We start from the raw sequence: 144,179 nt of genomic DNA, 5'->3' as shown, positions 1-144,179 counted from the left end.
TGGATAAATGTCTGTTTAGATCCTTTTGATATTGTTCAATTTGGATTATTTGTTTTTTGCTATTGAGTTGGAATTTACCATGTATTGTATATTTGATGGACATATAGTTTACAAATATTTTCTTCTATTCTGTAGATTGCCTTTTCATTTTATTTACTGTTAGCTTTGCAGAAGTTTTTTTTAACTTGATATAATTCAATTTGTCTATTTTTGCTTAAAAATTTGCTAAGAAGATAGATCTTACATTAAATGTTCTCACCATGCCTACAGGAGAAAATATGGTAGAAAGAAGCTCTTGGAGATAATAGATAGGTTTATGATATTGATTTTGGTGGTGTTTCATGTGTATACACTTAGCTCTAAACCCATCAGAGAGTATTCATTAAATACAAACAGCTTTTTGTATATCAGTCACTTGTGCTTTATGCTGTTTAATTCAGAGAGAAGTGAATTAAACAGTTTATGTCAAGAAATTTGCTAAAGAGTTTTCAGGATTTCGGGATTAATGCCATATTATTACTTAAACCTGATTGATCACAAAACTATCATTGCAAACTCAAATTTTACATTTCAAAAATTATGTTGCACAATCAGAAGTTCTAAATATATATCAGTATAAGGGACAAGACTTAAATTACAGAAAACTCCTAAAAATTAGTTTATAAAGAGTACTTTTGATAGTTTCACAATCCCTAAAAAAGGCTTTTCAGGTGGCGCTAGTGGTAAAGAACCTGCCTTCCAATGCAGGAGACAAGGGTTCGATCCCTGGGTTGGGAAGATCCCCTGGAGGAGGAAATGGCAACCAACTCCAGTATACTTGCCTGGAGAATCCCACGGACTGAACAGCCTGTCAGGCTACAGTCCATAAAGTGGCAAAGAGTTGGACTTGTCTGAAGCGATTTAGTGCATGCACACAATCCCTAAAAAATATGTTCTATGTAATTTTCCAGTGTTATTGAAACCTATAGTCACACTTCCATATCTGCTGATTCTCAATTTTCAGATTCACTCAACTATAGAGCAAAAAAAAAAAAAAAGATTCCAGAAAGTTCCAAAAAGCAAAACTTGAATTTGCTTTTTGTTCAAAGAGCAAATAAGGGAATAGTTGTGCCAGCAACTATTTATGGAGCATTTTATTTACAGCTAATTATATAGAATTCACATGGTATTAGGTATTTTAATTTACCTAGAGATTCATGGGGTCACAAAGAGTCGGACACGACTGAGTGACTAAACTGAGAGATGATTTAAATATACAGGAAAATGTGTAGGTTATATGCAAATACTGTGGCATTTTATGTCCTTTGGCATTTATGTTTATGGCATTGAGCATCCTTAGACATGGGTATCCACAGTGGGTCCTGGAATTAATCCCCTGCAGGTGCCAAGAGACAGTTGCACTGTCCCTACAAGAAGGTTGTTATAAAGGTGTCAAAATATGTGTTATAGAGTCTTAGATAGCCTAAGCAAGTGAATTAAATCAGGAAACCAACTGTGCTCAAGTCTAGCAAAATCTACTACACAGGATAAAATAGACTGTATCTTCCCCTCTGAGGATATTTGCTTCACTGAATTCTTCATAGGCTAAATTCAAATATCAAAGTAATGTATAACAACTCTTGCCCTAACAATCAAATATGATGAAAATCACTTTCCTAAGACATTTGACTCATTGAAGTGTAAACAATAAATAACTCCTCATTATATTAAAATATGCTTTTGAAGGAAAAAGAAAGTCCAATGAGATTATTGATAAACCACATATTAATAATATATTACTATGAAAATTTAAATGATAGGGTAAAAATGAAGATATATACTTCTATCATCAGTATATTCTTACATGGGTAATATAAAGCCACTTTCCTGCCTTTCTCTCTGTATTTTCTCCTAGTATTTTCCTGTCTCTATCCATTAGTAAATAAATGAAACAGGAGAGGAACTTTCACTTGATTACTGCAAGACCCTGGCTAAGCTAAGAGACTTCAAATAACTGTCATATTGAGCTTCGCTGAGTTGGTTTCTGAAGTCATGTTTCCTTTGAAGTCTCAAGGTCTTCTGTTAGTAGGGCCAATTTACAGAAAAATTATATATATATATATATATATATGGCATGAGGTGCTCAAGAATAAATATTTTGATAACTCAATATGAGCTGAAATTGTATGACACTATTTTAAATCACTTCCTCTTATATCCTACACACACTTTATTTTGCTGTGTTTTCTGCATTTGCCAAACAAACATTCTTTAATATGAATTTTATTTTTCCTAATGATTAATTTTCAAGTTTTGTGTTTCAATTTCTTATTAGCTCTAAGATATCTCATACATATTGCCTTAACTCTGCAGAATGATGGTTTTGTGAAAGGGTTAGATTCAGAAAACAAAAAGACTGAGTTAACTACAGTTTAAATTGTGATCATTTAAGCTTAAAGAAATGCTTAAATTTGGGGCCACTAAAATTTGTGTGTTGGCCACGGCACTCAGCATGGTCCCTACAACTTTGGAGTTTGTAAATACACAAAATGTGACATAAGTATTTAGATATTGCAAGCACATTTCTGTAGCAAACGTTTGGTGACTGTTCCCCACCCCCATCCCACCTTCCTTTCACCTTCATTCTTTCCCCTCCACCCACATGACCTCCCTCGACAATCTTTTCAGACTTTCCATCCTGGGTCCCCAAGCTCACACTGTGAAGCTACTGACATTTTGAGCCAGATTTTTGCAGTAGAGGAGTCTGTCCTGTGCATTACAGGTTGCCTGGCAGCCTTCTTGATCTCTATCCAGTAGACAGCAGTCGCGCCCGTTCCCATCGAAAGCAACAGAACGCATCGGGTATCATCAAATGTCTCATGGGGGTGGGAGCAGAGTCTCCCCAGGCTGAGAATCTTCCTTTAGGGCTTGGTGTTGCTTGCTTCACCAAATGACGGAATAAAGTGAACTTAATGACAAAGATCTCCAGGTGGCTCTAGCGGTAAAGAACCCGCCTGTCCATGCAGGAGACATAAGAGACTGGGATTCAATCCCTGGGCAGGAAGATCCCCTGAAGGAGATCATGGCAACCCACTCCAGTATTCTTGCCTGGAGAATCCCATGGACAGAGGAGCCTGGCGGGCTACAGCCCATGGGGTAGCAAAGTGTCGAATACGATTGAAGCAACTAAATACACACACACACACACACACACGTATATATAATGTATGTATACATGTATATATATAGAGAAAATTTCTGTTCAATGAAAAAACTGTATACCTAATAAATATACATAAATTCCATATGCCTAGAAAATATTGCAAATTATTTTTCATTTGTCTCAGAATAAAATAAAACTTACCCCACTGCCACTGTTTTGAATACAGAGGGAAAAAAAGATAATTTAATTAGACTTGCTATGGCTGGCAGACCCACAAATAATAGAAGAGCATTACTTGAAGAACAGTGGTAATTAAAACAACTAAGGAATATATTATGTTCATCAAGTTAATAAAGTGTCTTTTGTCTTTTTCTTATATGGCACTTCTTATATTTCAGAACTCTACACACAGCAGATCAAAAAATAATAAGTTGCCTTTGCAGTTGAAAAAAATCTATGTAGTTTTATTAATGAATGGTGTTGCATAGTGATACTGTCTTTACCTCCAGAGGACAGGTAAACAGTTTCATGTAGGATGATTTAAATAAACAAAAAGGGAAAAAGATATCTTCTCAATCCTCCCTGGCAATAGTGATTTGAATAACACTTCCATTTTCCACTGAATGTATATGCCTTTTTCCTCCAAAGGATTTCATATCTACTCCTGTAAATCATTATTTAGGATCGCTTCCTTCACTACAAGATACAAATTTCAGGCTCTATGCATATAGAGTGCTGACATTTATTTGCTGAGATTTATATTCATCTTAAAAAATGTAACTGTCAACATCTGAGAATAGTTTTGACTGCATATCTGACTTGAGATTTTGCGTCTTTTTTAAATAAAAAAAGCCCACAGCGAAGTAAGAAATCTAACATTTTGTCAAAATGAATACATAATTCTATCTCTCCTTTTGCTTCTGAAATATTAGTTTCTTGTTTTTTTTAACATGTGTATAAGTCAGTGGAAGAAAAACGAAGTAGGCAAAAATTAAATTAAAATTGTTATAATTATCTATTTAAAGCAAATGATGAATTCATTTTTTTATTGGAAATGAACTTGCAGAAATCATTAAGAATTATTGTTTAAAATTATTTTATTTAAAAGAACACTATTTAATAAACCTAAAAATAGCACCATTTTAAGTATGTCTTAAAGACCTCTCTATAAATTTTTAAAAATCTAATATAATGAAGGCTTTGGGTCCTCTGTAAAAAATAGCAGGTGAATACCATTAATTTTGTAGTAACTATATAGTAAGCTGCATGGATGAAGTTTTGGCAGCTCATATATAATTTATAACATATATTTGGATCAGGATTTTTAATGTTCTGTATTTCTTCTAATTTTATTATTTCTATTGGTGCTGCTATATTTTCAAATATACGTCATTTGAAACTCCCATTGACTTATCTGAAAGAGAGAATGGACATCTCTTTGCAGGAAAATTAAGATGCTTTGAGTTGGTAATGCCTTCAGCCATGAGGTTCAGGGTGTTATCTACATCTCATTTGAAATAGAAGTGATTTATGGAACTACTCCAGATAGTTTTATCTTGGACTTCTGAAAATTGGTAACTAGGAAATAATAAATATGGATGACATGCGTTCCCATTGGTAGTGCTCAGCATACAATATGCTCATCTTAAACATAATATTTGCTAATTTTAATCAATCACAAATATTTAAGCACTTTTGTGTACGAAAGTTGCATTTTTAACTACCATAAGTTGGAAATTTTTGAAAGTAGTGCTTTTTAAGAAGTAATAAAAGAAAACAAGACAGAAAAGGCAGATATGGTCCACGTTAGAACAGTCTGTTTAGATTACAATTAAATTGCACTAACACAGAACTAAATGATTGCATATGCAGACACACAGGTATTGTAAGAAACACAGTTATTTTTATATGACATTAGATGGACATTAATTAAAATAAATCAACTGATATTTCTATGTGATTTGCTTAGGTAGCATAATTTCCTTGAATATTTCATACTAAGCTGATTGTTTATAACATTAAAAAAAGACATAAAGATGCTTTTTAAAAGGTGCCATTATAAATACACCAACATAAGATATGTTATCAGAAATAAAAATCCCTACAATTTCATTATTTTGTAATAAAATTTTTTATACTTTATATTTTACAAAACTGAGACTAGACAAATATTCATCATACCTGAGCAGTTAGTTTTAAGTTCTAGGGCTTCCATGATAGCTCGGTTGGTAAAGAATACACCTGCAGTGCTGGAGACCACCTGTTCAATTCCTGGGTGGGTAAGATCCACTAGAGAAGGGATAGGCTACCCACTCCAGTATTCTTGGACATCCCTCGTGGCTCAGATAGTAAAGAATCTGCCTGTGGGAAATGCGGGAAACGTGGGTTCAATCCCTGGGTTGGGAAGATTCCCTTGGAGAAGGGAAAGGCTACCCACTCCAGTATTCTGGCTTGCAGAATTATATGAACTGTATAGTCCATGGGGTCACACATTGAGACACTACTGAGTGACTTTCACTTTAAGCTCTAGATGAACAGGTGACTTTTCAATACATGTATAAAGCCATATTAGAAGACAGAAGGGTATTTTAACATTTGCAAATATGTTGATGAAAGTAGGGGATCACTGTAAAGGAGGTTCCTTAAGAGTTCCTCTCCTGAAATCAAGGACCACCGTCTTCACAATTCACCATGGCAGTATGAATACCATCCAGGCATCACTGGCTTTAAAGACTACTCTTAAGCATTGGTTTAGTTCACCTGATCAAATGTGACTTTAATTTTATGCCTCTCTTCTCTTTATAATGTATCTAAAGCAATGAAGTGGCTTGCAGTATGTGTGAAAGTCACTCAGTCATGTCTGACTCTTTGTGAACCCATGGTCTGTATAATCCATGGAATTCTCCAGGCCAGAATACTGGAGTGGGTAGCCTTTCCCTACTCCAGGAATCTTCCCAACCCAGGGGTTGAACCCAGGTCTCCCCCATTGCAGGCTGATTTTTTACCAAATGAGCCACAGAGGGGTGTGGAGGTGGGGCTTGCAGTAACATTCATTTAAACGCTGGAGTGCTAATTGCACAGTCCACTCAAGAACATCTTAATGTTTGATCTGGCTATCACAGGCTGATTGAACAGCTCAGGACATTGTATAAGGTAGTGGCAGGGCACAGGATGCTAGAGAAGGTATCTTTGGGAAAAAGGAAAAAATTGGCTAGGTGACAAATGGTTTCCCAGATGGCTCAGTGGTAAAGAATCTCCTTGCCAATGCAGGAGATGCAGGTTTGAACCCTGGTTTGGGAAATGCCCCTGGAGAAGGAAATAGTAAACCACTCCAGGATTCTTGCCTGGGAAATCCCATGGACCAAGGAGCCTGGAAGACTACAGTCCATGAGGTTGCAGAGTCAGACAGGAATGTGTGATTGAGCATACACACATGTGACAAATAAATGAAGACAAGGGACTTCGAAAAACTCAACTGTGGCTTAATAGCCAAGTATTGGTGCCAAGATAGAAATGGGGTGATCTGGAAGATATTGGATAGGTTTGGCCAAAATAACATGTTTCACTTTGACCCAAATTGAATTTAAGTTGAAGCAAGATAGAGCATGGGGCCTGAGAGAGACTAAGAACTGGAGCTGAGGATTTGCTCTTCACATACACAGGTTATATTTAAAACAGCAGGAATGGAAAAGAGTGCTGACAGTTAGTTTACATTAAAAGAATCAGAGGGCATTCTAGCGGGACAATGTCCAGGAGTGAAGAAAAAAATATTGCCAGTGGGCATTATACAGATAAAAACATAGAAACTAGGGAGGAAAACAGGTTAATAAAGAAGGAAGAATTGAAATCATGGATGTGGGACAACCAACCACAGATCATGTAGTACTGAAGCACATATTTAGTGAAAAATATCTACACAGAAGTTGACCCACACAGTTCAAAACTCTGTTGTTCAAGGATCAACTGTATGTGAGGGGATGGATGGGTTAATTAACTCAATGGGGAAAAAAATCTTTTCATAATGCCTACCAAATCATTACATTGTACATTTTAAATAGTCAATATTTTACAATTTTGTTAATTACACTTCAATAAGACTAGAAAGTCTTTTTTTTTTTTTTTTAAATGTTGGGAGAAATAAACAGCAACTTCTGTGTCCTGAGAGATTATCCTTGAAAAGTGCAGGAAAAAAAAATTCTCAAACAAAAGAAGAAGGAAAGAAAGAAGGGATGGTCAATCATAGTACCTGCAGACGAATCAAGAAGGTTAAGAGCTAATGCTGGTCATTAAGTTGTCAATAATATTTGCAGGTAATTTTAGTAATATTATAGGGAAAATGCCAAAACAAAAGTAACTGTGGAGCATTTGTATGACAAATAAAGACAAATTTAAATTTATAAATAGCAGATATATTTAATGAATATCCTCAATTTTTCATGTGTTATATTTTATTTGAAAATTATTTCCCAAGGAAAAAGGACCCTGCCTATCTAATTCAATTGTATGGTGTCTCTAACACCACACTGGATTACTAGGTGCCGTGGATAATCATGATGAATGACACTGGGAAAAATTAATATTTTTGGAGAAATTCTTGTGGAATTATAGTGTTGGCTATTCTATGGGTTAAGGGTTCAAAACCCAGCTGTTTGGCAACTGCTAGAGCCAACCATCTATGAGTTAGGGTTTAGAATTTGCATTGCAAATAACCACCTGGTAATGATAGTTACCATTTGCCATTGCTTACACATTACACATAATGGATTGCCTTGGAAAGGCCGAGTATTCAACAGGCAGGCAGCTAAAACTACGTTTGAATTTTTATGCCAAGAGGAAAAATGTGCCTATGTTTTCAATACAATTTTAAATTATAGAAATCTCCCTCCTATTACATTTTTGAATGTTTGCTTCTTTATTTTAACCTTAAACTTAAACCTTTTGAGAAAATTTCCAACTCTCTACAAAAGCCCTTTAATAAGAAATGTTGTTTTAATCATTATTCCAGCTAGACTTTTCTTTCTAATCATCCCCTTACCAAAGAATCCAAACAAATTTAATTTCCCCTGAAACTCTTCCTCTCTGCCTTTACTGTCATATTAAACTCTGAAATGATTAACAGATGCCAATTATAGAAGTTCTTCACAAATGAAACTTTGGATGCATTTTGAAATAATTGAGAAGAATTACTTCTCAACTCAGTAAAAGCAAATACTGACACTTGTTTTCACATCTTTCATTAATTTAAGAGTCTGTTGTATTGAAAGTAGTAATCAAGCCAATTTGGAGAGCCATGTAAGCCAAATTCATTTCCCATTTCATGTTTTTATGAGGTCATTGAATTTAAAGTGATAAAAAGTAATGCCCGGAAATTCACTGTCTCAGGATTTTACTGATAAATCTATGCAAAGTTTAGTACTCATCTGAATAATTGACTCTAAATAACATAACTAATGAGTAAAAAGGTCTAGCCCAAAATATTTGCTTTCTCAATATCAAAAGTCTCCTCTGATTATGTTTAATAATTCTTTTATACTAATTAACGATATTTAGCCAGTTGGTAGCATGTGCAGTAAATCAGAAGAAACTAAGCAAAACATTGCAAGCAAGCTATTTTCTGGAAGTGTAATATCCTTCCACATTTTTAGGCTAACAGTACTATTCTATATACTGTCATGTTTTATTTCCCTAGCAGGTTTAGGTAAATTTTATTTAGAGATACAATAAACTCGTATGTGTCAAACAATCCCACTGAGAAATAAAGGAGATTTTTAGAATTCAACTTTATTATTATCTGGCTATTGGTAGGAAAAGAAGATGAAATATGAAAACAGTTCTCTTCTACTCTATAACAGTGTCAGATGATTTGGAAAAAAATCAGATGGTTGATTTAGAGAATCATATAAAAAGAACAAACTAAGAGCTGTATAAGAACCCGAATTTTGATTACTTATAGGTGAGACTTATTCTCTACTTATGTCTTAGTGCAATGCTTAATAACTTGAAAATAAGTTAAAGAAACTCACTACTAAAATATTATTTTTAAGCAAAAATCATGACATATAAATTTAACTTACAGAGATATTAGTTAATACATACAGACTTTCAGTATTAGGAGCCCTTTTTGTTGTTGCTGTTGCTGTTTAGTAGCTAAGTTGTATCTGACTCTTCTGTGACCCTATGGACTATAACCCTCCAGGCTCCTCTGTCCATGGATTTCCCAGGCAAGAATACACAAGTGGATTGCCATTTCCTTCTCTAGGGGGTCTTTTGGACCCAGGGATTGAGCCCATGTCTCCTGCACTGACAGGCAGATTCTTTACCACTGAGCCACCAGGGACCCCACAAAGCATTTAAATATCATGTCTTACTAAAAAAATAATTGGGAGATTTAAGTTCTAAGAAGTTTAAAATATATTGATTTTTTCAAAAATTGTTTATTGACATGCTTTAATATCCAGTCATCTTTCTATATGCAGAACAGAAAAAAATAAAAGATCTTGAAGTAGTCAATGGGAAAAGCAACATGATCAAGAGTATAATCAAAGCTACAATACAGAGCATTCAGCAGGTTTTTATGCGGATGTACATTTTCATCTCCTTTGAGTAGACATCAAGGACTGTGACTGCTGGATTATAGTGTAGGAATATGTTTAGTTTTTGTAAGAAACTTCCAAATATTCTTTTATTCAGTGGCTATCCCCATGAGCAAAAAATAAATAATAAAAAATTGCTGTTGTTCCATATCCTTCCCAGCATTTGGTGTTGCTGGTGTTCTAAATTTGGTTCTAAAGACCTCATTCTAATAGGCCTTCATTGGTACCTAACTGTTGTTTTATTTTCACTCCCTAAGGCTTCCCTGGTGGCTCAGACGGTAAAGCGTCTGTCTATAATGCGGGAGACTCAGATTCAATTCCCTGGGTCGGGAAGATCCTCTGGAGAAGGAAATGGCAACTCACTCCAGTACCCTTGCCTGGAAAATCCCATGGAAGCAGGAACGTGGTAGGTAGGCTACAGTCCATGGGGTCATGGACTCTACAGTCCAAGAGTCGGACACGACTAAATTAAGGACATACGATGTGGAAGATCTTTTGATATGTCATTTGCCACCTATATATCTTGTTTGATGAGGTATCTGTTAAGAATTTGGCTCATTTTATAATCAAGGTTTTTGTTGTTGAGTTTTAAGAGGTGTATGAGTAAAACTTAATGTAAAAGTCCAAGGGCAGGATTAATGAAACCTGGATTTTTGCCCCTACTGTTTACCTTCCACAAACAAATTTTATCACCTCAGGCAAGATGTTCACTTTCTTTGCTGTCTCTTTATTCAGCTATAATATTACAGGAGTTCTGTGGGAGAGGGTGTAAAATTTGTTTCTGCTTAAATATTTTTATATTTTACCTTTCTTCTAAATTGGGCTTCCCTGGTGGCTCAGACAGTAAGGCGTCTGCCTGCAATATGGGAGACCCAGGTTCAATCCCTGGAATGGAAAGATCCCTGGAGAAGGAAATGGCAACCCACTCAGTACTCTTGCCTGGAAAATTCCATGGACTGAGGAGCCTGGTAGGCTACAGTCCATGGGGTCGCAAAGAGTCAGACAGGACTGAGCGACTTCACTTTTACTTTTCTTTTAAATTGAACACCTTTCCTATCTCCCAAAAAGTCACCCTGTACATTTCTTTATCAGTGGCATGCATGCTAAGTCACTTCAGTCAAGTCCCCCTCTTGTGACCCCATGGACTGTAGCCTGCCAGGCTCCTCTGTCCATGGGATTCTCCAGACAAGAATACTGGAGTTGGTTGTCATGCCCTCCTCCAGGTGATCTTCCGAACCCAGGGACTGAACCTGTGTCTCTTGACCCGTGTCTCCTGCATCTACTGTATCGGCATGCGTTTTTTTGTTTTTTTTTAACCACTAAGGCCACCTCCCGACCCTCTTTATCACTTATCTCACATTAAACATTTTAAGATTTTTGCTTCCAAAGGTTAATGTGAATTCGTTGAGGGCAGAGTCTCCCCAGAGATACAATATTATCCCCCGAAGATGGTGGATTTTAAATAAATGCCTACTTTTAAACTAAATGTTATCCCAGCAATTTCAGCAATGGCACATTTCATCTCCCATCTTGAAGTTTAAAGAGAAGACCGAAAGAATGAGATCAGTCCATCATGAATACAGGAAGCAGTAGACATGTTCTAAAGATGTGTCCAAGAAAAGAGGTCAGAGAAGATGCACAGAACTTCTGGCACTGTAAAAGTTCTTTTACACTTTCCATAGTGAGCAATACAACGGTTATAAGAGTATGGCAATAAAATATGATACAGCATTTAGGAAAGAGTGCTACATAATTTGAGATGAATTGCAAATGCTGTCAAATTTGGATATACAAATAAGGTCTATTTGTTGTCTAATAACACATTTCACAGCAATTCGTAAATCATGGATTATATATTAGGTCATATGTTCACCAGCTTAAACTGCAAGGATGGGTGAAAACACTCTGCTCAGTTTGGCCTCTACTCAAACCTAATGCATTTTATATGTCAAATGGATTCAACGCGTTCAAGGATAGAATGCAATTTATTTTTTGGCAAACATACAAGTTTCCAGTTTGAAGAAAATACTACAGGAATTTTTTTCAAAGCAATATTTGAATTCGAGTATAAATCAATCAACCGATATTTGATTCAAACACACTGAAATCTTTTTAACATGAATTCGAAAATTGCTTCAGTAAAATACAGTTAGGCTTGGTGTTCTTGACTTAGTTTTTTTTTTAAAGTATAATTTCTAAAAATGTACATCTAGATTTGTTCTATCACACAAAGGCTTTCAACCTTTACCTAGATTTCACTATGATTGGAGGTATAACTGCCATGTGATTGGGAATTCTAACAAAAGCCCAGTTCATTCTAACAAGACCAATTAGAATACTGCCTTGATGGAGTCAGTAATATCAGGATAAAAATGTCAGAATAGGGCTCCGTGCTCTGGGTTTGGGTGGTTTAAATCAGGCCTTTCAATCAGGGGATCTGAGTTGGATGGAGCAAAGTGTATGAAATATTAATTTAAAATCAGTGCTCAGAGTGAGGTGAGGACCTTGAAACAAGCCTGGACAAAAAACAGTGTTTTGGCTTCCCTGATAGCTCAGTTGGTAAAGAATCTGCCTGGAATGCAGGAGACTCCGGTTCCATTCCTGGGTCAGAAAGATCCGCTGGAGAAGGGATAGGCTACCCACTCCAGTATTCTCTGGTTTCCCTTGTGGTTCAGCTAGTAAAGAATCCACCTGCAATGCGAAAGACCTGGGTTTGACCCCTGGGTTGGGAAGATTCCCTGGAGAAGGGAAAGGCTCAGTTCATTTCAGTCACTCAGTCGTGTCTGACTCTTTGCAACCCCATGGACTGCAGCACCCCAGGCCTCCCTATCCATCACCAACTCCTGGAGTTTACCCAAACTCATGTCCATGAAGTCGGTGCTGCCATCCAACCATCTCATCCTCTGTAGTCCCCTTCTCCTTCCGCCTTCAATCTTCCCCAGCATCAGGGTCTTTTCCAATGAGTCAGCTCTTCACATCAGGCTACCCACTCCAGTATTCTGGCCTGGAGAATTTCATGGACTGTATAGTCCATGGGGTCACAAAGAGTCAGACGCAACTTTCACTTTCACTTTTTGTTCAGTTAAGTCATCAACTGTCCCAAGGAAGAGGCTTGCAGCTCAAGTGAACAAAACATCTCCTTGAAGGGAGCCATTGAGGAAGTCTGTCATCAGGGGCTTTATTGAGTGGTTACACAGTAGTTTTCCTGGGCAAGAGATTCCTGGAGCAGAGTAAACTCCTGTCTATCAAAGCAGATTTCTAAATTCTCATAATGAAACCATGTGAAGTCACGGTCTCTCCATGCTTACAGTGGAGATGGAGACCGTTTCTGAGGGTGGAGGGCGCTGTCTCCTGCACTGGAAGCCATCTCGCAGGGGCACCTGGTGACTGCTGGCGTTTTGCTACTGTGAAGGAAGTCCGCCTGAAGTGCACACACGATGAAGAGTGAAGATGGGAGAACTGCACAGAAGAAGAGACAGAGCACGGACAAAACTAGATCCAGAAGGTGGCTGTGGCACTTGTCTTCCCACACAGGTAAACCAATATATTGGCTTTCTGTTCCTGGACAGCTTACACTGGGGTGTGTCATTTGCCTCGGAAAACACGGTGGTTGAGAAACACTCTAAACCATTGATAACGATTTCCTTGGCAGATAGAACTGATGAGTGGAAAATGGACTGCTCCCTTAAAAATAATGATCGTAAAGCATATTTAAAGATATGGGGAAACCCTTGAGAATGCAAACAAGGGGAATAAGGAATATGAAAAGCTTCATTTCAGTAATTCAGCAAATTTTGCTGGAGACCTATTGTGTGTCACATGTAGTTCTAGTTCCTGGAAATAAAACAGAGAAAACAATCCTTGCCTCGTATCTTCACCTTTTTTTAAAGTGCTATATTCACACTAAAAAGAGGAAGTTCAAGGGATTATTAACAGTAGTCACCAGGAAGTATTGAGGTCATGGTTGCTGTTAGTCTTTGTATCATATATATACATATATATATATATGTATATATAATTTTTATATAATAAACACTTATTATTTATATTCCTAAAAATGGATCTAAGAATACTAAAGGAATGGAAAGGCATTGATAACTCAGAAAGAGACATCTTTGGCTTCAACTCAATCTCTATACACATAAGAAGCATACTAAAGCTACCCAAATATAGCTGAATTAAAATACCAGTTGGGAATTTCCAATTCCTATCTCAATGATCTTGACCATGCCCAATGAAGAACTCAAAGAGATGTAGATAAATGAAAGAAAATCTAAAGTGTTAGTCTTGAGGAATTATGTATACAATAGAAATAGACCCATAGATATAGAAAGCAAACTTTTGGTTACCAAAGTCGGGGTGGGGAGAGGGATAATTTAGGAGGGATAAATTTACTATATATAATATACAATATTATATATTGTGTATTAAGGGATATTTTACTATGTATAAAACAAATAACCAACAAGGACCTACTGTATAGCACAGGGAAATATACTCACTATTTTGTAATAGCCTATAGGGAAAAGAATCTCATGCTAAAACGAAAGTAAAAAAAATTAACAGATCATATTAAAATTCACATAATAATTGTGAGCATCATTCACTTCCAGTTTTCATCACTAGATTCTATTATTGAAAAATCTCATCATTCTGCACATGGTGTTTTTCAGTCTACTTTTTAATCTATATTTTTATTGCTTATTTTTTAACAAGATTTACTCTATTAAGCGCAGGCAGCTGCGACTGGCGCACTAAGCGCGGCCGAGAGGAGCTACCCCACGTCCGAGGTCAGGGGCAACGGCCGAGAGTGCCAGAATGTGATGGTGCAGGAATGGCCTAGAGGAGCTAGCCTACATCTGAGGTCAAGGGCGGCGGCCAGGAGGAGCTACCCAAGGAGCCATGGCTGTGCAGGCGAAGGAGGGCCTAGAGGAGCTATCCCACACTGAAGGTCAGGTAGGGCGGTGGTGAGGAGATACCCCTCCTCCAATACAAGGAGCAGTGGCTAAGCTTTGCTGGAGCAGCCGTGAAGAGATACCCCACTCCCAAGGTAAGAGAAAGCCAAGTAAGACCATAGGTGTTGCAAGAGGGCATCAGAGGGCAGACACACTGAAACCATACTCACAGGAAACTAGTCAATCTAATCACACTAGGACCATAGCCTTGTCTAATTCAATGAAACTAAGCCATGCCTGTGGGGCAACCCAAGACGGATGGGTCATGGTGGAGAGATCTGACAGAATGTGGTCCCCTGGAGAAGGGAATGGCAAACCACTTCAGTATTCTTGGCTTGAGAACCCCATGAACAGTATGAAAAGGCAAAATGATAGGATACTGAAAGAGGAACTCCCCAGGTCAGTAGGTGCCCAATATGCTACTGAAGATCAGTGGAGAAATAACTCCAGACAGAATGAAGGGATGGAGCCAAAGCAAAAAGAATACCCAGCTGTGGATGTGATTGGTGATAGAAGCAAGGTCTGATGCTGTAAAGAGCAATATTGCATAGGAACCTGGAATGTCAGGTCCATGAATCAAGGCAAATTGGAAGTGGTCAAACGAGATGGCAAGAGTGAACGTTGACATTCTAGGAATCAGCGAACTAAAATGGACTGGAATGGGTGAATTTAACTCAGATGACCATTATATCTACTACTGCGGGCAGGAATTCCTCAGAAGAAATGGAGTAGCCATCATGGTCAACAAAAGAGTCCGAAATGCAGCACTTGGATGCAATCTCAAAAATGACAGAATGATCTCTGTTCATTTCCAAGGCAAACGAACAGTAATCCAAGTCTATGCCCCAACCAATAATGCTGAAGAAGCTGAAGTTGAACGGTTCTATGAAGACCTACAAGACCTTTTAGAACTAACACCCAAAAAAGATGTCCTTTTCATTATAGGGGACTGGAATGCAAAAGTAGGAAGTCAAGAAACACCTGGAGTAACAGGCAAATTTGGCCTTGGAATATGGAATGAAGCAGGGCAAAGACTAATAGAGTTTTGCCAATAAAATGCACTGGTCATAACAAACACCCTCTTCCAACAACACAAGAGAAGACTCTACACATGGACATTACCAGATGGTCAACAATGAAATCAGATTGATTATATTCTTTGGTTTTGCCAATAAAATGCACTGGTCATAGCAAACACCCTCTTCCAACAACACAAGAGAAGACTCTATACATGGACATTACCAGATGGTCAACAATGAAATCAGATTGATTATATTCTTTGCAGCCAAATATGGAGAAGCTCTATACAGTCAGCAAAAACAAGACCAGGAGCTGACTGTGGCCCAGACCATGAACTCCTTATTACCAAATTCAGACTTAAATTGAAGACAGTAGGGAAAACCACTAGACCATTCAGGTATAACCTAAATCAAATCCCTTATGATTATACAGTAGAAGTGAGAAATAGATTTAAGGGCCTAGATCTGATAGATAGAGTGCCTGATGAACTATGGAATGAGGTTTGTGACATTGTACTGGAGACAGGGATCAAGACCATCCCCATGGAAAAGAAATGCAAGAAAAGCAAAATGGCTGTCTGGGGAGGCCTTACAAATAGCTGTGAAAAGAAGAGAAGCAAAAAGCAAAGGAAAAAAGGAAAGATATAAGCAACTGAATGCAGAGATCCAAAGACTAGCAAGAAGAGATAAGAAAGCCTTCTTCAGTGATCAATTCAAAGAAATAGAGGAAAACAACAGAATGGGAAAGACTAGGGATCTCTTCAAGAAAATTAGAGATACCAAGGGAATATTTCATGCAAAGATGGGCTCCATAAAGGACAGAAATGGTATGGACCTAACAGAAGCAGAAGATATTAAGAAGAGGTGGCAAGAATACACAGAAGAACTGTACAAAAAAGATCTTCACAACCCAGATAATCACGATGGTGTGAACACTGACCTAGAGCCAGACATCCTGGAATGTGAAGTCAGGTGGGCCTTAGAAAGCATCACTACGAACAAAGCTAGTGGAGGTGATGGAATTCCAGTTGAGCTATTTCAAACCCTGAAAGAGGATGCTGTGAAAGTGCTGCACTCAATATGCCAGCAAATTTGGAAAACTCAGCAGTGGCCACAGGACTGGAAAAGGTTAGTTTTCATTCCAATCCTAAAGAAAGGCAATGCCAAAAAATGCTCCAACTACCGCACAATTGCACTCATCTCACACGCAAGTAAAGCAATGCTCAAAATTCTCCAAGCCAGGCTTCAGCAATATGTGAACCGTGAACTTCCTGATGTTCAAGCTGGTTTTAGAAAAGGCAGAAGAACCAGAGATCAAATTGCCAACATCCGCTGGATCATGGAAAAAGCAAGAGAGTTCCAGAAAAACATCTATTTCTGCTTTATTGACTATGCCAAAGTCTTTGACTGTGTGGATCACAATAAACTGTGGAAAATTCTGAAAGAGATGGGAATACCAGACCACCTGACCTGCCTCTTGAGAAATCTGTATGCAGGTCAGGAAGCAACAGTTAGAACTGGACATGGAACAACAGACTGGTTCCAAATAGGAAAAGGAGTACATCAAGGCTGTAATTTGTCACCCTGCTTATTTAACTTATATGCAGAGTACATCATGAGAAATGCTGGACTGGAAGAAACACAAGCTGGAATCAAGTTTGCCAGGAGAAATATCAATAACCTCAGATATGCAGATGATACCACCCTTATGGCAGAAAGTGAAGAGGAACTAAAGAGCCTCTTGATGAAAGTGAAAGTGGAGAGTGAAAAAGTTGGCTTAAAGCTCAACATTCAGAAAACTAAGATCATGGCATCTGGTCCCATCACCTCTTGGGAAATAGATGGGGAAACAGTGGAAACAGTGTCAGACTTTATTTTTTTGGGCTCCAAAATCACTACAGATGGTGACTGCAGCCATGAAATCAAAAGACGCTTACTCCTTGGAAGGAAAGTTATGACCAACCTAGATAGCATATTCCGGAGAAGGCAATGGCACCCCACTCCAGTACTCTTGCCTGGAAAATCCCATGGATGGAGGAGCCTGGTAGGCTGTAGTCCATGGGGTCCTTAAGAGTCGGACACGACTGAATGACTTCACTTTCACTTTCACTTTCATGCATTGGAGAAGGAAATGGCAACCCACTCCAGTGTTCTTGCCTGGAGAATCCCAGGGACGGGGGAACCTGGTGAGCTGCTGTCTATGGGGTCTCACAGAGTCGGACATGACTGAAGCGACTTAGCAGCAGCAGCAGCAGATAGCATATTCAAAAGCAGAGACATTACTTTGCCAATAAAGGTCAGTCTAGTCAAGGCTATGGTTTTTCCTGTGGTCATGTATGGATGTGAGAGTTGGACTGTGAAGAAGGCTGAGCACCAAAGAATTGATGCTTTTGAACTGTGGTGTTGGAGAAGACTCTTGAGAGTCTCTTGGACTACAAGGAGATCCAACAAGTCCCTCCTAAAGGAGATCAGCCCTGGGATTTCTTTGTAAGGAATGATGCTAAAGCTGAAACTCCAGTACTTTGGCCACCTCATGCGAAGAGTTGACTCATTGGAAAAGACTCTGATGCTTGGAGGGATTGGGGGCAGGAGGAGAAGGGGACGGGACGACACAGGATGAGATGGCTGGATGGCATCATTGACTTGATGGACGTGAGTCTGAGTGAACTCCGGGAGTTGGTGATGGCCAGGGAGGCCTGGAGTGCTGCGATTCATGGGGTCACAGAGAGTCGGACACCACTGAGCCACTGAACTGAACTGAACTCTATTATGGGTATCTTGCCTTGACATCAAAAGAAATTAAGATTTCAAAACATATCTTACATTCATAAATGTAGGTACATTTCTTTTTTAAGAATCTTTGACAGATTAATATATTTTGCTTTGATGAAGTTTAATTAATATCTCACATATTAGAACTGAAAATTAAAATTCACTTTACAGAAAAAGAACAAAAAACAGTTCAAGAATTATAATGGCAGAAATTGCTGTTTCAAACAGTACATGTGGTTTAAGGAAATAGGAAGTAACTTGACAGTTGTGTGTATTACACATAAATGTGTGTGTGTGTGTGTGTGTGTGTGTGTGTGTATATATATATATATATATATATATAAAATCACGTAGGAGTAAAAGGTCAGTATCTCTACCACACATCTAAAGTTTTAAGTGCTTTTACTTTTTCACTGGTTACATATCAATTTTCAGACAGCAAATACAATTTTATGACAAGTGACCTTATCCCTGTCAGTTAGAGATGTGTCTTTGAGCTGTACATCAACCCCAAATATATTACCATTCTTGTACTCTTACAGGAACAGAATAACACATCTTCATTAAATGTCAAGTGTTTATCTTATAGAATTCATGAAAATATGATAGAAAATTGTGTCATGATAGTCAATTTAACATGATATAAGTTTACATTTTAGGAAAATATGTCATAATATAAAATGTGGGTACCCAACAGATTTTTAGCATCCTGAAAAGTCTGCCTCTGAAGTTTTTGTTAACTGCATAGAATCATAGAAACAAACCATATGTATTTACTTTAGGTACTAAATTATTTTAGAAGTATTTTACTGCGTTTGTTATATTTTTTTGTCAAAAGGGTGGTGAGAAAACATGTATGCAGTAAATCATATTTTCCCCCTGTGTCCTCTTGCTTTAGACCAATGAAGCAGTTGGTTCAAAATTCAATCATTTATTTTATATTCAAGGTCTTGTTGGGTGGTCTTTGATTTTCCTAATGTGTCAGTCAATGCCGGTCTTTACTGGTTTTATCAAAATTCAACATGGACAAATATCAAACATTTTTTCAGTCAGATTTTATTTAAATAGTGTAGACAAAGCTAGTCAACCCATTTGAAAATGTGCTTTTGCACTTAAATGAGACAGTCAGAGAGGTTAAAATATAGAAATACAATATGTATGAATAACTAAGATCCACAGTAAGTCTTGGACTGAGAATCCAAAAGGGAAAAAGAACAAAATAGCTAAATGGAATGCTTGTTGCTGGGCAGATTTTCCTGTTATTTTTTTCTCCTCCCCCTCCACTTTCTCCTCCTCCTTAGTATTCACTGGCCCCTGGTCAGCTGGTTTCTGGATGGTTCCCCCCAAAATGAACCACTATAGGGTGAAGTAAATAAGTTAGAAACAGAAAGAGAAATATCGTATGACGTCCCTTATATGTGGAATCTAGACGAAATGATACAAATTAATTTTCTTTTAAAGCAGAAAGAGTCACACAGACTTAGAGAACAAACATGGTTCCCGTGGGGGCGGGTGAGGGGAAGGGATAATTAGGGAGTGTGGGATGGACATGGGAGAAGGCAATGGCACCCCACTCCAGTACTCTTGCCTGGAGAATCCCACGGATGGAGGAGCCTGGTGGGCTGCAGTCCATGGGGTCATGAAGAGTCGGACAGACTGAGCGATTTCACTTTCACTTTTCACTTTCATGCATTGGAGAAGGAAATGGCAACCCACTCCAGTGTTCTTGCCTGGAGAATCCCGGGGATGGCGGAGCCTGGTGGGCTGCTGTCTGTGGGGTTGCACGAGTTGGACTCGACTGAAGCAACTTAGCAGCAGCAGCAGCAGCAGGAATGGACATGCACACACTGCTATGTTTAAAACAGATAACCAACCAGGACCTGCTATACAGCACAGGGAACTCTGCTCAGTGTTATGTGACAGCCTGGATGGGAGTGAAGTTTGGGGGAGAATGGATGTATGTATATTTACGGTAGAGTCCCTTTGCTGCTCACCTGAAACTGTCACAACATTGTTTGTTAATTGGCTGTACCCCAATGCAAAATAAAAAGTTTAAAAAAAGAAAGAAAGAAAAAATAAAAGAATGATGGGATAATTCCACAAGTATTCACTCCTTGGGACAATCTAAAGGCCACCTACTGTAACAGGAACTTTACCCCTCAATGTGAAAGTGAAAGTGACTCAGTCATACCTGACTCTTCATGACCCCATGGACTATACAGCCCATGTAATTCTCCAGGCCAGAATACTGGAGTTGGTAGCCATTCCCTTCTCCAAGGGATCTTCCCAACCCAGGGGTCAAACACAGGTCTCCCACATCGCAGGCGGATTCTTTACCAGCTGAACCACAGGGGAAGCCCCCTCAATGTAAACCTAGACTCATAAAATCTATTTAACACTAATATATCTGAGACTGGGGACACTTGATGCCCAGCTACCAGTTATTTGAAGTTCTATTCTGTTCTTAAAGGACATAGTTCTAGTTAAAAAGAAACAAACAAATGAAACAAAAAAGTATATTTTTGAAGTGAGGGCATTAGATACATTTTTCGTCAATTGTGTGCGGTGATAATCAGCAAGCATGTATTAAATACCTAATATGTGCTGGGAAGCCTGTGGAACTCTTGGGATATTTGGGTAAATGCTTGTCTAGAAAAGGAGCATGAGCCATATACACACAAATATAATCAAAATTGGGGCTAGTGCACTGGGACGACCCAGAGGGATGGTATGGGGAGGGAGGAGGGAGGAGGGTTCAGGATGGGGAACACATGTATACCTGTGGCGGATTCATTTTGATATTTGGCAAAACTAATACGATTTGTAAAGTTTAAAAATAAAATAAAATTTAAAATAATTTAAAAAATTTGTCATACACGGTGATAAAGGCATTTGATACATACATTAAGCAAACATCTATAAAATCTTTTACAATGAAAGTTGTAACTAGTGAAAACACTATTTACATATTTCACCATATTTAAGTCATGTTACATCATTTATATATTTTCCATCACATCATGTTGTATTATATATTTGTAATTTATTTTCCTTACCTAAAGGTATGCTTTTGCAGTAACTTAGACTCTCAGGGAATTTTCAGTAAATTGACAAGCAAATTAAATAAAACAAACTATCAATTCAGCTAAATAATTGGTCAAGAAGTCAATTTGTCAAGAAATTGTTTTGACTGAAATGGCTTGTTGCTTGATGAAGTTAATTTTTCAATTTAGTCAATGCTTTTAAAGCAATTTTATGTGTGTACGAACAGCTTTAATCTACTGAGGAATTTCATTTCCAGTCCAAAGTAACTAACCCTAATGGAATTCTCTTTGATGGTATTGCCTTATATTCAGACAAATCAGTGGCCGTCCCGATAAGAAATGATAAACATAGCAACATGTTTTTGAAGCGTGAAGTAGAATAATTTAGAAGCCTAATAGTCCAGGTACAAATAATTATACATAAAATTGGTTAATTACAACTCAGAGATAAATGGAATGTGTCCAGTTGCAACTGGAATTGCTCAATTGCCTGTGCAATTATCCAATTGTAGCAGTAATTATTGGCTGCTAATTTTTTTCTTTCTAAAATAAGTTTAGAACCATATATGTATTTTAAATCACAGGTACACATCATCCTACTTCTAAAGTTTTCTTCAAAGCATTTTTAGTTTCCATCCTGTAGATTTTTCTTGAAAACATTTCTAAGTATATTACCTAAAATTAAGTTTGAAAGGAAGTTTACAATTAACAGACTTAATTTTATACCAGAATAATCAATTCTCTTCATCTATATATATTATTTACTGAGGAAGATCACATACTAGTTTAAGGTAAAAGAATGATTCTAAAACCTTGTTTAACACAGAACACCCATTTTCTTCTGGTGAACCAGAATTATGCAGACATAGTCAAGCAAAGTTATTTTTGAAAATGTAAATTATTAATAGCATGTATATTGCTCAAGTATAAGGTCATGGAGAATTACTGAATTACTTAGGAATAATAGGAGAGAAAATGGAAACCCACTCCAGTATTCTTGCCTGGAAAATTCCATGGGCAGAGGAGACTGGCAGGCTACAGTTCATAGGGTCGCAAAAGAGTCAAACACGACAATGCGCATACACACACTCAAGTTTGATTTACAAGCATCTTACTGTTTTCACATAGTATTACAGATTATCAAAACAGTTGACAAATGTAATTCACTCAATTTCCAAAATATAAAGGTGAATGCATAATAATTTAAACCTAGCGACTCCATGAAAGCATACATTTCAGATCTGTACTTTGACATCAGTTATACCCTATTTCTCGTTGAGTTTCCACTATCATTTGCGGGGTGGGCAGTAGTATTCAGAATGTAAAGAACAAAGTAGCTTGAAGAGGAATTGTTAAAGTACAGATTTGTGAGAGATAGTTGTTAGCAGAATGAAAAATAAATCCCTTTGAAAAATAAAGGAGTTGAGGAGGAAGGGAAGGAGAAGTGAAGAAAAGATGGTTTTCCTAAGGTAGTTGAAAATAAGGTATTTTGAGGTGTGTATTATAGGTTTTAGGTCTTAATTCCCATAGTAAGTTACCACGTCTATTTATTTTTTCTCCCAGGAAAATGTTAAAGAAAAGGATCCCAACCTTACCTTTTCATCTCTGTTTGCAAGCTTGGCAATAAAACATATTTTATTTTTATTTAATCATTCAGCCAAGCGCTGTGTTTAGTGAAAAGGCAGATGGCTGTTGTGCCTTTTTTTTTTTTTTTTTTGACTGTGGTGGTCACCTGCTTTATTGGAAAGAGTAAGTGCCTGGAGGTCTAAGGTAAGCAATACTATGTTAAATCAGAAACTACATGACAAGCTTATTTCCTCTGTCTCTGACTCCTTATCCTCTGAGTTATGGAAATTGTCCTTATGAGTTGAGTTGCATTGCCCACACACTTACGTGGTCTCACCACGATCCCTCAGAATCTGACTTCATTTGGAAATAAGGTCTTGGAGACGTAATTTGTTACGATGAGTTCGCACCAGAGTACGGTGGACCTAGTCATCTTATATAATCGGTGTCCTTAAGAAAGGGGGAGATCCAGACCCAGTCATGCACACAGAGAGAAGGTCTCGTGAAGATGAGGGCAGAGACTACGGGACGCAGCCAAAAGCCAAGGCAAGCTAAAGACTGCCAGCAAACCGTTGGAACCCGAAAGAGCGTCATGGGCTAGGGTCCCCCTCGCAGACCTCAGAAGGAGCGTCTCCATGCTGCCTCGTGTGTGCCTCCAGCGTCTGGCCTGTAGAGCTGTAAGAGGGTACGTTTTCGTTCTCTAAGCTCCCCAGTCTGCGGTACATTTTACAGCAGCTGAGCAAGTGTGCCTGTGGGTCTGTCATTCTGAATGCCTGACTTCTTCCTCATTAAGTCGGGGCAGCGGATACAGGGAGGCTAACATAGCAATAAGGCTATCAAGGGTGTTTTCAACACACGGAAGTTTTTCTCTGCTTCTAACTATTAATACACACTCAGAAAAGACTCTCAGAAAAGTTCCTTTCCCCTGTAGAGTGGAGAAGAACTTGAATCTATGGAATGAAAGATCTATTTGACTAGAAGCCTTGTCCGTGAATTTGACTAATTTTTGTGTTGATTTTTGTTGATACTCATATATATTTTTGTAATAGTTTAATTACACAAAACCTTAAATTTTTAAAGGAAAATACCACAGAAGAAAAGTTTCTTGAGGGGATCATCTCCCAAATCATTCCACCATCTTTTCCTCCCACAACCAGCCCACTAGTACTTCTGGTTTGTGAAAAAAATGAACCAATGTGTAGAGGAAAATGTTACTTAGTTCAATCACAGTTGAATCACAGTTGAATTGGTTGAATTCAATCATCCAATTCCTCTATTCAAAGCTAACAGTCCTTAGTGTAAAAAATCAGTTGAAATATGAAATTGATGTGATTCCAATATTCTCATTAAATATAGCTTTATTTCAGAATGTAAATTGATTTGATACTTTGATTAAGTTTACTAAATTCATTCATTATTTTTTTTTTAATTAGTTTGGGTGACGAGGTCTATAGCTTATTTAGTGTGATACTAAAAATTCAAATTTCAGTGAATTAATCCAATACATTTTGTTTTTGATGCATAGACTCAGTGCCTTTGGTAAACCACTTAAGAACCAATTGAATATTTCATTATGAAGAACAATCATGGCTCCCACTGCAGACAAGCTCTCAGACCAAGACATACTGGTTCTCACTTTCTGAGATAACAGCATAGAACAAACCAAGATGCTCACAGAAAATAAAAGAAGGAAAACCTGTTTCCTCCAAGGAACATTATTTCAAAGCTGTCACTTACTCATATATTGCCACAAATCATTGACAGTTTCAGCTTGGCCATCAAGAACACATTACCTCAATCCACTGTGAGGAGAAAACTGTCAACAATATTGATTACAAATAATTTCATGCCAAGAAAATGCGGAACACTAAATATGAGACACCAAAAAGCCCAACGCGTGTGATTCCAAAGGTACAGTGAAGTCTTCTCAAGTTGTTTTAAAAATGACATGAACTGGTTAATTGAATTCATGTCATTTACCTAAATGATTATTGACCCTTGTTTGTTGGGAGCTAAAGATTACAAGATTACAATGAGACTTATTTTTTTATTGCCAAGCACATCTGTCTTAATATAATTGTTTGAAGCTGTACTTTGAAAATTTATATTAAACAGAAAAATTACTAAAAATTCACATATCCAATTTTTGCTAAATATATAGTACATGCATAATCTTTGTGCTTGCCCGGTGGAGCAAGTGGTAAAGAACCCGGCTGCAAATGCAGGAGACATAAGAGACACAGGTTCGATCCTTGGGTCAGGAAGACTCGCTGGAGGAGGGCAGGGCAACCCACTCCAGTATTCTTTCCTGGAGAATCCCACTGACAGAGGAGCATGGTGGGCTACAGTCTATATGGTCGCAAAGAGTTGAACATGACTGAAGCGACTTAGCATGCATGCACATACTTATGTCTTCACTATTGCTAATAGAAATTGTTTAACTGGTTGATAAAACAGCTATTTCAAGGAGTATAAAAGGTTTACAAGGTTTCATTAAATATCCTAAATAAAAATTCTGCAATGTAACAGGAAGCATATATCAAATATAGAGATAATCCATTGCACTGTAACAGAAATAGTCTGGTGTAACCTGAATCTCTAATGATGGCAGTATTAGAACTCTATCTGAGAGAAAACCTACAGCAACTGAGTCTATCTTTAATGTTTTAAATATTAACATGTTATACTAGTAATGCTAAAGAAGCTGAAGTTAAAGAGTTCTATGAAGACCTCCAAGACTTTCTAGAACTAACACCCCCAAAATTTGTCCTTTTCATTATAGGGGACTGGAATGAAAAATAGGAAGTCAAGAAGCACCTGGAATAACAGGCAGATTTGGCCTTGGAGTACAGAATGAAGCAGGGAAAAGGCTAAGAGTTCTGCCAAGAGAACACACTGGTCACAGCAAACACCCTCTTCCGACAACACTAGAGAAGACTCGACACATGGACATCACCAGATGGTCAACACTGAAATCAGATTGATTATATTCTTTGCAGCCAAAGATGGAGAAGCTCTATACAGTCAGCAAAAACAAGCCTGGGAGCTGACTGTGGCTCAGATCATGAACTCCTTATTGCCAAATTCAGACTGAAATTGAAGAAAGTAGGAAAAACCACTAGACCATTCAGGTACGACCTAAATCTAATCCCTTATAAGTATACAGTGGAAGTGAGAAATAGATTCAAGGGATTAGATCTGATAGAGTGCCTGATGAACTATTGACTGAGGTTTGTGACATTGTACAGGAGACAGGGATCAAGACCATCCCCAAGAAAAAGAAATGCAGAAAAGCATAATGGCTGTCTGAGGAGGCCTTACAAATAACTGTGAAAAGAAGAGATGTGAAAAGCAAAGGAGAAAAGGAAAGATATACCCATTTGAATGCAAAGTTCCGAAGAAGAGCAAGGAGAGATAAGAAAGCGTTCCTCAGTGATCAGTGCAAAGAAATAGAGGAAAATAATAGAATGGGAAAGACTAGAGTTCTTTTCAAGAAAATTAGAGATACCAAGGGAACATTTCATATAAAGATGGGCACAATAAAGGACAGAAATAGTATAGACCTTACAGAAGCAGAAGATATTAAGAAGACTTTATAGATAGTGAGAAAGAAAAATGTGTTCAGTAGAAAGCATAGGTCAAATTCTAAGTTTGGCTCCTTTCCTGGGTTAGTAATATGTGGTCTATCAATGTTCTCTCATGATTCTGGGCAGTGGCAGTGATCAGGAGAGTAAACAACCAATACACCTACAACCCTTCCATATCTAGACAAACACTCTGCTTTTCACTTTCAGTACAGTACTCAGTACATTGAGATACTCAGATGTTATCATAAAGTAGGCTTTGTACGAGATGATTTTGACCAAATGTAAGCTAATGTGAATGTTCTGAGCACGTGAAGTCATAATTTTCTGTATGTAAGAGGTATTAAATGCATTTTCGATTTTAGGATATTCTCAACTGATGATAGGCTTATTGGAATGTAACATCAAGGTAAGTCAATGAAGATCTGAAATTAAAAATCAACAGAAATCTACTCACTGGAGATTCCCCCCTTCATACACCATTATTCTAGAATAGTCACCACTATGAACCACTCTCATCTATCCATTTTCCACCCTGGTAAAGGGCCCATGATAAGCAATGAGGCACAAAATATTATTGCACTCCACCATGAGACTTAGAAATTACTTGAGGTATTCTACAGTGTATTAGAATAGAAGCAATACCATGTATAATATCAGCAACATTAAATAAAAATAAACAGTACCAATCATAAGAAACTGCGGGGATCTCCATGTAGGAGTCACCTGAGTGCTCACAAAAGGAGATAGAATTTAAACAATACTAGTATTATAAGAATTAAAGGAGCTTCCCCGGCAGCTCAGTGGTAAAGATCCACATGCCAATGCATGAGACATGGGCTCAATCCCTGGTTTGGGAAGATCCCACTTGCAGTGCAACAACTAAGCCTGTGTGCCACAACTATTGAGCCTGTGCTCTAGGACCTGGGAGTGAAACCTCCTGAGCCCACATGCTGCAAATACCAAAGCCCCACACACCCTCGAGCTCCTGCTCTTCAGCAAGCAAAGCAACCATAATGAAAAGCCCACACACTACAAATAGAGAATAACCCCCGCTCATCACAAGTAGGGACAAGTTCGTGCAGCAACAAAGACCCAGCACAGCCAAAAATAAATGAGGAATTAAAAGAAGAAAGAAGATGTAGAGATGGCTCTGGGGTTTGCAAAATGAAGTTAAATATATGATATTGTAAATAGCAGCTTAGTTTGTTTTGAATAGAAAGACCTGGGCAGAGGAATGGAAGACAGGGGAAGACTGCAGACAGCCTCAACTAATGAACTGTGTGTTGGACTTCAGCATTTATATCCATGGTAGTCAGACTTCTAATACTTTTACCTAGAGTGATCAGGTATTGAGAAATTGTATAGCCTTTGACTATTGTGGATCACAATAAACTGTGGAAAATTCTGAAAGAGATGGGAGTACCAGACCACCTGATCTGCCTCTTGAGAAATTTGTATGTAGGTCAGGAAGCAACAGTTAGAACTGGACATGGAACAACAGACTGGTTCCAAATAGGAAAAGGAGTTCGTCAAGTATTGTCACCCTGCTTATTTAACTTCTATGCAGAGTACATCATGAGAAACGCTGGGCTGGAAGAAACACAAGCTGGAATCAAGATTGCTGGGAGAAATATCAATAACCTCAGATAGGCAGATGACACCACCCTTATGGCAGAAAGTGAAGAGGAACTCAAAAGCCTCTTGATGAAAGTGAAAGTGGAGAGTGAAAAAGTTGGCTTAAAGCTCAACATTCAGAAAACGAAGATCATGGCATCTGGTCCCACCACTTCATGGGAAATAGATGGGGAAACAGTGGAAACAACGTCAGACTTTATTTTTCTGGGCTCCAAAATCACTACAGATGGTGACTGCAGCCATGAAATTAAAAGACGCTTACTCCTTGGAAGGAAAGTTATGACCAACCTAGGTAGCATATTCAAAAGCAGAGACATTACTTTTCCAACAAAGGTTTGTCTAGTCAAGGCTATGGTTTTTCCTGTGGTCATGTATGGATGTGAGAGTTGGACTGTGAAGAAGGCTTGAGTGCCGAAGAATTGATGCTTTTGAACTGTGGTGTTGGAGGAGACTCTTGAGAGTCCATTGGACTGCAAGGAGATCCAACCAGTCCATTCTGAAGGAGATCAGTCCTGGGATTTCTTTGGAAGGAATGATGCTAAAGCTGAAACTCCAGTACTTTGGCCACCTCCTGCAAAGAGTTGACTCATTGGAAAAGACTCTGATGCTGGGAGGGATTGGGGGCAGGAGGAGAAGGGGACGACAGAGGATGAGATGGCTGGATGGCATCACCAACTTGATGGACGTGAGTCTGGGTGAACTCCAGGAGTTGGTGATGGACAGGGAGGCCTGGCGTGCTGCAATTCATGGGGTCGCGAAGAGTTGGACATGACTGAGCAACTGATCTGATCTGATCTGATCTGATAGCACATTTAAAAATCATACCTGGAACCCAATCAGGGCACATTTTTCAAACCAGCAAAAAAGTGATCAGCATTCCATAACTTTGCAACTCCTCTCTTCTCTCAGAGCTCCAAGGATGGTTTGCGCATCTCTGTTTATAGAGACAAATGAACATCGAAGGTTTAGGACATGTCTCTGTGTGCTTGATGGGATTTCAGGTGATATTCAAAAAGGGCTCAGAAATAATATTATAAAGAAAGATTAAGGATGTGTTGGACTAAAAGAGATAAGGATAAGGATTCTGATTTAATATAACAAAAATCCATTTAATTATCCTGGGGTGCTGAAATGGGAAATTGAGAAGAAAGTCATAAATTCTCAACAGTCCCTTAACAATGGTGTTAAGTGAAGTGTAAGACCAATTTGAAATTGAGATCCATTAACACAATTCTGAAAGATGGAATAGGGAGTAATTCTTGATAACCTAATATTTAGAGATAAATATTTCATCCAATTAGTTGCTTAAAAAGTGGTGACCATAGAGTTCCATTTATAGAAACAACATATGCTAAAAATAGGATAGCAAGAAGCTTGCATCAAGGTATAAAATACCTTAAAAAATATATTTTAATGTTGCAATGGTATCAACTAAATAAATGGAAGAAAATGTTTGGAGAAAAACAACCACCAACATTCTCTAGACTACAAAATCAAAACTGCATTTTCAAGAAGAAAATAATTATTTCCGTGCTTAGGCACTTTGCCCATATCTGCGCTAAATACATTTTATCTTGAATATTTCCTGAATGTGAAAATTGCTTGCAAGGATATAAAATAGATGTAGGAGTAGAGTTGACACATTTTTACTAAAATAATTGAAATTATTATATATATGTATACAATTTAATATATATTTTTTGTCGTTTAGTTGCTATGTCTGACTCTTGCGATCCCATGGACTATAGCCCAGCATTCTCCTCTGTCCACAGGATTTCCCAGGCAAGAACACTGGAGTGGCTTGCCATTTCCATCTCCAGCGGATACTCCTGACCCAGGGGTCAAGCCCATATCTCCTGCATTGGCAGGCAGATTCTTTACCACTGTGCCCCCTGAGAAGCCATAAAGGATACATTATGTTTTCCCAAAGAACAAAACTGGGATGGGGTCATCTTGGGTTCTATTACTAGGGTCATTTGGAGGAGGAAGGAAACCCAGCAGCAGGAAGCTACATTTTTTGGCTCATTTTGGCTGTTATGTGGCGAGTGGACTGTGACAGAGAACCTGGAAACAGCCAGACTAGGGAGAACACCTCAGGGGTCCAGCCTGGCAGTGTTACAGGAGTTAAGGGGTAGTCAGACTGCATACTTAAAGAGCGGTGTTCAGTGTTGGTAAGTGAGCAAAAGAGAGGGGTCAAAGATGAAATCACAGGAACTCCCCTGGTGGTTCGATAGTTAAGATTCTGTGCTCCCAACACAGGGGGCATGGGTTTGATCCCTGGTTGGGGAAGTAAGATTCCACATGCTTCATGTCATAGCCAGAAAAAAAAAAATAAAAACCCAAAAAACAAAAATGAAACCATAGATTCTGGGTTATTTAATGGAGGCTTCATTTATTTAAAAAGAAAACTGTGTTGAAACATGTAAAATATCATGTAAGAAACGAGTTGCCAGTCCAGGTTTGATGCACGATACTGGATGCTTGGGGCTGGTGCACTGGGATGACCCAGAGGGATGGTATGGGGAGGGAGGAGGGAGGTGGGTTCAGGATGGGGAACACATGTATACCTGTGGCGGATTCATTTTGATATTTGGCAAAACTAATACAATTATGTAAAGTTTAAAAATAAAATAAAATTAGAAAAAAAAAGAGGATAAAAAAATAAATAAATAAATAAAAAGAAAACTGTGGGATGAGCATGTTTGAGGAGAAAAAAAATAAAAATGCATTTCTGGACTTACTATGTTTGTTATATTTATTATAATCACAACCACAGTCATGGGGCATACATTTAATTCTATTCAGTTTTCTCCTCAATTAATGGCAAGATCACTTGGATTGATAGCCATAGATGTTAGTTTTTTGAATAAATGAAATCCCTGAAAAATAATTGATTCTATGACTGTATGAAAAAGAGTTTTAAAATGTTTAGGAGTTGTTTGTGTGTGTTCTACTTTGTTATTTATTGGTTAGGACTAGACTAAGGTACCTGCGTGCATTCTGTTGTTTGTGTTCTTTAAAGCTTAATATGGAACGTTTAAGTAATGCACAATTACAATCTTTTCCAGACTCCATGAAACTCAGTTGCTGTGTGGAAGACACACGTAGAGGTAATTGGTGGCATGGAAACAAGAGGTGATGATAATTAACCCCAGCTCGACAGGAACTCAAGCCTACAAGCCGTAGGACTCTGGTGACTGACATTAAAAGCTCTCAGTAACATGCCCATTTCCTGCCACTGAGACATGCAGTGACTCCTTCCGATTCCAAGCCCCCAAGAAGCAGAAGCTGAGGTAGGATTAAATGAGCAAGACTTTTATTAGAGAAAGTGCCTCTGAGGAACCATACGGGGAGGGACTGGGAGAGTACAGTGCAATCCTGAATGAAGGAGAGACATGGGAAAGCACGTTACATGCAGTCTAAAGAAGTTTCTAAAGAAAAAGCAAGAGAGTTCCAGAAAAACACCTACTTCTGCTTTATTGACTATGCCAAAGCCTTTGACTGTGTGGATCACAACAAACTGTGGAAAATTCTTCAGGAGATGGAAATACCAGACCGCGTGACCTGTGTCTTGAGAAATCTGATTGGAGGTCAAGAAGCAACAGTTAGAACTGAACCTGGAATAACAGACTTGTTCCGTATTGGGAAAGGAGTACATCAAGGCTGTATATTGTCACCCTGCTTATATAACTTATACACAGAGTGCATCATGAGAAATGAAAGGGCTGGATGAAACACAATCTGGAATTAAGATTGCTGGGAGAAATATCAATAACCTCAGATATGCAGATGACACCACCCTTATGGCTGAAAGCAAAGAAGAACTAAAGAGCCTCTTGATGAAAGTGAAAGAGGAGACTGAAAAAGTTGGCTTAAAGCTCAACATTCAGAAAACGAAGATCATGGCATCTGGTCCCATCACTTCATGGCAAATAGATCAGGAAACAACGGAAAGAGTGAGAAACTTTATATTCTTGGGCTCCAAAATCACTGCAGATGGTGACTGCAGCCACGAAATCAAAAGACTCTTGCTCCTTGGAAGGAAAGTTATGACCAACCTAGACAGCATATTAAAAAGCAGAGACATTCTTTTTCCAAAAAAAGTTTGCCTAGTCATAGCTATAGTTTATCCAGTAGTCATGTATGGATGTGAGAGTTAGCTGAGCACTGAAGAATTGATGCTTTTGAATTGTCATGTTGGAGAAGACTCTTGAGAGTCCCTTGGACTGCAAAGAGATCCAACCAGTCCATCCTAGAGGAAATCAGTCCTGAATATTCATTGGAAGGACTGATGCTGAAGCTGAAACTCCAGTACTTTGGCCATCTGATATGAAGAACTGACTCATTGGAAAAGACCCTGAAGCTTGGAATGATTGAAGGCAGGAGAAGGGCACCACAGAGGATGAGATGGTTGGATGGCATCACCTATGCAATGGTCATGACTTTGAGTAAGCTCTGGGAGGTGGTGATGGACATGGAAGCCTGGTGTCCTGCAGTCCATATGGTCACAAAGAGTTGGACACAACTGAGCGACTGAATTGAACTGAAAGAAATTTCAGCAAGGCCTTCATGAAATGCTAGCCAAGATCAGTGGTCAGAGTTGTCCCCTGTCTCCCAGAAATGTGTCCGCCTTAGGACATACTTCCAATACTCCATTCTTTAGTAAAAACAGACAGCCTTGGTATAAATGCAATGATGGCTTTCAAATTTCAGTAGCTGAGGCCCTTGGACAAAGATCTCCAGAAGCTATACAGCAAAGCATGACCCAAAGATGGATTTATATTGAGCATATGCAAGAGATACTTTCTGTAGATCAAGTCAATTGTCCATCAGAAAGACACTGACAAAGGTAGCTCCCATCATCAATTAGAGTTAATTGTCAAGAACTAATATTAGCAAAGTAAGAATTTCAAATAAACGTACATTCAAGTCTGTTTGGGCTGTCATAAAAATGTCATAAACAAATATTTCTGTCTCCCAGTTACAGGGGCTAATTCTAAGATCAAGGGACTGCCAGATTTGGTATTTTGTGAGAATCTACTTAATCATTCAAGGCTGACTTTTCTTAGTGAACTTGCATAAGGCGGCTTTCTCCAGCATTCCTTTAAAAGGGCACTAATTCCATTTTTAAGGGCTCCACCCTTATGACCAAATCACCTCTCCAAAGCTCGACCACCTAAGACCATCCCCTTGAAGATTAAGATTTCTAGATATGAATTTTGAGGAGATACATTCAATATACAGCAATTATTCACATGGATTATGTTGAATGTATCTGTGCATTCTCTGTTGATATTCAGAAGCCCAGGCCAACTGGAAATCATTTGGATCAAGGATAAAACAACAACAACACTAATAATAGAGACAATGTTAGGTTTGGGGGCTTCAAGGTGTACTTCTTAGGAAATTACATCAATTTGTTTATGGGATGAACTCTGCATGATCATAAATATTGTACAGAGGACACAGTTGAAACAGAGAGAGTTTACATAAAATCTCTGAAGTTACATAGCTAGTTCCCAAATCAGGTATCCCAACTCAAAAAGAAGAAAAAAAAAAAAAGACTCTCAACCACTATGGTATCTTGGTATCTTTGGAGTTTTAGACAACTCAGAAATGATCCATATAAATGATTTACTATAAAGTGAAGTGAGCCTCTTGATGAAAGTGAAAGAGGAGAGTGAAAAAGTTGGCTTAAAACTCAACATTCAGAAAACTAAGATCATGGCATCTGGTCCCATCACTTCATGGCAAATAGACAGGGAAATAAAAGAAACAGTAAGAGAATTTCTATTTTGGGGCTCCAAAATCACTGCAGATGATGATTGTAGCCAGGAAATTAAAAGACACTTGCTCCTAGGAAAAAAAGCTATGACCAACCTAGACAGCATATTAAAAAGCAGAGACATTACTTTGCCAATAAAGATCTGTCTAGTCAAAGCTACGGTTATTCCAGTAGTCATGTATGGGTGTGAAATTTGCACTATAAAGAAAGCTGAGCACTGAAGAACTGATGCTTCTGAACTGTGGTGTTGGAGAAGACTCCTGAGAGTCTCTTGGAATGCAAGGAGATCCAACCAGTCCATCCTAAAGGAAAGCAATCCTGAATATTCATTGGAAGGACTGATGTTGAAGCTAAAACTCCAATTCTTTGGCCACCTGATGCGAAGAACTGACTCATTGGAAAAGACCCTGATGCTGGGAATGATTGAAGGCGGGAGGAGAAGGGGACGACAGAGGATGAGATGGTTGGATGGTATCACTGACTTGATGGCCATGAATTTGAGTAATCTCTGGGAGTTGTTGATGGACAGGGAAGCCATGGGCTACAGTCCATGGGATCACAAAGAGTTGGATACGACTGAATGACTGAGCTGACTGAAAGTGAAGTGAAGTGACAGTCATTCAGTCATGTCCGACTCTTTGCAATACCATGGGCAAGAGCCCGCCAGTCTTTTCTGTCCATGGAAGTCTCCAGGCAAGAATACTGGGGTGGGTTGCCATTCCCTTCTCCAGGGGATCTTCCTGACCTAGGGATCAAACCTGGGTCTCCTGCACTGCAGGCAGATTCTTTACCATCCGAGCCAAAACTGTGTCCTTAATATGACTACTCAATTTTTTTTCCTTTTAATTTTGTTTTCTTTTTTAATTTCTTGGCCACCCTGTGTGGCATGCAGAATCTTATTCCTCCAACTAGGGATTGAACCCATGCCCCCTGCATTGGGAGCATAGCGTCTTAACCACTGGATCACCAGAGAAGTCTCTACTCAAATCATTTTGACTGCAGCAAATACAGTGAATAATTATTTTTCAATTTCAAAATGTGGAGTTTTGTAGCAAAGTATTCTCAAAATATCCAACACCGTATCTCTTAGAGGAATAAAAATCAAATATTCCAATAAGCACAGTAGAGCCCAAGTGAAAAGAGGATTTTTGAGGAATTGCCTAATATCAAATTGGTTTGGCACATCATTGGGATGTAGCTTTGAAAATGATTTATCAATAATAATACCATTCACTGATTACGATGAGTATTAATTTCAAAGTGTTATCAAAATGTGAGTTATTCTTTACCCATCTGTTAACAAAATGACAATAAAAGCACTATACCCAAGGAGCTTCTTACATCCTGTGTAATTGTAATGCTTTTTATGCTGGACATTTCAGTTACCATTGATCTTTGCTCTGAAAGCTTTACATACCTTTAGGAAGTCCATGGAAGAGTGTTAAGTATGAGTCCCTCAAAGTGCTACCGTTAATTAAGTAGCTTCTATTTTAACAGGAAAAAAAAAGCTAGAAATATGACCACAGATGCTGAAGCTGAAGCTCCAATACTTTGGCCACCTGATGTGAAGAAAAGATCCCGATGCTGAGAAAGATTGAGGGCAGGAGGAGAAGGGGATGACAAGAGGATGAGATGGTTGGATGGCATCATTGACATAATGGACATGAGTTTGAGTAAACACCAGGACATAGTGAAGGACAGGGAAGCCTGGCGTGCTGCCGTCCATGGGGTCACAAAGAGTTGAACATGGCTGAGTGACTGAACAACCAAAAGAAATTATCAATGTGATCATCAAAGTAGTGGAGATATAAAAACCAAAACTTGGAAGCAAAGTTATGACCAATCTAGATAGTATATTGAAAAGCAGAGACATTACTTTGCCAACAAAGATGCGTCTAGTCAAGGCTATGGTTTTTCCAGTAGTCATGCATGGATATGAGAGTTGGACTGTGAAGAAAGCTGAGCACCAAAGAATTGATGCTTTTGAACTGTGGTGTTGGAGAAGACTCTTGAGAGTCCCTTGGACTGCAAGGAGATCCAACCAGTCCATTCTAAAGGAGATCAGTCCTGGGTGTTCTTTGGAAGGAATGATGCTAAAGCTGAAACTCCAGTACTTTGGCCACCTCCTGCGAAGAGTTGACTCATTGAAAAAGACCCTGATGCTGGGAGGGATTGGGGGCAGGAGGAGAAGGGGACGACAGAGGATGAGATGGCTGGATGGCATCACCGACTCGATGGACATGAGTCTGAGTGAACTCTGGGTTTGGTGATGGACAGGGAGGCCTGGCGTGCTGCAGTTCATGGGGTTGCAAAGAGTCAGACACAACTGAGCAATTGAACTGAAACTGAACTGAAGAAGCCAAGTAACTAGCCCAAATACACCACTGCTGGAGGCAAATTTTGAACCTCACAGTCTGACACCAAAGAGCATGCCACTGTCCTTTGCCTGCTTTGAGGGACACCTTCCATTTCTCTTGTCCCCCAAGACATCCAGTTTCTATACACAGAAGAGACTGAATGCAAATTTGTTGAGTGAAGGCAAACAGGCATAGTCCTTGTTTCTGCAGGATGAAATATCACAGGAATGGAAATCTCATTTTAAAAATAAAAGAGAATTTTCAGCTTCTGACATTACTCCATGTCAAGGTTAAAGAATTGCAGAAAAATTAATAGAGTCAAGATAAGAAGGAAAGAAAGGAGATGTATGGTGCTGATTCTGGAAACTATAATCCATAAATGTCTACCTCTAACAATATCAAAGGTAACATATAGTTATGAGTTGAATTTGCACCACTGCCCCACCCGCCCCAAAAAAAGATATCTTGAAGTGTTAACCCCTAGTATCTCTGAATGCAATGTTATTGAGAAATAGGATCCTTACCCAGGGGCTATGCTAACCTTCTGTATATCATTCCAGTTTTAGTAAATATGCTTCAGGGCAGGGATACACAGACGTAGAAAATGGGACTTGTGGACACTATTAGGGAAGAAGATGGTGGGACGAGTGGAGAAGGTAGAACTGACATATACACTATCATGTATAAAATAGCTAGCTAGTTTGAAGCTGCAAAGAATAAAATCAATCAGATTTCAGTATTGACCCTCTGCTGATGCCAATGTGCAGAGTCTTCTCTTGTGAAGACTACTTAAATAGTCTTCTCTTGTGAAGATATAGTCAAAGCTATGGTTTTTCCAGTTGTCATGTACGGTTGTGAAAGCTGGACTATAGAGAAAGCTGAGCACCGAAGAATTGATGCTTTTGAACTGTGGTTTTGGAGAAGACTCTTGAGAGTCCCTTGGACTGCAAGGAGATCCAACCAGTCCATCCTAAAGGAAATCAGTCCTGAATATTCATTGGAAGGACTGATGCTGAAGCTGAAACTCCAATACTTTGGCCACTTGGTGCAAAGAACTGACTTCTTGGAAAAGATCCTGATGCTGGGAAAGATTAAAGGGAAGAGGAGAAAGGAATGACAGAGGATGAGATGGTTGGATGGCATCACCGGCTCAATGTACATGAATTTGAGTCAACTCTGGGAGTTGGTTATGGACAGGGAGGCCATGGGGTCGCAAAGAGTCAGACAGGACTGAGCAACTGAACTGAACTGAGTTGGAAGCTGCTATATAACACAGGGAGTCCAGCTGGGTACTCTGTGATGACCTAGAGGTTTGTGATGGAGGAGGGGGAGGCTCAGCTGGGAGGGGATATATGTATACATACAGCTGATTCACATTGTTGTATAGCAGAAACCAACACAACATTGGAAAGCAATTTCCTCCAATTAAAATATACATTTAGAAAAAGCATGAAATAGGGTCTTTACAAAGTTCATGAAGTTAAAGTGAGGTCATTACTGTGGTTTGTAATCCACTCTGCTATGACTAGTGTCCTTGTTAAAGGGGAAATTTGCACACAAAACAAGCATACACAGACAGATGTAGATGTGACCACACAGTGAGAATATGTCTATAGGCTCAAGATCACCTGAAACTCTCAGAAACTAGGATACAGGCTTGGGGTAAATTGTTGCCCATCACTTTGTGAAGGAACCAACCCTTCTGACACCTCAATTTTGGACTAGCATCCAGAACTATGAAACAATTCATTTTCATTATTTAAGCCCCCCAATCTGTGTACTTTAATACAACAGTCCTAGAGCTGGCGGGCTGCAGTCCATGGGGCCGCTAGAGTCAGACACGACTGGGCGACTTCACTCTCACTTCTCACTTTCATGCACTGGAGGAGGAAACGGCAACCCACTCCAGTGTTCTTGCCTGGAGAATCCCAGGGACGGGGGAGCCTGGTGGGCTGCCGTCTATGGGGTTGCACAGAGTCGGACACGACAAGCGACTTAGCAGCAGCAGCAGCAGCAGGAAACTAATAGAGTTTAGTTGATACAGAATCCTTTCCTCCCAGTTTCAAAATGCTGAGTAATAATTCTTTCACTCACAGGCCAAGTGAATCTCAGATCCTCAATTAGTATGAGGCTGAATCGAATGACTTCTTTAAGGAAGAAATCCACAAAAAAGAAAGAAGGAAAGAAATCTGTATGTGTTGGTGTTTTTTTTCCTCCTTGTTTGCTTATATTAGCACTACTTTCTTTACCCTAGAGCCTTCAAAGGAACTCACCTTGTATTTATCCAATGAAAACAAGTTGTTGTTTGGTTCATTCAAATGGCCACTTTGGGAGTAAGGAAAGAGAATGTGCTTGGGTTTGTTCTTCTAAGTGAGCATTTGAAAAATTAAAACAAAAAGGAAGAAGAAGAAGAATGATTATGTAGCCTTGAGAAGACACAACTGGTTTGATAAAACTCTTAATGAAGTCTGAACTAGCATTATGAAGCTGTCTTTAAAATAAATTGTATGTTCCCTTTTAAAATACAAGTGACAAGGGACTTCTCTGTTGGCCAAGTAGTTAATTGCACACTCTCAAAACAGAGGGCGTGGGTTTGCTCTTTGGTGGGGGAACTAAGATTCCCCCCTCCACACACACACACAAAAAACGACAAAAGCAAAATAAATAAATAAATAAAAATACAAGTAACAAAATCTTTAAAAAGAAAGAAATTAAGCAAACTCAGCAAAGTGGCTATTTGAAGAATGATATTTCCCCACCCATACATGTAAACCTTTGCCTCACAAATCCTATTGCCTAGCTGTAGCTTCTTGGAAAAAAGTAGCTAGGAAACACTTTAATAAAAGCAAGCTTCAGACTTGGACAACAACGTGCTATACCCCAAACCAAGCATGTTTCAAAAGCAGATGATAACTATTCTTTTTCTGTATGCCCACCAATAATACCGCTGAAGTGCTAGGATTATTTAAGTGGGAACCAGATTAATTTTTATTAATCCTCGTCACTGTGGTTGCATAATGTCTGGATTAGAATGTCTGGTGTGTGACAATGTCTTTCCTCTTCCAGTGGCAATCAGAAGTGTGAAAATAAACCGTACGCTTTAAAAGTAACGTCGAGTTTGAAAAAAAAAAATAGATATACTCATCTGAACCAAAATAAGAGGGGAAAAAGGCTTTCCAGGAGAAAAAATATACACTATGTCAGAGTTCTAGACGTGTTCTTTTCTGTTAATATATTCACTGCTATATGTCAGGGCTGTGAAAATAGGCGGCAAAACAAGAAGGCAGGTGGCCAAATGCATACAGAGGAATTTTATAAATGTGTTCATTTGCATTTTTTGATAAGATCTCTTTAGAGCTTAATTAATACCTTTAAAATTACTTCCTAGAATGATCTGTGCATAGGCCCAATTGAAATTGCCACTAGGTGCTAATTAGTAAGTGAGGTCAAGTCCCATAATAAATAAATAAATGCAAACACAAACACCTCCCAACGAGGACTGGTGCCTGCCATTCCAATGTTTTCCTTTGCTGATGTGGTTTAGTCTGGATCCCTCTAAATGAATTCTCTGCTATAAGACCCCCACTCACCAAATCTAACCCATTTTATGGTGCCAAATTCAATGAAGCACCACAGTGTTTAATCAGGCTTCACAAAAGTTTGATTTGCATCCGGATCTCTGACTCCCGGAACTTGTAGCTTGACACCTTAGCATACACTAGGGTCTGGCTGGATTGCCAGGTCTCATTCCAACTTGGCTCCCAAGTTGAAGTTATTAAACAGCCTCTCCTAAGATCTTAACATCTTCCATAATATTATTTTGTTCTTCAGCTGCTAAGTCGTGTCTGATACTTTGCAACCCCGTGGAGTGCAGTATGCCAGGCTTCCCTGTCCTTCACCATCTCCTGGAGTACTTACCCCATAGCTAAAATGTTAGGCATCCATATTTATATGTCCATAGAGATGGTTATCTTTTTAGATATAGCCATAGACATTGACACAGATATCAATGTGAAATTAAATACAGATCTGTTTTATGTGTCAGGAGGTATATGGGATCTAGAAAACACATGAGTGGAAAAAAAGAGCTTTCTAGAAATAATGGAAGAAACCAATAGTAAATAGGTAGATATAACATCACTTTTCATTTGCCCAGAATTTCAGAATTTAAGACATAAGGATTCAAGCATTATAATAAAATCCAGGAGTGATTTTTCAAATCCTTTTCCTGTTGCTTTGTGTTTTTAATAATTTTGTTGAAGTTGATGTCATGTCTCCCTGTGGGAGGAGAGGACAGAATGTACATGGTGTGACTTCTCTTCAGATACGCTCTGGTCTGTAATATCTCGGCACAGCTGGAGCAACTAAGGGGAATGCTTTCCATCTGACCACTCTGATCTGGGTAATTTCAGTCTATTCTAAACTCCTGGAATGTACTCTATCTGAAGTTCATGATTAGCTTCATCAGAGGAATCACATTTTGTGAACTGCCTGCCTACAGCACCCTAATCTGTTGGGAAAAGTCATTTAACAGTCATGCTTTTCCTAATCGCCTGAAAGATCTTAATTTTTGAATTCAGATTAAGATTTCCTCATTATTTTAAGGTTCTTCCTACAAATTAAATCAAGTAACCTTAAAGCTATCCAATGTGATTTCTCTATTTTGTATTAAGTATTTAACTGACATTTTTCGAGTGTCGGTTTTTTTGTACTTACTGCATTGCAAGCATAGGAGCTTTCTTTAGATCTGAATGAGACTGACGACGTTAAAATGATTGGATTCTTCACCATTTTGCTGTCAGTTAATCTTACATTGCCCTGAGAGCAGGCATAAACCATTTACTTCATATTTTCTCATAGTGATTGATCTATTACCCTAGAACTTTGAACTTGGAATTGCATGATCAGCCTGCTCAGTACCACAGGGTCTCAAAATCATGTCCTATGGACAAGTCATTGATCCAACTAAAATGAAAAACTGCAGTGTAGCCAAGGTCTAATCACTCCCAAACGTGTCAGGATTTTCAGAATGTTTTTCATGAGGAAATAAAAAGCTGCAGAGGATATCAAAGAGCTTTTTGAGCAGTGTGCCACACACCTAATAACTCAGCTGCTTGCTCTTCAGTTGAGATGAGAAAATGCTAATGTTTACGTAACCAAGTCCACGCAGAATGATAAGCAGTAGTCCACAAAATGGCTAGAAAGTGAAAACTTAAGGCAGATAACTGGAGGAGTCTTTCTATTTTTTAGCTACTTATGACTATCAAAAGCATTCTGGTACATATGAACTTGCTATGGGAATTTAAAAATCAACTTTCATAGGAATTTTGTACACAATTGTAATTTTTTATTTAGTTGATTCAACACTTCATTCTGACCCACTCTTTGACTTGCAAAAGTCAGAATCTTAATGTGAGGAGTTACACCACTTAGTAAATAATGCTGCTTTGATTTATTTAAAATTAACCCATATTTCTCTATATCTCAAAGTCAAGGTCTAGACAGTGGAGGTGGAAAACGACATTAGAAAATGATTTAAAAGTACATGTGTAGAATCCTATCTTCCTTGTGACTCTTCTTCTCAGAATATGAAGAAATTGGCATCATTTTTTTTTTTTCCATCATGTAGTTTGTCCTTAACTGTTTGTTGTTCTGTTTCACAGACTTCCTCCTAAACTTCTGGAAAGGAAGTAAATTATGTATGAGTATAAAGAAAGAACATTTGTAGTCAAAACGAAATTAATTGCATTTTCAGATTATGACTGTTTAATTTGGGGGAGGAAGCAAAACAATAGCCAAAATCTTCTAAAATCAGCATTAACTAATCTTCATAGATTTTTCCATATATGTTTTAGGTCTTATTTTTATTTCTTATGGTTCTAGTTCATAGCAATTATAGATTTAAAATATATTTTACCCTTGTGACTATATTTGTAAGTTTCTTAAGATTTGAAAATATAGGAAAACCAATAGGTAAAGTTATTAGTACCTAAGTTTGAACCATATAGTGTAAAAATTTCAATACTATAATAATATTGAGGGGCAAAATCTTGATTTAAGACATTTTTTAAAAAAAAGTAGAAGCTAACACAATATTGTAAAGCAACAATGTGTGTGTGTTAGTTGCTGAGTCGTGTGCGACTCTTTGTGACCCCATGAACTGTAGCCCGTCAGTCTCTTCTGTCCATGTGATTCTCCAGGCAAGACTGAAGTGAAGTGAAGTGAAGTCGCTCAGTCGTATGGACTCCATGGACTGTAGCCCACCAGGCTCCTCCATCCATGGGATTTTCCAGGCAAGAATACTGAAGTGGATTGCTGTTCCCTTCTCCAGAGAATCTTCCTGACCCAGGGATCGAATCCAGGTCTCCTGCATTGCAGGCAGATTCTTTACCATCTGAACTACAGGGAAGATCTCTCCAATAAAAAGTAATTTTAAAAATCTATCCTTTGTAAAAAGCTGATTTGTACATGAAGTTGTAATTGATGAATATTAACTGGGAATCTATTGTAGAATTAACATGATGGTAAACACTGAAAATGGCTATTGAATAAGATTCCTGTCCCTAGCAGGCTCCTATCTTATATGCTAGCAGGGGTTGATAAACATAAAGTAGTTTCAAAAAGCAATAAAAAGATAAATGCTGTAATAGAGTTAGGTATTAGAGAACTTAGAAAAGCCATAGCAACTTAAATACAGCACAGTTAAAGACATCTGAGGGTGTAAAAACAGAATTGTATAATGGATGTAAACCTTAGGCTGTATCTTGAAGAATTAATAAAACTCCTAGGAGTATTTTTTCACTTTCATGCATTGGAGAAGGAAATGGCAACTCACTCTAGTGTTCTTGCCTGGAGAATCCCAGGGACGGGGGAGCCTGGTGGGCTGCCGTCTATGGGATCGCACAGAGTCGGACACGACTGAAGCGACTTAGCAGCAGCAGCAGGAGTATTTCTGACCCCTTCCAGGGCCGGAAACGGGGCTCTTGTCGGACACTGGGAAATGAATTGTCCAAGGAGACACTCGTGCTCACAAAGCAAGAGATTTTATTGAGAAAGGGCACCCGGGTGGAGAACAGTAGGGTAAGGGAACCCAGGACTGATCTGCCACGTGGCTAGCAGTCTCAGGTTTTATGGTGATGGGATTAGTTTCTGGGTTGTCTTTAGCCAATCATTCTGACTCAGAGTCCTTCCTGGTGGGGCACACCTTGTTCAGCCAAGATGGATGCCATCGAGAAGGATTCTGGGAGGTGGTGGGACAGGTGGTGTCTCCTTTTGACCTTTCCCGAATTCTTCAGTTTGGTGGTGGCTTATTAGTTCCCTGTTCCTTATCAGGACCTCTTGTCGTAAAACAATGGATACAAATGGTTACTATGGTGCTTGGCCAGGGTGGGCGGTTTCAATCAGTGTGCTTCCCCTAACAGTACCACAAATTTTGGCAGTTTTAAATAACCACATAATATAAGAAAGGCATTATTAGCTCTCAATAATATGTGGGTATGTTTCTCTTTTACACAAAATATAGAGAAAATTTTACATAAAACTCCAATGACTGAAACTCTTGTGAAGTCACTATTCTTCTAATTATCTCAGTTCAGGCAATTGCAGTTCTTGAGTAAAATGTTTTTATTTTCTTTGTTGTCTTATGTACAATTTGAGTCACAGGAGAAGGAAGGTCTCCAGCTTCAGGCACAAAGGTTTGAATAAAAATCTACTGCTTAATGGATAGTGGACAATCTATTTATCTCTCTGATTAGGTGACAATTTTTCACCATTTGCCTGCTTATTAAAATGCAGGTAATAATAGTGACTCTTCCTGGCTTTTGTGAGTTTTTAAGCACAATTCTTGACCCACATTAAGCCATCAATTACTATTATTAGCATTATCATCACCATCTTATTACCACCATCACTATTTTTATAATAATTACTTAGGAAGAGAACATTATGTTAATATGAACAAATTGAGTAAGAAAAAAACCTTATTTCTAGAAATAGCAAAGTCAAATAGTCTTTCATTTCCAAAAGAAATCAGTCATGACAGAATAGGTTCTTGTTTCCTATCATTTATTTTTTTCAAATAAATATTTTCACATGAAAATTTTATTCAAAATTTGTCTCTTTTTTTTGTCCTTTTGGACTATTCTTCAAGTACTTATAAAAATTGCCAAATGCCTTTATTTTACCAAGGAGATAATTCATTTTTGGAGACCTACATTATTGCCATTTATATAAATATCTTGAACAACAAGTCTTTCTGTAAGTTATGGTTGATGACACATTATCTCTAATAATAAAATTAAAGAACAATATAAACTGAAATCACATTTTTTTGCTTTGTTTTGGAAATGACCACTATCCCTTCTTTTTTAACATCACTGGAACAGAATATTAAGTGCTGGCAGGAGAAATAACACCTTTCTTAAAGATCAAGTAGGTAGTTTTAATTTGGAAGAAAGAACAGTGAACTCATTGCCAGAAAACATATTTAAACCCCAAATCTGTCTCTTACACACTGGAAACTTCAATCATTCAATGAATTTCTTTGTACGTCTTCTCTAAATTGACAGTCTTACCATTTGTTTTTGTTGCAAGAACACACTGATATAAAATATTCTGCTAACTGAGCTCACATCTACAAACCTAAGGTAACATTACAAATTGATACAGAAGTTATTATCATTTAAGATTCAATTCCTGGGTCTGGAAGATCCCCTGGAGAAGGAAATGGCAACCCACTCCAGTTTTCTTGCCTGGGAAATCCCATGGACAGAGGAGCCTGGCGGGCTACAGTCTAGGGGGTCACAAAGAGTCCGAGAGACCAATACTTTTCCTTACTGTTGTCATTTAAACTGATGAAAAATGCCTCCTGGTCAATTTAAGGGGAGAATATATTTTCTAGCAATGGAAAACTTTCCTTTCCTCCACTCCAGAAACAATAGCTAATTCATAATGATTATGTGAAATGTCTATGTCAGAAGCCAGTGCTACTTAAAAGCTGAATTGGTGTGTGTGTGTGTGTGTGTGTGTGTGTGTGTGTGTGTAGAGAGAGAGAGAGAGAAAAACGGAGAGATTTAGATTTTTAAAATAATTTCTGGTTCTGTACTGCTTTCATTCTTTAAATGCTATCTGCATTTGCTGTTAATGGCATATAAAAATCAAGCCAAACTCTACGGTTCTTATTTGCATCAGCCCTTCTTTGGCGTAGGGACTGTAGCACCGTTGGGACTAGAGTTCTCGGTCGTGCCCAGAATCCTTCCGCAATGAGAGCGTCTTTCATCTTCCCTCGCATCTGCAGTTCTCACCTTCCACCTCTGCAGGCACTATGTAATTATCATGTCCGCGGACCACTTTTCATTTCTCCATCAGCTTTGACAAGAAGATGAACCCTCTCGCTGCAGACTACATGTCATTGTTCATGAAGCACTTGCCCAACAGGAACTTAAATATTAATTGTGAAAAAACGGCATGGGGTAAGGATCTTTGATGAACTAAAATTACTGTTGTGCCGTGATGTGAAGGGCCTTTAATTTTGCCATCTGGGTCTAATTGACAGAGAATGACTAAGAATTGTAGCCTGGAGAATTGGTGAACTTTGCATATGAACAATTAGCTAGAAAAAGAGCAAGGTAGTTTGGAAAATTGTATCTCTGAAAACGAGGTGTCTGCATACCTTCGGATTATGCAGCCAGTATTCCATCAACCAGACACACTTCTTGCACTGAACGGTAGCTCGGACTGCAATTAAGATGACTGTCCGTGCGGTGGACCTAAAAACACAGATTTCAGTTTTCTGTAGAAGCCACAATCCATGTCACGTGATCTGTCAGTGTTTTCCCTGCCCCCGGTTTTCCTAACACTTCCTGTTACAACAAGGATATCATTTTTCCAGATTTCTGACATGAGATATAAATATCTGAGACATTTGATTTAGTAGATATTTATCTCTAACACAAAAAATAAAGAGAAGTGATTATAAGTATTTATATTTTTTAGTCAAAATTAATTGATTCTGGGTTTAGTCATAAGATCAGTTGTTATTTTTAAAAAACATACCCAGGAGAATTGGATTAAAATAAACCTTTTATGCTTTAAAAGCAATTAATATACTAGAACAACTTGTAAGAAGAGAGCTGTTCACCTGCCATTAACCAAGTATCAATCTGTTTACACATTTCATTATCTTTTTTCTTTCAAATCAGCTTGCTTAGGCTGTATTTTTTTCATGTGGATTTCTTTCATTGGAAAATCAATGACAAAATTTGTTTTTCTTATAAACATTAGCTACAAGAAGTGGCTTTTAAAAAATAAATTATTGATATTTTTGACCATTACACTTAAAAATTAGTGTTGGATGTTTACCGTTTTTAAAAAATAGGATTTTAAGCATGAAGGTTTGTTGTTCAGTCGCTAAGTTGCGTCCGACTCTTTGTGACACCATGGACTGCAGTATGCCAGGATCCCCTGTCCTTCATGAAAGTTACATATGAGAAAATACTATACCGGATGGATTTTAACATTAGATACAATGAATTAACCAATTAGATACAATGAATGTTATAATTGTAAGTCTAACAGATACCTTAGATGTCACCTCCCCTAACCCTCGCTTTCTAAAGATAAAAGGATGGAGACCCTAGGGTTATGTAAGTTAGTATCTTAGATGCCTCCAGAATCTATCTATTGACATCAAACACTCAACCCACTGAAAGAAATCGAGAGGAATTACAAGTACCATCCCAATGTATGACTTACAGCTTCAAGATCAAGATCAGAGACACTTTATGGACAAAAATGTAGAAAAACTATATAAAAATCTGTTTGGAGCCTCCATTAGAGGTTTAAGGGAAACTGAAAATATCAGCTAACCTTGAACATTGCAAATTTTAATGGGGTGAGGAAAAAAGCACATTTTAGGAGGAAATGCATTGATGTTTCCTATATAAAATATATTTGAAAGAAGGAAAATAGTTATTAAGACAGCTGTTTTTGATAATTTCTTGAGAAGTTTCATAATATATGAATGAGCAAAATTGGTTTTGGCAATCTTGATAGCTAAATAAGGTTTTCAATCATTATTCATCCCTTTGGCATCTTATTCAGCATCGCTTGTATATCGTGGTAAAATGTATGTTTCTGTGATTTATTTTATCAGTTCTGTGCTTCTGTTAAAGTCTTAAAATAGTGTTAGCATTGATTTTAGATGGAAAATACACATTTAGGGGAATGGTATGATATGCCACTGCCTTTGTTTCTGGCTGTGATAATGGTTTACATGTGTCAAAAACAGTCACTTTAAAAACAATAAAAGTTTTTTGGAAAATCCATAGAGGCTGCCTAAGAGTTATGCCAAAACATATTTCTTTTTCATCAGGATATGAAAATCAAACATTTTCACTGAGTCATTCAACTGTAGATAGCTGAAGCACCAGAGGTTGTTGAAATTTTCTCCCTCTTGAGTTAGTCTGTGATCAAAAGGAACCTGCCAGCATCACTCCTTCTTAATCACATGTAGTTAATTAGAATAATGTGTATCTTGGGAAAAAGAGGTGCTGGCCTGTACTTGGAATAGGCTTCATTGGAAACATATCTAAGTGAAGGCGATAAATGGACCATACAGACAGATGAATGCTTTTCCAATTGTATTGTTGCTACGTTAAAAAAAAAAAAAAATCAGTGTATTTCTCCTGAGCCACAAGCTGCTCTCCATCTGATTTCTGTACACTACTATTAACCAGTAATGAGATATTCCATACACTGATATCGAGCTTCTATTTCTCTTTATACCTGCCAAAACATCCCTTTTTAATAACACCCTGAAACAGGTCCTTCCTGTCTCTTCTCTTATATAAATGTATTCTTGTTCCTTTGTTTTATTAACATCATCAGTGCTGTCTCCTAGGTAAAAGATTCATTACTTGGCTGTGATTCACAGAATTGGAGCAGTAACTAAATTACCAAGGGAATATATCAAAAAATCAGCTGTTGTTATATTACTGATCAGATTCTTTAAAAGAGGAAATAAAGAAACACTCTTTGATATAGAAGCATGCCTAAAGGCCAGGAGAAAGCAGCTCGTCCTTTTTAAGAAGTGGAGAGAAAGAGAGGCTAGGCCGAATTGAGAGCCTGAGACTGACTCAGGCACACTATGGTTACTATGTATAAAAATGCAAGTAATGAAAACCTACTTACAGCACAGGGAATGCTCTGAGGTGACCTAAATGGAAGGAAAATCCCAATCAGAGGGGCTGCATGTATAGGTGTAGCTGATTCACTTTGCTGAACAGTAGAAACTAACACAACACAGTAAAGCAGCTATGCCAATAAAAACTTTAAAAACATAAATAAAAATCAAATAATTAATACAGAAACAAAAAGAAGGGATACACTACAGAGTGTCAATAGGCAACAAACTAATGCCTACTTAATGCCGAGAAATGGGTCTGACTTTATCCTGATGCTCCCTTTTTAGTGAATATCTCTTTGTTGCTCATTAATTAAATTTGGGTTAGCTATATTTCTTGTTTTCCCTCAATAACTGATGACTGCGAAGGGAGAATCAAAACCTCACTGCTAATTAAATTTGTGATTGTGAGTTGCAGTCTTTGAAGTCTTCTTTTCCAGAATGCTGTTCCTGAGACCATGTTTGTCCCCCCCCCCCCCCGCCCCCACCAGCTTCTTTCAAAAGCTCCATACCTCTCAAATGGCATTATACAGCAAAGATTTATCAAAACATAATGAACCACTGGCAATGATAATTTTGAGACAAAGATTACAAATAATCCAATTGGGTGTGCCCAAAAGCCAATTACAAACATAATCATGGTAATAAAAATAGTAATAAAGATAAAATTGGAGAATGTTAACAGTTAAACAGGAATCCTTGCTTTGTGACTTGATTAAGCATCCATCTCTTTCTTGCACTTTCTTTTCCTCTTTTATGATCAAGTCCCACTTGATTATGAAGCCTACTCTCAGCTTGTCTTGGATCTGTTTCATTCCGCAGACATATCCGTTTCCTCTAATTGTTTCAGTTGAGGTCTGCATTCTCTGAGCTTGGAGATTACCAGCGATACTGATCAGAAAATATAAGACTGTCTCATGTCAGGACTGATGTATTTGGGGAAACATGTATATCTATTTTTTTTCAACGTATTGTAACTCTGGTCCTCAAATATATTGATACTTCAGTTAGCCAGAAAGGGATTTATTCCAGTAATATCTTTAATTACACATCAAGCCAGATAGAGTAAATTCATTGAGATACAATGGTCAGCATGTAGCTTCATCCTGGAATTCTAAGATCCATGGCTGAATCACCAGGAACATGATATTAATAATCTTGCATTAAGCCAGGATGAACACCCAAACTATTACCACTAATAACAATTAAGGGTTGTAGGAAACATATTGAGTTCATTTTTTCGTTTCATTGCCATTACACTTGTTCTTAAGCTCACCCATTTTTTTTTTTTTTTAATGAAGAGGTTTTGTTTAATTTTGAAATAATTGGTGGAAGAAACGTGGATTTGTTTTTTAACCTCAAGGTAAATAGAGACTTTCTATCTGAGCTCATATGTAAATATGATACACTATAATTTAAAACAAAGTTACAAAAAACAAATGCAAATGTTAAGTATGATAGGCTAGTTTGGAAGATGTGACTCAAGCCAACAAGAATTACAGAGTTTAGACATATTTGTTTGACTTTGGATTTTGTCACAGTGAACATGCTGCTGTCACTTCATTTTTCTAACACTCAGGTTTTAGGTCAAACTGCATTAACTACTCCTTAGATTTGTTTAGAAAGTATATAAAATCACACATGCAAAGCTAGTAGCACAGTATCTGGCATAAGATAGGTGTTTAGTGTGTGGTAGCTATTTAAGATTCAGTCATTGTGAGTTGTTGAATGAAAAATATTTTAACAGAATGCATTTAAAACAACACCAAAAATTGAGGAATATTCTAGTATATTTAACTGTATCTCCATAATTCTGTGCTTTTTCCCATATATCCTGTTACAGAATTTCCACGGAATTAGCAGCAGTGTGCGTAATACAAATACACAAATAATTCTCTGTCTGTTCCTCCCATCAGAAAGAAAAAGAAAAAATTGTGAAAGTAATTTGAAGTGCATCTAAATAAGTTGCTTTGGTTAAAATGATAAATCATATTCTCAACATATGATAGTTGTTTTCTTTTCCTAATAATCAAATGGATTTTTAAACTTTTTATACTTACTATTGTATTTATTTGTAAAAGTATTTTCTATAAGTTGTGCTGTAAAAATCTAACTGGATTACTTTTCTCCAATTTGTCCAGTTTTCTCTCCACATTGCTAGGTATGTTTTTCTTTTCCAAATTTCAAGTTCAAATGCATGCTAGAGTATCTTTACTTCTATTTATTATATTTCAGGTATCTGTCTATAATGGTTTGCATAAATACTGTATATTTCAAAATATTTTAATTTTCTAAGATGTCAACATCTGATTAACCAGATGTACTTATTTATCTTCTTGTGAGGCACACGTATACACATTACTCAACCGCAGAAGAACAAAGCTGTACCATGTACAGAGATGTGTATGGACCTAGTTGACAGTCATAAAGAGTAAGTCAGAAAGAGAAAAACAAATATCATATATTCATGCATATATGCTAAATTTAGAGAAATGATACAGATGTACTTATTTGCAAAGAAAAACTGGAGACACAATTGTAGAGAACAAACTTATGGACCCCAGGAGGGGAAGGAGGGGTGAACGAACTGGGGGGACTGTGATTGACACAACTGTACCGTTGATGCTCTGTATAATAGACTACTAAGGAGAACCTACTGGAGAGCACAGGGAACTCTATTCTGTGGCAATCTAAATGTAGGTACTTATTTTTTTTTACTTTACTTTACTTTTTAAAAAATCGAATATTATCTCAACCAATCTTCAAAAAAGCATTCATCATGGAGCCACATTTGTGATGCCCTAGGCATTTGGATAGATGTTGTAAAAAGAGGGAGCAGACATATTTAGAGGAAGCTGAGACTACTGCAGGAAATGCTGGCCTCTGCTTCATAGGGGTCCACGGAAGTCCTTGCCTGAAATCAGAGACGAGTTGCGCCTGCTTCCCCTGGTGCCCTGCATGGTCCAGGGCTCTGGGAACATCACCGTCTTCACCCTCATTTTCTCTTCTGTCATCAGCCACCTTTGTTCCGTTGCTTTTCTTTGTGTTGTGGCCGGTGCTGGGGAACCTCTGCACGCAGACTCGTGTGCCGAACAAGAAGCTTTCATCATCTTCTTGTGTAATTTTTGACATTATCACAGAAAGTAAACGTTTTTCTTTTAATTGGGTAGTCTGTGTAAATTGCTTGTTTATTTATTTATTTTTTTAGCAGAGGTGGAGAGATACAGGACCTCCGGAGGGCAGTTTTGAACCTTGCGGATCTGAAAAGGAAAACCTATTCCTGTCATTACTCACCGAAGGAGGACACTGGTGGGGGAAGGCAGCCACCACCACACCGGGTCTTTCATTAGTGCAGACTGAAAGGTCAGTGAGAGTCCTTGCAGTGATTTGGGAGTTTTGAAATTTACTTCCAACCACTTAAAAACCTTTGTATCTGGATTATACATCCAGAAGTGCTCATTTAGAAGAGATTTGCATCTATAAGCCACATAAAAATTAAGGGAATTAAAACAAAGCTGAACCATTTCCTGTTTCATCTTGATGATGATCTTTTGCCTTTACTTGCTGTTTCCGCATATTCTGACTGCTGGATTCTTCAGATTTGTTTTCTAATACTGGTGTGAAAAATCTATACACTTTATGGATTTTTGAATGTCATATTTTGTCAAACATGAGAGGTATACATTTTCACAATTTGATATATCTTGACTCTGGTTGTGAATTGCAAATCAGACCACCACAGATAGGACTCGGTGTTTATTGTTTTGCATTGATATGCAGGAGTTACAGCTAAAGGTAAAATTTTTAGGGTTAGGGTTCAGGGTTAAGGTTAGGTTAAGGTATTAGGTGCTCATTTTTAACTGAGCTGTGGAGTTTTAGTTCCACAGGTACGGATTTAATTGCCAATGAAATTATATTTACAAAAATTACATCATGTAATAGTATTAAAATAAAAAAGGTACTATGTCCACAGGGAAGAATGGAACACCAGAGTGTAAATTCAGTGTAAGTGAAGAACATATTAATCAGTGGATAAATGATTACAATTTCATATTTTCTCGCAAAGTGACAAGAGTATGCTTTATGAGACCTAGGGAAGTAAGGTATCTGAAAGTTTGAAAGTCCTCTGCATTGCAGTTGCATTAGGAGTGCATGTTCCACCTGCAGTGCAGGAGATGCAGGTTCGATTCCTGGGTCAGGAAGATCCCCTCGGAGGAGGAAATGACAACCACGCCAGTATTCTTGCCTGAAAAATTCCATGAACAGAGCAGCTGCAGTCCATGCAATTGCAAAGAGTTGGACAAGCCTGACCAACTGAGTATGCACGCACGCAGGATTGCACGTAGCGCTGCAGACAGTGAAGCTGAAGTTGATGTCAGGACAAATGGCCAAACAGCTAGGAATAGGTGAAAAATCAAAGTAAAGAGATGCTGGTGTGACAGATCTATACATCAAGGGAGGCTCTTGTTAAGGTGTCGAACATCAATTTGCCAGAAATTTTCTGCTGATGTTGAACAGAAAACCACAGCAGCACATTCTTTTAAGAAATGCTGCCTCACTAGTGCTCTTGTCAGCACAGAGCACAGGATTGGGTGAAAAAAGATGCTGATTTATGCTGAGTTAAGAGCGACTCAAATATGAAGTAACATCAAACTTAAGTTTACATCACTTTTTTTTCTTGTGTGTGTGCAGAAGAGTGATAGAAAAATGTTTAAATTTTCAGAGAATAATATACAATATACAGCCTTGATGTATTCCTTTCCAGATTTAGAACCAGTCTGTTGTTCCATGTCCAGTTCTAACTGTTGCTTCCTGATCTGCATACAGGTTTCTCAGGAGGCAGGTCAGGTGGTCTGGTATTCCAATCTCTTTCAGAATTTTCCACAGTTTATTGTGATCCACACAGTCAAAGGCTTTGGCATAGTCAAGAAAGCAGAAGTAGATGTTTTTCTGGAACTCTCTTGCTTTTCCAATGATCCATTGGGTGTTGGCAATTTGATCTCTGGTTCCTCTGCCTTTTTTTAATCCAGCTTGAACTGTAAAGTTCACAGTTCACATACTGTTGAAGCTTGACTTGGAGAATTTTGAGCATTACTTTGCTAGTGTGTGAGATGAGTGTAATTGTGAGGTAGTTTGAGCATTCTTTGGCATTGCCTTTCTTTGGGATTGGAATGAAATCCAATCCTTTTTTTCCAGTCCTGTGGCCACTGCTGAGCTTTTCCAGTCCTGTGGCCTTTTCCAGTCCTGTGGCCACTGCTGAGCTTTCCATATTTGCTGGCATATTGAGTGCAGCACTTTCAACAGCATCATCTTTTAGGTTTTGAAATAGCTCAACTGGAATTCCATCACCTCCGTTAGCTTTGTTTGTAGTGATGCTTCTTAAGGCCCACTTGACTTCACATTCCAGGATGTCTGGCTCTAGGTGAATGAACTCTGAGCCTATATCATGCTGTCCTTGAAAGCCACTTTAATAATCTTTTTAAAAAATTTCTAAGCAATGAATAGATTTTAGAAATAGGGAAAAGGGAAATCAAGACAATGAGCTGGTAAAGATGAGATAGAAGATGATTTTGATAATGGTTTAAGATCACCAATTTTGATTATTAAGAAGGGAGGCCCTAGACATTTTCAGAGTGGAAAAAACAAGGAATGAGTCAGTTTGGGATTTATCAGTATTGAAGTGAAAAAAAAAAAATTCTGTTATCAACACCGAAATGTTTTGGTCTCTCTAGTGTTTGAAAGTAAACACCTGGGTAGACAATTGAAACTTGATGTCTTGCATGGTGATAGACATTTTGAAAAATAATCTAGACGTACCTACTACATTAGAAGCTGCCCATACCATACAATGTAATATTGCATTCCTATGAATCTACATTGGAAAAGTTTGTGGACTGGGATATTGTATAGAAACATTCATAGAAGCATGGCTTATGATAGTGAAATATTGGGAAGGACTTGAATGATCATCCACAAGTTGTGGGAAAATGTGCAGTACACATCAATTAACATTAATTACAGCTACCACACTCTACATATCTAGCTGGAGTTTCTTCACTGAGTAGTGTTCATCTGGGAATTTTATATTTATTTATGCACTAAAATGTCCACTCATGTTTTTTATAATTTTAAGTATACATGCTTCATTTAGTGATATATATGTTAATTATATGTACAAACAAAATGAATATACATACAAAAATGTACAAAATTCATAAGCATATTGATATCAAATAGGACTAAAACTAAGAAATGTCCAAGAACTATGTGAACAAATATTTTGATGCCCTGTGCCCATTTTATTGGCACAAAAATGGGCTTCCCTGGTGGCCCAGTGGTAGAGAATCTGCCTGCTGATGCAGGAGATGCAGTTGGATCCCCGGATTGGGAAAACCCCTGGAGAAGGCAATGGCAACCCGCTCCAGTATTCTTGCCTGAGAAATCCCATGCACAGAGAAGCCTGGTGGGCTACAGTTCATAGGGTCGCAAAAGAGTCAGATTTGACTTAGGGGCCACACAACAACAATTGGTACAGAAATGCCTTAAACAAGAGAAAAGGCTTATTGTGATGCTGATTAGGATGATGCTTAACATCATGGAATAATTTCTCCCTTTTTTAACTTACGAGTTTAACAATATCCTGAAAATCATTAACAGGGATTCTTTTTAACTGCACAATTTGATTTTAAATTTATCTGGAAGAATAGGAACAGACAAAGATACCGAGGGAAACTCTAGGGAAAAAATAGGGAGTAATGACTACAACTTGCAGAAATTGAAGCATATTGTATAGACTATATTCATGTTAAAGAATCAGAAAATAAGTCCAAAAATAAAATTATCAAAATACTAAATATGTAAGAAAATTGTTATCAACATTTGGAGCAAGGACATCTCTTCTCCTAAGGTTCAACTGAAAACTCATGGAAAAAATATTTGATAAATTTAAATTTTACCATTTAAAATTCTTAATGGGGAGGAAACATCAAAAGAAGCAAAGTCAAAATACAAATGACAGGTTGGAAAATCTGTTTTCTTCCAATATCACATCAAAGAGCTAATCTTCCTGAAATATATGCAGTCAGTATTGGTGCATAATAAAGGATCAACAGCCACTCAATAGAATAAGTAATAAATGCAGTTAAGGCTTCCTTGGTGGCTCAGTGGCAAAGAACCTGCCTGCCAATGCAGGAGACACAGGTTCAGTCTTTGGGTCAGAAAATCCCCTGGAGAATAAATGTCTATCCACTCTAGTAGTCTTGCCTGGGAAATCCCTTGGACAGAGGAGCCTGACGGACTACAGTCCATGGGCTCGCCAAAGAGTCAGACATGAAGTAGTGACTGAGTATGCACACACACGCACAATACAATTACCTCTTAAGTGCTGTAAAAGGTAACTAGACTTATTTGTAAGAATAACACAGATTATATCGCACACTGAGGAAAGGTCTAAAAGCTTAATAAAATAGTCCTGAAGCAGGCATTGGCCCATATTTTAACTGCATGGAAAGCCAGTTGGCAGTATCTATGAAAATTGGGGTGCATGTGAACAGTAGCCAAAAACAGCACCCCAAAATAAGACTATAGGAGCTCAGGACATGCCACCCCAAATAGGATGGTTTGCCATACCGATTATTTTGAGCTGCCCTTGAAAAAGAGCAAAGGAAGTGAGAGGTGTACTCTGAACTCCTCTTAGCCTAGAGACAGATCCTATGGAAGGAACTCTGCTGTCATAAATTCCCTCCCCGGGAGTTTCTCAACCGGGGAACGTTGACTGGTCACAGGAGAGGAGACGAGAAGTTAGTCAAGTCCACACCCAGACAAGCTTTGTCACCAAGGATCATTCTTCCCCTCCGCTTTCGTAAGGGATCCATTCATCTTTACAAATCACATAATCTCCCCAAAGAGGCCAAGGCCCCTCTCCCTTTTCCCCATTAAGACGGCAGATCAGCTTTCATTTCCTTCCTTTTTTCTTCTCTCCTTCCTTATGTTACTCCTTCAGTCTCTCCTCCCTTCCCTCTCATTCTTCTACTCTTTTAGTTCATTTCACCAAGGACTATCTAGTTGAAAAGCAAAACACGTGTAGCACTACTAAATCTTGTTTTTGCTACATTGTAGTATGGGAAATTTAAAACTCACTGATTCCAGAATCGGGCTAGATGTCATTTGTGGGTTTTATTCTTCTGTGATGTGTTATAATTTCTTCTATCTGTGGATATATTAGTGGAAGTTTAAAAGCAGAATATTTGAACAAGGAAAACTTGTTGCATTCTCAAAGACCTAATCCTTAAATTGAAACTACAAAATGTAGTATGATTTTAAAATATTATTTTGACCTTTAAATACAGCCAATTTCTATTTGAATTGAATAGTAATAATAGGTATTTGAGTTTATACTTTTCACAAGTGTATTAATGACAGTTATATTTTGACATCATATATATGCTTCTTTGGAGAAGGCAATGGCACCCCACTCCAGTACTCTTGCCTGGAAAATCCCGTGGGCGGGGAGGAGCCTGGTAAGCTGCAGTCCATGGGGTCCTTAAGAGTCGGACATGACTGAGTGACTTCACTTTCACTTTTCACTTTCATGCGTTCGAGAAGGAAATGGCAGTCCACTCCAGTGTTCTTGCCTGGAGAATCCCAGGGACGGGGGAGCCTGGTGGGCTGCCGTCATGGGGTCACAGAGGGTCGGACACGACTGAAGTGACTTAGCAGCAGCAGCAGCAGCATACCCTTCTTTTCTATCAAAAACTATTTTGTAAAAAATACCATTTGACTTAAATAAAACTAAACAAAAAACTTAGCATTTAGCATTTTTTAAAAGTAGAAAAGTGAAATCAGCCTATTTAAAAAATCAGGTTATGTTCAAGTCATACTCCCACATCTTATATATTCTATTTCCATTCTCCATCATTCTGCCTACCTCATGTACACACACACACAAACACACACACAGAGCCAAAGTCAGAGAAAGACAGAGATTTCTATGTCATGAAGAAAAATAGTGAGATTTGTTTCAACATTAAGATGCCACCATCAATACTTTAAAAAGACATTATGCATAGGCTGATATTTTTATTAAATTTTTTTAAGACTGTAAAACATTAAAATTATTGATTTGTGGTTCTTCTGAAATTAAACTAGCAAGTATCCCTGTGTACCTGATAGGCTATTGATTTCCTTCAGAAAGATTTAAAGAAATGTGATAGAACCGAAAGATCTATGGGAAACTAAATTGTGCTTAGCACATTGTCTCATAATCGAAGGCTTTTTTTGTTCCATTAGCATTTTCTTAACTATATGTATCTTCTTTTATTAAAAACATTCTCATGATTAAGTGACTATGAAATAAATATTTGATTATTATAATATTGCTGAATATTGGTCATAAAAATATATTAAGAAAAATCAGCATATTTAAGAAGACAAGGCACTAAAAGTTCTTTTTACCTGAAAGTTTATCATTATTTTTTAGTTTCTGACTACAGTGCTAGGTGCCTGTGCTTTTCCTCAACCATATCATTTTCATCATATATTTCAAGTCTGCAGAAAAACAATTCCTCTCTACAAATATTTCCAATTTCATTCATCCTTACAGTCATTCGTTACACCCCCAAACCTGTGTTGTTGTAAGTAGACCTTCCATGATTTGTTACATGCAAGACAGAGAAGAAAGCTCAGTCCTGAATTTCAAATATTTATGGTTCAAGGGAGCATCTGGGGGTCGGGGGGTGGGGAGCATGGGTTTAGCACAGGAACTGCTCGTTAAATGCTTGCTACTCACCTTTCCATGCTGTGCGTTGTCTGCATCTCAGTACTTTTAAACCTAGGACCAAAAATGAGAAGGCGACAGCTACTGGATAATTTTAAGACAGACATTTGGGGCAGAGAAACAGTTGATTTGAAGATCCTAAGAAGTGAAAGCGTTTAGCATTTTTGACAGTCTTTAAGAAATCAAAGAGCCATGCTGAGATTATCAGGGTATGTTCTTGTGTGACCTTTACGGTCACAGGTGGGGAATAAGGTCCTCACTTTACAATAATTTAATATTCACTGAAGTATATTAAGGAGTAGTGATAAGAAAGGAAGGAAACAGAATTAGTGAATGAACTATAGACGCAGTTACAAATACCATGCTCAGTCACTTCAGGTGTGTCCAGCTCTTTGTGACCCTATGGACTGTAGCCCGCCAGGCTCCTCTGTCCATGGGATTTCCCAGGCAAGAATGCTGGAGTGGGTTGCCATTTCCTTCTCCAGGGGTCTTCCTGAACAGGGATTGAACCCGGGTCTTGCACTGCTCCTGTACTGCAGGGAGATTCTTTAGCCCTGGGCCACCAGGGAAGCTCACAAATGCAGTTGTGTCCGGTTTTCAGAGTGCTGGTCCATCCTAGGGAAGAAATATGACTGAGCCACTAAAAGTGATTTTGACCTGATAAAATAATTATAACGTATTTTAAAGGACAGAGTACAAATACTTGCATTATTTTCACCAAGTAACCTTTCAAAAATAAGAACATGAAGAATATATTCATTTTGATGGGATATGAAACACATACTTTGGTCTATATGGGCACAGTATAAATAATGACTGAATGAGTGAGTGAATTAGGCAGTGCGAGTAAGACCATCTATTCTTATACTAAACAAGAGTTTAAACATCTTCATCTGTACAAATATGTGTGTGCATGTGTGTGTGTATGTGGTTAGAGAACATTCCAAAGAACTGAAAATGATGTTTATTTATGTTTGTTTTAAAATCTTTCTACTGTAAATGTTTTAAGTTATTAGATGTGCATGATAAACTATCATTTTAAATTATGTTTTCAATATATTTTCTACTCATTTTCTGAAAGAGTCAATTCCTGAGCAGGTTGATAAGAAGTCCGGGGTCCCAAGGAGGAGAAAGGGGTCTGGAATTCTCAAGGAGGAGGAAATGACATTTTTTTTTCCTCTACATTCCTTAGTCTTAGTCACATAAAATGTTTTTTAATTTAAGCCCAGAACTGATGATTTCACAACAAACAACTCAGTTTAAACTCTGTACTAAGGATTATGTAACAACAGTGTATCCTGCTTGAGGACAGTTTCTCCTTCCTGAAAACCTTCTGGCTAATCCTGTTATCTTAAAATGTAAATTGAGGGAGTGGGTCTAGTAAGATCTTCACAACATTGAGACATTCTTTTGATTTATTGCAATAGCTAATTTTAAAAAAGTATATAATTCCCTTGCTTAGACTAGGGATGGGGGCACTCTCCATCCCCCTTCTGATGTCTATGTCAGAAGCTTTCTTTGTCCCTTTGCACTTTAATAAAACTCTGCTACACAAAAGCTCTTGAGTGATCAAGCCTGATCCCTGGTCCTGAAGCTAAATCTTCTTGGAGATACCTGTGGCGGATTCATTTTGATATTTGGCAAAACTAATACAATTATGTAAAGTTTAAAAATAAAATAAAATTAAAAAAATAATAATAAATAAAAATATACCCATCCCTAGAGGAAAAAAAAAAAATGAATCAAACACCTTTCAGTGTGAGCTATCATTTCTAAGACAATATCCTGTCTCTAACCATATAGGCAATAGGTTCAAGCTATCTTTATAGTATGCCCTAAATTGTTACATACTTTAATTAAATTGATTCATCATATTTCAGGCATAAATTTGTGCTTTGCAATTTGATACATAATTAGGTGAATTTACTACTTACTTGTGCATACTTTGCAGGAACAACGTAAATATATTAACATTAGTAATTTTGAAATGAGGATCCTTGCTTTCGTCCTGACATTACCTTAAATCTCAAGATGCTAGGCAAAAAAGACTTCCTTGATAAGTAAGTTTAAAAAATTCTAGACCAAATAAAATTGAAAAGCTCATGCCTGTGTGTTGCTCTTTTTGCTGAGGCTCCCCAGGGCTGTGCACTAGGAGAGGAATAATGTGAAATGTTTTTTTCCACAATTATCTTGATACTATAGTTAATCTGAATATGAATTATCCATATAATTTCCTGCAAGTGATGGGCTAAAGAATACACATGGGAACTGTGTTCTTGCTCTGAGAGTTAGGTAAAGCAACATGGTACAATGGCCTCCTCACTGAAACACACGTTAGAAGATTCCTATTCTAGTTCTGACCACTTGAAAACGTTTAGACTTGTGAGCCAGGTCATTTAAACTATCTAGTCCTCTATTTACTTAGCTATAACAATATACAGCTAACATCCTATCTTTCTTGCACTGGTAGACCTTATAAAATGAAGATATCTAAATTCTACAAAGGGGTTTCCCTGATAGTTCAGTTGATAAAGAATCCGCCTGCAATGCAGGAGATCCCGGTTCAATTCCTGGGTCTAGAAGATATGCTGGAGAACGGATAGGCTACCCATTCCAGTATCCTGGCCTGGAGAAGTCCATTGACTGTATAGATTTGCAGTTCTACAAAAATTGCATCTAATTATTAATTTTAAGGGCTACCCAGGTGGCGCTAGTAGTAAAGAACCTGCTTGCCAATTCAGGAGACTTAAGTTGCTGCTGCTGCTGCTAAGTCGCTTCAGTTGTGTCTAACTCTGTGCGACCCCAGAGACGGCAGCCCACCAGGCTCCCCCGTCCCTGGGACTCTCCAGGCAAGGACACTGGAGTGGGTTGCCGTTTCCTTCTCCAATGCATGAAAGTGAAAAGTGGAAGTGAAGTCGCCCAGTCGTGTCCGACTCCTAGCGACCCCATGGACTGCAGCCTACCACGCTCCTCCGTCCATGGGATTTGCCAGGCAAGAGTACTGGAGTGGGTTGCCATTGCCTTCTCTGAGGAGACTTAAGAGATTGGGGTTTAATCCCTGGATCTGGAAGCGTCTGTAGGGTCACAAAGAATCAGACACCCCTGAAGTGACTTAGCATGCACACACACAGACCTTGCAGTTACTAATCTCTTTCTTCAGAAGTTATAGTATATAGTATATTGCCTGCTATATTTGAAAACTCTGAAGTGTGATACCTTTATAATGTTTAACTTAAGGGAAAATATAGAAATAATCTCTCTCCATTGGTAAAACAGTACCAAAAATAAAACTATACTCCTGAATTCCTTAAAAGAGAGGTAAATATCAAACATCATATTTTTAATATGTGTTGCTATCTTACAAAATTGTCTTGGTACTTTTACCAATATGTTATAACAAAAATGGTTTTACGACTTATTTTGTTCTCTGAAAATACTAGGATGTCATTGACTTTTTTTAAACTGGCAAACCTATCACTTTATCCTCTCTGTTTTGGAATTTATTTTCCTGTTTTCAGTAGCTTTGTCTAGTGTTTGGTAATATTTGCTATTTTCCTCAGGTAATTTTATTCAGGCAATTGGGAGGATTTAATGATAGCATGAAAGGGTGGTCTTAAGGAATCCTCTTCACTGTCTTTACAGAAACTCGACATTTTTGCATTTTTTCCCTGGTACCTGCTAATTCCCACCCCATGACTTGGTTGAGACCCTACAGCATAAAGTTCTAGATCCACCACTCAGGATGCTAATGAAAACACCAGATATGGAAGCAAATATTTTGTCTATGAAGATTCTTTTTCTTTGATTTTAAAGTGTGAGGTTTTGCAACTTTATGGTTATATTTAATATTGCTGTTATTTAATTCCTTTAATTATGGTTCAATCCACTTATGTATCAAAAGTCTCTCATTTAAATGTGAATTTGAACTTAAATGCCAAATATGTAAAATTTCAAACTTTTCGTAATAGAGAATTTAACATATGCTCTGTTCTCTTTAGCTGTATTTTTATTATTCCCCTTAGAATTTCAGTTATCGTTATTATTAAAATCAGTTTAAACACAAGCACAAACTGAATTATTTTGCTCTTAGGTGGTTTGTTGTACAATTCAGCTGTTCGTTTAAAATTGCCATTATTGAATTCAGTCACATTAGAATTAGCAGAAGCTTTGAATGTTTCTTTTATATGTTAACATATTTCAGCTTTCAAGGGACTAAAGCAGGAGCATAAATCTAGTGTTTAACTGGTAGAGTTAATGTGATCAAATTGTAAAGCCAATTGACTTAATTATCAAATGTTTGTTTGCTGGGTAATCAGAGTAAGGAGAGGTTTATTTTGAAACTCCATCAGAACCTAGACAACAATGTTGCCATTCCATGTATTAGAAAGAGTTCACACTTGTGGAGGAGAAAAAAACAGAACAACCCGCAGTGCCTTCGGAGACTTCAAATGGGACCGACACCGGGAACCAGGATGAAACTGTGCTGGTCAGAGGGCAGAGTTGGTGGGTGGAGGAAAGGGCTAGGGATCAATTAGGAGATCACAAGGCATTACATCTAGGCTTGGAGTTTTTCATCTTTACTGAAGAACATATTTAGTTATTACTTCTGACCTTGGGGTTATAGTGTGCCAATTATTTCCATTCGTTCATTTTGTAAAATTCGCTATGATTGACTATATAATAGGAAAATGTTAGATTTTCAACTATGTAGAGGAATAGATGTTCTTTACTTCTTTAAGACGTTCTGAAAGATTATAAAAGGTTAAATGTGATTACACTTGAGTTTAAATAAATGCAGATTCTGTATTTAGAAGAAATGTAGTGTGACATAACACCCTGATGCAAGACGAAAGGTGGAACCTATTAATGTCAATTATTAGGACTATCTACAAGGTACCACACTGTCTTATGCCGTTTTCACTTACACATTTAACAGTAGGAGATGCGTATTCAATAAAGAATGGGGATTCCTTTTGGTCACTAGTAACTGATTAATGTACTTCATCCACTGAAGTCATCTGGAGTTTTTCAGATGTCTGTTGTGATTCTAGAATTCCTTATATTAAAACAAACAAAGTTCATAGAGCAAATAGTTTAACAGCAAGTCAAATGTTCCTGAAGTATAAAGGTGCTAGGCAATGTATGCCTTAGAAAACCCTCTGATTACAACTGATATAAGTTTTAAAAATAACCAGACTTTAATAGACTAATTGTGAAAGATTAGTCTATTTATCTGAGCTTGTTAAACACTGCAGTAGACTGGAACCAATTAAATAAATAACTCTAATTCTATATTATTAACTTCAAAAGTCCCTAGTTCCCATCATTGCAGTGCTATGATAGGTAATTTTTTTTCAAAGCACAATTCTTTTCCCCCACAAAAGGAAGTGTAATTGGCACATTTTTGAGTGAGTCTACATATATCAGACTAAATACGGTCAATTGAATTTGCCATATTAGCCCCAAGGATAAATAGAGCAAAATATCAAATTAAAGTTTTGTCTTTTAGGTGCAGGTCAAACTTTATCCAGATAAACTATTTCAATGTATTTAACTCACCACGTTAGAATAAATGATCTATATGGTTTCCAAAGATGATTTTCTTTAAATCATGTTTAATAACTTAATTTAAAATATGTTCCTGACCTCACCACCACAGAATCCCATAAGAATTCAAAAGTTCAAAAATAGTACAGAAAGAAAAATGAAAACAGAGCACTAGTCACAGACTCTGCATCATTGCTCAGAATATGCGTCTGATACAAATGTGAGGCTTGTTCAGCTATTAGGACATTCACTGTTGCCTAAACAGTGTGAACACTAACATTTTTATCTCAGAACTAATTGAGAACTCAGAGGCTAAATTCCAGAACTGAACTTTCTCTACTCTGTCTTGGTTAAGCTAGAAAACAGTAAATATACTACTGATATCTTAAAATGAGGATTTAAAAGAAAATGATTTCCATGAGAAATATTTGTTAATTATTTGAATGATGTGGTTTGATATTAAATATTAAGACAAATGTCCTTTACAGATGACTAATATGATAGTAACTAAAATGTTCCTAGAATTGAGTTAAAAAGAAAATTTGGATATTTGTTGCCTAGATTTACTTTTCAAAATCTGGTCTCCCTAACCTTCTCTCTCTCTCTCTCTCATCCATCTCACAAATGTGAATTTCAGAGCTGCTTTTCCATAAGTTCTGATGACAAATACATTTTAGTTGAAATTCTTCCTTCCCAGGGAAATTTTGCAAATCAGAAATTAAAAGGAAAGTTTCTGGACATTATAGTTAAAAGCAAGGGCTTTTTCTGATACTTCTTTCATCTCTTTTTATCCACCTGAATTAGATTCCAGATCCAACTGTGATAATGTTGAACCATGTTCATCCATGTGTCAGAAGCTAACATTGCTTCATTGAAAATTTCTTTCAAGGCTCCTATGCCCTTTGCTATAGAGTATTTTATTTTTGAAAAAAATTAAAATTAAAAAAAAAGGAGAGAGAGAGAGATAATTTGACTATTAAATTCTTCCTTTGACCAAGGCCAGTGAAATTCATCTGCAACATGAATTAGAGATGCAGGAGACACGAGTTTGATCCCTGGGTGGGGAAGATTCCCTGGAGGAGGGCATGGCAACCCACCCCAGTATTCTTGCCTGCAGAATCACATTGACGTAAGCACCTGGCTGGCTACTGTCTATAGGGTTGCAGACTGAAGTGACTGAGCATGGTGAAATCCTAGAGCCCTTGAGGAAACTGTCCAGGCCCTGGTATCACGTCCTGCGCCCAGAAGCTTCTGTCCATGTGAGTTTCCACAGCTTCCTGGAAGCAGGCAGTGATGCAACCAGAAATCCTTGTATCAGAGATCCTGTATCTGGCTCACAACATTTTTATTCTCCCAAGTGCTGAGTACCTGTACATGTCCAAAAACCCTTGAAGAAAGGAGTAAGTGAGTTTTAATATGTTGACCAAAAATGCAATGTTTTTAAACAAGGTACTTTATTATGGAGCTTCCCTGGTGGCTCAGAGGTAAAGAATTGGTCTGCAATGCAGGAGACCAGGGTTTGATCCCTGTGTCAGGAAGATCCTCAGGAGAAGGGAATAGTAACCCACTCCAGTATTCCTGCCTGGAGAATTCCGTGAACTGAGAAGCCTGGCAGGTTACCGTCCATGGGGTAGCAAAGAGTTGGACATGACTGAGCAACTAACATTTGCACTTTTCTTTCTTTTTGTCATGCATTGACAAACTGGAGCAAAGGGGTAAAAAAAAAAAGAAAAAAAAAAGGAAATCTGTTTGTTATCAAATGGAAGGTCTTTGTCCTTTTCTGGAAAATAAAGATGAGCAGAAAAAAATGGGATTACAAGAAAACAGGAAATAACAGCCTTTAGGTACTGGGGGAAGTATTATTTAGAAAATGTCATCTCTTAAAGGAACAAGTTCACATTTTGAGATGAGAATTAATGAGTAGTTTAGATAGACTTCTTAAGACTAACCCATGACTCCTTTGGTTAATGTCCTAATGTTTCTTTTGAGAAAAAGCCCAAAGATACTAATTCATGGTCATCATGCTGACCCTTTCATCCCAAATCATGTATGTCAAATGTCAGCTGATTAACTCTTTGCTCATTTTCTAGAGAGGACACTCCAGAGGTGGCAGGGGGCGGCGGGGGGGGTGGGGGGTGGGCATAGAAGTGGCTTATAGACAGTAATCGGTGTCCCAGACTCTGGGAAACAGATCAACTTTCAACCAAGTCTGTTAACTTACTTTAAAATATTTCTTCATTCTTTTACTATTACAACTATGGTTTTTAGGCAGTTGACTTTGCATTATTGGACCAGGCACTGGGAAATAAACCACTAGGGAAATGTCATGTAAGTTTAATAATTTACACTGTAAAACTTGCCCAGGTTAATTTACTAACTTTTTAGATTCCCCTCTGAGACCATGAGTCCCTGTTTAGAGTACAGCGCTAAATTAGTTAGTGAGTATTTTAATTTGTGTTCTATATTTAGTTTCTAAATCAACTTTCTTGTAAATAGAATGACTTTCTTCGCTTCTGTTGCTGTTATTTAATTTAAAACTGCTTAGCAAAATTTCTAATAAGTTTTGCTTTAATTCTGTAGTTGTCATTTTTTGACACTGCTTTTCAAGGCAAATAGAGTCTAGTGCCTGATTCCAACTTTATAACAATATTCCTTTCAGTCTGTACACTGTGAACTCTCAGTTTTAGACTCTTTGTGATTAGGAGATGCTGGCCTTCATGTGGGGGGATCTGCAATGACCCAAAGGTTCCTCTCGTTAGAACGGACTCTGTGCCAACGAGTTTGTGATTTGTAAAATCGATTCAGTCTCAATATTGGTACTAAGTGACAGTGAGATCCTAACAGTTTGGTGTGTTCTATCGTGTTCCATCATGACTCTGTGTGACTCCATGAACTGTACCCCACTAGGCTCCTCCATCTATGGGATTGTCCAGGAAAGAATACTGGAGCAGGTGGCCATTTCTTAGTCCAGAGGATCTTCCCAAACCAGAGCTGAAATCTGCATCTTCTGCATTGGTAAGGAAGACTTTTTACCACTGTGCCATCTGGGAAGCCCTCCTAAAAAACATAAAAATCAGCACTTTTAAAAACTTATTAACAGACTTTTCTTTTCTTGAAAAGTCAGCAAAGTAATTAATGTTTCAACTGGAAGGCAAAATTATTTCAACTACATATTTATAAATATAAATTATATTAATGAATATTCATTAAATATGGTACATTATATTCATTATCACTTTATATTAATTTCACACAAGACATTTATAATGTTATCTGATCTGAATCATGCAGAAGAAAGATTACATTGTAATAACTTTTCATATGTACTAAACTTTGGAATAAATAAAAATACTTTCATATTTGGTGTTGTTGCCAAATATTTACAATTTGAATTTAGAATATTACTGAGGATCATATATATTATTATCTAAGATGGTGGTGAATATAGTTTAAGCCCATTTTTCTTCTATGTGCTTACTTTTCCAATTCATTTTATCATTCCACTATTTGGGGTCTAAATTAGAAACTCCGTATTCTATTAGGTTTTTAAAGTACTTTCAAGATATATGGAGCAAATATTTAATCGATAAATTTCTCTAAATTTGGTTTCCAATCTATAAATATATGTACTAAGTTCAATTAACATTTTTAGTAAGATCTAAATATAATAGCATTTTTAAAACTGAATGTGTATCACAAAGATGAAAATCACTGTTTCACTTTGAATGGATTCTCCTGGTGGATGAATTATTGCATTGTGGGAACGGGACTATCTCTTTATTTATGGGATTTCTGCTCCTGGCAGATAATCACGCTAGTGGAGTGTTAATACTGCTATTAATATCCTTTCAGGTCAGTGCTCTTTATATGGCTTTTCCAAAACCAGAATTCTCCTCGAAGAACATCAAAGACATTGAATGAAATTAGTTGTAAGAGTGTCGCTCAGAATCACAAGCTTACTGAAACTCAAATGTATAATCATTTTTCGAAGAAAGCAAAAGAGAGACTCTTGATTTTTTTTATAATCCCATAAATGCTTAATTCAAAGAACAGATCAAAGTATTGGTAATAAAAAGACTTTGTGAGGTAGCTGGAAAGGTGAAATATAAACATTGTAGTGTACTGATTTGCTAAGTTAATAAAGAATCTATCCATACATCCATATTAAGGGACTCTGAAAGTTATAAAGGCAGAATCCATTACTCAATTATTTTAAAGTAATCAGATCAGATCAGATCAGTCATTCAGTTGTGTCCAACTCTTTGTGACCCCATGAATCGCAGCACGCCAGGCCTCCCTGTCCCTCACCAACTCCCGGAGTTCACTCAGACTCACTTCCATTGAGTCAGCGATGCCATCCAGCCATCTCGTCCTCTGTCGTCCCCTTCTCCTCTTGCCCCCAATCCCTCCCCGCATCAGAGTCTTTTCCAATGAGTCAACTCTTCGCATGAGGTGGCCAAAGTACTGGAGTTTCAGCTTTAGCATCATTCCTTACAAAGAAATCCCAGGACTGATCTCCTTCAGAATGGACTGGTTGGATCTCCTTGCAGTCCAAGGGACTCTCAAGAGTCTTCTCCAACACCACAGTTCAAAAGCATCAATTCTTCGGCACTCAGCCTTCTTCACAGTCCAACTCTCACATCCATACATGACCACAGGCAAAACCATAGCCTTGACTAGACGAATCTTGTTGGCAAAGTAATGTCTGTGCTTTTGAATATGCTGTCTAGGTTGGTCATAACTTTCCTTCCAAGGAGTAAGCGTCTTTTAATTTCATGGCTGCAGTCACCATCTGTAGTGATTTTGGAGCCCAGAAAAATAAAGTCTGACAGTGTTTCCACTGTTTCCCCATCTATTTGCCATGAAGTGATGGGACCAGATGCCATGATCTTCGTTTTCTGAATGTTGAGCTTTAAGCCAACCTTTTCACTCTCCACTTTCACTTTCATCAGGAGGCTTTTGAGTTCCTCTTCACTTTCCGCCATAAGGGTGGTGTCATCTGCATATCTGAGGTTATTGATATTTCTCCTTAGCAGTCTTGATTCCAGCTTGTGTTTCTTCCAGTCCAGTGTTTCTCATGATGTACTCTGCATATAAGTTAAATAAACAGGGTGACAATACACAGCCTTGACAAACTCCTTTTCCTATTTGGAACCAGTCTGTTGTTCCATGTCCAGTTCTAACTGTTGCTTCCTGACCTGCATACAGATTTCTCAAGAGGCAAATCAGGTGGTCTGGTATTCCCATCTCTTTCAGAATTTGCCAGTTTATTGTGATCCACACAGTCCAAAGGCTTTGGCATAGTCAATAAAGCAGAAATAGATGTTTTTCTGGAACTCTCTTGCTTTTTCTATGATCCAGCAGATGTTGACAATTTGATCTCTGGTTCCTCTGCCTTTTCTAAAACCAGCTTGAACATCAGGAAGTTCACGGTTCACAAACACTACTTATTATGACTTAGTGAGTGATAGTGAAAGTAGCTCAGTCATGTCCAACTCATTGCCAACCCCATGGACTGTACAGTTCATAGAATTCTCCAGGCCAGAACACTGGAGTGGGTAGCCTTTCCCTTCTCCAGGGGATCTTCCCAACCCAGGGATTGAACCTGGGTCTCCCTTATTGCAGGTGGATTCTTTACCAGCTGAGCCACAGGGAAGCCCAAGAATACTGGAGTGGTAACCTATCCCTTCTCCAGGGGATCTTCCTGACCCAGGAATCGAACAGGGGTCTCCTGCATTGCAGGTGGATTCTTTACCAACTATAAGGAAGCCCTACATGCTTAGCTTAGTCGTGTACCAACTCTTTGCCATCCTATGGACTATAGCCTGCCAGGCTCCTCTGTCCATGGGATTCTCTAGGCAAGAATACTGGAGTGGGTTGCTGTGCCCTCCTCCAGGGGATCTTCTTGACCCAGGGCTGGAACCCAGGTCTCCTGCATTGCAGGCGGATTCTTTACTGTCTGAGCCATCAGGGAAGCCCATATTAAGACTTAATATGCCAACATTTACAAACTTTCTTCTTGAGATAAGAATAAAACAAGGCTAATCTTTAAGTTTCCTAATAACATTTTATAAAAATTTTAGCAGAAGCAAATATAACTAACAATCATTTTCTCCTCATTCACTAGTGTAATGATTTTTGTTTAGTTCCCATAAGCCTAAAAAAGAATTCTCCTTATTCAGACTTTGTAGATGAGAAAACTAAGGCATAAAAAGCATCAATAAATTTCTTAAAAATACAGTTGTTGACATATGACTTAATCCACAGGAAAATTCCGACTTCTCAGTCATCCTTAATTATTTGTAAATGACTTGATATGTTCCTTAAATTTTTCTGTAATACACTGTAGATGTAACCAGACCAAGCTGCTTTGACTTCATTTAGACTTTGTGACATAAATATCTAAAAAAATTAAGCTATGTCAGGTTGTACTGGCAGAGTTCTGTTAAAAAACATAACCTCTTAAGACGAAGCAAGTGCTTGGCTGAAATGTATTTTACATTTTAATATGCCAATGAAAAACTGTAGTTTTAAAATAGGAGATGAATTAGTTCATCATGTCCCTCCTCTTTCAAGAAAATTGATCCATAGATCTGAAGAGAGGAAATTCCCCAACAAGAAAATAATTATCCTTATTAAGGTTTCCTTTCAATTGCTGTATTTGACATCTTTAGAAGATAACATTTATGATGAAGGAATTAGAATATTATTCAGTTTTGGAGCAGATGATTTTTAAAGCTGGAAGATAACAAGGAAATTATTATAATCAGGATTGTCATCATTATCAAAATCATCAGTGGAGTAATCCTGGGTAATTTCAAAGAAAATGAAAAAGAATGATGATTTTCCTGAAGAAATTTACATATTAAGTCTCAAATTTTCATTGTTGAACACATACATTATGAATGTACTAAAGCCATCTCGGAGTTTTCAAGCTAATATGGATAGGGAACAGAAAACTACCACAAGTTCTAAACTTCAATCTTAATCTGTAAATATACTGATACATTTTCCTTGAATGTTAAAAAATGGCATCCTTGCTTTTCAGAGTGCTACTGATGGGAGTGTTGGGGTTTTAAAACTTCTATCTCAATAACAGCTATAAATTACTTCCAGGTTTTCCTTTCCTGGGAAAACACATTTATTTATTTATTTTTCATTCATATTTGCATATTTGCAAAATCTCCCACAAGCAGAATCCTGTTGTATGTTTTTCTTTTTCCTACAGAAATGTGAGGATATCATAAACTCTATTTCTCCATCCTATATTTTTCCTTGTAACATGTCACAGAGGTCACCCAGTAGTATGTAAAGAAGACTAATTCTCTCTAAAGGCTGAGTATACTTGCATAGATACAATATGATTTATAGAAATCTCAATTTGATAGTCATTTTAGTTGTTTTCAGTCTTCTACTCTTGTAAACTGTTCCATGAATGGCTTTGTGTGCAATTTTTCACTTGTAGGACAAATAGAACTGTTAAAGAAATAGAACTGCTAGGTCAAAGGTTGAGGCCACTTTAAATATATACAAGTAAAATATATAGGTAAAATATACATTCAAATATGTATGTCACCCTAGAGGGATGGGATGCAGTGGGAGCTGGGAGGGAGTTTCAAGGGGGAGGGCACATATGTATACCCATGTCTGATTCATGTTGATGTGTGGCAGAAACCAATACAACATTGTAAGGCAATTATCCCCCAATTAAAAGTAAATAGAAAATGCACATATGTGCTAAGTCCCTTCAGTCGTGTCCAACTCTGAGACCCCATGGACTGTAGCCCACTGGGCTCCTCTGTCCATGGGATTCTCCAGGCAAGGATATTGGAGTGGGGTGTCATGCCCTCCTCCAGGGGATCTTCCTAACCCAGGGATTGAAACTGCCTCTCTTACTTTGGCATTGGCAGGCAGGTTTTATATATATGTGTGTGTGTGTATGTGTGTGTGTGTGTGTCAAAATATATGTAAGTTGCCTTCTGTAGATACACTATTTGCATGACCATCAGTAATGCATGAAAACGCCTCAGCAGTACATTGCGATTTTGTTTTCATTTTTGTCACTTTGCCAAATTTAATTCACTTTTATCTTATTATAAGTGAGGTAGATTAACTGTATATAATAAAGCATGCTTGCTTATTTTTTAAAAATTGTTTATTCATACCCTTCATTAGTTTTTATCTTGATTTCAATTTCATTTTAATGGATTTGTAGAAGATTCTTATGTACAAGAAAAGTTCCTTTTTAATCCCATATGAATTGTAAACACCAACATTACTGACAAAAATTGAATTGTTAGTCCCAGCTTTTCACTTATTAGGTTATATATCAAAAACCTGGTTCTTGCCACATCATGAGATGGTGGACATCTCCACCCCTGGAATTGGTCCTTGTCAATGTAGTTTGTTTTGGCCAAGGATGAGTTCATAGAGTGGAGAACGCAAATTCGCTTACAAGACTGGTCTGGAATTGTTTGATCTACAGTTAGAAGTGGTTTCCCACAGTTAGCATTGTACTTTCAACCCGACCACCACATAGAACACATACAAAGACCAGAGCTCACCCTTGGCCGGCAGCCAAACCTAGCTGGTGCTGCAGGTGGAAGCAGAGCTTCCCCTCTCCCCCCGGCAACCTTGCTTGAGTTAGCTTGTCCAGATGCAAGCTGAGGCTGTATGGGTGTGAGCACTAATCCTTGCTGAGTGAGCTCTGAGGTCTGAGGGTAGCTTGTTACCCAGCAGCAACTGACAGAAACATCAAATGGTCAGCTGTCTCGAGTTGTCATTATTTTTTTTAAAGTTGCATTATACAGGTATACTATTTATATAGCTTAAATATATTAATGAGCTTCGTGTAAACTTTCTAAGATTTGTATGTATGCTGTGGATATGGGTCTAACTACTGAAATTCTGAATTAATATTAGATGGTCTATTTTATTGTACCTTAATGGTGCTTTTCTTTTGTTTAATTATCCAACACTTTTAGACTGTCTTTTTATACAAATTATGGAGAAGGAAATGGCAACCCACTCCAGTATTCTTGCCTAGAGAATTCTGTGGACGGAGGAGCTTGGTGGGCTGTGTCCATAGGGTCGCACAGAGTTGGACACAACTGAAGCAACTTAGCATGCATGCATGCAAGAGTAGAAATTAAAAAATATTTTTCAACTTAGCTATTATCTGCTATTTACTTAATAAATTATATTTATTATATTCTTCTTAATATATATTTAATAAACTATATTTATCATGTTTCTCTTAACATACCAAATTTTCCAATACTTAATATTAGTTAGATTGAATTTTTTTCTTCTTATCCTTCATTCTGGGATTCATTCTTATTTATCTTGTCTAAGAAATCCAAAAATAAATTAGCATTTAAAATCAGTTGGGATTTTCATTAGAATTAGATAAAATATAGAAATAATTTAGGAAAAATTATATCATTTAAAATATACTGAGTCTTCATTTTCAGTTTATACAATAATTTTTTTACTTATTACTCTTTGTGTCCTTCAGGAGCATCTTTTAAAGTTTGTTGATGTTATGTCTATTTCTAAAAATTTTATCTGCTAACTTCATCTTCTATCTCACTGTTGTCTACACAGAAGATACATAAATTTTGTATCTAGCTAGTTAAATGAGTTACATCTTAATCTTTATTTTTATTTTTCTGGTGTACGGTAGATCTAGATGAAATATATGTCTTAAAACAGTCATGAAGTTTTAAATACTTCTCTTCTGACTTTTTGAAACATTTCCTGGGATATAGTTGTGCACGCACTTTGGCTTTCCAGGTGGCGAGTGGTGAGGAATCCATCTGACACAGAAGATGCAGGTTCAACTCTTGCGTCTGGGAGATAGATCCTCTGGGATAGACATTGTCAAGCAGCTTCAGTATTCTTTCTGGGAAAGTTCCATGAACAGAGGAGCCTGGCAGGCTCCAGTCCATGGGGTTGCAAAAAGTCAGGCATGACTGAACAACCGAGAACACATGCACACAATTGTAGACTCACAGATTAATTGTATTATTTATTAAATAGAGAGAGAGACCCTGAATAATCCCTACCCAGTTTCTCCAAATGGTAGCATCTTCAAAACCACGACACAATACGTAACACTATATACCAACTAGAATATTGACATTCATTCAATCGAAACACACAGGTTCCCATCATACAAAGGATCCTTCGTGTAACATTTTATAGCCTCACCTACTTGTCTCCCATAACATAACTTGTCTGCCTTCTCCTTAACCCATCTGAAACCACTAAAGCATTCTCTACTTCTAGACTTTGGTCATTTAGACAACATTGTATACATAGAGTACAAAGCCTTCTGTGACTGACTTTATCACTCGGCAAATTTTCTGGAGATCTTTCCAGATTTTTATGTGCATCAACCATCCGTTCCTTTATATTGCTGAGTAGGAGTCTATGGAATGGCTAACCCATAGTTTGTTCAATCATTTATTCATTGAAGGGCATCTAGGTTGATTCCAGTTTGTGGTTATTGTGGATAAAGCTTCCTGAACATTTGTGTACTGGTTTTGCGCCAAACTAAGTCTTCACTTTTCTGGGATAAATACTGAGGTGTGCCCCTGGGGGTGTATATTTAGTGCTTTAAGAAAGAGACATACTGCTTCCTGGAGTGGCTGTATCACTCTGCAGTCTCAGTAGCAATATATGAATGATTCAGTTCCTCTCCATCCACGTCATCATTAGATGCTGTCACTTTTTTTTTCTTATCTTAGTCATTCCAATAGGTGTGTGCTGGTATTTCATTGTGATTTTAATTCACATTTCCCTAACAGCTAATGATGCTGAACATCTTTTCATGAGCTCATTTGCCATCTGCATATCTTCTTCAGGGGAATTGCTCTTTGTGACTTCTGCCTTGCTCTAAATGGATAGTTTGCTTTATTATTGTTGAATTTTGAGAGTTCTTTTTATATTTTACATGCTTATTCATTGTTAGATAAGTAAGTTTGCAAATATTTTCCCACACAGCAGCTTGTTTTTACATCCTGCTAAGTCTAAGAATTTTTTACTTAGTCCTATGTCACAAAGATTTCCTCCTATCTGTTCATAAAATTTTGAGTTTTGCATTAAATTCCATAATACTGCTTGAATTAGTTTTTTTGTAAGGAGTGGAACTTAAGCCAAGGTTCACTTTTTTTTTTTTTTTTTATCTATGCATGTCCAGTTGCTCCAGCTATTTGTTGAAAGTCTATTTTGCCTTCCTTGAATTGTTTTTGCAACTATGTAAAAAAAATCAGTTGGGAAGAATTGTGTGAATCTATTATTGATTTTGCTAATTTAGCTTTTCATCTAAGTATCCACCCCTTAGTCAGTACCACACTGCCCTAAGTACTGCAGATGTATGCACACATGCTCAGTCCCTTCACTTGTGCCTGATTTTTTTTTTTCAACCTTGTAGACGATCACTTTCATGCATTGGAGAAGGAAATGGCAACCCACTCCAGTGTTCTTGCCTGGAGAGTCCTGGAGACGGGGGAGCCTAGTGGGCTGCCGTCTCTGGGGTCACACAGAGTCAGACATGACTGAAGCGACTTAGCAGCAGCAGCAGCAGACGATAGCCCACTAGGCTCCTCTCATGAGATTCTCCAGGCAAGAGTACTGGAGTGGGTTGCTATTCCCTCCTTCAGGGGATCTTCTCAACCCAGGGATCGAACCTGTGTCTCCCGAGTCTCCTGCACTGCAGGAGAATTTTTTTACCACTGAGCCACCTGAGAAGCCCCTCTGAATAGTGAGAGCTCCACAAAAAAGAACAGAGACTCAAAAGGGAAGAAAGAATCACTGAAATTATTTTAAAGTATTGAATTATCCTGAAGTGAAGAAAGTCTCCAGGTTGAAAGGGCACACTGATGGCAAAACAAATCAACCCCACACCTAATCCATCATCATAGAATTTCAGAACACTGGACATAGACAAACAATTCTAAGAGCTTCCAGAGAGAAAAGACAAGTTGCACACAGTATAATATATATAGCATATAGAATAGTAGAGTACATATAGTCTCTATAGTATATAGTCTATATACTATATATAATACGCATATAGTATGTAAAGTATCATATGCAGATTATAGTAAAGCTGAATATTAAGTCATTCTTTCCACATTGTTCTTCTTTAATAAGATTGTCTTAAGTATTATTCTAGGTCCTTTTACCACGTATACATTTTAGAATGAGCTTGGCAACAAAATTCATTCAGTTTTCCTACATCTGGGTATGTCTCGATTTCCTATCCATCCCTAAAGGATACTTTATTGGATATTGGATACTGGGTTAAGAGCTCCTTTCTTTCAAGGTCTGAAAACATCATGCCTCCTTCTTATGAGCTCCATGATTTATGATGATAAATCCATTGCCATTATAATTGTTTTTCTTATAGATGAGTTGTCACTTTTTTTCAGGCTGCTTTCAAGATTTTTTTCTTCATTTTCAGAAGATTAATGATGTGCATTGGTATGGATTTGTTTGAGTTCATCCTGTTTGGTTTTCTCAGTTTCTTGACGCTGTAAGTCAGGAGTCTGCTGTCTACTGTGAGCATCCAGAGAACTATGACCAGCTAATATATTAGTTTGTAGTTAGAACAAAATCTAAGGCATGTCAGAATTCTTAATAATCAGGTGCAGAAATTTTAAAACACTTTCCAAGACACATGCAAAAACCTTCAAGCTCAATAATAATCAATGAAATTCAGACCAGACAACAAAATAACTTAATTCTTTAACTGTTAGAAGTATTAATACTTGTCCATGAATTTTTATGAGGTTTTTGGCACTCTCATATACTATTGATACTACTATTACTGTTACTCAGTTATATGAGGGCAACTGAATAATATGTTGAAATGTCTTAAAAATGTACACCTTAATATAAAATGTTTACATAATATATCAATTTAGTTTCTAAGAATTTTTGATTTCTAAATCTCAAAGAACATTTTTTGCAACTTTGATCATGGTATAAAAATATGGCAACACTTCATATATAACCTCTAACAGTAATATTTTAAATGAACAAAATAAAGTATATTGAGATGAAATATTCTGTAGCAACCATAAGGTACTTTCAGAAGTCTTTTTTGTTGTCAAAAGAAAATGATCTCAGTTTAGTTAAACATAATAAGCATGACACAAAATGGAATTTTTAGAGAACAATTCCATATTTGAAAGTAATGTATTTAGATGCATTAAATAAAACAGAAATATATATTATCATTATACACTCACGGATGTCTTATATATACTAGTTCATGAGAAAGAAATTGGGTGGACATATAAATTTTAGAATTTTCAGCATCTAAATGAGTTGAAGCCAAAAGTTTGGATGAGTTTACCAAAGGAGGGTGGAGAAAAGTACGAGGATCCAGGGATTAAATACTGTGTCTGATGTAATTAGATTAACAAGACATTGAGGTTTCATAGGTAGGAAATCAAATGGGTGAAGATACATTTTGGGAAACAAGTAAACATATTGAGAACCTACTTAACAGAGATAAACGACATGAAGTAAGATGAAGACTAAAAATGACCTTGGACATGAAGAGTCCAATATTTTCCAGTGAAGTTCTTTAGGAAATAGAGTTCTCACTTGTTTGAGATCAAAGAAACCAAAACTCACTTAATTTAAAATACTGAATAAAATAATAATAAAAATACAACTTTCCATTGTATATTAAGACTATATCATTAACAATAAGATTTGGCAAGAATTGCAGAAAAATGGTTGCATGCTCAGAAATGCAGTAACATTATCTGTTACATTAGAGAGTCAAGTGAGAAAAGCTATGTATGTCATAATTTTTAAGGAATCTGAGACATTCTTGAATGTCATTCTTGAAGACATTCTTGAAATGCCTCAGGAAGTTTTATGGAAAAACAGGCTATTTCTTCACCTAATAAACATGAGGAGTGATGAGAGTTTTTCATTTATATTTTTGCTTTGAATTTTGGAAGGTCTAAAAGTTTTTTTTTTTTTTTTTTTAAGAATGCACGCTATGTTGAAGAACACTTACTGGGTTTTTTTGTTTTTGTTTTTATTTGTGCAAACCATCCAGTTACCACACATCATGTCCAGTAGTGGCTGACCTCTCCTGACCCACACGTGTCTATCAAAAGCATGTCCTGGGACATGACCCCACCTACTTGCAAGGCCAATTAATCAGCACAAAGGCGGTAGGAGCTGAGATGATCTGAACGTGGGCTCTAGATTTTGGACCAGTATCTTTCTAAGGATGAAACTGAGAACATGTAAATACAGCCTCTCTCGGTAACAACAACAAAAAACTGTCATATAAACAAAGAAGAGCTTCCCTGGTGGCTCAGATGGTAAAGAATCTGCCTGCAATGCAGGAAACCTGAGTTTGATCCCTGGGTTTTAAAGATCCCCTGGAGAAGGAAATGGCAACACACTCCAATATTTTTGCCTGGAGAATCCCATGGACCCAAGAGCCTGGAAGGCTACAGTCCATGGGGTTGCAAAGAGCTGGACACGACTGAGTAACTTTCACTTTCACAAATAAAGAAGAACGCAGTACATGAAGAACATACAGAAGAGAAACAAACAGGCAAGAGGTCAAGTGAGGAAGCCATTTTCATGAATATTCAATCTTTTAATCTACTCAAGTTCTGACTCCTATACTCTTAGGACAAAATTCTTTTGTTACTGCAAGCCACACAAGTCAGATTGTTATGTAAAATTTAAATGATCATAACTGCTATGTTAATTCCTACATTTATTTTTTAGAGTCATTAAAAAATCTTGGAAAATGAGAGTGACTTTTAGAGGTTCCATCTTCCACTAAAGAAAAAAACATACTTTTCTTAAGCTTAAGAAGTTTAATTCAGGTATTCCTTTTAGGAATTATAATTCTAAATGAGCAATCAACATCTGGTATATGAGTATTTTGTAATGATGAATTAGAGATCAAAGTAAATATCTAGACATAGAAATAAGCATGTGTGGATATGTCAATTTTTAAAACACATGCTCTTCATAACATTATTATATCTATAATATACTGAATATTAGCACAGTGTAGAAGAGCACTTAAAATGTATTTCATTTTTTCATTTCCATAATTTTACAATGATCTTTTCTGATACAGCTTTCTGAGTTCTATTGTTCTAACCTAATAATCATAAAAAAAGAAAAGTTCAACATTCTGTAGGGGCTTCTCCACATAATTAAAACCTTTTAAGTTATTAAATTCAGGACCCAGTAATCTTTGCTTCTGACTTACAATAACAAAACTGTGTTAACTTTATCACGTGTAATCTTACTGCTATCTTCACATAGTGCTGTGAAAGTGCTGAAAATCTGTACAAGTTTTCCACCAATAAAAATGATTAAAGTCCTAAATCATTGTGATAGGATATCAGAGGCTGCAATTATATCTGCTGAAATAATTGAATGGAAAAAATCACTGTTAAAAAAATTACAACCAGTAGTTTTCTTAGTATAAGGTATCTTTCATGCATTTTTTAAAAATTTCTCCAATAAATAAACCATGAGCAGCTGTATTAATTTTCATGCATAACTAAGTCATGTAGAACAATCTCAATCTACTGTGTTATTAAAATGGTTAGCTTTGTTATAAAAATAAACGTAATGCGCATTGCTGCAATTTGACAAAATCAGAAACAAAATTGCCGTATTACACTATGACTCCACTGCTACTGTTGGCCTTCTTACATACATGTTTGTGTTTTTATATGACAGATATTAGCTTATAAATAAAATATGGTCAATAGTTAATTTCTAAGTGGATTTTAATATTCATAGTACAACTAATATGCAGGGTATGTCATGCAAAATGCCACGATGGATGAGTCACAAGCTGGACTCAAGATTGCCGGGAGAAACATCAACAACATCACATATGCTGATGAAACCACTCTAATGGCAGACGGTGAAGAGGAACAAAAGAGCCTCTTGAAAGTCAAAGTGGTAGGTGAAAATACTGGCTTAAAACTTAGCATTCAAAATACTAAGATCATGGTATCTGTTCCCATCACTTTATGGCAAATAGAAGGGGGGAATGTGGAAGCAGTGGCAGCAGGAAGATTTTTGTCTTGGCCTCCAAAATCTCTGGGGACAGTGACTGCAAGAAATTAAAAGACGCTTGCTCCTTGTAAGGAAAGCTATGACAATCCTAGATAGTGTATTAATAAGCAAAGATATCACTTTGCCAATAAAGCTCCTATAGTCAAAGCTATGGTTTTTCCAGTAGTCACATATGGATCTAAGAGTTGGGTCATAAATATGGCTGGGCACTGAAGAATTGATGCTTTTGAATTTTGGTGCTAGAGAAGACTCTTGAGAGTCCCTTGGACAGCCAGGAGTTCAAACCAGTCAATCCTAAATGAAATCAGTCCTAAATATTCATGGGAAGGACTGATGCTGAAGCTGAAGCTCCAAAACTGATACTGAACTCATTAGAAAAGACTCAGACGCTGGGAAAGATTGAAGGCAAAGGAGAAGAGGGTGGCAGAGGATGAGATGGTTAGATAGCATCACTGACTCAATGCACATGAATTTGAGCTAACTCTGGAGATAGTGAAGAATTGGAAAGGCTGGCATGCTGCCATACAAGGGGTTGCAAAGGGTTAGACACAACTTAGTGACTGAACAACAAGTACACCATAGATTGTCATTTATTAACAAAATGACAAAGAATTAATACTGTAGAAAAATGTTTAAAAGCAAGTGAGACTTTATACTGGTTTTATATTTAAGACCATGTTTATTATGCACTACAATATGCCCACATAGAAGAATTCGTAAACCATTGTCCACAGGCCAAACTGTCTTCCTATTTTTATAGATAAAGTTTTATTAAAACTGCCACACAACATTGTAAAGCAATTATCCTACAATTAAGAAAATACTACCACATTTGCTTGTTTTCAAATTGTGGTTTTGCACTAAAATGGCAGAGTTTAGTGATTTTGAAAGAGACAGAGATGATATGACCCAAAAAACTCGAAATATTTATTACCTTTCCATAACAGAAACATGTTTCCTAATTCCTGCTTTAGGATATCAAACAAATGTAATATTCACTGCATTCAACAGTTTACAATCTTTTCAAGCAGAAAAATATATACATCAAATAAATAACTATCAAGTGTTGCATTTTTCCTAATAAATTCTGCCAAGCAGGGATATTTCACTTGGGAATTCTAGTTTGAAATAATCTTTAATGATCTTTGGTTAGTCAAGCACACTGATTCTTCTGTGTGTGTGTGTGAGTGTGTTTGTGAATGTGTGTGTATTCAGTCACTCAGTCATGTCCGACTCTTTGTGACTCTGTGGACCATAGCCCACCAGGCTCCTCTGTCCACGCGACCTCCAGGCAAGAACACTGGAATGGGTTGGCACGCTCTTCTCCAGGGCATCTTCTCCACCCAGGGATAGAACCCATGCGTCCTGAGGCTCCTGCGTTGCAGGCAAACTCTTTACCACTGAGACACTACTTTTACTTTATTATGGCATTAATACTATCCCAAATACTTGAACACATTATCTGTAAAACCATATTATATTGTCCATAGAGTAGAATTCCTGCTCTTTGACAATTTTTTATAAGTAAATTCATTCTCATTTTATATCATACATGGTAAATATGATTTCAGTAACACTAAAGATCTCAGTAAGTAAGACCAAATGTATGCAAAATATACTCTGAAAACTTTTGCCCAGAGCTTCTGTTAAATAAAATTGATTTCTTCGGAGAATAAAGTGCTGATTCTTCTGGATAAACTAGGGTAAATTAAGAATGTAGCATTTGAAAATCAAATGAACAATAATATATTCCATCTGCTTAGATTTTTAAGTTAACATTTAAAATATAATATTGATTTATACTTTGTTTTTTGATTTATCAACTCAAGAGTAGACCATATCTGCAGTTCTCTTTTAACCTTAAAAAAAGACCTGTATCTAGTTGAAGAATATAGTCACAACTATAAAATCTAAACATTTCCAAGCCCATGTATGTTTTATCATTTGATAAATGACCTTCATAGAAGTAAACAAAGCCATAGAAAAATATTTTGAGGGTGAAAGAGTCTTCTTATGATAGGAATTTTGCACACTGATGTATTGAAAATTAATAATCTGGATGAAGAACTACCTTTGAAAACATTATTTGTATGGCCCTGGAATAATATAAGGAATACAATGTTAGAAAGTTAAGCTGTTTGTGCTTCTCTTCTTTTATTTATGTTTTTTACTGTGATCAGTATAGTCCACATGAGATCTATCCTCTTAAATTTTTCAGGGCACAGTGCAGTGCTGTTAACTATGAGCACATAACAGAACTCTAGGATTTATTCATCTTGTATAATCAAAACTTTATAGCCATTGAACATTTCCCCATTTTTGTCTCCCTTGGCAACTACCATTCTACTCTCTTTCTGTAAGTTTGACTGTTTGGGGTCTTCATATAAATGGAGTCATACAGTAGTTATCTTTTTGTGACTTGCTCATTTCACTTAGCATAATATCCTCTACTTTCCTCCATGCTGTTGCATATGGCAGGGCTTCCTTTTTCTTTTTTTAACTTGGAGGATGATTGCTTTACAATGTTGTGTTGGTTTCTACTGTGAAAAGTGAAAGTGAAGTCGCTCAGTCGTGTCCGACTCTTTGCGAACCCCATGAACTGTAGCCTCCAACGCTCCTCCATCCATGGGAGTTTCCAGGCAAGAGTACTGGAGTGGGTTGCCATTTCCTTCTCCAGAGGATCTTCCCAACCCAGGGATTGAACCTGGGTCTCCCGCATTGTAGGCAGATGCTTTACCATCTGAGCCACCAGGGAAGCTTCTACTGTACCACAATGCAAATCTGCCATAAGCATATAAATATCCTCTCCCGCTACGGCCTCTGACCCCTCTAGGTCATCATGGAGCACTAGTCTGGACTCCTTGTGTAACAGAACAGCTTCCCATCAGCTCTCTATTTCACACATGGTAGTATATATCCATCAGTTCTACTCTCAGTTCATCTCACCCTCTCCTTCCCCCGCTGTGTCCACAAGACAGCCCTCTATATTTGTGTCACTATTTCTGCCCTGCAAATGAGTTCATCAGTACTGTTTTTCTAGTTTCCTTATATATATATATATATATATATGTCAATATATGATACTTGTTTTTGTCTCGCTGACTTACCTCACCGTGTATAACAGGATCTGTGTCCATCCACCTCATTTCATCGGACTCAAATATTACTCAGCTGAGTAATATTCCATTGTTTATGTGTACCACAACTTCTGTATCCATTCATCTATCAACGGCCATTTAGATTACTTCTAGTCCTGTTGATTATAAAGAGAATTTCCTTCTTTTTAAGAGTTGAACTGCATTGTGTTTTCTTTTTCCATTCATAAATCAGTAGACATTGATGTTGATTTCATATCTTGGCTATTATAAAAAACATTGTTATGAATGTGGGAGTACAGATCTCATGGAAATACTGATTTAAATTCTTTAGGATATATATACCCAGAATTTAGGAGATATATACCCAGAATTTTCATTTCTAGATAATACGGCAGTTCTATTTTTAAGGAGCCTCCATGTTATCTTCCATAATGACTGCAGTACTTTGCCTTCCTATCAGCAGTGTACCAGTATTCCAGGTTCTCCACATCTTTGTGAGTACCTGTTAACTGTTTTGTTTTTTTTTTAATCTACTTTGTTTCGTCTGTTTTTACCCTTTAATTTCCATTCTAAGATGTGGGGCGCAGTATCTCTTTGTGCATTTCCCTGTGGCTTCGTGACCTTGGGCATCTTTTCCTATACAGTTTGGCTGTGTATGTGTCTTTGCTGGAGAAATGTCTATTCAAGTACTTTGCTCATTTTTATATGGGGCATTGCTGTTTGCTATTGTGTTGTAGGACTTCCTTATGCTTTGGAAAATAACCCCTTCCTATATTTATGGTTTGCATGAATTTTATATGTTGCATTTTCACTGTGTTGATCGTTTTCTTTGTTGTACAGAAGCTTTGAAGTTTGCTGTAATCCCACTTGCATCTGTGTTTGTCCTTTGGTGTCATATCCATGAAATAACTGCCAACACTAATGTCATGAAGGTGTTTTGCTCTATTTTATTCTTATAGTTTTATAGATTTAGGTCTTATGTTTAAATCTTTCACCTATTTTGAGTTGACTTTTGTATATGCTGCAAGATAAAGATCCAATTTCCTTCTATTTCATGTGGCTGTCTGATTTTTCCAGCACCATTTGTTGAAGACACCATACTTTGTCACTCTTTATTCTTAGAACTTCAGCTAAAGATCAATAGATCATATAGGTGTGTTTATTTCTGGACTCTCTACTCTGTTCCATTGGTCTATATGTCAGTTTTTATGTCTGTACCGTATTTTAAAAATTACTGTAGCTTTGTAATTCACTGGAAGTCAGGAATGTGGTGTCTCCAGCTTTGTTCTTTCTTAAGTTGCTTTGGCTATTTTGAGTCTCAAATTATCGCATGGATTCTTCTCTCTCTGATGGAACAGAATCTGATGTATATTATTAAACACAAGAATGTGTATTTCATAAATGAAAAAAAAGAAACATTAGAAAAGAATTTCTCTTTTTGCATAGAACAGATTTCAAGCACTTCTAATTAGCACTGGCAACACTAAAATTTGTAATCTCTTTATTTACTCTAAGTAGCAAACTGTACCCTCTGCCTTTTGGATTTCTGATATTTGAGATTCATTTTAGATCCAAATATGTTACATATTGAAGAAGAGTATTTTTAAATTATAAGCAATCTTAGAGATCACAACTTTAATTTATCACTTTTTTTAGCAGTGATAATTGGGATTCAATGAGTATATGGAAGTAACTGGGTAGAGTTAGTTATTTTTCCAAATTAAAATCAGCTTTTATTTTTTCTCAAATGTAGTATGCACTGCCTTATGTATGAAAATTGGTTATTACTTAATCCAAAAAAGGTAAACAGTAAAAGCAAAATATCAGATGCATTCCCTAGGGTAATTCTGATGTACATTATTATTGCCAGACAAACTCACTCAGGGAGTCATTGGTTTCATTGATATTCTAGAGAATTACAGGAGGAATATTCACCCACACTAATGCCAGTTATGTATGTAAATCCTCTGTACAATGATGGGAGAATTACCCCAAAGTGTTTGACTTAATTAATCTTTTCTGAGACCCTTCACTACAGAACTAAAAATCTAAATAATGAGTAGGGACAGAGTATTAAGTATCTTTCTACACTTAGGGGATGATTAATTATAATGGCTAAACCCCTGAACATTAAGTTGAATACTAATCTGATGACAGAGTTTGGAATTAAGCCAGTGCTATGCATACATCTGGATGCTTTCTACCCTTTTGACAGAATAATAAAGAGAAGAAGGACATATTAATAGTTTATATTCATTCTATTTAACACAATCTCCTTTATATGTGTTTGTAAGTTAAGTGTAAAAGTAAATTTCTCATACTTTCTTAACAAAAACATAAGCTGCATATTTATCTCATTGATTCGATACTCCTCTCTGGGTATTGAGTTATATAAAGTGGATGTTCTTCAAATACAAATGAGGGAAATAAACAACAAAGAAGAAATAACCTGACCCTGTAATTGACACACACATCTTTCTGTTGCACTTGCCTGTTGTCCGAAGACAGCTTGAAGAAAATGTACAGTCCTGTATAGTTGCAAACTGCTTTGAGGTGGTTTTGATTTACAGAGCAAATACTCACTAAATTGCTCTGTATCACATGGACTTGCAGGGCTGGTGCAAATAAACTGAAAGGGCAAATGGATAGAAGGTCAAAGATAAATGTTATTAAACACTTTTGCCAACAGACAATAGAAATAGGAAAACCACTTTCACACACACACAAAAAAGAGTTGGAAAAACAAGAAGCTCTTTCAAACTTACTTTCATTGTTCCAAGGGATCTACCATATCCCAGTGACAATAGATGGAAAAAAGTCTTCTAGATGTTTATTTCTGAATCCTTGTTCTCTAGCTTTGGTATTTAGAAGTAGAGAAGAATACGAGGTCAAATATCAACCTTCTGAGCACTAATAAATTTTCTTCTTTCTTCAACGTTGATCGATTTGGTCATGACACCATTCTTCAGATCATTCACCTTGCTCCATTCAGTTGAAATAAAGCAACAGACTGTTGCTGTGTGCTAGGAATTTTCCCCCATTAACACACTGCTATTGTGCATTTCCCTCCCCTTATCTGTGGCCAGGAAGTAGATACATATCAGATCTTACAAAGTTCTCAGACAGTGAAGAATCTGTCTGCAATGCAGGAGACCCGGGTTGGATCTCTGGGAGGGAAGACCCCCTGAAGAAGGAAATGGCAACCCCAGAATTCTTGCCTGGAGAATCCCATGGGCAGAGGAGTCTGGTGGGCTACAGACCATGGGGTCACAAAGAGTTGGACATGCCTGAGTGCACACACACACACACACACACACACACACACACACACACACACACACAATGGGGCAAGTCAAAACATGAAGAGAAACCTACAAGGGCTACTAAGGCTAGGAAAGAATTAATGGGAAAGAAAATCTATGGAAGGGCACCCTTGGAAGAGAGGATCAATTCTTGTTGAAGAAGGTGGAGCTTCAGCCAATTGGATGGAGTTTGCTGAGTTGCCTGCCCCAGAGCTGGTCCAGGGTCTGCAAGCTAGCAGGCGTACTCTTAGGGAGATGGCAGCCGCTGTGCCCGGGCGGGGATGCAGAGGACGTCCGTGTGCTACGGCAGGTGCAGCTGAAACCAGGCGGAGAGATGAGCCCTCTGCAAGAGTCAGCTCTGGCTGCAGCAGCTCCTAGAAGCTGGGCAGGTGGGCACCCCTGAAAGGATCCTGGCATGTGAGAGTGGGGCTGGGCAGGGAAAGGGCTCTGAGGGCACCAACCCAGCCTGGGGTTTGGGTCTGCAGTGTGTGGTGCCCCTGGTGATACTGTTACCACTGCCTGAGTCATCTGCTGAAGAAAACAGGTGATGCAGACAATGCAGAATTCTTTGCAAGTATTTTCTCCCATTCCATAGGTTGCCCTTCTGTTTTGTAGCTGTTTCTTTCACTGTGCAAAAGATTTTAATTGGGTCCTATTTGTTTATTTTGGCTTTTACTTCTTTTGCCTTAAGAAAGAAATCCAAAACAGTGTTGCTACCATTTATGCCAGTGAGTGTTCTGCCTGCATCCTCCTCTAAAGAGTTTTGTGGTTTCAGGTTTTACATTTAGGTCTTTAATTCACTTTGAGTTTTTTATGTATAGTGTGAGGAAATGTTCTGAACTCATTCTTTTACTTGGAGCTGTCCAGTTTTCCCAGCACCATTTATTGATACCAAAAGTACTATCCATAAAAGAAGAAATTGATAAATTGTTCTTGTATAACAATTTAAAATGTATGCCCTTTGAAAAATGCTGTTTAAAGAGTAAAACTGCAAACTGGGAGAAAATACTTGCAAATCATATATCCGAGGAAGGACTTGGGTCTAGGATCTATAAGAACTCTCAAGGCTCAGTAATAGGAAAACAAACAACTTAGCTGAAAAAGGTGGGAGGGAGAGGCTAATAACTGAAATACTTCACAAAAAAAGGGTATATAACACACAAGCATATAAAAGATGCTCAATATGAACAGTCATTGTTATGGTGGTAGTGATGGCTGTGTAGTTGCTAAGTCTTTGAGATCCCACGAATTGTAGCCGAGGCGCTCCTCTCTCCATGGGATTTCCCAGGCAAGAATACTGGAGTGGGTTGCCATTTCCTTGTCCAGGGGATCTTCCAGACCCAAGAGCTTGAGCTGAATTTGTGTCCTGTGCACTGACACATGGATTCATTACGACTGAGCCACCTGCGAAGTCCATTGATAGTCATTATGGTCATGGAAATGAAAACCAAAATGGAATACAACTATCCATCAGTTGGGAGAGTTAAAATTTAAGACAGATGATATGTGGATCCAAATGACCTGGAGATCTCATACACAACTCTTGGGATGCAAATGATATAAACAATTCGAAAACCAGCTCCACCATTTCTTGAAAACTTAATCACACGCTGACCCAGCCATTACACTCTTAGGTCAAGTTTGTTCTCTAGGTTCCTGAGATAAATGAAAGAGTACGGACAGTTTTGAAGTAGATAAAGATAACAGGTAACTTTAAAATCTTCATTTGTGCTCATTCTAGCCCTTTTCTTGTGGTAGAGGTGAGAGTTGAAAATGCAATACTACTGAAAACAATTTCTTTTTTTCAGATCTGAGTTTTAGGTATAAATGTTAAATTTCATTAGTATAACTATTTTTCCTCATGAACAACATTTCTTATAAAATTTATTTCATGCCGCAAACATCTTTACTAAGCTGAAACATAGTAAACTCAGTTTAAATAGACTCCATTCATATCTTTGAAATCTTGGTAACACAAATGCCTACATTCCAGAAATTACAGAATTCGTATGTGTTTGTCCTGAGTATTTCTTTGAAAAGAAGAATGAGTCATAGCATCAAATTAGAATGCTTAACCTTCCATACAGTTTACAGTGGTACTTTTTGGAAAAGATAACATGTTGTCAAAGCCATAACCAAAAAAACCATTAAAGCAAATAACTAATCCTGCCAGCTGGTTACTTGGGTAAGACATTGGGTGAGGCCACAATTTGTGATAAGAAGGTGGGTTGAAAATACCATTTAAATAAGGCATAACTGAAGTAAGTACAGGCACTCATATTTTGGTACCAAAATAAAATACACAAATGAAGAGAAGCACGCTTATTGTGAATATTAAAATAATTTACAAAAAGTAATCTCATTTCTCACCAGATGTTTTACAAAATAAAAGAAAAATATAGTTCAGATTTTTCTACAAGTCACTGCCATTGTGTTTCCCCAGGCTACTGATCAACTACACTTCCATTGCCTTTCCAAGTTCTGCTGGTGATGTGGCCAATATGAATTCCCTATAAATGCATTGGGCTTTGTCAATGCTCTTTACTGAAGGAGAGCCCTCAGTAAAGATCCATAATGAAGGAGGGAAGTAGGCGAGAGACAATGGCTACTCAAACACGTGATGTCAGGCGAACTCCAGTTTGTAGCCCGACCCCAGCAGGAATTCCTTAGAGCTGTCTTGCCTTGATACAACGGACTTGAATTTTGTAAAGCCTGGAAGAAACTTCTAGGCTTCTCCTCTATAAGGAGGGATCAACCACCCTAAAGGCAAGCCCTGGGAGGAAGAGGTGGGAGCCAAGAGTGAAACCCAGGTGCACAGAGAGAAAGGGCAGACCAAGGATCCAGGGTACCTGGTCCGGAACCAACAGCATCTGATGCAGGCATGTTACCTTACTTAATCCTAGCAACAGCCTTCCAGGTAGATATTAGTTTTATGTCTGTTTTCCATAGGTAACTGATGCACAGAGAGGTCACTTAATCCCTCCAATTTTACATAGCAAGTAAGCAGCAGCACCTTTACTTGGAAGAAAGAATGAGAGTGTGGGAGGGATAAAGGGGGTGGTGGTTTAGTCTCTTAAGTCATGTCTGACTCTCGCGGCCCCAGGGAGCTCAGGGAGCCAGCCAGGCTCCTCTGTCCATGGGGATTCTCCAGGCAAGAGTGCTGGAGTGGGTTTCCATTTCCTTCTCCAAAAGAGAGGGTGGAAGGAAGTAAAACTGCAAAACATGCATATGATCTCCTACTGTACAGAAGTTCCTACTGAACTTTGGAAATTCAAATAAATTGCTGTCAACATTTGAGGTTCTTTATCTGGTTCTTGATGTCCACAGGAACTTGGGTCAAGGCACATAAAACCTATGACCCTAGTCAAAATATATGCATTTTAAAAATCCATTTTTTTTTCATTTCACAATTTCGGTGAAAATGACAACCTCTAACTTAACAACCAGGAAACTCCTTATTCTATTTTCCCAGGACATTTATCTGGATATTTAACTTCTCTTTCTTATGTTTCCTAATATGAGGATTGAATATTTACAAGTACAAACCCTAGTTCATGCCTGATATTCTGGGTGAGTGATACATAAACAAGACTAAAATAAATTACGTTATCTTTAGGTGACTTGGTTTCAATTTTCGTAATATGAATATATTAAAATATATTACATATTCTAAGTTTAATAATATGGTGTATTTCAAAAGACATTTAAAATAAAAATATGCTATGAAACATATGCTTATTATGAATACTTTCAAAATGACATCCTTTTTATAAACCGATAGTTAAAAAAATCCATATCCACAATGACGACTCCTTTGTTCCTCATTTACAATATATTTCTGTCTGTTTGTCTCGGCTTATGCCTATAGCCTCTGTTTTACCCTTGGTACTTCCTACTTAGAACCACAAAGGAGCTACCTTACCTGTTGTTGGTGATACCAAATTAGTTTATCCTTTTTTTCCTGTATATATGATTATGCTGGATTATACAATCCATCTAAGTCCTATGACACTGATTCAATGAATTATAACAACGTAACTGATTAAATGTAAAATGTCGTTTCTTTAGCCAGCTTGTTTTATACCCTTTTCCTTCATTTGCCTCTTTATCTCTTTAAACAAATTAACTTAGACCCCTATGTCTTTTTATCCTCCACTTACCACTTAAAACTTAGGTTTCTTTGAAGTTGTCTTGCATAGGTTTCTAAATTATATATAAAGTTTTATATCTTGAAATTTCTCTGGACATCTCAAGTCAGCATTGCCTATATGACTATCTAGATGGCCAATATAAGACCAGATGTATCTAGGTAATTTGTCTTTTGCATCATGTTGTATTGTTAATTTGAGAGTTAAAGTGTTTATAAGATAAAAGCTAAAGCACCATACTTTGGCTACCTGATGCAAACAGCCACCTCATTGGAAAGGACCCTGATGCTGGGAAATATTGAGGACAAGAGGAGAAGTGGGAAGATAGAGGATGAGATGGCTGGATGACATCCCTCACTCAAAGGACATGAGTTTGAGCAAACTCCGGGAGATGATGAAGGACAGGGACGCCAGGCATGCTGCAGTCCATGAGGTCACAAAGAGTAGGACACAACCTAGCAACTGGACAATAACAAAAGCACCATGTTATGCAGTTCTACGGAGAAGGCAATGGCACCCACTCCAGTACTCTTGCCTGGAAAATCCCATGGACGGAGGAGCCTGTCGGGCTGCCATCTGTGGGGTCGCACAGAGTCAGACACGACTGAAGCGATTTACCAGCAGCAGCAGCAGCATGCAGTTCTACGTCTCATGTTATAATTTGCAAAAGATGAGTATGATCTCAATAACAGTAAGAACATTGTGCCATAGTGATACTACTTTGAATACCATCTAAGAGGTATTTCCTTTCTGTGTTAATTTGTAGCTCTTCTTTCTCAGAGTTCCCCAAGAAACTTTGCTACTGCTCCCCGTTTCTGCCAGGTATGACTTACATGGGCTTCACAGACACTCCCACAAAGTCTTGACAAAGGCAGTCAGAGAGGGAACAAAAGAGGAACGATTCTCTACATCAAAGATAGTACAACACATTCAACCCGATTTTATAACAAGGTGTAGAATACACATTATCCATGCATCCTGAGAACACCGTTGTCATTCTAGGGCTATGGTGAGTCTTGCCAGGCAATTCGAAATTGTACTTGCAAATACAGTTCCTGGTTCTTGTAATGTGATCTAGGTGAATGATGCATAAACAAGCGTGTCTCTTATCACCCAGTGCCTGGGAAGACAAATGGAATTCAGGTAGCGTATTCTGAGCAATTAGACAGAGACGACTCCCAGTGGTACCGCTCCTCAACCTCCACATACCTCACTGCTTATATAAAACAATTGCTGTCTGATGAATGCTTTTACCAAAGCAGCAAAGAGACAACACTATAAATGGCATAAAGTGGTAACACTTGACCTAACACTATAACAGCTTATGATAATGGGAAATGAAAAGGAAGTGCAGACATAATGAATTATAAATATCAAAGCCATGTTGACACAAAGAAGGAAACATCATAATGCAGTTGGCATGATCAGTTTTTTAAATGAAATCCGTGATAGCCATACTCAGGAGGCAAGAGCTGGTAGAAAAAGAAATGCTCTTAAATGGCTCGAGGACTTTTTCTCTCTACTGTGTCAAGTGCAGCAGTCTACACAGCATAGGGACTTAATATATACTGATAGCATAAAATTTAAAAATCTAATCAGATAATCTTTGGCATCAACTTAAGACACAGATTACCAATAATCAGTGCAGAAAGAAAAGTCACTTTCCTGATGTTATAAATTATATGCCTTTCTTGAGCTATATTATACAATAATAGGTTTTATGCAATTTTTCTTATTACAGGGTAACTGAGTAAAACTCTGGGGCTTCCCTGGTGGCTCAGCTGTAAAGAATCCACCTACAATGCAGAGGCAGCAGGACACGTAGGTTCAGTCCCTGTGTTGGGAAGATCCCCTGGAGAAGGAAATGGCAACCCACTCCAGTATCCTTGCCTGAAGAATCCCGTGGACAGAGGAGCCTCGCAGGCTACAGTCCATAGAGTCACAAAGAATCAGGCACAACTGAAGCAACTTAGCAAGCAGAAAGGCATGAAAAAATTAAAAGTAACGAAAGGTAAAGACAGTAAATTATCCTGTATAGGGTACATATTTCCAAGAAAAATCATGTACACACATTCTCATACACTCTGCATGCATGCATGCTAAGTCACTTCTGTCGTGTCTGAGTGTTTGTGACCCAGTGGTCTGTAGCCTGCCAGGCTCCTCTGTCCATGGGGATTCTCCAAGCAAGAATACTGGAGTGGGTTGCCATGCCCTCCTCCAGGGGATCTTCTCAACCCAGGGATCAAACCTGCGTCTTCTGCAATGCAGGTGGATACTTCACCACTGAGCCACTGGGAAGACCCCTCATATACTCTAGAAATGCTTAAATGTAAATTCTTCATTCAGAGCACTAAATTTTCAGCACCTCACTCTGAAATACAAACAAAAGAAATAACCTCAGTGTTACGCAAGTATGTGCTTTTTATTATACCAATACACATTCAGGTCAAATTCACTGGATATTTTTCTGGGAGTAGAAATTCTTCTTTTACTAAAGAACATACAGAGAAAACAAAATTATTTCCTTAAGAAAATATCTGTCAGACTTTTGATAGACTGTTCCATTAAGCCATTTCAATAAATTCCCTTGATATTTCATTCTTAAAATTCTTTGATAAAAAATTAAGTAATTAGCTCAGCCCCAATATTGTTAATTAATTAATAATGCTCATTTTCATTGTTTATTGATTCAATATTCTGTCTACACCTGGGTAAATAGTCTTCTTTCAGAAAGTTACTGGTTAAATTATCCTATGTCATTTATCACTAAAGGCACGGACGTGTTTGTCTGTGAAGTTCCTTCTCTGCTAAGAAGTAATTGAGGCTTTGAGCTTCCAAAAGGTTAACTAATCTATGAATGACCAAATAGTTCATCTCAGAAGGTCATTGTTCTTAAAAGGCACAGTCATTAGAAGTGATTGCAGCTTAACTACCTACCTTGGAGTTGTTTTTTAAGTCTTGAAGAATTAGAAAGCAAAATAAAAATTCTCACTTTTATCAGGGGTTAGATTACCGTAGGGTCAGAGCCTTCAAGGTGAAGTTGTCAGTGTCTGAGCGCAATTTTGTACTCAGTTGTAAAGAGACTCTAAATTGCTTAGAAGAAAAGTATAAATAACCAAGCTCTTTCCGTGAGGGGGACATTTTCCATAAATACAGGTGCGTGCACACCCAAACAAACACACACACAAAAACTAAATTTTTTTGCAGAGTTGTGTTGTTTTACTGTTAAAGATAACATTTCCAGACTTCAAATCATAAACATAAAGTCATATATAATTTTTAAAAGTTCCAGATATTTGTATAGAAAGAAGAGAAACCTGTTTAAAGGAATTAGTATCTCCTTTCAGCTCTCCAGCCAGAGCAAGACCGATGTAGACTAAAAAAAAAAAAAAATCATGCCACCTAAAAGTTAAGAGTGATGTTTTATTTGAGGGGAAACTTTCAGGACTTCCAACCCAGGAGGCGGCATCTCATAAAACCCTAAGAGAATGGCTCCAGTGAGGTGTGAGGGTAGCCAGGTTATATGGAAGTTTTGCAACAAAGGGCAGGTAGTCAGAATGTCAAAAGATTATTGTTAATTAAAGAAAAACAAATATCCCAACTCAAGGAATTTAGAGCTTTTCTATGCCTGGGAAGATGCCAGATCTAGGCTCACTGAAAGCGTTCCTTTGGTATGCACCCCAGCTCTCTGAGCCCCATATCCTGTGTTTTCACACCCTGAATTTCCTCAGGACTTATCATAGGGAGTGGCTGCATCTGATGGCTGCTAGTCTTCTCTTCAGCCCTGAGTTCCCTTGGGGCTCACCAGCTGACAATGTACTCAGTAGCCTCTGAATCTTTCTGGCCCCACAGACCCATGTGGCTTCACTGGTGGTTCTGATGGTAAAGAGTCCACCTGCAATGCAGGAGTCAGGAAGATCCCCTGGGCAAGGAGGTGGCAACCCACTCCAGTATTCTTGCCTGGAGAGTCCCATGAACAGAGAAGCCCAGCAGATTATAGTCCATGGGGCCGTAAAGAGGCGGACGAGACTGAGTGACTAATATCCACACGGTCTGTAGCTCACCAGGCTAGTCTGCCCATGGAATTTTCCAGGCAAGAATATTGGAGTGGATTGCCATTTCCTCCTCCAGAAGCCAGCTCACGTTGGAGGGCTGCAATTATTGATGACTGTGACGTCCTTGTTTACTGATATGGCAGGAAATATTCCATTTCTCATCTCCCTCGACTACTGAGCAGGCTCCTTTTCTGTTTCTCTTTCTTTCAGACCTGAAGAATCATTTTATCAGTGCTCCACAGAGTCCAATTTATCTTTCTAAAAAGCCAAAATGAAATCTACCAGATTCTCTTTCTGAATCACCTTTTAGCGTCTTCCAAAGCCTGTCCCACAGTCCAAACAGATTTTTGTAAAAGAATGAAAGACACAGACACACAGTTTTAAATATGGTGGTAATTTTAACGTCGATGACACAATTTTGAACTCATATATTCTTTTGACCAATAAATGGCCGACTTACAAAATAAGCCACAACATGAGAGTGGTAAGCTAAGTTTTATTTGGGGCAAAATGAAGACTATAGCCCAGGACACAGCATCTCAAGTAGCTCCGAGAAACTGCTCCAAAGAGGTAGAGAAGAAGGTCAGTATAGACGTGATTTTGGTGAAGGGTTAGCACATATTTTTTGCAGAAGGTTTCTGTTCCCTGTAGGTTGCTGCTAGTCCTAAGAAGTCTCACCGTAAAGGATTTCGGTGCTTTTCTAGATATGAGAAGACTCAAGAATTGGACTCATAAAATTGGCTACTGAAAATATTTATCTGAAGGCCTGTTCTGCCAGTTTTTCCCAGGCTACAGAGTGGCTTGTTTCTTATCTTCACATGAACTACTTTCAGGGGTATTGAAAGTCAGCAGCTGCAGCAGGACATGATTTAATCCTTCTAGAGGTAGTTGGGAAGTGCCAATTTGTAGTTGACAAAACCACCATGCTCCTTGACAGTTCCTCCCTTCTGCATTTTTAAATAATAGTGATTTTCACTGAAAATTGATAGGCACTTCTCTCTCTGAGATGTGTTTGTTTATGTAATTACTAGAAGTATACAATTTGGAAAACCAATCCACCACTGTCTCAAATCCTGCCCCACTTACGCAGTTGAAAATGAATCGAGCTATAGAACTCAAGTGCTCTGTCATTCAGTCTTGTCTGACTCTTTTGCAACCCCATAAACTGTAGCAGCCAGGGACCTCTGTCCATGAGATTATCCTGCCAAGAAGACGGGAGTGGGTTGCCATTTCCTTCTTTAGGAGAACTCCTTAAGGGCCTCAGGTAAATTTCACTGAATTGTAATTCAATATTTTTATTTCAGGCCACACAACTAGATGTATTGGTGAGATTGGACACTCTCATCATCACAGTAAATTGCAATGTCTCATCTCTGAATTAAATTTAAATTGAATTTGAAAAGACTTTCCAGCCCATAAAAGAAGGATCAGGGAAAATGCTTCATTTATCTCCATCTTAGAAACTGAAGGGAATAGGTTGCTGAGTGTTTTATCATCAAAAGTTCATATTCTATAAATCTGAATTGGGAAATGTGAAAAAATCAAGCCATTTAAAATTTATTAGGAAAAGGAGGAGAAAAAGCTAGTCAAAATGTACAGCTAATCATTTTCAGTGATTAGCTGACTATACCCTGATTCCAGAAGCACACACGAAAAATCATTCCTCATTCTTTCTTCAATTGTGCTGTGAAAGGATACATTTTAAAATATATCTTTTGCTCCTTAAAAAAAAAAAAAAAAGCTGTCCTGTCAAAATAAGAGCTGCCTTTCAAATTTCCAGATTACAGGTGTTCCCGTGATGTAATTAACTTAAACAACTGTCTTTCTGCCATGATGACAAAGGTGGGACAATTTATGTAACAACTATCCATCTTGTGAAGAGTTTATAAAGCCCTTACTCATGATTGGCTTCACACATTGATTAATAGACACATTTTATTTCAGACTTTAATTAAAAGCAATAAAAGCAGTCAACTGTAGACCATGACCAAAAAAAAAAGCCATTAGTGAGATGGGAGATCAAGCAATGAACAAATTTAGTGTGAGACCTTGTAAGTAGATCCATATGCCTGTGCTTACAACCTCCCTGAGACAGTTGCGCGTGCGCACACACACACACACTCACACACACACAGCAATTACGAGTAGAACCCACAGATTTAGGTCCAGTCTGCTTTAATTTAAGCAAAATATGCACCATATTTTTCCATATTTATATTAATATCAAAGTTAGTGGAAACAAAGAGAACTTTCGAATGAGCAAAGTCTAGCCTGCATGTTTTGTTATAAAATACAAATTGCTAAATCAATGCTGTTGCATCTGAAGAGTAATTTAATATAAATTGTTGAACAGATGTCATGGACTGTTGAGACTCAGAAAATTCAAGCAAACCATTATTGAGTACCATAGTATTATACTAATCACTCACATTCTACTGTAATTTTTTTTCCTGACTATAGAAGTGTTTAGTTTTATACTTTTTCCTTTGATATTTCTTTTTTTAATTTATTTTTTATTGAAGTATAGTTGAATTACAATCTGTTAATAACTGCTGTACAGCAAGTGACTCAGTTTTATGTAGACACATATCCTTTTAAAAACTCTTTTCCGTTACACTTTATCACAAGATATTGAATATAGTCCCCTGTGTTATTCAGTCGGACAGGGACATTGTTTATCCAGTCTTCCTATACCAGTTTGCATCTGCCAATCCCAGACTCCCAGGCTAGCCCTCTCCCACTACCTGCTTGCTTGGCAACCATCCATCTGTTCTCTGTGTCCTGGAGTCTGTTTCTGTTTTGTGGATTCATTTATTTGCATCTCATTTTAGATTCCACATAATGTTTACTTGGATCTTAAGCCCTATCTGGAGAAGGCAATGGCACCCCACTCCAGTGCTCTTGCCTGGAAAATCCCATGGATGGAGGAGCCTGGTAGGCTGCAGTCCATGGGGTCGCACAGAGTCAAACACGACTAAGTGACTTCACTTTCACTTTTCACTGTCATGCATTGGAGAAGGAAATGGCAACCCACTCCAGTGTTCTTGCCTGGGGAATCCCAGGGACGGGGGAGCCTGGTGGGCTGCCGTCTGTGGGGTCGCACAGAGTCGGACACGACTGAAGTGACTTAGCAGTAAGTCCTATCACATGTAGAAAAGCAGCAGGCAAAGGTGGAGTATTAGCAACTCACGGAGGGATATGAGTTGCGTGATTTTTTTTTTTCTTTTTTCATTCATTTCTATATACGTTTCTATGCACTTAAATGGCAGAGCAGCAACTCAGAGGAACTTCTTTTCAACACCTGATGCACACGTCTGGGTATTTACAGAGACAAAAGTGCATCTTCAGTTTTCTGAGATTCTGAGGGACATTCTCTACTCTCTACAGATGTACCTGGATCATAACCAAATAAGGGGTTCAGAAAACGTCTGAACTCAGTTTATCTTTGAAAAGAAGGCATCTTTCTCAACCTCACTAGGGAGAGCCCTGCGGTGTTCTGGCATGATGTAAGGGCCTGACTTCTCAGGGCTCCGTGTCTTGGCACATAAGGCAGACAGATACCAACTTAGCAATTTACGAGGGCAGTGTTACAAAGGTTTGAAAAATGAAATGTAGTGTGACAGCAAAAGCATTAACACATGAGTTTCATAGCCTCTCCCCTTTCATTCCCCATTAAAAATAATTCTATTTTTGCCAGTCTTGTGCAGGGTCTTATGTGCAGATTGGCCACAGTGGGGTGTAGGGGGGCAGGTTGGAAGGGGAGAAAATTAAAGAAAGGCAAACACAAATTGATTGTGTTGGAAAAGGTAGAGAATTACTCCTAGAGAATAAAACACGTAGAAAGTGGAACTGGAGATAAACATAGGAGCAATACTACTGTGTTTTAGAGAGGTGAGTGACTTGGGGGTTTGAAAGAGATAGCACAGCTTTGCCAAAGGGAGTGGAAAATAAAAGGATGGAGGAGGGAAATGGGTCTTTCGAAAAAATGTTTTAACATTGCATGTGTCTATGATCTTCTCAGAAACAACACTAAATATTTAAAGTGTTTAAAAAAGCTCTTTAGATATAGGATTGGGATTTTATTGTAATGCAATGTTTTATAAATATATCCAAAATGGGTGATAATTTATACAAATTTTGCTAGTATAAAATTAAGTGTAAAATTCTTTTTCTAAAGTGTGTGTCTAATGATCTAGCCAGTTCTTCTTAAAACTGTCACAGGCCTATTAAATCCAGTCTCTTGAAGCACGACACAAGTTTAAAGTATATTTTAATGTGAGTTCACTATATTGAAACATAGTGATATCAGATATTTAGCGATTGTTTGATTTTCCTGCTAAGGAAAGAAGAACTATATCTTCTTCCTGCCATTTTGATAATCAGAATTAAGAATCTGAAACATACACACACCCACTTACATATGTGATGACAGTTTTCCCCTGGAATGGATGTTATTCTATTTTGTAGTACCTATAACTTTTAGATCAGTTGTAACATATTACAATTTGATTCTCCTGGAACGTAGAAAAATCCATTTTTTCCTCACTGTATACAGATAAAATAGTACAAGTCTTGCTAATTAGTTTAGTATAGGTTCACAAGTCCATTAAAATCTCAATATTAGCAATCACTTTCTTGTAATTAAAATGCAGCTCTTGTTCTTTTCATTTTATTGGCTTTGTTGATTACCGTAGGTCCACAGTCTATTAAAATCTGAATATTAACGATCTGTTTTTGGCAGTTAAAATGCATCCTTTGTTCTTTTCATTTTATTGGTAAACAGATAATACTTGCCTAAAAATTCATTGTGATATGAATTGTGAGCAACTAGTTTTAAAAATCTTAGACCTATAAATGTCTTTCTACTTGTCAGATTGTCCAAACTATATCTTGTAAGCAAATTCACATTTACACATATGCCATTTCCACCAAGCTCAAGTCAGTCTATAGACTTAACTAAATTATTTTCAGTGTTACATTATCTTTGTTACTTAGGGGAATTTTGAGAGTGTTCCATGGAGTCAGAAGACCTGAATTGAGTATTAACCAGTCTTCTTCTTTTTTCCTAAGATTTTTTTTAAAATGTGGACCATCTTCAAATCTTTATTGAGTTTGTTACAATATTGCTTTTGTTTTGTGTTTTGGATTTTTGGCTAGGCATGTGGGATGTCAGCTCCCTGAGCAAGGATGAAACACACAGTCTCTGCATTGGAAGGTGAAATGTAATCACTGACTGCTGGGAGCCAGCATGAGGAGCTCCGCCTGTGGCAAAGGTCATGAGGAAGGAGGCTCGGCATACGCAAAGGCGGGATCGAGCCTCAGGAGTCCCCCTGGAAATTCTCGAGCATCTACCCCCAAAACCAGAGTCTGCCTACTTTACTGCTTTGTGCTCTCACGTACACCTCTGACTTTACCGGAGGGCTGTCCCCCACCACCTCTCTCTGAAAAAGAGTTAACTTACAGCTCCAGTTGATAAAGTTGCTGGGCGTGATAAGAGTGTTTGAACCTACAAACTCCTCTGAAGGTTATTCCGGCCACATGTGATTGTTCACAGCCTCCCAACTGTGAGAGGCATGAGATGTTCTAAACTGTCTAAATACAGATTCCTTTGAGCAGTTAAAAGATTGATTCGAAATTGTATTGGTGAAGGGTTTTTCATTTGTTGGGCCAATGTTTGCTGCTAAGTTTCCATATCCCTTACCTACTGTATCCCTGGCAGTGTATTGATTAATGTAATTGGTGTATGGGAATGTAAGTAGTAGCTTTAACGTTTGTAACCTTGGACCCTTGGACCCTTGAGTTAATTCTTTTCTTATTATAGCCCACCATACCTTTGCCCTGTAGGAATGCAACTTTATCTAATGCTTTTGGAGGGTGGCACCTGACTTTAGAATAATCATCTTTAGAGAAAAATAAGTTTTCTGAAGAAAGGATCTTAAAATGTTAACAGGCCTCTTGGCCAGAAGATGATGTAATTCACCTAAACTTCTGCATATGATAAGTTTGCAGGAAGAAAGCCTGGCTTACTGCTAACTCTACCCCTTCCCCCATTATCCTCTATGCACAACTTAAGGTATAAAAACTACTTTGGAAAATAAAGTGCAGGCCTTGTTCACCGAAACTTGGTCTCCCCATGTCGTTCTTTCTCTCACCTTCTGGTTGAATTATTCAGCCTCTTTTCTCCACTGAATTTCCTTACTGAGCTATCCTTAATTAACGTTTAATCAAGCAATTGTTTCCTGATCCTCGCCGACGCAGTCCCCGCTTTGAATTCCCTGGATCCACCAGGGCTGGACCCCGGTAACTGATCCTCCAGAGAAGTTCCCTGGCCCTTCCTCTTAGTTCTGAATATCCCTGTACAATCAGTATAAATCATCTCAGTTTTCTTATCTATGATTTGGAGATTAAACTTGAACATATCGCCTCTGTATTTTGCCAAGTTATTACAAAGTGTGCATGGGAAGTGCCCAGTATTCAGCACAGGCAGCAGCACATAGCAAGCTCCAATAAAATGAAGTGATTATTTTCATAATAGAATTAGCATTTGCATTCTTTTCCAGAGCCTCATAGAAAGAGGCACAGCATTTTAATATTTGTGCTTCTAGCAACATAAACAATCATGGGTGTAAAAAATACAGAATGCTGGCTCTGTGTGACATGAGAGCTCCCACGCTGGCCTTGATTTATATGCCCTGCTCCACAGAAAAACATTCATGGCAATATGATTCTCACGTCCTCTCTCCCTCTGTCTCTTCCATGCAAACAGAATTTGGAAAAAATTACGCACTTCTTAAAATCTATTTTTTATTGATCAGATGAAGATATTTTATGTACTTATTGTAACTGTATTACTCTGAGGTATTGGGATCAATGTAGTGATGACTTCAATCAGGAAAATATTGATGTGTAAAGCTGGGTCTAGAGACTTCCCTGGAGCTCCAGTGATTAAGACTCTGTGCTTCCACTCCAGGGAGCGTGGTTTGATGCCTGGTTGGAGAACTAAGATTCCACACGCCAAGTGACAAGGCCAAAAAATAAATAAATAAATAAGTAAAAGCTCTTTTAAAAAAGACTATAAAAAATAAGTAAATAAACCTAAGTCTGAGTATCACTGTTGTTATGCCCTCAGTCTAGGAAATATTTCTCAAAAATTTTGGAGGCTTCTTTTGCAGTAGTGAAGCCAGGGTTTCCACAATATCTGAAATGCAGGGCTTAGAGATTTTCCTTCAGATGTTAAATAAAAATAGAAGCCACACTTTGCGTTAATTCTAAAGAATACCCTGCAACTGAAATCTATGTTCCATCTGTAATAACTGCAACAGAGAAATTCCTTTACAACTTGTGTATTCTAAGACATTTCATCCTAGTGGTAAGAATAAAATGATAATAAAGATTCTGAACAGATATTTTCTGATTCCACATCAACCAAATTTACAAGAATCCCAGTCTCAGATAATTCTTCTCAAATAGATCCATGGAGGGTATGGGATGAAATGGGAAGAAAAGGGTATCACCAAGGACATGGCCATCAGTAGACAGTCTGATGGGTTCTAACGGCCCAGACAGGGAAGCCTGGCATGCTGCAGTTAATGGGGTTGCAAAGAGTCAGACACCACTGAGCTACTGAACAACTATAACAAATGGCCCAGTGAGACTGTGTCCTTACTCCTTCTTGACACAGACATTGGGATTAAAGGCCAGAAAAATGACCAAATATCAGAGCTAAGAAATAGACATTTATTCCTACAAAGTGAGGGGGTTAAAATATGGTTTGCCAGAATGTGGTTCTCCTGTCTTTTTATTTAACTGCTTTAAAAACTTTTTAATTTTATATTGGAGTAGGCAATGGCACCCCACTCCAGTACTCTTGTCTGGAAAATCCCATGGACGGAGGAGCCTGTTAGGCTGCAGTCCATGGGGTCGCTGAGAGTCAGACACGACTGAGCGACTTCACTTTCACGCATTGGAGAAGGAAATGGCAACCCACTCCAGTGTTCTTGCCTGGAGAATCCCAGGGACGGGGGAGCCTGGTGGGCTGCCATCTATGGGGTCGCACAGAGTCGGACACGACTGAAGCGACTTAGAATAGCATAGCATAGCATAGAGCCGATTAACAATGTTGTGATTGTTTCAGGTGAACAGTGAAGGGACTCGGTCACACATATACGTGTATCCCTTCTCCCCAAAATCCCCTCCCATCCAGGGTGTAACATTGAGCAGAGTTCCCTGTGCTCTACAGTAAGTCCTTTCTTTCCCAGGGGACTGGGTGCAAGCCATCAGAAAATGGAGGAGGAAGCATCAGATTGACTTTGACAATCAAGAAATGCATCATTCAGGAATCATTTGGCCTGAGACGTGGAGAGTATTTGCTGATTCACTAAATAGCAATGACGAGGGATACCACACTTGCATTCATTTCACCATGTCCATTGAGCGCCATAGCCAGGCGCCATGATGAAAAGTGAGAGAAAGATGATGGTGCTTTCCTCTTGGTCTACTAGATCAGTGGACACAACAAACCACACACATAATGACACAACTGCTTTCGAACCTACTAAATGCCTTGAGTAAGACGACAGAAAACTTCAGGTTGCTGTGCCTGCTTGCTCAGTCACTTCAGTTCTGTCCAACTCTTTGAGATTCCATGGACTGTACCCACTAGGCTCCTCTGTCCATGGGATTCTCCAGCCAAGAATACTGGAGTGGGTGGCCGGGGATCTTCCTGACCTAGGGATAGAACCCGCATCTCTTACATCTCCTGCACCACCTAGAATGCAGGAGACCTGAGTGCACACACACGCAGTCTCTTAACACTCCTGGCTAACTCTCTAATAATTCTCTGTTTTCCTATTACTAACAAAATTCCATAGGTCCAAAATGCTAATGTGAGAACACAGTGCTTCCTTGGCTACAGAACAACTAAGTGCTAAGTCAGCAATTTAACACCCATTTATATATATATAATATATATAAATGAATATATTTTTTTTCTTAGAAACTAATGATCTTTGAGATCTTTGTATAATATATATAATAATATATAATATATATAATATATATAAATGAATATATATATATATATTTTTTTCTTAGAAACTAATGATCTTTGTTTGAGATATAGTACGCTTGAGGCACTTGTCTGGTACTCAGCTGGACTATGCAACCGGCATTAGGAAGTCAGGATGCAGTTTCCCAAGAAGAAGCCAGAAATTTCCCCCAATTTAATTACTCTCTGACCTTCTAACATCTTCCTTGGTGGCTCAGGTGATAAAGAATATGCCTACAATGCAGGATGCCCAAGTTCAATCCCTGGGTCAGGAAGATCCCCTGGAGAAGAAAATGGCAACCCACTCCGGTATTCTCGCCTGGGAAATCCCATGGACAGAGGAGCCTGGTGGGCTGCACTTCACGTGGTCGCACAGTCGTACACGACTGAACGACTGACACTGATGTTCGTGTGTGGAATCACTCAAAAAATGCATCATCTCAATGAATATGGTTGGAAAGACAGCAAATTCACCAAATTTAGAGCATCATGAAGCTTAAATTGAAAGAACATGAGTGGAAGCTTTGGAAAGAAGGTGAAAGGTAATAGGTACCATCTTTGAGAAAGGCAGATCTTTTGTTGTTTGTGAATGCTTTATCTTCAGAGGCAAATGAAAGAAAAACAAGAGAACTACTTCGAGATAACATCTTCTGTAGTATTTTTGTTGCTGTTGTTGTTTAATCACTAAGTCCATTTGACTCTTTGAGACCCCATGGACTGTAGCCCACAAGGCTCCTCTGTCTGTGGGATTTCCCAGGCAAGAATACTGGAGCAGATTGCTATTCCCTTCTTCAGGGGAATCTTCCCCACCCAGGGATCAAACCTAAGTCTCTTGCATTGGCAGGTAGATTCCTTAACTGCTAAGCCACCAGGGACGCCTGCTCTGTATTGTATATTATATTTTATTATATTATGTGTCTGAAACTATAGCCATTTTCAGTATCTTAGAGTATATATTTTATGTCTACCTTTATTTTAAACATTTCTAACTGTCTGTGGAAATTACTTAATGGATGTTTGTAATTTTCAGATATTCTTCTGAACTAAATAGCTTGATACTTATATCCTATGGGAGAAAACTTTGCTGCCTGGTGATGGCAAAAAGATGCAAAGTCAATTACCTGAGATTCTTTTCCAACCTTTGAGAAGGATGTCTCTCACCCACGGAGTCTTCAGAAGTTACCCGTCTCCATAGTGTTTGGCCAGGTTGTTTTATAGAGTCTATGACCATTTGGCAAGCATTGAAAACCTTCCTGAAATGGCACTGCTGGATTCGTGCCTGGATACACTGAAGAATTTAAGGATTTAATGAATCTAAAAAGACAAAAAAAATCGTGCCCCATCCTTCTCATTGCAACCAATGTCATGCTTATGTTCCAGGATTAATAATAACAAGATCAAACCTGGGAAACAGGTTTGCTGTACACTTCTGAATAACAAGGTTCCAGAATTCTCTGGAAAATAACATGTTTCCGGGAGATAAACCACACTCCATATCCTCTTTACTGCTTTGTAAGAGGATTCATTCACTGTTCACATGACCCTTGGGAACATATCGAAAGCCAAATAAAGGCATTAATTTTTCCTTTAGTTTAGGCAGCTTATTAAAGATAAGTGACATATAGAGAGAATAAAGACATGGATATAAAGCATCAGAGACAAAGGCTCTGATGTTGTATGTCACCGAGCAATTCTCAGTGAGAAGTAAGCTTGGACTTGGAGCTCTGCCTGTCCATCCTAGAGCATACCAGGTGGAGGGGGCATGGCTGAGTCTCTACAAGACGGGTGAGGGGGCTGGGTCTCCAAGCACGAATTTTATGCCCTGCTGGGGCTAATCTTAAGATTCTTGGGGCTGACTCCATTACCAAATTGGCTTCAGCAGCATCAAGAAATAGATCATCCGGGTTCCAAAGAGTGGCGAGGCATCAGGGGGTATATTATCAAGTCTAGGAACTGAATGTTGCCAGAATGGTTTGGCTGGACCAGAAGGAAAAGAAAGAAAGAAGCAAACATCCTGAATAAGTGCCCATGTTTCCCTCCAATCTTCACTTGAGAAAATGGACAAACATCACAGAGGTGTCAGGGCTGACAGTACTTGATAAAGAGAGTTGCGTCTGAAAATCAGAGGAGACGGTTTAAATGTCAAGTGTCTGTTTTCTTGCTTCTGCAGGTGAACTTTCTCATGTACCTACTGGACCGTTGCATGAGCTCAGATGCTAGAATATCCTTCACTGCTGCAGCACATCAATACTAATTGTCTTGTTAATTAGAGAAGAGATTTGGTTATAATTTTCTGTGTCTGCTTAAAAATCGCTCTTCACCTCAGAGCCATCTTGCCAAAGAGGATCTGAAGGGGGAATAACGTTCTTCACCTAGACTGTGGTCTCTACGTTAAATCCTCTGACTCTGTCCCCTAGTAAGAAGGCAGACGTGAATCAGCAAGAATGTATGCGCCTGTCCATTTGTCTGGCCACCTATGCTTTGCTTTCAAAGAAAAAGGATTTACAATTTCCTCCTACTCATTTATCCTCCCCCCCCCCCATATTTTATTTTCTTCCTTCCATCAAATGGACATTAAAGGTCACTACCCTCCCCTTCCCCCCATTTAATAGCTAAGGGTAGGTTACTGTATATTCTCCAGGGTGAGTTTAGTTTTTCCTCCTTTCTGGAGTTCCAAACAATAATTATACTTTTTTTCTTTCTCTTCAGGGCTGCTTTGCACTGCTTTGCTCTCAAAAGTTTCCCAAGCCAATATAAGATCAGCTACATCTTTCTCAAGACAATTGATGCTACAGCTGTGCAGATTTGAGGGAGAGAAGCTGATAGCACCAGAAGCCATTAACTTTCTTTTCCAAAAATCACCTTTCTCATTAGATTTGAAAAATGTGTTTGAGAACAGCAGCTTATGGCAGTTGACTAGATAAAACTTCAGGAAAGATAGTACACACAAGGAAAGGTGAGACAAATTGCAGTGATAAGGTATGTCAGCAGAGGGCTGATGCTGCAAGAATATAGTGTCTTTGTATCTGTGGCCATTCATTAAGAGAGGTTGTGTCAGGGCTGTTGGCATAGAGAAATGAAGACTCCTGCACACCCAGCAGCATCGGAATATAATCACTGGTACTTCTGGATTTCTGTATCCTTCCCTCCTCCTCTTCATTGGCACTGATAATGTTCCCTTGAAAAATACATATGCCAGAAAAATTATTTTGAGGATAGTCATTTTAATAAGCGATTCATATGAAAGTAACCACTCATCCACATTATAATAGGAATAATTCTGCCTCAGAAAAAAAAATCTGATTATTAACCCTGAATAATCATGAAACTCCAAAGGTGTCTTATTGGCTTAGGAAATATTAAATATAGTCGTGTTTCCCAGGAGGAAGGGTGGTCAGAATAAAAAGAGAGACATTTAAAATGAAAAAAAAAAAAAAAAAAAAAAACCCTGTTTTCAATTGTAAGTTACAATCACTGTATAACAGAACATATTCTTTTGCAACAATGTCAGAGTTCGATTCCTCAGTTTTACTAAGGAAAGATTGGCAGGTTTCTGTTGATAACAGAAATATCTGCATAATCCACAAAAAGTAACATTTTTTGTTACTTTAGGTAAAGCTGATTCTTACCTAATAGGGTTTTCCAATGTTTGTGTCCTGTATCTGGAGGATGTTTAGAATCTCTGTCCATGAAATTTCTTTTGTAAAAAGCACTACTTTCAGACTAAATGTTAGTAATAGGAATTGGAGGTAAAAGAATTGCATTTGAAAAGATCAAAACTCTCAAATGTGATTATGGATAAATCAGAAAAGAGCTTCCTTACCCTTCCCCAGTGCCAGCCCCTCCCAGTTGCACACTCCCATATTCTGACTTTGAGAGGGGGCCTCACCCCTGTTTCTGGCTAAGGTCTCTGTTTTTGCAGTAGTTTCCAGTCTTCTGCACCCAGTCAAAAAAGTTGCTTCTGCAGATGAGCTTTAGAATGTACCTAGAGGATTATTACATGAGCGTGCAAAGATATTATAATATCCTTCACCATTATAGCACACAGATAAAAAGCAACATAAAGTATCTTGACCCACAGCTCTCTCAAGCTAATGCTCTATTTCTCTGGTCTTTTCGAAAGATGCCATAACCTGCTAGAAAATGGAAACTGAAGCAAACTCAAGAGGCTACTGCTTTCATAGGAGGTGAGATCTCAGGCAAGGGAGGGGAGAAAAATGTTTCAAAGAAGCGAGACAAATATAAGATTATAGTTTATCAAGCAGCTTCATAAGGAGATACAGCTGACTCTGGTTGCATAGAATATCTTCAGCCAGCCAAAAAGAAACATCATATCTGAGAACAATTCATTAGAAGGGGAGTAGCAGGGGTTTATTTAAGGCTTCTATTACATCTTCCCCTCATTAATGGCCAAGATTGCTCTCACAAAGAATTAATGCCAACATACTTTTGTATTGAGTCATTTGGGCCATTGGAAAGTCACTGAATAATCAGAATGCCTGAAGTATGGGAATTCATCTTGATCCCAAAGTAAAGGCAGGAGTCAGGGTCATGGTGAGTCTCTTCAGGTGTGGTCAGATGGCATCAGCCTTGGACAGAGTCTCCTGAACTGCAAGGAGATCAAATCAGTCAGCCCTAAAGGAAACCAGTCCTGAATATCCATTGGCAGAACTGATGCTGGAGCTGAAACCAATAATTTGGCCACCTGATGCAAAGAGCTGACTCACTGGGAAAGACCCTGATGCTGGGAAAGATTGAAGGCAAAAGGAGAAGGGGACGACAGAGGATGAGATGGTTGGATGGCAGTACTGACTCAATGGACATGAGTTTGAGCAAACCCTAGGAGACAGTGAAGGACAGGGAAGCCTGGTGTGCTGCAGTCCATGGGGTCACAAAGAGTTGAGCATAACTTAATAACTAAACAGCAACAGCATACACTTTGTACCTAAAACTTGCACTTATTGTTTTAATAACTTTGTTGAAGTATAATCGGCATATAGAAGATATACACACATTTAATATATAAAGTTGGATGAGTTTGGATATAGACATACACTCATCCAAGCATCACCACAATCAAAGTAATAAACACATCCAGACCCTCTAAACACTGTCTCTTCCCTCCTCACTTGTGTGTGTGTGTGTGTTTTGTATGGGAAAGACACTTCACGTGAAATCTACCCTCTTAACAAATTTTAAATGTGCAACATTTTTTAAAAATAGACAGTATCTTGTACAGCAGATGTATAGAACTTATTTGTCTTGTGTGTGTTCTTAATGTGACAAGTAAGCGCATTATAAAAATCACTTGCTGCAGTAAACTATAGAAACAATCTAATGTTTTATTGTCAAACAAATACATTTGAAAAGAATTATACAATTAAATATAGAACAACTTGGATAAATCTTGAGAATGTAGTGACAAGTGAAAAAAAGCAATTTGAAGAATTGTGTATTTTCTAATGCACTCTAGATGGCTTTCTTGTTGGCTCAGACAGTATGCAATCTGCCTGCAATGCAGGAGACCCAGGTTCAATCTTTGGGTCAGGAAGATCCCCTAGAGAAGGCAACCCACTCCTGTATTCTTGCCTGGGAAATCCCATGGTGAGAGGAATCTAGCAAGTTACAGTCCATGGGGTTACAAAGGGTGGGACACGACTGAGCAACTAACAGTACTTTACTACATAGATGGTCATGGACAATGATATTCAAATAATAATAAACTGGCCTGGAAAGAACTGTGCTATATTTAGCATAATATTACTTCTTTGTACTGACAGTGAGAAACATGGGCAGGTAGGTAACAAATAGAATTCAATTACATTTGTAATATTTTATTTCATTAAAGAGAGTCTTGGAAGGAAAAGAATCTTGCTTTAAAAAGCATTTTTAAAAGCTGTACAAGTAGAAAGAAACTAACATTTATCAATGGCTTACTATGTGCCAGTTTTCTGATTATTCAGACCATTGATTCCAAAGGCAGTATGCCTGGGGTTGAATCCTGCTTCTGCCATGAACTAGACAGATTGTTTTGAACTAGTTAGGTAGCTTTCCTATGATCTGATCTGTTTGTCTATAAAACAATGGTAGTAATAACACCAACCTCCTAGTATTGTTGTGATAATTTAATTATATGATTTATTTACACAGTGTTCTGTATAGTGCCTGGTAGTAACAATGATTCAGTAAATGTGAGTTGTTACCATTAGTCTCTGAACCCAGACGGTCTTTCTCCAGAGCCTCACCATGGAAGCTAAGGAGCAAATCAAACTGAAAATAATTATAATCAGGATGCACCTTTTATTTTTTCATCTTAAAAATACACCCACTGTTGATGAGGTCATTAGCAGGAGGAGGTGCAGTCTCTTCTTGATTAATCAGCACAGGGCCTTCAGCATAGGTCAAGCTTGTAAGCTGTTTTCTATCAACTGACACAAAATTTCATGTCCATGAATCTGAGCACATTTAAATGAAACATTTCATCAGAGATCCTTGCAGATCATAACATCAAAAGTTAAAACATTTCAAAACCCTTCGTGAATGCAGTGATATTCTTGCAGAGTTTAAATGACACGGGAACTAAGATGAATTATCAAACTGCAAATAAAAGCATCCATTACCTGTCATATCAGCATGAAGACTTTATGGTTACCAGTTGAAGAAATTGCAGACAAAGGCTCTATAAATATGTAATGTAAAATTTGCTGAATTTGTGTCCGTTTCCTAAATGTATACTTACTTTTTTTTTTTTTCTTGCATGTTTGAATATACAGCAGACTTAAAGGTTAAGAAAGAGATAGGGAAGATTTTTGCAAGAATAGTTTAAACTCAGAAGACTGTTCTCTGCCTGGCCTAGTTACCACATTCTGCTGAGGTAGCATTCCCGCAGTACTCTCCCTTGCGAACACATGCTTTTGTATTTATTCCCCAGGTTTTTTCAGTTCAACTTTTACAGGGTTTCCTTCTCTAATTCCTCAGGGGCCACCTGGCCTCCTTTCAGACTAAATGCTTGCGGTCTGCTAGACAAGGCGAGCTGGTAGGTAGCTCTGCTCAGAGATGCTCTGCCTTGCTTCCATAACATGACTGCAGGGACCACTGGGCAATAAAACACAGCCCCTCATGGGTTCAGGCTTAGTTTTATCTCCATCCCACTGCTATAGCCTGTTTGGCTGTGTCTCTTTTCTGATAAGACCAGAAAAGTGTAGGATGTCTACGAGGAATTTCATTTGCTCAAGACACAACCAAATTTCAGACACAATTCATTTTGATCTGAGAGTGAAAGGCACTTCAGTTTGTGTTCTCTTCTCTGTGTGGATCGCTAAATCAAAAAAAGAATGAAAGACACAACAGAAGTTGGCCAAATGTCAGGCATGATGCATATATAGTAATACTTACTGTTGTCAAATAGTAAGTATTTGACACAGACCACAGCCTTGTCTAACTCAATGAAACTAAGCCATGCCATGTGGGACCACCCAAGATGGAAGTGTCATGGTGGAGAGGTCTGACAGAATGTGGTCCACTGGAGAAGGGAATGGCAAACCAGTATTCTTGCCTTGAGAACCCCATGACCAGTATGAAAAGGCAAAAAGATAGGATACTGAAAGAGGAACTCCCCAAGTCGGTAGGTGCCCAATATGCTACTGGAGATCAGTGAAGAAATAACTCCAGAAAGAATGAAGGGATGGAGCCAAAGCAAAAACAATACCCAGTTGTGGATGTGACTGGTGATAGAAGCAAGATCTGATGCTGTAAATAGCAATATTGCATAGGAACCTGGAATGTCAGGTCCATGAATTAAGGCAAATTGGAAATGGTCAAACAGGAGATAGCAAGAATGAACGTCAACATTCTAGGAATCGGCGAACTAACATGGACTGGAATGGGTGAATTTAACTCAGATGACCTTATATCTAATACGGTGGGCAGGAATCCCTCAGAAGAAATGGAGTGGCCATCATGGTCAACAAAAGGGTCCGAAATGCAGTACTTGGATGCATCTCAAAAATGACAGAATGATCTCTGTTCATTTCCAAGGCAAACCATTCAATATCACAGTACTCCAAGTCTATGCCCTAACCAGTAACACTAAAGAAGCTGAAGTTGAGTGGTTCTATGAAGACCTACAAGACCTTTTAGAACTAACACCCCCAAAAAATGTCCTTTTCATTATAGGGGACTGGAATGCAAAAGTAGGAAGTCAAGAAACACCTGGAGTAACAGGCAAATTTGGCCTTGGAATACGGAATGAAGCAGGGCAAAGACTAATAGAGTTTTGCCAAGAAAATGCACTGGTCATAACAAACACCCTCTTCCAACAACACAAGAGAAGACTCTACACATGGACATCACCAGATGGTCAACACCAAAATCAGATTGATTATATTTTTTGCAGCCAAAGATGGAGAAGCTCTATACACTCAGCAAAAACAAGACCAGAAGTTGACTGTGGCTCAGATCATGAACTCCTTATTGCCAAATTCAGACTTAAATTGAAGAAAGTGGAGAAAACCACTAGACCATTCAGGTATGACCTAAATCAAATCCCTTATGATTATACAGTGGAAGTAAGAAATAGATTTAGGGGGCTCGATATGATAGACAGAGTGCCTGATGAACTATGGACTGAGGTTTGTGACACTGTACTGGAGACAGGGATCAAGACCATCCCCATGTAAAAGAAATGCAAAAAAGCAAAATGGCTGTCTGAGGAGGCCTTACAAATAGCTGTGAAAAGAAGAGAAGACAAAAGGAAAGATATAAGCATTTGAATGCAGAGTTCCAAAGAATAGCAAGGAGAGATAAGAAAGCCTTTCTCAGCGATCAGTGCAAAGAAATAGAGGAAAACAACAGAATGGGAAAGACTAGAGATCTCTTCAAGAAAATTAGAGATACCAACGGAACATTTCCTGCGAAGATGGGCTCAATAAAGGAGAGAAATGGTATGGACCTAACAGAAGCAGAAGATATTAAGAAGAGGTGGCAAGAATATACAGAACTGTACAATAAAGATCTTCACGACCCAGATAATCACGATGGTGTGATCACTCACCTAGAGCCAGACATCCTGGAATGTGATTTCAGGTGGGCCTTAGAAAGCATCACTACACACAAAGCTAGTGGAGGTGATGGAATTCCAGTTGAGCTATTTCAAATCCTGAAAGAGGATGCTGTGAAAGAGCTGCACTCAATATGCCAGCAAATTTGGAAAGCTCAGCAGTGGCCACAGGTCTGGAAAAGGTCACTTTCATTCTAATCCCAAAGAAAGGCAGTGCCAAAGAATGCTCAAACTACCACACAATTGCACTCATCTCACACACTAGTAAAGTAATGCTCAAAATTCTCCAAGACAGGCTTCAGCAATATGTGAACCAGGAACTTCCAGATGTTCAAGCTGGTTTTAGAAAAGGCAGAGGAACCAGAGATCAAATTGCCAACAACTGCTGGATCATCAGAAAAGCAAGAGAGTTCCAGAAAAACATCCATTTCTGTTTTATTGACTATGCCAAAGCCTTTGACTGTGTGGATCACAATAAACTGTGGAAAATTCTGAAAGAGATGGGAATACCAGACCACCTGATCTACGTCTTGAGAAACCTATATGCAGGTCAGGAAGCAACACTTAGAACTGTACATGGAACAACAGACTGGTTCCAAATAGGAAAAGGAGTTCATCAAGACTGTATATTGTCACCCTGCTTATTTAACTTCTATGCAGAGTACATCATGAGAAACGCTGGGCGGGAAGAAACACAAGCTGGAATCAAGATTGCCAGGAGAAATATCAATAACCTCAGATATGCAGATGACACCACCCTTATGCCAGAAAGTGAAGAGGAACTAAAAAGCCTCTTCATGAAAGTGAAAGAGGAGAGTGAAAAGGTGGCTTAAAGCTCAACATTCAGAAAACGAAGATCATGGCATCCGGTCCCATCACTTCATGGGAAATAGATGGGGAAGCAGTGGAAACAGTGTCAGACTTTACGTTTTTTGGCTCCAAAATCGCTGCAGATGGTGATTGCCGCCATGAAATTAAAAGACGCTTACTCCTCAGAAGGAAAATTATGACCAACCCAGATAGTATATTGAAAAGCAGAGACATTACTTTGCCAACAAAGGGCCATCTAGTCAAGACTAAGGTTTTTCCAGTGGTCATGTATTGATGTGAGATTTGGACTGTGAAGAAAGCTGAGTGTGAAATAATTGATGCTTTTGAACTGTGGTGTTGGAGAAGACTCTTGAGAATCCCTTGGACTGCAAGGAGATCCAACCAGTCCATCCTAAAGGAGATCAGTCCTGGGTGTTCACTGGAAGGACTGTTGCTGAAGCTGAAACTCCAGTACTTTGGCCACCTTATGCGAAAGTGGACTCATTGGAAAAGACTCTGATGCTGGGAGGGATTGAGGGCAGAAGGAGAAGGGGACGAAAGAGGATGAGATGGCTGGATGGTATCACCTGACTTGATGGACGTGAGTTTGAGTGAACTCCGGGAGTTGGTGATGGACAGGGAGGCCTGGCGTGTTGTGATTCATGAGGTCGCAAAGAGTCAGACATGAGTGAGCCACTGAACTGAATTGATTGTCAAATAAACTATGCAGATTGTTTTTAACTCCTCTCCATGTGTGTGTGCTCAGTCACTCAGTCCTGTCCTATTCTTTGGGGCCCCATGGACTGTAGCTCACCCGTCTCCACTGTCCATGGAATTTTCCAGGGAAGAATACTGGAGTTGGTTATCATTTTCTACTCCAGGGGGTCTTCCCGGCCCACAAATCCAAGACAAGTGTCTTGAGGCTCCTGTATCAGAATACGGGTTCTTTACCACTAGTGCCATCTGGGACTCCCAACACATCTCCATTGATGTGGTGTTTTAATGTTCAAATTTTGCAGCTAGTAATTTATTTTACTTCTGCTTTATTGACTACGCCAAAATCCTTGACTATATGGATCACAACAAACTGTGGAAAATCCTTAAAGAGATGGGAATACCAGACCACCTGACCTGCCTTCTGAGAAATCTGTAGGCAGGTCAAGCAGCAACAGTTAGAACCGAACGTGGAACAACAGACTGGTTCAAATTGGGAAAAGAGTATGTCAAGGCTGTATATTGTTACCCTGCTTATTTAACTTATATGCAGGGTACATCACACAAAATGTTGGGCTAGATGAAGCAAAAGCTGGAATCAAGACTTCCAGGAGAAATATCAATAACCTCAGGTAGGCAAATGACATCATCCTTATGGCAGAAAGTGAAGAGGAACTGAAGAGACTCTTGATGAAAGTGAAAGAGGAGAATGAAAAAGTTGGCTTAAAGTTCAACATTCAGAAATCTAAGATAACGACATCTGGTCCTATCATATCATGGCAAATAGATGGCGGAACAGTGGAAACAGTGGCTGACTTTATTTTTGGGGGCATTTTAGTTGAATCCCTCTGGATGCTTTTTTTTTTTTTTTTTAAGGAGATACTGCAAAGAGCCAGGTTGGATGTTATTGAGGTCCTCTAGCATTTTGATGAGAGATGACTGTAAGATAGGAGAGTGAAACGTTCTTTCATTTTATGTACTTGAAGCTACCAGGATTTACTGACAAATTGGAATAAGAGACTGGAGATGACAAAATAGGCAAGTCCTGCTGACATCACGGTGAAGACCTTAAAGCCCTCGATAATGTGAGTACACATAACTAGTGAAGGGAAACTACAGAGGAGCTGACCTATGAAACTCTGGGGCTTAGTACTGGATTTTCTTGGAAATGGACAAACCAATCTGGAGTTCAGGGGAGTATCTGGGCTAGAAATACCAACTAGAGGATCATCAGCATGCGGACGGTGTACCATCTGTGAGACTGTATGAAGGATGTGAGGGAGTCAGGAAGATAAAATGGAGGAGATTCTCAAGGACTGAGCATGGTGTGAAGCAACATTAAAAGGTCAGGAGATAAGGAGAAACAAGCAAAACAGAACAGAAGAAACAATAAGAACGTAGAGGGGATACCGGTAGAGCATAGCATCATGAATCCACATGAAGGAACTGTTTCAAGAAAGAGAATTGTTCTGAATGCCTTTGAGAGACTCTCTAGGTCGAGGGTCAAGAAATGGTCACTGAACTCTGTGGTCTTGTGTGAGCTTAACACAAGCAGTCTTAGTGTATAAACTTGACAAGTGTCTGTAGAAGGATAGGAAGAGAGGAAACAAGGCATAAGGACAGCTTTTCCAGGAGTTTTATTGTGAACACAAGGAGAATAATGAGTAGGTTCTCGGAGGGAAAGGACGTAGGCACAGATGGAACGTTAAGGTGACTGAAAGAGTAGCATGCACGCATGCTGTGCTCAGCTGTGTCCAACTCTTTGCAACCCCTTGGACTGTAGCCCACCAAGCTCCTCTGCCCATGAGATTTCCCAGGAAAGACTACTGGAATGGCTTGCCATTTCCTTCTCCAGGGATCTTCCCAACACAGGGATTGAACACATGTCTCCTGTAGTCTCCTGCATTGCAGGCAGATTCTTTACCACTGAGCCATCAGGGAAGCCCAAAATAATAACATGAGTGTATGCCAATGAGAAGCATACCCTTGAGAGGGCATAAATAGGTGCTGATTCAGGGGAGTGAGGAAAGAACTGGCTGATCAGTTTTGGCAGAAATGGGGAACAAATGATATCTGGAGCATGTGTGGAGGGCAATGGTCTGGATCAGGGCATTTTCTATTCATACAACTCATCCAAGTCATTTCATAGAAGAGCTCATCTGATCATCTTAAATCCCCTCACATCCCACCTCTCTAGGCACACCTTCTTTCCTTACACTGTTGTATCTCCTCATGTGTAACAGTGGACATGAGTTAAACTGCAATAAATAGAACACCCAATGCATGAGAACACTTCAAGAGTAATAAGTTAATTGCAGTGTGTGTTAGTCGCTCAGTCGTGTCCTACTCTTTGTGACCCCATGGGCTGTGGCCTGCCAGCCTCCTCTGTCCATGGGATTCTCCAGGCAAGAATACTGGAGTGGATTGCCATTCCCTTCTCCAGAGGATCTTTCTGACCCAGGGATCGAATCTGGGTCTTCTTCATTGCAGGCAGATTCTTTACCTGCAGGTTAAATACAAGTTAATTGTAATTGCTCCTATTAGCTCAATGGATTCCTGGTCCCTGGATGGTGGTTGTTTTCATGGGGAATCAGAATTAGAGCCTCATCTCTTTTGCAGTGTACCTGATTTGAAGATCTTTCATGGATGCATGAGGTAGGAGATGAAGAGAGGAGAAAAGCAAGAGAGAAAAGGCCACTTCATAACCTTTGGTAGGAAGTGGACACACATCAGTTCTGTTCACCTGGCCTTGGCAGATAATCACTGAAAAGGGACCACACCCCAGGTACATCTGAAAGAAAGAACACATTTTGGTGGAAGCTTGTTTACCATGACCTCACCTATTGTAGTGAACGTGAAAGTGTCAGAAACTGTCAGTTGGGTCTGACTCTGTGACCCTTTGGACTGTAGCCCACCAGGCTCCCCTGTCCATGGAATCTCCAGGCAAGAACACTGGAGGGGATTGTCCCAATCCAGGAACCAAACCTGGGTCTCCCACATCGCAGACATATATATATATATATTTTTTTTTTTTTTACTATCTAAGCCATCAGGGAAATTCTTAATGTTTCCCTGGTAAGTGTATATTTATACTTAAGTTACAAATATAAGTATAAACATAAATTTAATTCCACTTTGTTTTAAGGAGAAAGCAAGCTGCATGAAGTTTCCTGTTACACTTTTAATACCTTGTCAAAGGTTAGTCATATACTAGACATTCAATAGGTATTTCCTAAATGGATGAATTCAAAGCACATACACTTATTTGGCCTAAAATTAGTTTCCCAGGAGCCAGGAAAGAAAGCTATCTCAGCATTCAGGATAAGTATCCATCTGCCAATTTTACTAGGTTTTGCTTAATAAGCTTCAACCTCATAATGTATATTCCACTATTTCCCATAAGACAAGACCAAAATAAACTTTAAAAAATATGTGTTTTGACTGTTGTAATAGATAAATGCAATGTAAAATAACCTCATTTGATATGGTTTGACATGCTTGAAGTATTTTTTTTTTTTGGCCTTTTATGGTTCTGACAATATAAACATTACAAAATTTATTTACAATAAATTATAAAATTTTGTAAAAAACATTTACAAAATTGCCTTTTTGACATTTAATGAGAAATAAAATAAAATTAACATTTTCTATCGAGAAAGGAAGAAATCCTGTTTTTAGTATTATGATTTCTTTCCAACTCTTTAACTTGGATTAGTTTATTTGACTGTTTCTTAATGCCACTACTATAGAAAGAATAAAACAAGGTATACAATATTAAAATTTATAACTTCTTTTAGGATCCAAAGAAGTCACCAACCTTAGTGAACAATTTGGATGCTTTCATTTTAGTGAGTAGAGATTATCTAAATTTATTTTGTACTATGACAGGGACATATCATATTACATATCATACGGCATGACATATCATATGACAAGGACACGTTCTTGATGAAAGTGAAAGAGGAGAGTGAAAAAGTTGACTTAAAACTCAACATTCAGAAAACTAAAATCATGGCATCCAGTCTCATCACTTCATGGCAAATAGATGGGGAAAGAGTGGAAACAGTGACAGTCTTTATTTTGGGGGGTCTTCAAAACACTGCAGATGGTGACTGCAGCCATGAAATTAAAAGACGCTTGCTCCTTGGAAGAAAAGCTATGACCAACCTAGATAGCATATTGAAAATCAGAGACCTTACTTTGCCAACAAAGGTCCATCTAGTCAAAGCTAAGGTTTTTCCAGTAGTTGTGTATGGTTGTAAGTGAAAGTGAAAGTGAAATCAATCAGTCATGTCTGACTCTTTGGGACCCCATGGACTATAGCCTACTAGATTCCTCCATCTATGGGATTCTCCAGGCAAGAGTACTGGAGTGTGTTGCCATTTCCTTCTCTAATGGATGTAAGAGTTGTACTATAAAGAAAGCTGAGTGCCGAAGAATTGATGCTTTTGAACTGTGGTGTTGGAGAAGACTTTTGAGAGTCCCTTGGGCTGCATGGACATCCAGCCAGTCCAACCTAAAGGAGATCTGTCCTGAATATTCATTGGAAGCACTGATGTTGAAGCTGAAACTCCAATACTTTGGCCACCTGATGTGAAGAACTGACTCCTTGGAAAAGACCCAGATGCTGGGAAAGATTGAAGGCAGGAGGAGAAGGGGTCAACAGAGGATGAGATGGGTGGATGGAATCACTGACTCAATGGACATGAGTATGAGAAAACTTTGGGAGTTGCCAGTGGACAGGGAGGCCTGGTGTGCTGCCGTCCATGGGGTCACAAAGAATTGGACAGGACTGAGCTACTGAACTGATGACATGTATTCTTGTTTGTTTGTTGATGAAAGTGAAAGTAGAGAGTGAAAAAGTTGGGTTAAAGCTCAACATTCAGGAAACAAAGATCATGGCATCCGGTCCCATCACTTCATGGGAAATAGATGGGGAAACAGTGGAAACAGTGTCAGACTTTATTTTTCTGGGCTTCAAAATCACTACAGATGGTGACTGCAGCCATGAAATTAAAAGACGCTTACTCCTTGGAAGGAAAGTTATGACCAACCTAGATAGCATATTCAAAAGCAGAGACATTACTTTGCCAACAAAGGTCCATCTAGTCAAGGCTATGGTTTTTCCTGTGGTCATGTATGGAGGTGAGAGTTGGACTGTGAAGGAGGCTGAGCGCCGAAGAATTGATGCTTTTGAACTGTGGTGTTGGAGAAGACTCTTGAGAGTCCCTTGGACTGCAAGGAGATCCAACCAGTCCATTCTGAAGGAGATCAGCCCTGGGATTTTTTGGAAGGAATGATGCAAAAGCTGAAACTCCAGTACTTTGGCCACCTCATACGAAGAGTTGACTCATTGGAAAAGACTCTGATGCTGGGAGGGATTGGGGGCAGGAGGAGAAGGGGACGACAGAGGATGAGATGGCTGGATGGCATCGCTGACTCGATGGACGTGAGTCTGGGTGAACTCCAGGAGTTGGTGATGGACAGGGAAGCCTGGTGTGCTGTGATTCATGGGGTTGCAAAGAGTCAGAGACGACTGAGCGACTGATCTGATCTGATCTGATATATGTTTGGAAATATTTTGACATAAATATTTAATAAAATTACATGACTTCTAGATACACAATCACTTGCTTATTTCAGTTTTCTTAAGTTTGGATCTTAAATAGTGAAGGACTAATTATAATCATCTCACGATTTGGATGATGAGTATCACTCAGAAGCCCAATGTGGTATGAAACAACCATGGCGATGTGGCTGTGGTCCTGGGGTTTGGGAGCAGATATCCTGGACTCTAGACCCATGTTGACTGCCTCTCCATCTCTGAACACAATTCATAGAGTTGACACTTTGATTTAGAATATATCAAAGTTCTGAGCTCTTCTCAGTAAAAGCCCAGGCAAATGATGCTCTTCTACACTGTCTTTGAAGTTCTGTTACTTTCCTCCCAGCCTTTTGTTCAAAGGTCTACAGCAGCTATCTCTAATGGCAAAAAGTGATCATAGTTCAATACCAAAATCTCCTTCGGCAAAGACACAGATCTCGAGCTTGAATTTTGTCAGTGATTCTGTTGTATCACCAGGTGAAGCTAAACCTGAAATGAATCCTTTGTGAGTCTAACAAAGCGGTCAGTCATTCTGAGTACTGAGGTCGGTTCCCAGTAAGATGAAGAAGGAAAGTGTGGTTAAGACAGCTTTCTCTTTAATTGACCACATATTCCTTCAGAGACCATTTTGCACAACTTAACTCTAAAAAGTTCCCCTGTGCTTCTGAACTGTTTACTATCAACATTATTCGAAACAGAAAATCCAGTCAAACACTATTGCCAAAACATGCTAGTTTCCTAAGTAGCTAAGTGGATGTATTTGTCTCACGTTCATCTTCCTTGTCTCTGTTACAACTTATTTGATTTATGCATGTATTAAGTTGGGCCAGATCAAGAAATCAAAGATATAAAAATCACATTAGTTTGGGCAGTAGATCTAGTCCCACAGATACTCTTTAGTGTCCTTCAATGTTATTGAATCTTAAAGATGCTTATAATGCAACAGACAATGTGAGGTTACTTAACTTGTATTTTCTATTTTAATTCCCAGAAAAATACTTATAAGGTATTATACAACAGTATGTATAAGGTGGGCTTCCCTGGTTCCTCAGCTCATTAAGAAGCTGCCTGCCAATGCAGAAGATGCAAGAGATGTAGGTTCTATATCTGGGCAGGAAGATCCCCTGGAGAAGGAAATGGAAACCCACTTCAGTATTCTTGCCTAGAGAATCCCATGGACAGAGGAACCTGGTGGGCTACAGTCCATGTGGTTGTAAGTCATGTCCATGGGGACACAATTGAGCATGCACACACATACACCCACACATCTATAAGGTATTACTATGGGGATTTACTCTGGAATGAATTGAGGTTTAGAGAGGTTAGATAACAACAGGAATTGTTGTTTAGCCACTAAGTCATGTCTAACTCTTTTGTGACCCCATGGACTGTAGCCCACTAGGATCCTCTGTCCATCGGATTTGCCAGACAAGAATGTTAGAGTGCACTACAATTTCCTACTCCAGGTGATCTTCCTGACACGGGGATCAAACCCACATGTCCAGCACTGGTAGGCAGATTCATTACCACTGAGCCTCCAGGGAAGCCCTTACCAGGAATTACATCACTGCTAAAATACAACATTGTCAGTATATAGACTAAGGCACCCTGTACCAGACTTGTCACCTCTACATTGGATTTCTTCCATTTAAAAAGTCTTGTATTTTCATTAATTGATCTGGCCATTCTCTTTATAGGAATGTGATTTCTAACCCATTTTCCCTTATCAGATTCCTACTTAAATTTCAAAGTCCAACTAAAACAAACCTATCGATAATTTTTGTGGCAGACACGGACTGTTTCTTTTTAATCACTTTGTGAATACCTTTTCACTAATTGTCAACCAACATAGAAAATATCTATGTTGGAAGGGTTAAATTAGGAAATCGGGATTAACATACACATATGATACATAACATAGGTGAGTAATAAGGACATACTGTATAGCACAGGGAATTCTACTGAATATTCTATAACAACGTTTATGGAAAGAAAATCTGAAAAGAATGCATATACATATATAAGGGCTTCCCTGTGGCTCAGCTGGTGAAGAATCCACCTACAGTGCGGGAGACCTGGGTTTGATCCCTCAGTGGGGAAGATCCCCTGAAGAAGGGAAAGGTTACTCACTCCAGTATTCTGGCGTGGAGAATTCCATGGACTGTATAGTCCATGAGGTCGCAAAGAGCTGGACATGACTGAGAGACTTTCACTTTCACTTCAATACACACACACACACACACACACACACACACATATATATATATAACTCATACATCTAAAACTAACACAGCACTGTAAATCAACTATACTACAACAAACTTTTTTTTTTTTAATCTATGGTCTAGTTTTTTAGTTCACCATTAAACATTGCTCAGCACTGATATCTTCTTAGTCCCTTTAGGCTAATCCTCACCAATGGAAGTGGGTGAAATGGTGGAATCCAGTTCCACACCTGATCCCAGAGATTTCCTCCCTAGCAATTCATCTTCTCTTCCTTCATCTCTTGGCTAGAAGCACAGATCCCAGTGAAGGTCACCAAGACACTAAAAATGGTAGAAGGCATCTGTGTCCTCATTTCAGGACACCTGACTGTGAACATCCTCACTGGATTTTTCATGAGTTTGTATTAATAATACACACTCATTGTCTTAAGAAGCCCTTGAGATTTATTTGCTCTTGGAATTGGTCATTATAGAAACTGTCTAACCCACCATTTAACATGTGCTAATTATTTTCAGTTTACAATGTGCTTTACAGAAAATATCATATTCTAACATCAGATCAGTCACATGACGCATGTATAATTAGTTGCTATTTTGGGCCGAATTGTGTCCTCCCCCAAAATGCATATGTTGAAGCCCTAAGCTCTAGTATGTTAAAATGAGACTGTTTGAAGATAAACTCTTTAATGAGGTAATTGACTCAGTGGTAAAGAATCTGCTTGCCAATGCAGGAGATATGGGTTCAATCCCTGGGTCAGGAAGATCCCTTGGAGATAGAAATGCATTCCCACTCCAGGATTCCTGCCTGGAAAAGTACATGGACAGAGGAGCCTGGTAGGCTGTAGTCTGTAGGATTGCAAAAGAGTAGACACCACTTAGCAACTAAAGAATGAGATCATTAGGGAGAGCTCTAACCCAGGATAACTTTTCTTAAACAAGAAGAGGACATAGGCAGACATGGAGGAAAGAGTATGTGAAGACATAGGGAGGAGACAACGGCCATCTTGAACACAAGGACAGAAAAAATCAATCCTGCTCATAGTCTGAACTTGAACACCCAGCCTCCAGAATTGTGAGAAAAGGAAGTTCTGTTGGTTAAGCCACATAGTCTGTGGTGCTTTGTTAACACAGCCATAGAAAATTAATACAGTTGCTATCTAGATAAATGAAGTTTAGAGGGAAAAAATGAACTTTATAAATGACAAAATGGCAGCAGGATCAGGAGTCAAGGTCCATTCTTGAGATGCAACATGGAAAATCTTTCCTACTTTTTCTGATCTTTGCTGTGAAGATTGTAGCTTGATAAATTCATCTGAATTCCTGTAATGTTAACTGTTTGTGCTATTGATTTGGAATGATTAAACTGCAATAACTATATATGCTTGTATTGTTCCCTCACTATATTTTCAGCTCATAGTGGGGAAAGGTTTTATTCTAAATCTTCCTTTCTTTAGTAGAATCTGGAATCTGGAACCTAGTAGAATCATGGAGTTGAAAAGTGTTCAATAAACATTGTATTTAAAACATAGCACAATAAGGTAAATACTATATTAAAGGAATTTTAAAAAACAATGATAAAAGTTATTTGTGTCATAATAAAAGGTGAACAGCATGGTTTAACTGCCTATAAAGATACTTTAAGTGAAAGTGAAAGTCGCTCAGTCAAGTCCAACTCTGCAACCCCATGGACTATACAGTCCATGGAATTCTCCAGGCCAGAATTCTGGAGTGGGTAGCCTTTCCCTTCTCCAGGGGATCTTCCCAACCCAGGGATTGAACCCAGGTCTCCCACATTGCTGGCGAATTCTTTACCAGCTGAGCCACAAGGGAAGCCCAAAGATACTTTAGTTTGATTGTAAAAAAAAATTTGGTGAAACATACATCTCTTCCATAGGCTTTCTCCATGGCTCAGCAGGAAAAGAACTCACCTGCAATGCAGGAGATGCAGGAGACAAGACTTTGATCCCTCAGTTGGGAAGATCCCCTGGAAGAGAAAAAGGCAACCCACTCCAGTATTCTTGCTAGGGAAATCCCTTTGACTGAGGAGCCTGGTGGGCTACAGTCCATGGGATTGCAAAGAATCAGACATGACTGAGTGACTGAGCACATCTTTTCAACGATGTGATTTCTTTTTTCTTTCATATATTTTTCAAAATTTTCAATGAAAATTTTCCTGCAAACTTTTTAAGATGAATGTATAGATTGAGTCTTCACTGTTTGCAGCTCACATACATATAACCTTAAAATACTATCTTTTATCTTTTTTAATAACCCTGGGAATTGACATTATTCTAGATATTACCATAGCCCCATATGTAAATACAAACTTCATGCTTATCCTTCTGCTTCTTTGTGTATGATATAAAAAGCTCTATTCAAATATTTATTTGACTATTTACCTTTATTCATTTGTGCATCCTCTTTGCCTGATAATATCCCACTAAAATGTCTTAGGCATAATTTCTTAAAATTGTGATTGTCATGGTAACTACCAGCAGCCATGTACCAGTACCTCTGGCAGTTTCCTTTAAAATATTCAGAATTGAAATAGCAAAATAAGGACGTAAAAAACATCATACTGAAACAAATTAATAAAAAAATAATAGATTTGTAAAGCCTAACATTCCTGTTTGACACTTGGAGCATTGTTAGCTTGCAAGACATAAAAAAATTAAATAAAAATATATGCATGGTGAAATAAATTAGATTTCAAAAGCATCATTTTTAATAAAGGCTTTTAACTGCCTCAGTCTGGAAATAGTCTGCAATCTGGTTGATAAATATGCGGCAAATGACAAATTAATATGTGTTGGCCCTCATCAACAACGGAGACAAATGTTATTATAATGTTTTGGACTCTGCTCAGTTTTGGCTGTCTTGGGAAGTGCTGAAAAAGTGCAGAGAATCTGCAATTCGGAGGGATGAAGCTGCCCTCTATGTGAAGAGTGTGTGTGCTGCACCACACAATAACAAGTGAAAGTGTATAAGATTTACATAGAAACGGAGACTGTATTCTGCAGGATTTATTAAAACTCTTAAATATTGGGGAAAAAAAGATTTATGGGATTGCAGTTCCACTACTACCTCTAAAATGTTAGTGGAACTAGAAATAGTTTCCCCAATAGATTATATATTTCCAGAAGTTAAATGGTTAACCTAACTTCTATAGCTTTAAATTCATCATTTAAAGCTTAACAAGATAAAAAATGCAGAATACTTTTATATAATTAGACATTAAACATATACTTTAAATTAAACTATATGCTCTATACTATATTTTAAATTATACATATACTTTAAACATTCCTGCTAGATTATATAAACATACAATAACACATCAAACATTTTTCTTATACTCAGGATATTTCCATAAAATGAATGGGTTAGTGAGTTGCAGATTGTGTAACTTCAAGAGTCTAGAAATGTAGATTATCCTTAAATTGCTAGTAATAAATATTGTTTTTTATGGATTTTTTATTTGTATTATCCTTCTCTTATATTTAGATCATTAAGAAATGTTTACTAGGACTTTATATGAAAAATACTTCACAGTAACAATTAATAATTGTGAAGCTATAAATATATTTCAGTCCCGGATTTGTCTTCTAATAGTTAAATTATCTTGGACAAGAATGGAAAAATTAATAGTATTTAGTAACAGACTTTGTGAAATAATTACAATATGCATGCAAAACATTTATCTCAATAAAATACAAATAGTAAATAATTAATACATACTATGTATTGGACTGCCCTGGTGGCTCAGATGGTTAAGCGTCTGTCTACAATGTGGGAGACCTGGGTTCAATCCCTGGGTCGGAAAGATCTCCTGGAGAAGGAAATGGCAACCCACTCCAGTATTCTTGCCTGGAAAATCCCATGGACAGAAGAGCCTGGTAGGCTACAGTCCATGGGGTTGCAAAGAGTCGGACATGACTGAGCTACTTCATTTCATTTATGTATTGTTATTATTAAGATTGCTATGATGTAATTTTCTGTCTCTGAGATTGGAATAACACCATAATAACATCATAATGACAGTATGCTTTCCATTACTATGGTCTTGTCTGCCCTCCACCCCAATATGTCAAAGCAATAGCGGTCAGTATATTGTGCCACAAATATTAAATTGTGTTTGACCCCTACCATATTCAATTCTGATTTTCACCTAATATGAGATCACTACCGCATATGCTTCCAGGTTTGCCTTCTCCCTTTCTGCTTAAAAATTGCTCTGGGAGTTTGGGAATTGACTTTGTTCAGGCTTAGAGAAAGCCTAAAGCGAGTAATATTCTACAAGTGCATAGGTGTGTGTAAATACCATTACAACAAATTTTAAAACTTACCCTGTATAACAAAGATTTCCAATTTCTTGCCAATGGCACTTTTGATATGAGCTATAGTCTAACTTCTAGTGCATGGAAACATTCAGGGGAACTTAAGGAAGTATTTGTTTACTGGATAAGAATACAACCTGTGGTTCATTACAAAATTTTTACTGAACATTTGCTTTGTGTTTCATATAAAATGTATAACTTGTGAAATACATTTTAAAGGGCATGAGAGAGAATTCTAGTGCCCATGATGATTTCAAATGATATACAGCTAAGCCTTGCTGCTGCTGCTGCTAAGTCGCTTCAGTCATGTCCGACTCTGTGCGACCTCATAGACGGCAGCCCACCAGGCTCTGCTGTCCCTGGGATTCTCCAGGCAAGAACACTGGAGTGGGTTGCCAGTTCCTTCTCCAATGCATGAAAGTGAAAAGTGAAAATGAAGTCATTCAGTCGTGTCCGACTCTTAGCGACCCCATGGACTGCAGCCTACCAGGCTCCTCCGCCCATGGGATTTTCTAGGCAAGAGTACTGGAGTAGGGTGCCATCACCTTCTCCAAGCTAAGCCTTAGATTGGAGCAAAACTGTGCTGTGCTTGCTCAGTCATTAAGGCGTGTCTGACTCTTTGTGTCCCCATGGACTGGAGCCCTCCAGGCTCCTCTCTCCATGGGATTCTCCAGGCAAGAATACTGGAGTGGGGAGCCATTTCCTTCTCCAAGGGATCTTCTGGAACCAGGGATTGAACCTGCGTCTCTTGCATCTCCTTTACCACTAGCACTACACAGCTAATATGGCTGGAGTTTTTCATACTCCAAGATTTATTATTGCTGATATATGTCCTGGAACGCACATCATAAGAACACAGAAATAAAAATACCATTTATTTTAAGAAATAGTTTTTTTTTAATTAAAAAAAATCACAGAGATCGGACTAAATCAATGCCTTGCACATTTCACAGAATATGAACTAGAGTTTCAAATGGAAAGCCAAGGGGAACAAACCCCTGGTTTATCATTGGCAATACTAAGAAAAAGGTTATGTTAAAGTCTATGAAGCAAAACACAGATATAGTATGTCTAACAAGGACATACACTGTCTTAGTAAGTAAGTCGGAGAAGGCAATGGCACCCCACTCAGTACTCTTGCCTGGAAAATCCCATGGACAGAGGAGCCTGGTGGGCTGCCGTCCATGGGGTTGCACAGAGTCGAACATGACTGAGTGACTTTACTTTCACTTTTCACTTTCATGCATTGGAGGAGGAAATGGCAACCCACTCCAGTGTTCTTGCTTGGAGAATCCTAGGGATGGTGTAGCCTGGTGGGCTGCCGTCTATGGGGTCACACAGAGTCGGACACGAATGAAACGACTTAGCAGCAGCAGTAAGTAGGTAATTTGGAGAGTATTGCAGTAAAATTTTAAAAACCAGGCAGCCAAACTTCATGTTTGTATAAAATAGGTGGTTGTCTAATGGCTTAGAAGGTAAAGAATCCATCTGCAATGCAGGAGACCCAGGTTCAATCCCTTGGTTGGGAAGATCCCCTGGAGGAGGGTATAGAAACCCACTCCAGTATTTTTGCCTGGTGAATCCCATGGATGAAGGAGTTTGATCGCTTACAGTCCATTGGGTTGCAAAGAATTGGACATGACTGAGTGAATTACACTTCCACACACTTCACAGGCAGAATCAATGAACTGAATTTTAAAATCCTGAAATATGTAGAGAATTGAGGAAAATTTAATGTGAGGTAACAATCTGTCCTCCAAGTGAAGGTGAGAGTATTTTAACTAATAAAATATAAGTAAAATGTGTGCTTTCAAACAAACATTTCTATCAGTTATATTCATCAGTTATATTTCTTAGTAAATGAAGTAGATGAGATAATTGATAGCTTTAACAAACATTGACTAAAGTATTCCTTTCTATGATTTGAAAATTCAATCTTATCATATAATGCATACTCAATTGCTTTTACATTCCAATAATTTTTGTGTCTTACATAGAATCTGTACTCTCTTACATTAATCTATTAGTACCAAAATAAAAAGTCTGTAAAAACCTGCTATTTTAAAAAGTTTTCCAATTTTTTTTGTATAGCTATTGATAAAACAGAACCTTAAGTTTATGGGAAAAACCTAGGTTTCATATTGGTTTCAAATTTCAATTGTAGCTGGACTTGAGAATTTTCACTTCTACTATATTTTATATCACTGTTATTTTATACAATAAATGTTCTGATTATACTGGACTTGCCTAGTGTCCTTACTAAATTTTTATTGATTTTTACTGTATTGTCTTTGAATGTTTCTGCTTAGGATTATTTCTTATTTTTCCATATTTTCTTGAAGTTACAAATCAATGCATTGTTTACTTAGTTGTCCATTTGGTTATCACTAAAAAGAATAGACAGCTCATGTCAGTTCAGTTCAGTTCATTCACTCAGTCGTGTCCAACTCTTTGCAACCCCGTGAATTGCAGCACGCCGGGCCTCCCTGTCCGTCACCAACTCCCGGAGTTCAGAGTCACGTCCATCGAGTCAGTGCTGCCATCCAGCCATCTCATCCTCTGTCGTCCCTTTCTCCTCCTGCCCCCAATCCCTCCCAGCATCAGAGTCTTTTCCACTGAGTCAACTCTTCACATGAGGTGGCCAAAGTACTGGAGTTTCAGGTTTACCATCATATAGTAGTCTTGAAAAAACAACAACAACAGTATTTTAAGTTCAATTTTTCTTCTAAGAATTGATAATTGATAGTCTTGGAATCTGGCAGTTGAAAATTCTTGTATATGCCTCTCTAATACTTATGATAATACTTATGATACTATACATTTCTTATATGTATTCTTCTTTTCTCTGATTTCATGGTTTAAGACAGTTCTGGTAAGAGAAAGACTAGCAATGACAATGTAGACATCCTTGATTTTTATGTAGAAGATTTGAATTGGAGTACCATTTAAAATATTTACTGTTTTTTTCAGGTAGCTAATTGTTGTATGATTGTATCAGTTTTATTCTATTGATTGGAAGATTAGCATGAAGAGGTAATACATTTAATCTTTATTTTCAGTATAAGAACACATATTTATGAAGTGTTTATTCAGTGTTGAGCATGGTTAAAGAGTTTTCCTTGAATGTAATGAATTATAGTGATAGATTATCTAATGTTTACCTTTTTGCATCACTGCAATCAAATGTATTAAATTATCCTATGTTTTGAACACTAATGATGATGATATTTTATTATTAATATGTGTTTATATGTATGATTAAATACATTTCTTTTTATCAATTTCCTTATTATCTTTTGCAATTTTTTCACACTGACTTCTGAATACCCTGAAAGGATTAGAGACTCCTATACCAACTGGGCTAAAGATTTGCTTAAAAAACACAGTTTGGGCTTCTTTTCCTTCCCTGTCTCACTGACTCTTAGATTCACTACTAGTGTTTTCTGTGATCACCTCTAAAATCAGTCACTTCCTTTTAATCTTTGTCTCCAGCCTGCTTCTGATGGGACCAAAACTAAAGAATCGAGGATCCACAAAGAAGAATAAGAAAGTGAAGGTGGATACATGGGAATCTTAATCATTTTGAAAGGAAAAATAATCCAAATCATTCCAATCCCAAAGAAAGGCAATGCCAAAGAATGCTCCAACTACTGCATAATTGCACTCATCTCACACGCTAGTAAAGTAATGCTCAAAATTCACCAGGCCAGGCTTCAACAGTATGTGAACCGTGAACTTCCAGATGTCCAAGCTGGATTTAGAAAAGACAGAGGAACCAGAGATCAAATTGCCAATATCCATTGGATGATTGAAAAAGCAAGAGAGTTCCAGAAAAACATCTACTTTTGCTTTATTGACTATGCCAAAGCCTTTGACTGTGTGGACCACAACAAATTGTGGAAAATTCTTGAAAAGATAGAAATACCAGACCACCTGACCTGCCTCCTGAGAAATCTGTATTCAGGTCAAGAAGCAACAGTTAGAACCGGACATGGATCATCAGACTGGTTCCAAATTGGGAAAGGAATACATCAAGGCTGCATATTGTCACCCTGCTTATTTAACTTATATGCAGAGTACGTCATGAGAAATGCTGGCCTGGATGAAGCACAAGCTGGAATCAAGATTGCTGGGAGAAATATCAATAACCTCAGATATGCAAATGACACCAACCTTATGGCTGAAAGCAAAGAACTAAAGAGACTCTTGATGAAAGTGAAAGAGGAAAGTGAAAAACTTGTCTTAAGGCTCAACATTCAGAAAACAAAGATCATGGCATCTGGTCCCATCACTTCATGGCATATAGATAGGGAAACAATGGATGCAGTAACAGACTTTATTTTGGGGTGCTCCAGAATCACTGCAGATGGTGACTGCAGCCATTAAATTAAAAAACACTTGCTTCTTGGAGGAAAAGTTATGACCGAACTAGACAGTATATTAAAAAGCAGTGACCTTTGCCAACAAAGGTCCATCTAGTCAAAGCTATGGTTTTTCCAGTAGTCATGTATGGATGTGAGAGTTAGACTATAAAGAAAGCTGAGTGTCGAAGAACTGATGCATTTGAACTGTGATGTTGGAGAAGACTCTTGAGAGTCCCTTGAATAGCAAGGAGATCCAACCAATCCATCCTAAAGGAAATCAATTCTGAATATTCATTGGAAGGACTGATGCTAAAGCTGAAACTCCTATACTTCGGCCACCTGAGGAGAAGAGCTGACTCATTTGAAAAGACCTGATGCCTGGAAAGATTGAAGATGGGAGGAGAAGTGGATGACAGAGGATGGGATGGTTGGACGGCATCACCGACTCAATGGACATGAGTTTGAGTAAGTTTCTGGAGTTGTTTATGGACAGGGAAGCCTGATGTGCTGCAGTCCATGGGGTCACAAAGAGTCAGATACAACTGAGTGACTGAACTGAACTGAACTGAAGTGATTCCCATAACCACCTTCAATAATTGCTTCACTTGAAGCAATTATAATCCTCCACTGTGTTCTACTGTGTTTACCTGCTTTCTAGCTCAAATTCCTACTCACATCACTGCTGCTGCTGCTGCTGTCGCTTCAGTCTTGTCCGACTCTGTGTGACCCCATAGACAGCAGCCCACCAGGCTCCCACATCCCTGGGATTCTCCAGGCAAGAATACTGGAGTGGGTTGCCATTTCCTTCTCCAATGCATGAAAGTGGAAAGTGAAAGTGAAGTCACTCAGTCTTGTCTGACTCTTAGCGACCCCATGCACTGCAGCCAACCAGGCTTCTCCATCCATGGGATTTTCCAGGCAACAGTACTGGAGTGGGGTGCCATTGCCTTCTCCACTCACATCACACCCTGAAAATATATATTTTTGACATTTAATATCTTTCTATTGGGCTTCTCAGGTGGCACTGGAGGTAAAGAACCAGCCTGCTAATTCAGGAAGCAATCCCTGGGTCAGGATGACCACCTGGAGAAGGAAATGGCAACTCACACCAGTATTCTTGCCCAGAGAACCCTATGGACAGAGGAGCTTGATGGGCTACAGTCCATAGCGTCGCAAAGAGTTGGACACGACTAAAGCAACTGAGCATGCACACGCCCATGCTTTCTATAAATATTGATTCATTGAGTAAATGATTGGAATTTTCTGAAAATATTTAAAAAACCTGTAAAGTGCCCCCAAAATCAAAGAAGCGTGGTAGAGAATGTAGGAAGAGGACCTCTTCAGATTTATCGAAATCATGCAGATATTGGCATATCTATATGATTGTGACATTTTGTGAAATGTTCACACTGTAGCCACATGTCCTCCATTCTTTTCCCTTTTTTGCTTCAACTTTTATTTTGTCTTGTAATTTAGTTGATTTACAATATTGTGTTAATTTCAGTTGAACAGCAAAGTGATTCAGTCATATATATATACATATATCCACTCGTTTTCAGGTTCTTTTTCCCATGTAGGTAGTTCCGGACTCTCAAGTAAAGTTCTCTGTGCTATACAGTAGGTCCCTGAGTCTCTTTTTTATATATAGTAGTGTGTATATGTTAATCCCAAACTCTTAATCTATCCCCCCTCCACTTTTCCCCTTTGGCAACCATAACTCCATTCATTTCTTATGTGCTTGGGTCTCCTCGCTGTGTTCCTGGATTCTCTAAATGGATCAAAGCCTCTTTCTTCCAAGACTTCAAAACATTTCTAAAGCAGAGTTTAATGATAAAGAATAAAAGTTTTATGAAACGGTTATATCATAACATAATTCTAGAAAAATATTTTCATCACTCCTCTATCCTTGGAGGCAAGTAGTTATGCAATGCAGTGACTTTCTTGCTCTGTAACCAGCTCAGGCTGGTCTTGGCATTGGTCAGCTTCTCCCCTCTGGGAACACCGGGAGGTCTCAGTGAGATCAAATGTCCCCGGTACGCTCGCTGCTGCAACATAGGTCTACATTCAAATTCAACTTTTCTTTTTACTCTTCCCTTCTTGATACTAAATATTTGTGATCGGTTCACAAGATCTTAGTTTGAATACGAAATCATAGCTGTTAATTTCTAAGAGAGGATTTGTTCAACAACCGCAGAAAGCAGTAGCAAAACTTTGGTTTAAATATGAATTAGCTTGGTGGGGAGACACCTACATTTTGGACTATATATTCTATAGAGAAATTCTTTGTCAAGCTAACGTGTGCAAATGAACTCACTCTCCTATTTACACTAGGAAACAGTATTTTTTTTTTTTTTTTTTAGCAGACAGTCTTTGCACTCATCCCATGCAATCTTAAAACCATTACCCTTCACATATCATATGCTAGCCCTGTACTTTGGCTCAAGGCCAGAAGAGTGAAAAAAGAATACATTTCATGAAGAGCACCCTGATGGTGGTGGTTCCACTCTGTGAAGAACTGAACACAGTAGAAAAACATCTTTTGCTGCAGTTATTTCAATTGAATAAGCACAATTTTGACATGAATCCATTAAAAAACTACTTTAGTTCTGGGAAACTGAGTATTAGAAATATGATGAGCATATTGGAATAAGTTCAAAACTGAACATCAGGAGTAATTAAGGGAGTGGAGAGATTGATTTATGAGAAAAGATTAAAAGAGCTCAATCTGTTTAACTTGGCTAACAGACAACTAAGTAGGGGATATGGTAATTGTTTACAAGTACTTACAAGGATGCAAATATCAAGGCTGGAGCAGAAATGCTCAGGCTGAGATCAGAAAGCCTGAATCACTCCAAGTTAATAAAGAGAAAATTTGGGTTGACTGCCATCCAAAATGTGATGATAGTAAAGGCCTTTCAGCAGAAATTGTCTCTTAGGGAAAATGGAAAAACAAACTCTTTGGGATATTTAAATGTGAGACAGCCTTTGTGAATCTATGGCTTCTGTACATTTATGAGCAGTGATATTTGAAAAGTACTGAAATTGCATCGTTATATGTCCTGAGATGTTCAAATGAACCAGAGTGCTTCAGAAAAATATTTTGTAAAGATGAGACTCAAATACAATATGTGTAGAGAGACATTATTATTATTATTTAAAAGAAGTAGAGTATTCTCTATTTTTTTTTACATTTTTCTTTATCCCAAACAATCAGGATTTGGTAGAGTAGTACAGCCAATTTCTTTCAAATTAGTATGTATTAATTAAAATATAATAGTGTATTATCACATTTTTATACATAAACATGTAATTCCTAAAAACATATTCACATAATATTCTTAGTGTTATTAATGTACCAATGTATTTTTAAATCTAGTAGAAATTTTAAAAATTTATAGCAGTTTATATATATTTTTAAAGTTTGGTTTATAGAAAACAATTTGATGAGTATTATGCTATTGAAATGACTCACAGAAACATATGCTGTGATTATGTGATTTGAGTATAAAACCAATCATAATAATCACTCAGAAGCAAAATAACTATTGAATTACTAGAGATTATATATATATATTTACATATATGCATATTATATATCACACTTCTTTCTTTCCCATACCTGTAAAGAGTTTAATTTTATTTATTTCTCTAAGATGCTAGCACAGTGCTACAACTGTTTTTATTTCTTATAGTCTTCATTGTGTTCGGTTTTGTAGGAAATAAAGTAACTGGAAGGCATCAGTTTTATTCTTTGTGCTTTTTATTATTATTTATAAAAATTAGAGTTAAATATGTATTCAAGTTTAGGGAGCAACTGAAATGAAATACAAATTCACCTTCTGGTATAGATTGGCTTTTAAATGGATGATTTCATTATAAACGTGTCACTTATGTACAATGAGCTTTTCAGTGATTGACCTTTGAGTTTATCTACAATCTTTAATTTGAACTAACAATTTATTGCATGTTATCCATTGCCTGAAGATTCATTGTACCTCTGAATGCATATATGTGCTATTATAGGTTACTCAGAGAAATTAGAGGAATTCACATATACACACACACACACATATGCCCCCACACAACTTTACACATGCAAGCACACACAGACATACACACACACCCAAGCACATACACAAATATACACGCACACATATAGAGACATATAAACACAAATATACGGAAACCTACACACACAAATCCACACATTAATGTACACAATCTAGTCTGAATCCTGGCTATCTTTCAGATAATTTTCTCCCTAATTGAAAACTTATTACCTTTCAAAATAGAAACAGAATATGGGGGTATATTTGTGCATGTGATTTGCAAAAGACTTGAAAGTAAATGAAGCGGTTTGTGTGGTACACAAAACCATTACTTTTGGAAAGCTGTGCATAGAATCATACCAGTTTTATATAAAGGGGTTTCCCTGATAGCTCAGTTGGTAAAGAATCCACCTGCAATGCAGGAGACCCCAGTGTGATTCCTGGGTTGGGAAGATCTCCTGGAGAAGGGATAGGCTACCCACTCCAGTATTCTTGGGCTTCCCTTGTGGCTTAGCTGGTAAAGAATCTGCCTGCAATGAGGAAAACCTGGGTTCAATCCATGGATTGGGAAGATCTCCTGGAGAAGGGAAAGGCTACCCATTGCAGTATTCTGACCTGGAGAATTCCATGGGCTGTATAGTCCATAGGGTCGCAAAGAGTCACAAATTTTATATAAAATAAATCATAATTCAGGTTCTAAGTTGTTACATTACCATAGAAAACACATTACTGATCTTTTTAGTCCTCACATTGCTTACAGTAAACATGAGTATATTTATCTAAATATAAAATTATATAGATATATTTATCATAGATGAATGTATTAATTAAACAGCACAATGCAAAAAGAACATATATAATGACAAAACTAAAACATGTATGTATTTGACATATGCCAAACATAATATTTATTTTATTTTATAATATTTTGACATACGCCAAACACAAGGATTTCCCTGGTGGCTCAGACAGTAAAGCATCTGCATACAATGTGGGAGACCTGGGTTCAATCCCTGGGTTGGGAATATCCTCTGGAGAAGGAAATGGCAACCCACTCCAGTACTCTTGCCTGGAGAATCCCATGGAAGGAGGAACCTGGTAGTCTACAGTCCATGGGGTCACAAAGGGTCGGACACGACTGAGTGACTAAACTACATAAACTATATAAACATAATATTTTACAGTAGGAAAGAGCGAGGACTAGCAGGATTTGTAAGTGTAAATGAAGACCTGTAGAATTTCATTTTCTCATAAACTACAGACACTTCACTTATTTGGATGCATTAAAATGAGTATTTAACATATTCATAATTTTGCCAGGCCATCTGATCTCACTTTGTACATATCCCTGGGCACCTCTTCCAATAGTGTTACACAAAAATCTTGTCTCTACAATTCAGGATGTATTTTCGAAGTATCACCATTACTCTATTGAAGCTAATACCTCCATCATGTCCAATCAAACTTGATTTATGTCAGATTATGTGTGCACCATCATGCTTTCTAAAAGATTCTGGAATCCTCCTGGATTAATTGATCTTCAAGGGCAGGAAATAAAGAGTGCTATTTTTACTCCAAGAGAAAAAGGTTTTAGCTCTAAATCTGAGCATAATTGTTGGACTAAAGTTAGAACACTGTCTAATTTCCGTCTATTGTTCCCAAGAATCTATAATAATTTTTTAAAGATGAAAATGATCTCTCCTAGAATGGAATTAACTCCTGAGTATTGCAGAAAGTCTAAAATCAACTGCTTTGATGGCAAATATCTTAGGGTTTTACACTAGTTATGACAATTGCTGAGTCATACTGAAAGAGGCAGGAATGTCTACAAATTACTCTGGGTTGCCTGGATCAAGAGCCAACAGGATCTAGGGGCTTCCACCTTCTCCCAGCATAAGGACCAACACCCAAAGCCAAGTTCCTAGAAGATACCGACTTCAATCATCTGCCAGAGGTGGGTATGTGGTTCTAATGAACTCCACGTTTCCCAGGTGCTAGAAGACTGCTTTCTGAGACAATACAAGTGAATAGCTTCCCTGAAAATACACACTGTCTACTGGTAAAACGGTCATTTCAAATTCTGCTTGGCAGGTTGCTCCCATGCTTGTCTTGTAAGTACAGAAAGCAATGGAGAGTCGTATCCAGCAGAGTGTCATGGTTTGGGTATCCCTCTCCATGGATAAGTGGAAACAGTGATAGATTTTATTTTCTTGGGCTGCAAAATCACTGTGGATGGTGACTCCAGCCATGAAATTAAAAGACGCTTGCTCCTTGGAAGGAAAGTTTTGACAAATCTAGAGATTAAAAAGCAGGGATATCACTTTGCTGACAAAGGTCCATATTGCCAAAGCTATGGCTTTTCCAGTAGTCATGTACAGACATGAGAACTGGACCATTAAGAAAGCTGAGTGCCGAAGAATTGACATTTTCAAACTGTCATGCTGGAGAAGACTCTCGATAGTTCCTTGGACAGCAAGGAGATCAAACCAGTCAATCCTAAAGGAAATCAACCCTGAATATTCAGTGGAAGGACTGATGCTGAAGCTGAAGCTCCAATACTTTGGCCACCTGATGTGAAGAGCCAACTTATTGGAAAAGATCCTGATACTGGAAAACATTGAAGGCAAAAGGAGAAGGGAGTTGCAGAGAACGAGATGGTTAGATAACATTACTAACTCAATGGACATGAGTTTGAGCAAACTCCAGGAGATAGTGAAGGACAGTGAAATCTGGCATGTTGCAGTCAATAGGATTGCAAAGAAGGGACACAACTTAGTGACTGAACAACAGTCCCGAGGGTAAAATGAGAAGTAAGGCAAAGGCGTATGCTTTGTCTTCTCCTGCTGCCCCTTATCTTGTTAAGTACCTAATGAAGCTCATTTTTTAATCCATACCACGTGGCATTGTAGAAATTGTTCCAAATTATTTTGCTGATTACTACAAGGAGGTCATCAGCAATCACAAAAATTAATATTCCATAACAAATATATGTGGAAGGAGTATGGTTGAGAAAACATCACTGGGGTAAAAGGCCATTCTGTAAGCTGGAATGCAGGCCTGCTATGCAGAAGAATGATGAATGTTATAAGTAGATATATCCAGTTGCTATTTTATGATTTGATTAAGAAAATACACACATCTCCTTCATATTCCCCTCCAGGTTAGAGTGACACCTGTTATTTCTCAAGGAGGAAATGTTTGCTAGCATGCAACCTGCAAATGCAATTGATTCCAATTACCTGCGAGGCCAGAACTGGGTCACATGGCCAAATGTGTCAACATAGGAGTCTGAGGAATATGAATTTGATTTGTTACCATCTATTGTGAAAGGGAGCAAGTGATACAGACATAGACATAACTTTTGTTGCTAGTCACCACTATTCTCTTCTTATACTAAGATTTTAAGTGGATTTCTGGAGGGAATAGCAATAAATTCACAGGTTTATTCTTTGTTTAATCAGAGTCATGGATCTAAACACACTTCCTGAGATGTATCATTCCTGCATTTTACTGTTGGGGTTTGAGGATACTGACAGTAATTCCAGCAGCAGGTGAAGTTATATATTCATCACATGAAGCAGTATTTCTCTCCCAAGCACAATTGAGACAAGACTAGGTGAGAGACGTCCTGATTTCTTCACAGTCATGCATATTCTAGAATACTTCCAATCTCATCGACATGCTGGACCAATATCAAAATCATTATAGGTGTTCACGGTCCAAACCAACATGACTCCTTTGGTGACCCCAAGTGAGTTTCTCTCTGGGACCTATGCCTTGCTTGGACCACAGCATTACTGGGAATCCTGGAAGACTCATACTTCAGACCCGTCTTTGGGCTTCCCTCATAGTTCAGTTGGTCAAGAATCCGCCTTCAATGCGGGAGACCCCGGTTCAATTCCTGGGTCGGCAAGACTTGCTAGGCTACACACTCCAGTATTCTTGGGCTTCCCTTGTGGCTCAGGTGGTGAAGAATCCGCCTGTAATGCAGGAGACCTGGGTTCAATCCCTGGGTTGGGAAGATCCCCTGGAGAGGGGGAAAGACTACCCACTCTAGTATTTTGGCCAAGAGAATTCCATGGACTGTATGTGTAGTCCATGGAGTCACAAAGAGTCGGACACAACTGAGTGACTTTCCCTTTCACTTTTCAGGAAGTCATCCTGTCTGAGCTGAGGTAATTTATCAAGGGGACTGTCACCAAATTGAGAACGGATTATTGATACAAGGGAACCCACTGACTCCTGACATATTTCAATGTCCACATAAATCTCTTCCTATCAGCTCTGACTTCTTCTTGGGTTCTTGCATTTTTGAAGCAAGAAAATAGCACTCACTTGCTTCTTCAATCTGTTCTAATTCCAGAATCGTCATCATTCATAGGATCAATACACTTCTTCAGAATAATTTGCTTCATCTTACCGCAAAATGGCTTTTACTGGGTGTGACCATGGAAAAATATTACTAACGCTGATCTCTCTCTCTTTCTCTCTTTTTCAGATTTACTGAGATATAATTGACACTTGCAAACTGTATATGTTTAAGATGTACATGTGATGTTTTGAAACATGTATATTTTTGAAACATTCACCATACTAGGTAATTAAGATATCCATCAACTAGCATCATTACGTTTTATGTATGTGTGTGAACAATTAAAATCTACTCTCCTAGTGAATTTCAAGTATATAATACAGAATTTGTAACTGCAGTCACCGTGCCATAAATCGGATCTGCAGAACTCACTGATCTATCAAAATGAATCTGCCACAGGCATACATGTGTTCCCCATCCTGAACCCTCCTCATTTTGATATTTGGCAAAACTAATACAATTATGTAAAATTAAAAAAAAAATAAATGGAAAACTCATAAAAAAAAGACACAAACCAAAAACATTTTCAAAAATAAATAAATAAATAAAATCTCCTGGAGAGCTTTAAAAATAACGGTTGCCTGAGCTGCATCCCAGATATACTGATGCAGTTGATCTGAAGTGGGACCTAGGCCTCATTATTAAAAAAAAAAAAAAAATTCCCAGATGATTCCAATGTGTATCTTGCATTGAAATCTTTTTTTTTTTTTCAAGTGTTTTTAGCTCTTTATCCTTAGGTGGTGTTGGGTAACTTATGACTGACTACCTCCACCATCTAGGACAAAAAAAAAAAAAAAAAAGAACTCACTGATCTAGAGCAGCTAAAACCAGCACCCACTTTGACCAATCTTTCTGCACCCCCACTCCCCCAACTCTTGGCAATGATGATTTCACTCTCTGCTAACACTGATTACTCAGTACCTTATATCAAGCAGATTCAATATGTGTTCAGTCGCTCAGTCATGTCTGGCTCTATGTGACCCCATGAACTGTAGCCCACCAGGCTCCTCTGTCCATGGAATTTTCCAGGAAAGAATCTGGAGGTGTCATTTTCTCTCAGGGGATTTTCTGAGCATTTTCAGCATTTTCTGCTCCAGGGGATCTTCCCAACCCAGGGATGTTCGATCCTGAGTCTTTTGTGTCTCCTGCCTCAGCAGGCAGATTCTTGGAATTCCGTATATACTGTTGGATTTGCCTAATTGGTTGGCTGTAAAGCAGTTAGAACTGTAATTGTGAAGCAAAGCTACTGGGACACAGAAACATTTTGCAATGTTTTAGTTCGATAGTACAGAAAACCTGATGGCAAGACAAAGACAAGTAAGAGCAAGGAAAAATGTGGATACATGAATGTGCTTTCCCTACTCCATAAGCTCTAACCAACACTGAGACATGGAAGAAGGCAGCTCGAAAAAGACATTGCATTTCGAAACAGATTTGTATGGGCGTCCTTATATCACCCTGGGCGTGATACTGGACACATAATTTCAGCTTTCTGAGCTTCCTATCCTACTGGCCTCTCTGAGATTTTGAGCTAATGCACACAAAAGAGATTCGTAAACCAAGCTTTCATACATCTGTAAAGTATTATAATACACTTTGGAGTTATTTCAACCTGCCAAAATGATATCGTGCCTTCCTATCCTACTTTCCCTCAAGGATTAAAGGAAAATAATTTCTCCTCTTTCACCAAGATTCAAGAAATATAGTTATACAAGACAGAAAAAGTGAAGAAAGAAAAATTTTAAAAAAGAATAGTAAATGTACATTTGCTGGGAGAAAGACTAAAATGCAAGAAAGATAAACCACTTTGGATTACTGCTTCTGCTCTTGGAGGGTGAGAATAAGGTCAGAGATTTAAAAACCTTGGCCAAGGCTTCCTCAGGGACTGACAGAGCAGCCAAGCTCTCACATCTGGTTAAGTTCAGTGGCTCTTGTGGCTGGAGCGGAGTGACAAGTTTTCAAAACTATGAAATAGAAATGAAGCTGTTACTGCGAAGTCTGGATAATCGCACGTGGATTATCCGTTTGCTGATTCTCTTCTGTTGACATGAACAGTGTCACAGTTTACACTGGGCCAGCGGGAGCTAGCAAGAGCGAAAAAAAGGAACTTTTAAGTCTATTAATTGCTTCCTTTCTCAGAGAAGGTGTATACACCAAGGCAGGCCTCTTCTGACTCAGACCGACTGACTGCATTAGGAGGAAGGAAAACAAGGGCAATTCAAGAGGGTAGACCGTGCTGAGTGGAAGCTAACAGTAGGTGACACAGACTGGATATTCAGATCTGAAAAACACATTGTATGAAAGCATGGAAATCCCTTTCATATTAATTAATTGGGTATTATTCTCCTATACAAAGTGAATATGTAACTGGATCTAGCAATTCAAACTGAGCTTTCAGCATGTGACATTCCAATACGATGTGGGTGGTCTTAGCAAGTATGGGAAAAGAATACACTTTCAGAAGGAAATGGCTAACAAAGAAAGTAATTCTGACCTGTCATGAGAAAATTAGTATCAGCAGCAGATGATTATTCAGTGGCAAATACAAATAACTACTGGGCATCAACTGATCGACCTTGTCATCAACCACACCGAGACTGCAATCTATTTCCAGGGAGAAAAAGGTGTTTGGTGATGTTGGCCTTCCTGGTGGCTCAGATGGCAAAGAATCTGATTGCAATGCAGAAAGCCTGAGCTCGATCCCTGGGTTGGGAAGATCCCCTGGAGAAGGAAATGGCTATCCCACTCCAGTATTCTTGCTTGGGAAAGCCCATGGACAGAAGATCCTGATGAGGTACAGTCCACGGGGTCACAAAGAGCCAAACATGACTGAAGCAACTGAGCATGCGTGCACAATGGTGGTTTTGACTGTCAGATGTTCACTTTTTCACCTTCTGGTAAGGAACTCTCCAAGATTTCCTTCGTAAGACCAAACAGTCTTGTTCTGAATTGCATTTTTTCTTCGGGGATTGACCCAAAGACTTCTCACAGTGGACCTGATGAAGGTCAGTCATTCAGAAAGCTCATCCTGTGAGCAAGAGGATGAGCTTGTGGAGCTGCACCAGGCACAGCCAACGAAGTAACGCAGGACGTTTATTGGCGAGTTTGAAAGCCAAACTCACGCTTTTAAAAAGCAGCGCCTGAAGGAAGTGCTCACTCTTATCTTGGACATTAAGAGGGCAGGACCCGAGATCAGGGAATTTGCACACTCATGTGGCTACTTTGGGGAGGACAATCTGAAGATGACATCAAAGCAGACATAGGCAAATATAGAGGGCTGTAAAATAGGACCTTAAATCCAAATGGTAAAATTGAACGTTCCAAAATAAATTAAACTAATAGTCTCCATGACATTATTTAAATAAAGGAGATAGTGTATTTTTTTCATTTTTCAGTTTTATTAGGTTCTTTGGTTTTTCTTTACCAACATTTATAAGTATCTCTATGATGTTCCTTAGACTTATACATGTAACAGGAGTGTTCAGTTGCCTGTGTTTATAGAAAATGGGTTCCACTTCTATCTCTACCACGAACTTGAGGCAATGATAGAAACTTTTTTAATCTTTCTTTATGTAGGATTCTTTTCTCTCTTCCTAATTTTTCCTTTTCTTTGCCCTTTTCTCTTTTTTTAATAACCATTTTTTGATGCAGTTACAAAGGACTGGGAACTGAGATTTCAAGTATAAAAGAGAATACACTTTCTGATCTTGAAGGGCGTACAGAAGAGTAGAAGTGACATACAAACAGACAATTCAATATAGTCATGTCATCAGTGCTAGAGTCTTCAGTCTTGCAAAGTGCTGTGGGAGCTCAGAGCATCATTACATAATAAAGCCTGTCTATTGAATCAGAGGAGCTCTAAAGGACTGTGATGATTACAATGGTTTATTCCCCCAGTCCAAAATGCATCTACTTCGTTTCCCATTCTTGTAACACATATGTCTTTCTTGTGGGATATTCAATCCTACCTCATTTAGTTCAGGTAGGATTGCCCACCTCTCCTTCATTCCCAATCTATGTGATTTTTATCTGTGTTGAATTTGAGAAATATTTGACAGACATAACTACCATAAGAAAGTGAATTCAAGTTCTTTAGATAACAGACAATCTGAAAATACAAAATATGGGCATTGCCAACAACTGAAAATGTAAACGAAGCTATCAGATGTGTAAGAACAGAGAGATGCTATGAAAAAATAAATAGAATTTATAGGAATTAAAAAAATAGAAGCTAATTAGAAAATTCAATATGGCACATAAAATTGGTCAAGTAAAGGAGCAAGAATGGCAGAGACAATCCTGAAAATGAATTAAAAAGACTAAACCAAAAATAAAGAGCATCCTATGTCATTAGAGAATTGCAGATTAAAGCAAAGAGTGAGAGACCACTGCATGACTATTAGAGCAGCCAAAATCTGAAACACTGACAACACCAAATCCTGGCAAGAATGTGGAATAACAGGAAACTTCATACATTGCTGGTGGGAATGCAAGATGGTACAGCAACCTTGGGAGATGGTTTGGCAGCTTGCTAAAAACTAAACTTATTCTTATCATCTAGTGACATCACCTTAAATTATCAGAAAATTTATATCTGTAAGAAAATTGTAGATATATATTTGTAGCAGGTGTTTTCATTATTGCCAAGCTGGGAAGCAACTAAAATGTCCTCTGGTAGGTGAATAGGTAAATGAATTGGTATATCCTGACAATGACATTTCCATCAAGAACTAAAAAGAATTGAACTATCACATCACTGAAAGGCCTGGATAAAGCTTAAATGTATATTACTAAGTGAAAAATGCCAATCTGAAAAGACTACATGTTATATGATTCCAAATACAGAAACTTCTGGAAGACATAGAGCTGTGTGGACATATCAGTGGCTTCCAGGAGGTCTGGGGAGAGAGGGATGAAGCACACAGCTCTTTAGGACAGTGATG

General features: G+C 38.1%; 1 non-coding gene across 1 annotated transcript; it reads right to left on the bottom strand.

Moving 5' to 3' along the window:
- Nucleotides 1–82,736: 82,736 nt before the first annotated feature.
- TRNAC-ACA (transfer RNA cysteine (anticodon ACA)) lies at nt 82,737–82,808 on the bottom strand. The gene has a single exon. It is a non-coding gene; the product is annotated as a tRNA-Cys (tRNA).
- Between the last annotated feature and the right edge of the window lie 61,371 nt (nt 82,809–144,179).

The sequence above is a fragment of the Bos indicus genome, chromosome 12 (genome assembly GCF_029378745.1).
Source record: "Bos indicus isolate NIAB-ARS_2022 breed Sahiwal x Tharparkar chromosome 12, NIAB-ARS_B.indTharparkar_mat_pri_1.0, whole genome shotgun sequence".
Lineage (NCBI taxonomy): Eukaryota > Metazoa > Chordata > Mammalia > Artiodactyla > Bovidae > Bos > Bos indicus.
Note: the sequence above shows the minus strand (reverse complement) of the source record. Positions and strands in the feature narration are given on the sequence as shown.